The sequence below is a fragment of the Ammodytes marinus genome (assembly GCF_949987685.1).
Source record: "Ammodytes marinus genome assembly, chromosome: 13".
NCBI lineage: Eukaryota > Metazoa > Chordata > Actinopteri > Uranoscopiformes > Ammodytidae > Ammodytes > Ammodytes marinus.
Genome location: NC_137217.1, coordinates 25,133,493 through 25,276,734, shown reverse-complemented (window position 1 = coordinate 25,276,734; position 143,242 = coordinate 25,133,493). Strand labels below are relative to the sequence as shown.

Below are 143,242 nucleotides of genomic sequence, written 5' to 3'. Positions count from 1 at the left end.
GTGTTAATTGATGGGTTTGGATAATACCATGGCAGAAGGCCAGGCATGCACAACACAAATCACATTACTGATTTAAAACAAGGGGTCTCACCTGCAAGACACATTGTAGATGAGTTTTACATAAATAGAATCACTCCTCATTAACTTATGGAGAAGGGCACATCTCTCAACACAATTATGGTGCCATTAGTGAGTATGTTGTTCAGAAAATCAAATCTATTTTTAACTATGCTTGTTCAGAGATATATGTACTTGCCTCATTACAAATAAACCTCCTCACCCCTTTGTTGAGGTTACTTAATTTGTTCATATACTGTATATCTGTCAAATTTCTCCAATGAGCCAATATTGATGATGTAGCTTTATGAATCTAAATAGCAAAAACAATGTTTTTTTTTATTCAATATTGTTAAGGATAAGTCAATGTAAATGATTATCACCTGGATTTATTTTTTTTGCTTGTCTTTAATGGACTCATCTATTTACCTGTCTGTCTAGGGTGGCTCCTCTGTCATTTCTTCCTATCTTTAGAACTGTATTTTTATCTTGTTCTCATTCTGCCTGTCTGAAAAAAAACTAAGCAGCGCATCTGTTTGTCTACTTGTCTGTTTGTGACCCATCAGCCTCTCATCGATGACTTGAACTTCCCCTTAAACACAGCATGGAACACAGCGTTTCTTTGTTGCTTGAAAGAACTCATCTGTCAGGTTCTCGTGAACAATTTTGCTAGAGGGACAGTCGAGGGGAAAATGATGGTTGCTGGCAGTGGAGGTAGCAGTGAAGGGGAGTTTATGGGGGAGACAGGACTTTGTGATCACCATCCTCTCCTCCAGTCAAACACTGTGATCCAAAATACCACAGGAGAGAAACTTGGACGCCGCTGTCTTTTGGCCCTGCATTTCTGTACTTGACTGAAAGCAAAGCCCAAAGCAAAATTGTTCAGGCTTCCAATTTTGTTTGTCACACAACACATACAAGTTACCCCTCAATTGATCTTTCAACGGTTAAATAAAGGAAAATGAAAAGAGAATGAATAAATGTTAATGATGTATTCCATCAGCCTGACACCTGATCCAGAACCAGAGACCTGATCCGAAGCCAGAATCTACCAAGTCCAATTTGTGTTTCCTGAATGAGATCAAAGGTTGTGCTCAGTCTTTGTGACTCAAACAAGCTGGTGAGGTGAGAGATGCAAGATGCCTTTGATTTGCTCTGACAAACGATGATTCATTGATGATGTTCTAGAAGTGTAAGAGCCCACAGAGGTACATCACATCTCCTCAGTTGGTGTCCAACAACTTCAAAGTCTTTCCTCCTCTCAGGGACGCCTCAACTGTGAATTAATTTAGCGACAATTTGAAAAGGAAAGATTGCCTCACCAAAAGAAAAGAAAAGAAAATCACTGTGAAACTGTGCAGCAAAGCATACATTTTATTGATTGTGTGTTTGGTTGCAAACCAAGTTACTTTCAGCTTCAAAGGGAATTTGGAAACTTTAGAAGGCAGACAAGTCATGATGAGAGGCATTTGGTTACTGGATGCTCACCATTGATAACTCAGAGGCAGTTTTTAATGTATTTGATAATATCTCAGAAATAACACAACATTAATTCATTGTTTCTGCCAAATGATAGATAATAGAGGAAAGATAGTATGTACCTTTGCACCACCAAAGACTTCAAAGGTTCATAAAGTTGTTGTTGGTGTTGCTCAGTTTTGCTTGGTGCCATTATTTCAATCAAAACTGATGGTGCCTCCAAATGTAATAATGAGAATACTGCCCACCTTGGAATTCATGATTTCAGAAATGAGAAACTAGAAATGTTAATATAGCCCTTGAATTCATACTTCCTTTTTATCTGCAGAGCCCACCTCTTTTCTTATCCCTCACAATGGCTTTGAAATGCAGAAAAATCAGTTCAGCCCATTGAAGGTCAAGAACATTATGTACTCAACTTCCCAGGTCAAAAACAAACACGTTCCATCTAAAGCCAGCATGATCTCCATGATATGTAGACTAGGGCTTTTTATTATTTTGCAGCCAGGTGGCATATCGTAATGACACTGGTTACAGGAGAGTAGTCAAACACCAGTTTAATTAAAATCAAGCATTGAAGCGCATCACTGCCAGGATGTTATTCTCTGTAATAAGGTGTCACTGACCATAACCCACTGACAACAGACGACACCTGATGAAAGACAGATTGGGTACACAAAGACCAGCGCAGGCAATAATACGGAAGGACTGAAATCAATAAGGATTTAAATGAGATAAGTAGTGGACATAGATTGTCAGTTCTTTGGTGAAACAAATCAATGTGTGCTTTGTTGTGCATGTTATTTTTGCAAATGTCATTTTGTGCTGCTGCCAACCAGACCAACCGGGGATTTTTCAACTTTTAAGTCTGTTTTGGATGTGAATGATCTCTTCTATTGTGTTGGTATTGGTTTGAATAAGAGGAAGTTTAAACGATCTCAATGTAGAGAGGAAAATATGGCCACATGGTTGTTTTGGACTAGATTGTTCAATCTGTACTACAAAAAAACATTAAGACTTCAGTAAGAAAGCAAACAGTGACATTCATGTGATTAGAAAAGTTTGCATTATTAGTGGGCAAAATGCTGCCTTAAAAAAATAGAATTTGTATTAAAGCAGGTGAAAGGTGAGTGTTCAAAGTGTTAGTAAAAGTAAAAAAGTTGTGCCGGTGGGCAAGTTGTGCCACCCCTTGTTTCTAGAAAACCATAGAAGAAATTGGAAATGTGACCACATATTTAAGAAGAGCCATCCATTAAACTCATCCTGTAAAAAAGGGAGAAACATGGAATAAGATATAAGCACATTTAAGCTAAAAAAACTGTTTTTGCCTTTCAAAGTAACATTTCCATGATCAAGGTTTTTTGATTACTGTGTCTGAACAATTATAGACACGTTTGAAAACATTTGACACATGTTTTAGTGCTTTAGTATGCTACACTTTGTGTCTATACAGTTAGCACGATGTCAGCCCTAAACTGCTGCATCATGCGTATTATCCAAAATTCTGGGGATGGGGTGATTTGTACCAGAGGGCCTAGGTGAGTTATAAGTAAGTAAGTAAGTAAAATGTATTTATAAAAGCACATTTATAACAGTTTGCACTGTCGAAAGTGCTTTACATAGTGCATTCAGTAGGTAAAAAATTAAGGTAAAATAACAATAACCAAAATAAAAGACATAAAGCCCAGACATCCACATATAAACAAAGATAGTAGTGCAGAGGTAAGATGGTTAATTGGGAGGAAAAACCAGGGTGTACAGATGGGTTTTGAGCCATGATTTAAAGGCAGAAATGGAGAGGGAATCGCATATGCCAGGTGGCAGTTGGTTCTACAAGGGCGGAGCAGCTAGTGCAAAGTACATTTCTGAGAGTTGTGCCATTGGCATGGCTGTATACGCTGGTCACCAAAAGAAAGTGATTGTCTACAGTAGCTCAAAAGAGACTGACATCTCCATTCCACTTAACGACACCACTGACAAGAGTTCAGATGGCCAGAAAGATGATGATGGTGACTTTCTTGTTTAAGAAAATTGACCTTCAATCTTTGTAAAATATTTACTTTATTTACTTTAAATAAACCTTAAATAAGTGATTGTCTAATGGATTTGTCTTGCATTACAGTTTATGAGGTATATATCAATGGCACAATTTACCCCATGGTATTTTCTCCAATGGCACAACTTACACCACACCGGGAGCAAGTTGTGCCACAAGACAACTTTTTTTCTGAAAGCTATATTTCTTCAACAGTTTAGTCCAGATCCAAAGTGTTTATTGCCAGGGATGCACAACACCCTGAAATATATGTATATATTTGAGTTGGAGACTTTACTGTCAAGGCCTCACTTTAAAGTCACTTTGAGTAAAAAGTGGCACAACTTAGGCCACTCTCCCCTATATTGTTTTCTAAAAGACAAAACAATTAAACTAAATAAATAAAAAACTGAGTGCATGCAGGGCCTAGTATAAATGAAGAGAGTCACAGTATTGTGGGTCAAAACAATAAAACAGATAATTTTACGGAAATGGCTTAACTTCCTTATCCTAAACAGTGTGCAACGAACAAGTGAGCTGATAGGTGACGGATCCAAGTATGTCACCCTGCCAACCAAATTAGGAGCTCCATAAAATATAGGGGTGAATCTGGCTGCAACAAGTACTTTTAAAATTGTTTGCAAATGTGTTTAAATGTGTTAAATATGTAAAACGACAGCCAAACAAGATCAATGTTATTTTGGTTCAAAAGTACATACATGTGTCCAAACAGTGCAGTTCCCTGTCATTACAAAGTTCAAACATCATGGGAACGTCACTTCGTCAATACATATATCCACTCTTTAAACAGTGTATTTGTTCACATAATACACTTTTCTTGACAACACAGGTGTGTCAATGACATTACTAATAGCTGCAAATATGCAGAAGGTGTTCTAGTGTCAGATCTTTGGAATGCATACTAGCCTATTGAAAACATTAAAAACAAAACCCATTCATCATTGACTCATCAGTAAAGGCCTGTGTATTTCCTGCTAGTCCAAGTCAGAAATTTTGCAATGAGAAACATTTACGCTCCTTCAAACGTCGGATGGAGACACTTGCAGTGAAAGAAGTGCCTATCCAACCTGATCATACACTTTGGAAATGCCTCCTGTTTAACTTTAAAACTTGGTGACTTATTTTTTTTTTTAAATCTAAGGTGATTTACCACACATGCAACCATTTCTGTGCTGTCCTCTAAAATAGTTTTTATTTATTTTTGGGCCATGTTGCAATTGTACAAGCCACTTCAATTAACTGGTTGTGTGATGATTCACCTACTTGTATTGTTACTTGACAGCTGTTGGTTATTATCTGCTGCTCCCTCAACAGCTCACTACAAAATTGCACACCTACAATATAATTTTTGCATTCACTGAAAAAGGCACAACTTTTATATATATATATATATATATATATTTTTTTTTACATCACCCAAAACATTTTCTTTTACTTTAACAAACTCTTGCTACAGTGACTCAGCCAACCTTCCATCTCTTGTAACCTATTGCCTGTCACATTTAATGTTAGGACTCCTGAATTGACATGAGGTCTTTGCAATGGAGCTTTTTGAATACAATGTTATCATGTTTGTGCTTTAGAAAGTATGAGGTTGAAATTGGAGCGTAACGGCTCATTCTGGATAATCTATCTAATATTTTAATAAGTGCAAGATGAACGTACATTTCATACCAATTTATACTTGTATTAATACTTCTGTTCATTTTCCTTTTCCCTAAACTTACCTTAAACTGGGTGATAACAATACCTATCCATAATCATGTTCTTTCACTTTCTGTCGCATGCGATTGAAAGTCTTAATAATATACAGCAAACTGTAGAGAGAAGGAAAACCAGAAAGGCAAGTAAAGAGAGAGAGAGAGAGAGAGAGAGAGAGAGAGAGAGAGAGAGACTCAAGGTGTTAAACGTAGAAGGAGGAGTGAGGAAAGGGGAAGTTGAGAGTCCCGAGAGAGAATGCAAGTGGGCGGAACATACCTGCAATAAGCCGAAAAACAGGAACTAAGTGATAACATGTACCAAAGTACACCTGCACACCTGAGTCAAGCCACTCCTTTCCCAGCACAAATCAGAGATGGTCTTGTTGTGACGGGGCAGAAAAAAATGAATTGAAGTTCTATCTTTCATTTTTAAACAGCCCTTTCCATATTGATTCTGGTTTTTGTTTGGAAGGATCTAAGAGACCCGGGAGTTTATGTACAGTAGGTCATTTTTTTGCAGCATGTAGTAGTATGTGTTGTTGCTTTTGTTGTGCAGTACTCACAACGTAGCGGCAGCAGCTTCAGCAGTAGGACTTTGATACTCTCTTGGGACGCACGTACTCAGTGAAGATGTGGTCATTGAAAGTCATCATCCTCCTCCTGTTCTGCTATGGTGAGTACAGAGGAGCTGACATGATTCTCTGGGCAGCCAAAACTTTAATAGGCCATTTCTTTCCTAACAGCGTAAACCTAATAGGAGAAATAAATAATGACGCCGATGCAATAAAGCTTAGTAATATATCTGACAGAGAAGGATTGCCTCTGATTTGAATCAAAGGAGAATCCCATAACACAATGAGGAATGTGGTCATTTTAAATGATAGTGATCGATGGAAAATGCTGTTTCATTTTAGAGTCCGGCTGATGTAATATTGACTATATCATTGTACAGTTTATAAAAATGGTAATTCAGAGAGAGAATTCAGGGTGTAATTTTCAAGCTAGTGTCTTTCCACATTTGCAATAAACTACGTGGGATATTAAACAGTAATGTAATCCCTAGACATATTGCTCAAGAGCATGAAAATCTGGTCCATGCATGAATTGCTCAAGCTATTTTTAAGCTTCTGCATCACTTTCCGGTATGCCGTACAGAGAGATGGGAATTATTTCCTTGTATCAAAGATGTGATGGGCAACTTTAAGGAACAGCTTTCAGTTTCAACCACCAGCAGCAACAAAGTGTTCATTTTACTTTATCTCCCTGTGGTCTTGATCTATTGTGTGATGCTGGGGTTTAAACTGCTTTACAGCATGTTGAAAATTCTGGCTTCAGCATAGATAAAAGTGAGATGTAACCCTAGGACGAAAGGTTGTCTGCTCATGTTACAGTGTAGCATAGCGTTCTTCCTTACAAATTTGCTATTTAGCACAACAGATAGATTTACATATGTTTAGGATTTGGATGAGGAATTTTGCAGATATTGTGAAGATGAAACAGGCTGAATGAAAACAAGGATTGTACTAGCGCTCGTCATTAAAGGATTCACATAGACTTTGCTCTTTTGGCTTTTTTTACGACAGGTTGTTTGTCAACTGGACATAGGACCGTGTATTTTGACTCCAGGAACTTTAACAACATGCTCCGCTGGGACGCTGCGAAGCCTGCTTTCCCTGAGGAAAAGCTCTTCTATAGTGTCGAGTACTGGAGGTAAGATACCACTTTACTTATCTCTTTGCCTTCTTTTACCTTTGTGTGTCAATGTACAGATCCATATGGAGAAATGGGTTAGAACAGGAAACATGCATTGACAGGGAAAACATTCATTAGCTTATATTGTCAGTATGTGTGTGTCAATGTCAGACTACTGTTAAATTAGCACATTGTAGTTTTTGTCATTGTAGTGACATATCATGCTGAAAATGTTATTATTTTAGTAAAATTATAAGTCTGATGATAGTCATTGATTTTCGTATTGTCAATAAAGCAGCAATTAATTGATCAGTTTATTTTGTGCCATAGACCGCCAATGTATTTCTAAAACTATTCTACTTCTACATCATTCAATCCTGTTGCAGTAAAGGTTGCAAAACAAATTTTAAATAAAATAAAATTACATTTAGCTGTTTTTGAAAATATTTAGCATTCATTTAAAAAATCTCAAAAATACATTTGTTTTACATTCAAGATTTGGATTCCGAAAATGTGTACAAACAAAATAATTTGGGTTTGATAGTCAGGGACGTTCTGGTAATATCATTTTAGCTACTACATGCTTTTCCAGTTTTTCCTTGTAGACTATTATCCCTCTTTCTCGTATAGAAGTGTTGGCTCTATAAATGCATTGCTCAAAAAACTAGCACGCAGCTATTAAAATGTACCACACTGTTGATTTGATTCAACTCAACTGCCGACGGCTTTGAAAGCAACTCTGAAGAATAGCTTTAGGGCCTGTTCAAAGTCATTAGTACAGACTTCACTCAGCTCTCCCTCATTGAAAGAAGATTAAACGAACATGGTTCATGGCTCGAATTTTATTCTTTCTTCTTTTCACTAAGGCTTCACAAATTGTCACAACAAAGTGGAAATGTCATGCCATCTAATTACTCATGACGCAGTCTCCCAGACAAATGTCAGGTGCCATTCTTATCTTCTTCTTAAAGTCTATTATTGACTTTCCCCCAGCAACCATCATTTGGAATTGCTTGAGTGACTTCCATCATCAAATCGGCTGCAGTTCCTTGTTTGAACAAAATGCTGTCATTTGTCTTACTCAAAAAGGCATTGTGTTCAAATGATTAATGGTTTATTTGGCATGGTCAGGATGATGGCTGTGTGGTTATTTAACTGTAACTATCTACTGCACAGAACCGCTTCAGTGCCTTAATGCAGGTTGTTAGAATGCATTATCAGTCTTTTGTTTATAATGTTTATTTCTTGAAGTCTGTGACTCAAACTAGTGTCTATCAAATTATTGATATCTTCAGAGACTTCCAACTATACACAGTGAAAATACAGTCATGTTTAATAAATAATGCATGTGGTTCCATCATGGTTTATTCACATTGTATTGAACTTCTTACAGTGATGATACGGAGTCATATCAACCAAAAGAGGAGTGTACGAACATTACAGCTCTCTACTGTGACCTGACTACAGAAACCCCATCGCTTCCTCATTTTCACTACAGGGGTCGGGTGCTCGTTAACGGTCGTAATCATGGCCATACCCACAATTTTAAACCTTTAAAAAACAGTAAGAATTTCCATGCTCATTTGTGCATTTATTTGTATTCTATTGCATCAAACATTTATTCATTCATCTGTGTTCTTCTTTGCAGCTACTTTTGGTCCACCCATCTTGACTACAAACTCAACAGTGGCATCCCTGCATGTTCATGTCACCCTACCTTTGGGGCCAAAGGGAGCCTCCATGGCAGACATAATCATGGGAAGCAAAAATGGCCCCTCCAAAACTGTTGTTGTTTATACTCTAAATATCACCCAACCAAAGTGGGCTCAACAGGTGAGTCTTCATATTAAGAACATACATAACATTTAAAAAAAAAGATTGAGTCTTAAATTAAGTTTGTTTGGTTAAAGATTCAAGCTTTTGGCATTTCAAATGTAATATTATCGGGTACTTTTGGCCATCAATCCACACCAAGTTTTTACAGTTTAAGTCTTTGTTTATCCTTATACAAATCAATGTTTCTGGATATCTAGATATTTCTTGTTTATCCGACCCCGTCCAGGAGACTAAACCAATATAACCCACTGTGTCTCTAGGTTCATGTAAACACAACTGGCCAGTTCATCATCAATTTGAAGAACAATCAAACAGAATACTGCGGCTATGTGGTCTACAAGCCTTCTTCTGAATGGGGTCGCCCAGAGAGTGAGAATGCCACCTTCTGTGCCACACTGTCAGGTGAGCACGATGATGAATAAAACACGTTATCTTCTTCTCGCAATTATATTGATCCATATAGGGCAATAACTGCTAGGAGATGTGTTATCAGCATATGCTATGCCCAATATTTCTTACATTTCAGGTAATTTCTAATTTCAGGTTTTGTTCATTTGTGTATATTTTAGCCATAAAGCCACTGTTTTTGTATAATTTGAAAATCAGTTGGCAAATTAAAAAGGGAAGGCCTACAATCAGAAAAAAAGTAAAAAAAATAAAATGTACCCTTATAATATGTACAACAACTTAATTTGAATAGAGACAAAATAATGACGCTCAAAATTGTACAAAGAAGCTTTGGAGAAATTGCTAAAAATTTGAATTTTAACATTTTACTTGAAAGAGTTTGTGCTCATCTCCTCAAGTGATTGCAGCCACTTGGAAATAATGTAGTGTTTAGTAATAATTGAAGACAGTTTGTCATAATACACTATTGTTCAACGGCATCTGCACCAAGCTTCATTATCACAATGGAACAGGTCAAATCACTCATATTGCAATGAAATGCTTTTGACCACTATGACATGTATTGTTCCTGTGTCTTATAATACTCTTGTTAACACTTGAATGATATGATAGCAAAAAAAATTAAGATCTTTTTCAAGAAGAATGCTATCATAAGTGCTTGTGTATTGAACTCCCCCTCACCTCTCATCATACTGATGATATAGGAGATTGGATTACACACAGTCTGTTTACTAAGGTGTTGTTCTTCTCGCCTCAAAGCACAATGTACTCAAAGCCATACCTGGAGGGGGAAATCCACTTCTACAAGTTTCCGTGTATAGATTTATGTTGTGATAGGTGACGGTTTCTTCTGAGAAGTGCATCCAGGAATATAGTGTATTTAAAGCCCTAACGTCACAGCGCTACTCCCTGAGAACATGCCTAAACGTGTATGTCACAATGGGAATTTCACTGTTTAAAAGCGCTTGAGGGTATCTGATTTCGCGGAAGGATTGTTGTTTTATTCCCATATTAGTGGCTGACAACAACTCTGTTCTCTCTATCTCTCTTAGATCCTCTGCAGATTTTGCCTTGGCTTCTCGTGAGTGCTGCTCTTCTGGCGACCATAATCATAACGTCAGTTGTGTGTATGTGCAACTATGTGAAGGCTGGAAAGGTGAAGATCATGCCACCGCAATTGGTAAGAGTCTTTAGTGTCCTTTGGTGCGTCTTGTTTAGTACAAGGAAATGTTTCCTTCCTCGAGAACCAAGCCCTCTGGTACATTTGTTACTGCACAAATTCCCAGAGTGCCTATGTGACACAGCAGCCTAAAAAGTAATTAAAGACAATCAAACGCTTTGGATGTTGTTTTCAGAAAGTTGAAGAATCTTTTGTTGACTCATGGGGCTTTCAGCGTTGACAATTGTAGAGTAATTAAAGTCTTGTGTAGTCGTTTCGGTCTTGTACGTATATTTGGCCATGCCCTTTGCAGTGTTTCCCCCAGAAAATGTCTTAGTCAAGGTGGTCACTGCCCCGTGTCAGGGGAGGCGCGGCGGTATTTTTTAGGGGTATTTTGCTCAAAGATGCCAATGCGCCGTAAAGAAATAAAACAGACACTGACCTTACAGTTGTGCAATTTTGTTTGCTATGTGCAGGTACAAATTATGTGTAAACGTGCAGACAGTACAAAGCACAATTAAAGAAAACTTCTACTGTTTTGGTGCAATACTATACAGACACACTAAATACAAATAATGGACCATACATTCAGAGCCGGCCCAAGCCTTCAGTCCAATGTTAGCGCTGCTGAAACTATAGATCTTTGCTAAATATTATTCACACACCCAGTGTTTTCCGCTAGTGCCTCCACTGTGCAGCTGTGTGAAAATGTTAGACAGCCGAGATTCCGACCTTCCTAGGGGGGTCCGGGGGTATGCCCCCCCGGGAGATTTTTTTTAACCTTTTTAAAGTGAAATGCATGAATCTGGTGCACTTTGAGAGAAAAATTAAGAGGCTGAATCTGAGAAATTTTGTGTGAACAAATAATTTGGATACACTGGTCAGATGAATTAGAAGCTATTGAAGGACACATGGATTTTCCATACAAATATTAATATAAAATCAAATATTATGGAGGGTCCTCTGGGTTGGGCTTGAAGCTCTTTTTCTTTAACGGGACATATTGCTCTGTAATATAATGAATGCATTTAAATTCAGTGAGAGGAACGAAGCAGAAGAACTCCGTTGTCCAGCTACTGTATCTTTTTTTCCACAGACGAGGCTGAAATAGGCTATAGACTATACACAGTGCATGGGCAACTGAGGGCAGCCCCATTTCCAATTGTTTTTAAATAAACTCAATACACACTGTGCATGGATGTGAACGTGACATGATCCGATTCGGATTACCTCCCAGATGAACTGATTACATTTTTAGGCTATTAATTATCTAGACCAAAAAATTGTATTCTTTTTTTTTGTATGTTAACTCACATTTGCATAATATGATGTTAATATCAAACACAGAAACAAAAAAAAATAAAAATAAAAATGTTTTTTTTTTTTTTTGAGGGGGCCCCCCTGGCGGTCGGGGGCCCTAAGCGACCGCTTAGTTCGCTTATGCCTCGGGCCGGCTCTGACTCTCATGCATTCATCAAACTTTTCTCTGCGCTGTCCTAGCTGATAGAAAGGTTGTGTTGCCACAGTGATGTGGAGTCTTAAACTATTCTAGCTTTGCAGAGCACTTCTTTCTGTTCAGCTAAATATCCCCATAGAACTGCACTGCGTTTATTATCGCCACCAGTTAAATCTCGGTTTGCTTCTGCTCGTTTAACTCTCCCGCGTGCATGCCGTAGTCGCACGCGGTGCGGTACGGTCGCGCGCGCAAAGCCGCAGACACAGAGCAGCTGATAGAGAAACGCTTGGAGACACATGCTTTTTACCGCAAATCGCGGCCTTTCGCGCAGTTATGACCATGCACAACACACACATCGCGCTTGCTATTACATTAATTGTGCAGCACGAAAAAAAAAAAAAAAAATTAAATTAAATTTTTTTTTTTTTTTTTTTTTTTTTTGGGGGGGTCGGTTGGTAGTCAAGGCGGGAGGCTGGCGTTGCTAAGGCGGCCGCCTTAGCTATAAAGCGCTGGGGGAAACACTGCTTTGTATCAACGTGGCATTACATGTTTTGACTCTTCATATATATAATTACTGTAGATCTTAGACTCTAGATATTTATAAATAAAAATAGATTTTGTGTTATATTTTCCACCATAATTTTCTGTATATAATATTCAAATCGAAAGGAAAAGCTGTTGATTCATTTACACAATAATAAGCACTTATTTGAATTTGATGGCACTTTCTTCCCTATTTTCAAAACAGGTAACCAGCTTCAGCTCTTCACCCTGTGTGATGCGGTCTCCAGATGGGAACCTCATCATTTCCAAGCCGGAGTTTTACACTCCAAGTGACCGAACCCTTTACGCGACCATCCTGGTGAAGCCAAACGTGCCCTCGGTTGTGGCTGGAGGTTATTCTCCCCAGGACATCCCCTGCCAAGACTGGCCAGGCAGCAGTAGTGGCTCCTCTGCGGACTCTGGTGCATGCAGTCCGAGCACAGATCCAGAGGACACCAGCGCACAGTCCTCTGAAATCTACAGTGTAGTGGCCGTCCATGTCCCCGCTAAAGTGCATAAAGATGACCAGCAGTCTACCAGTGAAGAAGCCAGAAAAACCTGTCGCCTACCATCGTCTTCCATTGGAGATAGCTGGGATAAATGTCGAACGAGTCCAAAGCTGACCTCACATGAAGAACCACCATCACCTTGTGATAGCGATCCAGCCAAGCCACTGCTGCTGAACACAGTGCGCGACCCCAAGGGACAACTGATATTGCCCTCGCTCACTTTTCAGTTACAGAGTAGCCCGGGTGACCAAGAGAGAAGACCCCTTTTATCTGACCTCATAGACTCCAAGCGGGAGGGGCCGTCGTTAGCTTCCTTGCAGAGCTTTGATGGCTCCGATTGGTCGGACTCAGGGTGCGATGACAGCACTGTAGAAACGCCAACCCAGCCTTACTGCAACAGCCATTATTTCCCATCTCAACCAGTTGTTCCTGATTTCCACCCGGCATCCGAGAACACACCATCCAGTGACGCCTTAATTGAATCAGGTTACAAACAAAACTGGATAAGTCCAATCTTTGCTGGAAATGCGTCCAAAGACAATTGTGGATACACCAGAAGGACAAACTATCTGCGGACATGGACTGCTCCAAAAAAGGTGGTGGAATGTGAGGAAGAGGAAGATACAATGGGAGAAGAGAGATCAAGGCCAATTGTTCTGGGTAATTGGATGGTACAAATTCAAGACTAGTCCACTAATTATAATCTTTTAGACCCAAAACTTCAAATAATTCAAGATTTTTCATGGCAGAAAACGTTTTAATAAAAGGGCGATGTGGACGTTTATGGGAGTACTGACAATGCAGATGCTCTCAGGCAAGTGAACAGCTTTGCTGTCTCCTGTTTGGATGATGAGGAAAATAATTTATCATGAACTAAGACATATTTAACAAGGTCTGGACCTTTGGACACATTTCGATGTGATGTAGCAAATCTGGTTTTATTTATCAATTCACAATTGTAAAATGTTAAAGGATGTATGGACATTCCTACTGTAATCTGTGAGTTTACATCTAGAGAAGTCATTGTTTGTACATTCTGAAATTCTTTTTTACTTTGTTTAACAAAAAGCACCACAATTTTCATAAAGAAAATGTATTTTAAAATTATGATGTTAAATGTTTTGAAAGCTGAACTCAAAGTTAGCCTTCTTCATGACTGATATAATATATTCTGACCTAAACCTCCTTTTGTCGTCCGTTTATAATGAAAAACAAGGCCAAAGGGAATATAGTAACTACTAAGTAAAGTTCATAGTATCGTATACTATATTTTACGTTGTTTTGATGATCTAAAGCTGTGTTCTGTGTGCTGAAGTCTAATTTGTTTGCATGATTTAAAAAGTCATGTTTGTACTGTACGTGAATTAAAGTTCAGTAAAAGCACTTTCTTAAATTTCAACTCTGATAACTTAAATGTGTTAGTGTTCTCTGAAAAGAGCTGCCACCAACAAACCTGCAGCTGGGTGAATTGAGTGGCTTCAAGCTTTTTACTACAAACAAGAATAAACATCAACCGAAACTCTTAGCAAGACATAGTCAGCATGTGCATTTTTGTGCCAATCACTATGACAACATGTATCGCAACTTATTACACTCGCTAAATACACAAACCCAATCTGGTCACTTTATTACAATGTGGACAGTCGGCCTTAAAGATTAGGTGTGAAAACAAACCCTATTGCCTTGTGGCTGAACAAAGTTTAGACAAGGACCAACACCTACTGTGACGTTTTGATCTGTTTGAAATGGGACTGAATTTCTACTAGATATAAATGTGTTTACCTGTTAACACTCACCAACACATCAGAATATGAGTGTTGTATCATCGACCTGACAATTAGTTTCTGTACCTAAAAATGAAGTGACGTTTTATGTTTCTGGCTTTTGTTCCTCATTGTTTGCTGTTCTTTCAGGAGAGGAAACGATAGTGTCTAGAGATGTATTAGAAGGTGGGGTCATGGTGCAACCTAAGCCATACTGATAACAGCCAGGTTGTTAATAGCCCGAGGGCAATCTGTTGTTCACTGTAAAGTAATAACCTCAGGTGTGTGTTGAAACAGTGCAATACGAGTCACATGTGGACACATTGTAAAGTACAATGCAGATGTACAAATATTGTATATGTTTTATTATCATTATTATATGTTGCAGAATTAATGTAAATTAATGAATGACTGTAATATAAAAGTTTCAACATGGTTTTATACTGTATTTACAGATCATGAATTTCTACTTCATGTTTTTGATTGGAAAGTTCAAGTTGGAAAAGTTGTGTTTGCATAAAATATATTTAAAAACACTAAACACAATGACATCCCATTGTATTTTACAGTAACATTGTCATTTATGAGTTATGCGCCTGAATTTCTGAAAAAAATTAATATGAGAGAACCATTATTCAACTAAAGCAAGAAGCATGTGTGTATTCGCTGACCTGGTTGAGGAAGGTTGTAAAAGTTTATTAAACTGTATTTTAAGCAATGTGTTCTCACCAAGTTGACACCATCCAAAAATATTCTTAGTCACTAACCTATGTCAATAACTTTTCAGGTAAGCTTTGTAAAATATTACAGAAAAGTAAACGTCCACTTGTATAACATATTAAATACAAAATATGCTGTATGTAATAAGGCAATGACTTTTGCTACATACTGTACACATTCACCCACATAATAAAAAGGTGAGGCAGATTGTGTAAAGGATCCAAAGTACAACCACACATACTGTTTTCTAGTGTATTTTTCCCAGCAAGGAATCAAGTTGTATTCAATTACAGAGCAGTAAAACATTTGGGAATGTCCCTTTCTTTCTTACTTTTCATTTCCTTATCAAGCACTAGTGGAAGAGGTCCTCCCATTTAACTGTCAACCACAGAGAGGGAAACAGTAGTTATCTGCATCCATGAGATATTTGCAGAGGGATAATATAAGCCTAAGGTGGATCTCTGGTTTTATTGTGTGCTTTGTTATGTAAGTGCTACCAAATACCCGAATGAAATATTTCTCAGTACAAGCCTGTCCTATATTCAGGTAACAGGGAACAACATTTTTAAAAAGTCTTATTTTTGAAGTTACTAATCTTAATTACAGTGACAGCTACACATATAATTGAATCACTTTAAAATAGGGATACCTTTCATTGTTTTACTATTGTACTACTTGTATACTATTGTTTATATTGGGTATGTCTTTGAGGATAATAAAGTACAATTTGGGTTTCAGGTGCATCAGTCACAAAAACAAAACAAAAAATCCTACAAGGGTCAGTTTCATAAATCTCGACATAAACTGCAGTGACTGAGTAGACACAGTACAGTTTGCAAGATAATAACTGAATAGTGAAAACCTATACCATGAAAAATGATGTGACACAATATCAACTAGAAACATTACATTAAGCAGACCGAGAAATGGACCTGTCCTGGAGCATAAAAAGCTTACTAATGCTAGATACAAATATGCTATCCGTTACATTGATAAGCATGAACAGGTCATGAGAGCAGATGCTATAGCTGACAAGCTTCTATGTAACAACATCACTGGCTTCTGGAAGGAGGTGAGAGCTCTGAATAGGTCAAACACATCACTTCCTGATGTCATAGAGGGAGTTGCTGGGGGTGATAATATAGCTGAGCTGTGGAGGAAACACTACTCTGCCTTATTCAACTGTGTTAAGAGTGATCCGTATGAAGTGAGCAATATTTCCAACAAGGATACAGTAATTACTTTCAGTGAAGTACATCATGCAATAAAACAGTTAGCTGATAATAAAGCGAGTGGCTCTGATTACATCACAGCAGAACACCTCAAGTTTGCAACCCCTAAGGTTGCAGCACTGCTTGCCATATGTTTTACTGGCCTCATGACACATGGACTGCTGCCTAGTTCTATGTTGGCTGTCACTCTAGTACCAGTCATCAAGGACAAGGCAGGCAAGATTGGCAGTATGGATAACTATAGGCCAATAGCCTTAGCCAGTGTAGTGTCAAAAATCCTGGAGAAGATTTTACTTGATCGCCTTAATCAATATCTAAGCACTAGTCAAAATCAGTTTGGTTTCAAAGCAAAGCTTGGTACAGAGTTGTGTATTTATGCCGTGAAGGAGGCTACACATACATATATGAGGCAGAATTCCTCTGTTCTAATTGGTTTTATTGATGCCTCTAAGGCATTTGACAGAGTTAATCATTTTAAGCTTTTTAACAAATTGAAGCAAAGGGGTGCACCTGATAGTATTATAAGAATTCTGACCTACTGGTATTCTAAACAGAGAATGCATGTTAAATGGGGTAACAGTGTCTCTACTCCCTTTGGTGTAAGTAATGGAGTGCGTCAGGGTGGGTTACTTTCTCCTGCTCTTTTTAACTTGTACATGGATTAATTATCTCAGCAACTAAATGAATGCCAAACTGGTTGTATGATTGGGAACACTCTTGTAAATCATGTCATGTATGCTGATGACTTGGCCATTCTATCTCCCAGCAGTGCTGGTTTTCAGCAGCTACTGAAAATGTGTTCTCATTATGGGATGAAATATGATGTGCAATACAATGCTAAAAAAAAGTATTGTTATGATATGCAGAACCAAAGGGGACAAAGAATTGTGCTTTCCAGATTTCTATCTGTCAGGACAAGTGTTGGGAGTCTGTAGGAAAACAAAATACCTGGGTCACTACATCACAGATCAGATGTATGATGATGATGATGATATTTATAGACAGTGTCGCATGCTATATGCCCAAGCTAATATGTTGACAAGAAAATTCCATATGTGCTCTGAAAAAGTAAAAATCCAACTTTTTAAAGCATACTGTACTCCACTGTACACTGCAGCCCTATGGGCAAAGTTTAAAAAGGCCAGTCTACAGAAGCTACAGGTTGCTTATAATGACTGCTTCAGGATTCTACTGAGGAGGCCTAGGTGCTGTAGTGCTAGTGCCCTGTTTTGTAATGCAGGTTTAGTTTAGTTTATTTTAGTTTTATTAAACTAAACTAAGCATAAACAGAGCATTGTTGAGGAACCTGATGTATAAATGTATCTGTCGCCTTAATACGTCACAGAATTGCATTGTTGTTGTGCTGACTAATCCCAGCTACAGTACAATTCGTTACCAGTCACCAATGTGGAGGTATTGGTATGAATGTCTTTTATGAAAATGTGTGTATCTGTGGGGTGGGTTTTTTATGTTTTGTGTGTTCTTTTTATGGACCTTGAGTCTGACAATAAAGATGATGATGATGATGATGATTATGAACATGTCAAACGCTCTTGATTTATGGCCAGACATGACTTGTATCCAAGACCATTGCGTGTGCACACATGACCTAGAACGCTGCATTAAAGCAAATAAGTAAGATTGAAGATTTGACCTTTCTTATTGGCTGGATAGAAAGGAATCTGTTTTTAATCAATAGTCTGGTTCCACAACAAAGATAAAGACAGATCTAAAAGATTTAGACTTTAGACTTTTCGAGCAATTATTTTTTTTCTTTTTTTTTTAACTTAATTTCAGGAAAAATCCATAGAAGAAGTATGTGTTTTGAAGGGCTGCTATTACAGTTTTCTATGCCATGCTGTGCAAGCCAGTCAGAATCAGTATACTGTATGTATGTTGCACGCTATATTTTATAGCCATTAGGGATTCTGTGACCCTCTCTTCATTAAAGCTCAAACATATCAATGGACGTGATGCTTCTGTTCTGCTATTTGAGATGGAGTCAGCTACGCTGCCCTTGACACATGAGTGCTGATAGAGGCGCATAGGGAGAAGTATAGGCATTGTAAAGGATGATTTAACATGAGCGGAGTGCTGAAACTGGCAATGTACCAGCAAAGTTCACCGTTGTGACTTACACAAAAAAAAGGCAATGAAATGAATATGTGAAATAGCTTTTTTTTATTTATGACAACTCCCTCCTAGAGAATCAAACAGGACATAGATCGGCAAACGGGAGGAGATTTGGCAAACAAAAGATGATCCTAACCAAAGGAGATGCTGCTTGTTTGGTGAGAGGGATTTTTTTTTGTCTCTGGCACGTTTCACATTGGGAGACATGTTGTCCAGCTTTTCACCGTGCTCTTTTGTCTATCTTCCCATTTTGCTCTTCTTTGGACAGGTTTCTGGAGAAAAACAGTCTTAATTTGGCTGCCAGCGCTGACAGGTTATTTTCTGTCCATCTGCCTGAATTCCGTCTTTCTCCTCTTTCAACTCTCAAAGTCCCGAGAAGATTGAATGGGAGATTGCAGGGCATGTACCCTCTTGAGTGCCACAGGCATGATGGAACTTTTGTGAGGGGAATATTGGCTTGGATGAACCTGAGGCCTCTGCACAAATAGAATTTCAATCACAGCTAAGGGGGGAGCTGAACAATGTTCCTACCCTGGATCAATGAACATACTCAAGGCCACTTAAGTCATTTCTAGTTAGAGCATTTCGGATGCAAACACACTATTGTACAGAGAAATTATTATTTCAAAAACTGCTAGAAAAGTTGATGGCCAGGTCAAAATCCAGATATGCATACAAGGTGTCCTTAAAACTTGATGAATGCCCTATAACTTTCGTCATACAGTGTATTTCTTGATACAGTGCATTGGTAGTGATTTACATGAACATTTAAGGGCTCTTTCTGATGGGGTGTACTTTCTTCAAAGGAGTTTTTTCTTTGCTTTATCTCTCCATGCTGAAACTGTCCTTAGATATGGATACTAATGAACCAGTGAATAAACCAATAAAGCCATCATAACTGCATACACACCAAAAAAAAAGCCTCTGGAAAGACTAAGTTGGGGTTTTTAAAAGGATAAGTTTGGGGATCTTAGTCATGAAACAATCTTGGTTGTTGCCTAATTTTCTCTAAATGTATCTTGTCTGATAAGGTGCACATTGTTAACTGGGTCAATTGAAATGTATTCATTCCTCACTGCTAATGATTCTGTACTCTGATCTACAAGTTTGATATGGAACCATGAAGCTACTTTATGGCATTTGCTTTCATGATATAAGGGAATGAAGATGTGTGACTATTGAAAGACTGCCAAAGAACACTCTGTCCTGCTTGCACAGGAGAGGGCTAGCAGGAGTTACTAGCGGCTTATTGGGCAATGCCACTAGCAAGACAAAGAACAATAACTTGATTCAGGTAAGGCTGTGGGACAACACGGAATAAAATAAGCTCAACTTTAATGTGATGTATCCTTAAGAACTTTGTCGTTTAATAGTAATTCAATTTAATGTCCAGTTTGTGTAATTACATGCATGGACATTGTGTAGGCCATGTTAGCTGATTTTCTTATTGGGATTGGAGAGTTTGTTGGACTGGCATGTGCAGATACATCAAAGTCAGCAATTTGACTATGATTCATCGATTTACCTAGATTTTCACGTACATCTTATTTTAGTTACTAGTGATATAGCCTATCACTAGTTTGCCTCAAAGGACTACAATCTATAAAGCTGCTAGCTGTTCCCATTCACCATCTAAAATCTGATCGGTCAATTAATGCACTTACTGTGAAGGTGAAACCAGACTTCTGTCTTGTAAAAGACAGACACTTTTTGTTTTTACAGTTTTCTGTCACACTACTGAGTGATGCTGCTAAAATCCCTGCCAAGGGCATCTTCTTTTGGCTCTTCATACACTGATAGCAGGCATTGTAAAGTCAAACCGATAAACCTCATTGTAAGTGAATCCCAACAAGAAGCCCCTTTTTCCTGCCAACCCCAGTGAAAAGGCACCTTTCCACTCTCCCAGACCAAATCACTTGATGAATTGAAAGTCTGAATGTAATTGGATGCAATCACTTCGCCCCCACCCTCCCCTTGCATTCTAATGAGCTGTTAATGGGTGCTTGATTAGAAAAAGGCACGAAAAGAGCTGTCAGGGCTGGTCGGATAATGATGGATCGTCCTGGACACTTTGGTGTCCATTAAGGTCTATTCCGGGCCCAATCAATGATAGGTGGGAAGATGGAAATAACGTTTTGTAATATTTAGTTTCTACCAAGAGAATTCCCTGTGGAAAAATGATCCCCTTAGTCTTGGAAGTGACGGATGGCTTTGAATACTCAGAAGAGCATCAACTCTGAACGTGCCATTATTGGGTAGAGAGATACCTATATATTTTACTAAGCCAAACAAAAATGTTTCGCTCAAAATATACAGTAAACCTCCATGGCTGCTGTACTTTTTGCTCAGTGGTGCAACACATAAGAAATATTTTAAAAAAATATGTAAAAAGATCTGCCGAAAGCAACTCAAATGTCCAAAGATATGATATGATTAAATAAAACAGTCGATTCTCTAAAAAGTTTTTTTTTACTTTAATTTTTCTTTTTAATTATGATATATAGTTGTAGAACTCCACATCAAAGAAAGTCATGCCAAGTCTACGATATGAAAAAAAATATATACATATCCCTCCATGTCTTGGCCTGTGGCCTATGTCAAGCCAGATTTACAGTAAATGAGCTACAAACTGAGGGGGGAAACCCCATTAACACCAGCATCACAGTCGTTTTTACAAAAATGTGTGTTTGTGTGGATTTTCTGTGCAACGAGATCTCAGACATTATTTCACAACCTGCACATATAACACTGATGATGTTGGCTGCTAACACTGCATACAACCCATAAATGTCTACAGTTCAAGGTAATAAGAACCTATATCAGCGGTTATATTACAGCGGCATTACTATGAAGAATAACTCTATTCAAAGCTGCTTCTGTTATTTTATGGCTGTATGTTTATTAAATCCATGAGTAAAATATCCAACAGGTTACACATCAAGACCTCAATATTGTTCCACAATTGCTTCCTGCAAAGCTTTCTAAATGTGCTATCATGTGAAGCTGCAGTATGGCCAGTTCTCTCCACAACATACATTATGAGTGTGATATCCTCTGCATCTGAAAGGTGCGGATAAAATGCAAGAAGATCCAACAGGGAATACATGCACCACACTGTCACACTGACTGGCTTTAATTCATAATTTATGCAAGTAAAAGCAGAGCGCACGCATGAATTGTGAATTAACATAAATTATTAAACAAACACGATAAGTTGCTCAGAGTGTGCGGCAAATGTGTATTTCTTGTCGGCTTTCCACACACGCCCTGGTACAAGTACAACGTAAATAAATGTTTTCATTTCATATTGTGTGCTTCATGTGCTTGATTTGCATGAGTGTTCAAAACAAATACAACGGTAAACAGTAAGTTAGTTTAGTTAATAATGTTCTATCGTCTAAAAGATTTTAAGAAAACCCAGCAAAGACCCCCCCCCCCCTTTCTGATATAGGCACCGTAAGGAAATATAAGACAAATTACTGTACATGAGATGTTCCCAATGGACCTGGAAGCTGAGGCTTCTTTTAAAAGAAGATTAACTAACCAAAGGTGGCCCTCTCAGCTGCTTTGTCCCAGTAGTTATTCTTAGTATGACATTCACTGCTGATGTATGATGAGAAGAGAAGGCCTGGCAACTGTGGCTTGTATTGTGGTACTGTGTGCTGATATTCCATTGGCAGGTGTGCCCACTAAAGGCTTATAAATAACCAACCCCCCCATCCCTTTATACAATACTGTGGCCTTGAGTGATGCCTTCTTTCCTCGCAGCCCCTGTGTGCTTTTAGTCCCTGTCAGTCAGCACCGTTCAGCAAACAAATACACACACACACATTCATAAAGGCGCGACAACACCAATAATTACGATAAAAGGTGGTCTTTCTTCAAATTGTTTGCAGGGAAAGAAGGAATAAAGGAAAAACATTGCAGTACAAACACACACACACACACACACACACACAATAAAACATAAAACATTTAAATGGGCTTCCTTTAGGTTCTTGTTGGCAGAGGAAACAAAATAAAACTTTTCCTGAGGCACTAAATAGATATCACCAAAAAGACACAGTTCAATGAACTCCACCAGACAGTGTATGCAGTTTAATGAGACGGAATGGCAGACACGTCCCAGGAGCCAATATCAGATTACTGTAAAAGGAAATGAGATGCAAGAACAAGGAGAATGCGGAAACAGGGCTGGGACAAGGATCAGTTCACGTTAAACCATGTACAACTTCAACAACTAATGACGCCAATACTGCTCAGTAGAACACACATGAAGCCAATGTGCAATAATTAAGCAAGAATATTTAGTGCAGTAGATCATATATAGTTTACTGCTGATGTTTATCAGTCAGGTATTTATAATGACCAATTGAGTTTAGCCTTTTAGCATCTGTGCAAAATGTCATGGTAATCCATTCAGTAGTTGTTGACATGTTCTATTCTGGACCGACCAACTCGGCCAAACAGAGCTTTATTAGCCTCGCTAAAAACTGAATCATAATATATACATTTTTAAATTATATTTACGTCTTTTTACCACAAAATATGGCTACAGGAACAGATTGTATTATATTTAGAAATACAGGAAGGTTTAGATTAGTGGACAAGAAGAGAGAGTAGGAGATATAGAAAAGGGGGTAGAATGAAAGTAGAAGTATAACAACAGAATCCGGTGGGAGGTCTCAGGTGTTGCCTTCACCATTATTAACCTCTTGCTTTTTTTTTTAAACAGAGCTCAAGGTCAGATTTTTGACAGGAAGGAACACAATGAGTGACAACCCTCCTTTCCTGTTGCTTTCTCTCCATTCTGAGGCCCTCTTCCTCTCTTCATCTTCCCCCTCTCTCCCCACCGCCGTCTGTCTACTTCCTGCTTGTCATTTTTGCGGCCTTTCATTTTATAGTCTTTGCACCCAGGTGGCATAGCGCTGAGGGGGGCTGAAAATAAATATATATTTCCTTTAGTGACAGTTATTGAGCAGACATTTGTATTTGCGTGGCAGCCAGTTGTTCTCCTGAGGCCGTTCCAGCTGTTCCTCTCAGCTGCTCAGGTCATTTAGGTCCAGCCTCTCCTACAGGGAGCCATTGCGTGGCGTGCATAAGTATTCAGCCCCCCTGAGTCAATACGTTGTAGAACCACCTATCGCTGCAATAACAGCTGCAAGTCTATTGGGGTATGTCTCCGCCAGCTTTGCCCACCTAGAGACTGATATTTTTGCCCATTCTTCTTTGCAAAATAGCTCAAGCTTCAGATCCACCATCAGATTGGATGGAGAGCGTCTGTCAACAGCAATTTTCAAGTCTTTCCAGATAATCTCAATTGTATTGAGGTCTGGACTTTGACTGGGCCATTCTAACACATGACTATGCTTTGATTTGAAACATTCCATTGTAGATCTGGTTGTATGTTTAGGGTATTTAACCTTCTGGAAGGTGAACCTCCACCCAATCTCACGTCTTTTGCAGACTCTAACAGGTTTGTCTGCCCTGTATTTGACTCCATCCAGCTTCCCATCAACTCTGACCAGCTTCCATGTCCCTGCTGAAGAAAAGAACCCCCAACGCATGATGCTGCCACCACCATGTTTCACAGTGGGGATGGTGTGTATAGGGTGATGTGCAGTGTTAGTTTTCCACCACACATTGCACAAAAAATTCCTTTTTGGTCTCATCTGAACATGAGCACCTTCCTCCAACCCTTGCCACAAGCCACAGCATATTCAGATGAGACCAAACTTGAAGTTGTTGGCCTGAATGCAAAATGCAATGTGTGGCGGAAACTAACACTGCACATCACCCTATACACACCATCCTCACTGTGAAACATGGTGGTGGCAGCATCATGCTTTGGGGGTCCTGTTCTTTAGCAGGGACAGGGAAGCTGGTTAGAGTTGATGGGAAGATGATGGAGCCAAATACAGGGCAGAAAACCTGTTAGAGTCTGCAAAAGACTTGAGATTGGGTGTAGGTTCACCTTTCAGAGGGACAACTAGCCTAAATATACAGCCAGATCTACTATGGAATGGTTTAAATCAAAGCATAGTCATGTGTTAGAATGGTCCAGTCAAAGTCCAGAACTCAATACAATTGAGAATCTCTGGAAAGACTTGAAAATTGCGGTTCACAGACGCTCTCCATCCAATCTGATGCTACATCTGAAGTTCAAGCTATTTTTTAAAGAAGAATGGGCAAAAATGTCAGTCTGTAGATGGGCAAAGCTGGTAGAGACATACCGAAATAGATTTGCAGCTGTAATCCCAATAAAATAAATGTCGCCGTGTGGTTATAACGTGACAAAATGTGGAAAATTTCAAGGGGTATGAATACTTTTGCAAGGCATTGTACATACAGTAGCTCACACAGTAATGTATCTCTTATATAGTTGAGAAAAGAAAGTTTACCTGAAAATGAATCACCAAATGAATCACACCAATGAGTCACCAAAAATGGATAGGTAGCTCAAAGTGTGTGTGTGTGTGTGTGTGTGTGTGTGTGTGTGTGTGTGTGTGTGTGTGTGTGTGTGTGTGTGTGTGTGTGTGTGTGTGTGTGTGTGTGTGTGTGTGTGTGTGTGTGTGTGTGTGTGTGTGTGTGTGTGTGTGTGTGTGTGCGTGTGTACGTTTGTGTGTCTGTGTGTGTGTGTGCATGCGTGCGTGTATGAGAGGTGTCATTGGTCTATATTTACCAACTTAAGAATGGGAGAGCATTGTGTTGCCCACATTCTTGGCACTGAGAACAATTTGCGTTCAGGGTCACCCTCGCCGCTTCATCGAAAGAGGCATAGCGAGAGGAGAGAGTGAGGTCTAGGCGTACAGGCAGACAAGTGAGAGTGAAAGGTAACTCTGAGAGGTGAGACAGCAAGTAGGGAGCAAGGTCTTCAAGGAGAGAGACAGACAGGCAGACAGAAAAGGAAAGTGGGATATATCCGTCCTACAGATCTTTGACAGCCGGAGGACTTCACCTGTTTCTTTAAAGAAAGCGTGAGTGGGATTTCCTTTACTCAGCCTTCTAATCTAAATATAGCACAAATGGCAGACAGCTTTTTTCCCCCCAGCCTTTTATCAGTTAAGACAGACGCATAAAAGTAGGCTATACATTATAACCTTTACTCAAATATAAATTCAAAACAATAAGCAGGAAAAAAAAATGCACATACGGCGCCTTTTAGTACATCCGCAGAATAAGTCTTTCTATGTTTTGTCAGAAACATTTTTCTCATATTTTCTTGTTCCTCCAGCTACTTGAACTTCTTAATGGTCTCGTCTTTTTATTGACCTCAGTGGAAGTACCTTTTTAATTAGACTTTGGGGATGGCATAAAGAAAGCTCCTGTAGAGAGAGCCCTTACCCCCTCCACGAGTAGAATAGTAAATCGATTGTGCCCTTCTTCCACTGTTGATACAGTTTTTGTTATTATCAGAGCCCCGGAAATGGAGCTTTCGATTCACTCCATGGGCTGAAAACTGCAATGTGTGTAGAAAAGAGGGCCCATTTGCTATTATGCCATATGCTCCAGGGTCCAGGCCCTAACCATGAAGACTGATCAATTTTAATGAGTCCGTAGTCGACCTTCCATTAACAGTGCTCAAGCATCGCTCAAGCATCGGTCGCTCTTTGTACAAAAAGGCCCTGGGGAATCGACTGGACCGCTAGCCTATTAGCCTGTTAGCTTACTCGCTGTGTTTTTTCCACAATGTGATTAATAAAAGAGACGAGAAGAAATAACACATTTAGCATGTTAACGGCGATAACACAGGTGGTTTCTTTTTGGGAGTGTGGGTGAATGAAGCTATCACTCAGGCGCGACCTGATTCTGTTTGTTAGGTGCGTTCTGCATTCACTTCCCCAGAGCGGGCCGGATGATTGATGATGGGAAGGGTGTGGGCAGCAGCATGGCCAACCTCAAATGATGACTTATTAGAGGTTCAGCGGTCCACAAAAGGGTGATCCATTTAACTCGGGACTGAAATGGCACCTTTTTTCTTCACAACAACGCCTTGAAACCACACTGGACATTCAGTGATTTATATGATTTGAAGTATTCCATTTCAACACAGCTGTGAAAACGAAACCCTTATGTGCATAAACTGACTGCTGGGGTTGTGGTCGGACAAAAGAAAACACGTCACCTTTGGTCTCTGGGAAAATGGGATAATTGGCAGAAACATCATTAAAAATATTTGAATGTACCATCCAAGTTCCAAATATTTATCATCAAAAAATAGCTACATATTTACAGACTTCAACTGTTTTAAAGTGCGGACAATTAAATTTCAGACAACAACCCCCCCCCCCCCCCCCCCCCCCCAAAGTGCATCAATTACATTTTTAAAATCAAAAACCACTGGAGCCGCGTTGCAAATAGAAGTGAGTCTGATAATAATTATTTTGATCTGTGATGTAATTGCAGTAGATATGGATTCAGAAACATTGTTATTAGTAGCGTCCTGCTGTGCCTTTGGGCTGCTACTCTTTTAATTAACACTGAATTAGCTTTTTGCTGAGGCCTACTCTAAGGCTTGAGATCGATTTACAATTCTGCACCACCACTATATGGAATAGTCATTAGTTTACCACCTTGAAAGTAAATGTAACTGCGAGGACCTATCTTAATACAAAAAAACACTAGAAATAGTTGTGTCGACAGTGTAAAGTTAACATTTGCCAACTCATAGCACTCAGTCTAATAACATAAAGCTTTGAGTTGCTCCAGATAACAGTGTCTGTTGTTGACTACACACATACATAATGTAGTCATGTTCACACAGTGCCTTTGCCTTCCTCCTATGTCTACATCCTCACTCCTAGCCACCTCCCCTCACTCCCTCCCTTCATCCCTCCCTCCACAGGTGCCAGTTGAGGGGTTGCCATGGAAACCAGGACGGTGACTCAGCGAGAACAGGAGGAGCAGTCTTCCAAGATGTCTCACAGCATGGAACTGTCCTCCCAGATCAAGAAGAAGACCTTCACTTCCAGGTGCAAACACGCCCTCCATGACATCAGCAGTGGAAGTTAAAAAAGGATAAATAGACGTTTGTGTGTGTGTTGTTTAGTAACCTACCGAAAGTAAAGGTACAAACAAAACAGTGTAAAGATTAAAAAAAAACTTTATTACAAGCAAAAGTCCTGTTTTCAAAATGTTACTAAAATAAAAGTATTATCTGTAAAATTCAAGATTCAAAATGTGTTAGTATCAAATGCCAAGTGTTCATTTTGTCCCTGGGACTCACTTAAAAAATAAACAAAAACTGCATTCAGTTCTGTTTTTACAAGATTTAAATCTTCAGTAGAAGTCAATGGCACTTAAAAGATATGACATTGTCTTGTTTACTTTTAATATAACTATAAATCATAGTCTTCTTTGGTTTGCGAATCTAAAGTGTGAGTGTTCCTAAAACAAATTGCTCTGGGACAGATTCTGTATACCGGCCAAGAAGAAGCTGTAGTATGAGTTTCATTAAGTTGTAACTTGAGAGGTTCCACCTGTGATATAATAGCATTGAAATACATAATGTTCATGTTGACAAGTCATCAAGTCTCAAATTGAGCCCTTAACTTTGATCTCCATTAAAGACCAGAGGGAAATTTAGCCAATGAGTTGAGATAATTCAGGTTTGTGGCAGTGCTGTGTCTCTTGTTTCAGTCATTTTTCAGAATGAGTGTCACAATATGAGACAACATAAGGTGAATCATTGCTCTTATATCAAGAAAATAGCACATGAGGCTTAAAACATTAATGAAAACTAATATTAATATTGGAAACTAGTTAAATTATCTCAACCATATAGGAAGATTTATTGATTTGTTTAAAATACAATATGATGTAGGCTTAATAGGTTAGATTACTTGTTAAAATGGAGATATTTTTGCAATATACCTACACAATAAAGTGGAAACATTTGTTTATTATAGCGTGGTTGACCGTGTTAAAAACTGCCCTGATTGATCACAGCTGATTTGTTTTTACAGTTACAGGATGATTTATTAAAGAGAAACATATGGCAAGCTGGTTATTCTGAGCTCAATGAGACATTACATTCACCCAAGTATACCCTGTGGGCCACTGGTGGTTGGTGCTAGCACAACACATTCACATCCAGCATACAGAAGCACATGTTGCCGAGACCCTGTTAATCACAGCCTGTCTCTGGTATTAAGCCCAGATTCACTACATAGCAACACACACACACACACACACACACACACACACACACACACACACACACACACACAGTTAGTCAACCCGTTTGCAGCTGTTAAAGTCACCAACCTTACTAGCTTTGGGAGGATTTTAAAACTATCATCAAGTAAAATACCTCCAATGTAAATGCAGACTATTCTATTATAGTATAATGATATTTGTGTCTCATTATACACCTGCACACGCTCACTCACATAGAGTAAGCCTCTTCAGTTGCACTGTGGCAGAAAAACATTAAAAAAAGAAATACCCATCAGGCACACCAATGTTACCAGATGACTCCAGTGAGATCTAATAGAAATCACTTCTCGTATAATAGTCTCAAGTCAAATTTTCCTTCATTTTCACAGGTCCCCATTGCTGCATTGAGTTATTAAATTAGGTTAACCTGTGGGTCTCTAAATCTCCATCACAGAATAAAAGGAATTGGACCAAATTCCTCCTAAGGGATGATGAAAATAAGCAATTATTCCATCAGCCGAACTTAAGAATTCAACTAGCCCGAGAGATAGAGAGCAGGTGCATTGCAAAATGTATACTTAGAACATCCTCAGTGGGAACACACTCAAATTAATCTTCATGTCAGATTGAACAAAGTGTCCTGCGGGTAGGTTTAGCAAACAAAACTCTTAAAGAGGTTAAGCCTGACTTGTTTCTGCAACAGGGATAGGATTATGTGTTTACATGCGTGCAACAATGCCATCATCCAGTGCGTCACCAATGTTTTTCCTCTTTTTATTTTATTATATTGTATCATTTAAGTTACACCTCGTTAATATTTTGAGGAAGTTTGTTCATTTTATGAACGCATAAATGCACAACCGTTTCTCCTGCACGCAGAAGCTCGTTCCAAAATATTGTTTTGCTGTTTGTTAGCATGTTCCTGTATATATGCATGCATGCCATGGGTGTTTGCTTCTCTCATGTGTATATATCTGTGAGCTGTACTTGAGCGATACTGCCCAGCCGCAGGCATTGCACTACATTATTCAAACGGCCCAAGCCTCCCAGCGCACACTCAAAGGGAACCAAAACAAAGGAAAAGAGAAAAAATAAGACGGCAAAAGCAGAAGTTGTCCTCTGAGCGCTGTGAAATGGGGAAATTTCCCAGCTTACAAACAACAGAAAACGAGAAGTCATGGCAATTTGCATCGCCATTTGTAAGACGGCTTGTTCAAAGTAATGCCTGAGGCTTGATGTTAGCAGCAACGGTGGTTGGGGGGATGGGTAAAAAACACCTGTGTAAATATACAGTTCTGGTTCACAAACTTTGAGATTTTTTTATTATAATTAAACGTTAATTGTTTACAAGTGAGATGTGTTTTACATGAGGTAAATATAGATCAAATAAGACATGACAAAAGTGGGACAGCATTCAAACTAAAAATATCCTCTCACTGTGGATGTCGTTACTCTTGTTAAAAGAGCAACAGTAATCTGTGGATGAAGAGAAAGCAAAAATGAATGCTTCTCTTGTTACAAAAAATCAAGTGACCTTGTCGCTGAGAACAAATGCCCCTCTCCTGTTCATGAGGGTGCACATAGGAAAGGTCAGCTCACTTTATTGTTGGTGCTTTAAATGAAGCGCTCACGCTTTAGTGAAGGCTTACAGCCATGAGCCTTTTTGTCCATGTGTATACTGTACGTGTGTATGACTTTGTGACTTTGCTTCTGATTTAGGATCACTTTGCAGTATGTGTTCAGTGGCTGCTCTGTATGTTTGATTAATCATGTTCAGTTTGTGTTCCAGTTCATCAACTGGGACACAAACACATCTACTACCAGTTGACACAGACACGCCATGGATTAGAAGCCGAGCATTGCAGATGATTGCTATCACAAAATTGCCATTGTACCATGACCAAACCAATTGGCTCTGAGCCGAAAGCCCTTTAGCTCATGAACACCACACTGTCACCATTTGCCTGTGCTCACATTAGCAGCCAATGTTCCTCCTGCTTATATAAGCTCCCTGTAGACAATAGCATGTGTGTGTTTGTACACCAGTGAGTAAAAGGGGAACATCGACAGAGCAGAAGCAGCTGATGACCGTCGTAACATTTCTCGCACTGGCGAGAAAACAGGTCACAGACTGCCTCAGTCTGATAAACTCGAATTACGCTTCACAGCAGCAGCAGTTGATGAATACGATAAAGTACTGGGTTACAGTTGAGCAAAGAGTGTTAAAAAACAATATTAAGTTCCTGATAGAATGAAGAGACAATGTACACATGCCTGGCAGATGTGTGACACAAAACGTTAGCCAGCGCTGCCATTGTATCTGATCCCTTCTTCATAACTCACGTCTCTTCACCGATGATGGTTCGAATTCCAACACATTTAAAAAATGATTAGTATTTCTTACTATTCTTACTGAATCTGAGTTTGCAAGTTCCATTGTCATATTTTAGATAAAACACTGTGGTGCTTGTTTGTACTGATCAGTGAAATTTGTGCTGTGCCACGCCGGGTGGTTTACCCATGCAGCTGCACAGATTGACAGAGGGTATTAGTGAGAGCAACAATATTGACATTGAATTTCAGGGGGGAATTCTGTCTTTTCATGGAGTCTCACTTCCTTGCAGTTTATCTTTGTTGTTTGATTTTAGTTTGTCATTGTTTACCTTGTCGCTAGTACTTCACAACAGGACATGAGGACCAAAGAAATAATCCATTAAAGCTGTCCTCAGTCGCATGATAAGACAAGCGTTAGCCGTTTGAAAAACCGAATCCCTGGAGTGCTTGAATAAATTAAAACCTCATGTATATGTTTGCCCGCATTATCTTAAGAATTCTCTCTGACATGTGGCAACGGCTGGCGTTCAGACAGAGAATGGGAGAGCCACTGCAGCTCTCTAGTGGCAGAGGAGAATAATGGTCTGATGAACTTGAGATTGGATAATGTGCCATAGGCCGTGACAAAAGGAAATAGGCATGCTAATATGAGCGCTCAATCCTTCCATCAACAGGATAAATAACTGTGAAAGATGACAAGCGAAAACATACAGTATCTAGTTTTTTTAATTCTTTCACCTGTGTCATTTGATGATATGCAATACGTCTCGTGTTAATCAGGCTTTGTGTTGTGTGTCTGAATGTAACAGTGATGAGGAAGCATCCTACGCAGACTACTATCCCATCATCCCCGCTGACATCATGTCGGTCAAGGAGATCCTCAACATTGACACCACCCCCCGCCACAGGACATGGTGAGATAAAAAGTTAATGTACATGGCATATGTTTTTTTTCATTTCATCATCATCATTAAGACTTGGGAGGAATGGATGATATTGATAAATGCTTGTATTAGGGTGTGTACAATTTTATATCACAATATCAATATATGTTTTGTTACAATAGATTTTTATGGAAAATCAATAAAGAATGTGTTGGGTAAAACAATCAGATAGGACTGTCTGTTTCGCAACTCATACATGAATGCCTAAATCATAAAAATGTTATGCTGACATTAAGCAGGCCCGCTCAGTAATTTGCAACTTTGCACACGATGTCCTCACACACCATGTGAAGTTAAAGAGGTACATCGGCTCCACTGGGGAAATTAAAATTTCATCCATCTGCAGCTTGTTTGCATTTACTTTATTTCTCATTTTGGATTCAAAATGCCAAAAACCGTGGATGAGTGTCTTCCTTTTCTGCTTAATCAAAGACTGTGAGAAAGCCTCCACTTCAACCCAAAGGACTTCCCTCCTGGACGATTTGTGCTCGTCTTAAAATGCTGCCGCTCCATCAGTAGTCACCACCACATCCTCTCTCTGCATTTTTTTTTATAAAGAAGCGTAGTGGGTCAAGTTTGGCTGCTTTTATAGGCACCACAGAGTCTCAATAAACGCTGCAAATAAGGGCGCTTTCTTCGGTGATTTGTCTGTAAAAAGCCAGCTGGGCACTTGTCCCATCATTCGCTCTCTGGCGGATGTCATGGAACCAATAATACATAGCCATTCAACTGAATCATACAATGGAACCTTTCTGTTTTTGTATTGATGGGGAAGAGGAATGAGATTCACATCCTATTGGAAGAAAGTGGAGTGAAATGATTGCTCTATGGAGATATTCAATTGGCAGCTTTTTATTTAATGTTAAGTAACTGGTCATAATTGACGCACATTTAACATTCCGGTGTTCTGGTTTCTCTAATGTGAGACTGGCATGAAACTAATCGGAATATATTTTCAGACAAATTTAATTTGAAGACATTACCTTGTTCATCGTGATGGCTATTTTCAGAAACTGAATTGTTCGATGAAGCCCTGGAAGAAATTGTAAGTACGTATGTTAATGATCATCTCTGATCATTAACATAAAACTCCTGCACGTGGCTGGTGACTGGGATGTACTGGAAGGAAATGAACTTATTACTGAATCACAATCTTAAGAGGATTTTGTGAAGAAGAATTGTTTTCTAAGAAGACGTGTGAGCAATCTTTTTTACTTTTTTTAAGGGTCTTATGATAGTGTTGCCAGGATAGGATTACTGCTCAGCTGTCATGGAGAGGAAGCTACATGTCTGAAAATAAGCTTCAGAATGGAGAGGTTTTGGTCACCAAGGACAGGAAGCTAGTGGTTTGTTGCAGCTTGTGACATGACTTGCTTTAACACAATCCCTTTTCCTGTAAGGAGAAACTTGCCATATCTGGGTCACATAGGAACTACATGTGGGGATTCAGTAGCACTTTTACATCTTGGAAGCTTAGCGGCGGCCTCCTCAGTTGTTCCAATCCATCCAGGAATTTAAACCACTTTTTGTTTTATAACAAAAAGGATTTGTCATCTCTGGTGTGCGTAGACTTCATTAACTGGAAGCTTTGGCTTGCGAGTAGCTGGCAATAGTAAATGGATACAGTTTGGATGGATAGAGATTGAATGAGAAAATGGGTAATACTAGAAGAATAGAGAGATGGGGGGGGGGGGTCATTGAGGGTGCAATCACATCCCCTTGAAAGACAAAACACATTTGACAGTAATGATCCTCAGCTGCAGCGATGTGGCCCTGCCAACTTGGCATCTGGTTAGGTGCCCTCTCACATGCCTCCACCAAAGTCCTCCAACTCCTCAACAACTGTCTATCCTATCCGGCTATAGTTTTATAGTGTAGCTCTGACTCCTCAGTCATGTCTCACCTTCAGATCTTTCCACCTGTTAAAGCCCTCTACTTCTTGAAATAGCAAGATAAATTCTCTCTGAAGTGTAACCTCTCCATCAAACCATGAATTTTTCTCAAATCTTACCCTCTTTGGAAGAGCTGAGGAGATACAGTATAGATGGTAATGCTGTTGTAGATGACTGACTCCCCATTGGGATATAGTGGAAGGACGGAAGGATGAAGTTAAAAGCTCTTGAGGATTGGCACACTATTTCTGGAAGGGCCCCGAGTGTTTGCTAGAAGGGGGAAGCATGACATTTGTTTTGATGTGCGGAAATGAATGCACTAGATGTTGCATTGGAAGGGTGACTTCAATTGCACATCGCTATCTGATTCACTAAAAGGGACTCTACTGTCTTCTCCTTGTGGTACTGACATGTAAATTATGCAGCTGACTCATGCACGCCTCGTTCGTCTTGGCAAAGGAGAGGTTTTTCTGTTTTTTCGCGCTAATGGGCAATATTAAAAATTTCCATTTGGAGGAATAATCAAGCCATCAACTGGCCCATACCCACTGACTTGATGTGTTCAAAAGGCTCATTCCCTCAAGGCTTAAAAACTCTGGGCCCACGGAGATTAAAAACACTGACAGGCCCCCACTTTACTGAACGAGTCCGGTCAATAACTTGTTTCTGAGCTCCAATGTGTGTGAGTGCTTTGGGTACTTCTCTGCATCATAGCATGTATTTATTTGCATATTTATTCATGTGGTCTGTGCATTTCACAGCATTATCACGAGCATGTGGTGTGGAGGGCCATTCATGCTCTAGTGGCCATCAAAGCTATCGTGAGAGGTGTTTGTGAATAATTAAGACTCCATCTCTGTTTGTTGTGGCAATGTGTGTGTGTAAAGTATGCGTTCAAATAATTAAGCCTTGGGGACTGTCAATCAAAAGATGCTTCAGGATACACACCCCATTGGCGATGACAGTATGGAGCACTAAAACGCTGCATTTAAAAGGCACTCAAAATGCAAGACGTTTGTGCGTGTTGGAGTGTGCATGCGACCATTCATATCGGTGAACTGCATGTACACAATAAGCAATGCCATACATTTGCATAACAATATATACACAGCTACAACATACTGTACAGATGTGCAGATATTATACACTACCAGATGGTTGCAAGGGACTTTTGGTTTTTGTTTCATTGCATGAGCTTAGAGTGCAAGTTTTGCATTCATAAAGCTGGTGGGAATTCCCTGCATTGCTTGATGACCACTATACACCAAGGACATGAATCAAAAACTAGCCTTGAACCCCATGTCCCCAGTTAGAGCAGTTGCCCTACTGACTATGCCACCATGCTGCAGGGAGAAAGAAAAGATGCAATTTGTTTTTTCGGAGTGAACAACTGCCCTCAAAAACTCCCTCACTAGCAAGGTGACGAGAGAAGAGTCAAGGATTTCAACGCAGGCGGGCACAGGTGGACACAGCGAACAATTTGAAGTGTCCACACCTGAAGGAGTCCTGGAGAGGCACACACATCATCATTCTAAATATTTTAGAGTAGCAGCAGCACATCGCTTCACAGTGATGTCAATCAGCAGTAGCAGCGAGGCCCCGACATTCCACCGAGAGAAGACGGTCTTCTCAAAACCTTTGAACGTGTGAGAGAACGGTGGTGCTCATGTGAAATGACACGTAGGTAGAAATGATGGTGCAGCAAACGACCGATGTCATTATGAGCCATTTCAACTACAAACTGCCAAATGTCATTAATTGGGAATATGTCTGCAAATGGCCTGGGACAGAAGGAAACAGTTTTTATGCCAAAAAAAAAGAATCAATGTAAAATGTCCGTTGTGTTACTCTCACAAGTTAGACCTGTGCCATTACAACATATTCAAAGCTTTTTTCTGAATTGCTGTCCTGTCTCCACTCTTGTCACCTCAATTATAGGGGTCTGAATTGTTTTGACAACCTATTCCAAATGTTCCAATTTGGAGCTCAGCTAATTACATCCTTTCTAGTCTCGGTTGATTGTATTTTGCGCAGCTGAAATGTTCTTTCCAAATGTGCATATTTAAATACTTTGTTAAAGAGTTCAATCGAAATATGAAATTGTTCAGTGGTATTTCATATGAATCAGCCATTTGAATGTTTGCTGCAATGTTGTAAAGTTAAATGGCTGCAACAATCAACAAAGTGTTCTGCATCTGCCTTCTGTATTCAGTGTAGTAAGGTCAAACGAGGCAGTGAAATAACACAAATTAATGATTAAAGCTTTGTGTCCTGTGCTCCACTAGGGAAATCCTGAAGGACACTCTGGCTGCTGATGAAGAGTATCACAGAGACAAGTGGACCATGTTTGGGAACGAGGTTGAGAGTGTGGAGGTGGACGTGATCAGGAACCAGCATGTGTTACGCACACGTGTTGATGCAATGGCCCTTCGCAGACAGGTAAAAGTGAGGAATTGGTCTCAGGAATGAATTGTAACAAGGACTGCCTGTAATCAGCTTTGTAAGAACATTTTAAAATAATAATATACAATTTTCTTATATTATCAATATCAACCTTGTTTGTGATCAGAGTTATCGGCTTTCACAGATGCTCTACCCACTGAACGACTATCCAACGTCTATGCAACTAAATTTCATTAGTTTCATGGATTGAGACTTGCTTTGAATTTAAAGCGTAGAAGTTTGTCATTGTATATCTTCAATAAACTCGAGAACAATGTGAATTTCGACATTCATCTACATTACTTTGTAGTCATGTGCAGTAAACGAAAATACTAGGTCTTTTTCTTAGTGGGTTGTACCTAATGCGCAATGTTTCCCAAGGCTATATCACCATCATATTATCCCAACTATTTACATTTTATCTTTACTTTTTGTGTTTTCTTAAGTTAAGTTGCTTCATGGCTATCATTTTGTAATGACTTGTGGGGCATTTGGACACTTGCTGTAGAAAAATAAATCAAGTTTGCTTCAGAGATACAGAATACATGTAGCCTATCAGTTCATCGCTTTTCATCTTATCTCTACAGTTTACTTATTTATCATTGAAAAAAATACTTTGCCTTTCTTGCTCCAGGCAGAGAAGAAAACATCTGACCACTTGAAGTACCTGGAGCATTTGAGTCAAAAGGCCCCAGACTTTCCAATCCCCCTGAGGGCTCACTGTGTCTGGGAGGGCATGACGGTCAAACTCTCCTGTACCGTCCAGGGCTGTCCACCCCCAAAGGTCACATGGTAAGAACTTCTGTCTGTGCAGTGCATCATTCTCTATTTGGCCTCCGTACACCCCACAACGATTCCTTTTTCTAAAGCTTTTTATTAGATGCTTCGCTTTAGGTCGTAGGTCTACAGCAAAATTGTCAATTTCATTGAGTTTCTTGCTTGGTTAAAGTGGTTTAGAGAAGAAAAAGTCAAATGGCCAAAGGTTACGTATTTCAGAGAAACAACTACAGAAGGTGTATAAATAGCTACAATTCAGATAATATTTTACTTTAACGCTGAATTAGAACTAAAACGATCAACCGTTTCAACAATTGGTCAATCAAAAAGGTGTGCACATAAAAAGTTTATCAATCCTTGAATGTGATCTTTTGCTGCTTTTTTCCACTAAAATCACTGAAAATCTAAGCTAATAAGCGCCTACATCTATTTTCAACTCATGATGCAGCCAACAGGTGTCTTCTTTTGGGAGCATACCCATGTTCCCAGGGCTAAGATGGCGCCACAGATTTTGCTGTACTGTTCATGGTACACCTGCCCATAATGTGTTATCCACTTTACATCTGTAGATATGGCGTATACATATATTTATTATATATGTAAGAGACTAGCTGATATACAGTCAGTGCATGTTCAGTATTCATGAATTTATAAGATAGGATCCAGATAACCTGAGGCTCAGTGGGTTTCACCATCCCATGTGGGACCCATGGAGCTGAAGATGCCTGCCCTCAACAGTGCCCAGCCCACAACACAGAATGAGAGATCAAAGGTCTCCTCTGGCTGTTACAAATTCAAACCAACATTTGATTAGTGAAAGATGGGCATAAGTAATCAGTAGGCAGGATCATGGACCACCCAGAAGGTGGTTGAAGTGTTGTTGTACTTTTGCTTTGATATGCAAACAAATGAACCACACTGAGATCTATTTATTTTCAACTTCTTCTGTCAGGTATAAGGACGGTCTACCGCTGAGAATGTCTGACCAACCATGGAATTACAGTCTTAAGGAGAAATTTGGCCTCCTCTCGCTGGAGATCAGGAGGTATAGGTCACTAACTAAGCATGAATAATTAAGGATGAAAATCTCTACACAGAAAACATCTGTGCTATGAATATGTTACATAGGTGGGTAAGATGTGGCGCAAGACACATTGTGCCATGGATAACACATAGAGGGGGAAGAGTTATGAACAAAAAATGCCAGATCAAGGTACTCAAGGTTGGTTTAAAAAATATAAAAATGCCCTCAATTCATTAGGCAAGATGCATTAAAAGATCGCCAATGTGTGTCGGATTGAGCCTTCTTCAGGGCAGTGTTAATTTCGTAGACTAAGACTATGACGAAAAATATTCGTCTACGAACCTTTTTCACGGACGTAAACTAAATAAAAAGGCAGATGTGATGACGAAGACTGAGACTAATTTAACTGACACTATAGTCTACGAATAGGAACTAGACGAAACTGTTAGGGCGGGACGAATGGAGAAGAGATCCAATCAGAACTACTCTTTTTGTGGGACAAGTTGGGAAGAAATCCAATCAGTGCAAAGCAGCGAATGCAACCCTGTGTCGGTGAAAATCGACGGGAGACCGCGCAGGTGTGAGCGGGTGGAGTGAGCCGCTGTGCTGAAAAACTCTGCGGTATGATGGACAAAAATGATAGTCAGGGATATCCTGCCCATTAACGATGTCTAGGGGAACGGCTAAGTTCCGTTTGTAGTAAGCTCTGTCTCGAGTTTGAATACACAGAGACATGTCCCCAAACTGACTGCGAAACTATATAGGAAATGAACTGTGAAACTGCCGCCTCCGTCCGTTAGTTTCTGTTTTTAAGTTACAATCAACTCCGACGCATGGACAGCTTTCAATTAAAACTTCTAATTGTATTATCTAAAAGGCTTTGATGCAAAAGAAGTCCGAACACACACAGCGGCAGCAGTGTTGCTTAAAGGAAGGCGCAGTTGCTCAAATTTATCAGCACCTCAACTGCGTGCTGCTGCTGCTGCCCAGGGGCGGCCTTAACTATCTCGGGGCCCGTTTCAAGACCTAGTGTGGGGCCCCCCACTTTTTAAAAATATTTTCTTTATTTTATTTTTTTTTTATAAATAATACTTGTGCATGCTCCCCGCAAAAAGAAAAAATATTGTGGAATCCAGTTGGTTCATAGACAGATCATGAGATAATGGACCCCCGGGCACAGGCTCTTAAAGCCCCCCCTCCCCCCTATCCAGTCAGGTACACTGATTTTATGTGAGATTATTACTAATGAAATAGAATACATGTTTTGTATTACAACCATTAAATCTGTGTCTGTATTGCATATTCAAAACTTAATACCATTCAATGAAGAAAAACACTTAGTCGACGAAGTCCGCTGTAGATTTAGTCAACTAAAATCTGCTTATATTTAGTAGACTAGACTAGACTAAGACTAAAATATTTTAGATGACTAGAATAGGACTAAGACTAAATGGTGTGATATTCAAAAGACTAAGACTAAGACTAAATCAGAATTTGCTGCCAAAATTAACACTGCTTCAGGGTAAAGTGACACATAGAGACAAATAAAGTGATTATAGTCGGCAGGTGTGCACTGGTGAATGCATGGAATACATTTACTTAGCCTTCAAGGGTATCATACTGTAAACATAATAGATGGAATAAAATGCACCATATCTAAGTCACACATTGTTAATCAAAGAACAACATACAGGAAAAGGCAATATAGGGTTTAGAATGTTCAATAAGATTTGTTTAAACTTCTTTCTTGTAATGGATTTATTCTATTTGCCTGTAAATTGTGGTGTCAAAAATAAATCTCTACTACATTACCTTCATTTTAAAGAATGTCGGATTGTAAGTCACCACATCTTTGACATTGTTTCTTTATGCTTAATTAAGCAGCCATCACAACAGTAAGTACAGTAAAGAAAAAAGTGCCATTAAAGCAAGAATTCGTACCACTCCAAATACCTTATTACTTCAGCTCCAGTTTCAAATGCCTCTATTTTTTAAGGACAAATACAATTCTCTCTACTTTAGATGTTCTTCTGATGATGCCGGCGAGTATAAAGTGGTAGCCAAGAGTCCTGTGGGTGAAGCCATGACCTTTGGAACACTTGTGGTGAACTGTGAGTAGCTTCCTGTTTCCTATCAGCTCCGCATTAATGGAAAAACCATTATGGAGGATACGAAGATGGGTTACAACCTATGGTTACAACACAGTGACTGAAATACAAGAGTTGAATTGCAGGCTCCAGGGATGGGATACTGAGATGGGATATAAAGTCAAAGAAATCATCTGGGAAGCTTTTAGGTTAAAGGTCATATAACCACTCCAAAGAGCCACACACACTACACAAAACATCTTATATTGATGACACTGCTCCCTAGTGGGTGTGTTCAGTAGGCTTGAACAAAGAACAGGTAACATACAACATTTTGTGCACAATTAATAACAATATAAAATGTTTTTTAATAGCTTATGTTGAATTTGAGGCTATTGGCTATGAATATACTATTCTTGTTTATGAAAAATAAATAAAAAACATTTATCTTAAAATATTTGCTGAGATTAAATGAGTTGCTTTAGATAGATTTTCTTCGCAGCCATCTGTAGGTGCCTGCAGCATCAGTCATCAGGAGGGGGGCCTAATTATTAGTATTGCCCCCATAGTGCTTAAACTGTCCCTGATCAATTCTGAGCAAATATCTCTATCTCCATCTTGCTTTTGCCTCTAACCTTGTCATTGCTTCCCAGCCAACCAAGCACAGATAGTTTTCTAACCTAGTTACTATCTAAGTACATGCTGCATATCAAATGAATCATCCCCAGACTAAAATGATGAAAAATACAAATGTTATTGCAGCACTTATGCATGTTTTTGTTGTCGTTTTCACCTTTTTTTAAATGACCCAATCCTTCGTTAAAGCGGTGCCTTGGCAGAGAGACGTCGTAAGATCAATTAGATGGTCCGCGCCTTAATGAGACACTTCAAGGCTTGTTGAAGGCCATGTATATTTCACAGGCTTTTTTCTTCGGTTGTTAAAAAAAAAAAAAAAAAAAAAAAGTTAAAGGGAATATTAGATGTGACTTGCATAAATGTGGCAATGCCAGGTTCTATTTGTCTGCTGTATCTCTGCCTGTCGCACTCCTTTATCTTCACAGTATCTTCTTCCCCCTTATTTCTCTGTCTCCATCTCTGACCCTGGCTGCCTGTCTCCAATCTGTGCTGCTCTATCGCCCTGCCACCCGGCTGCCATTCAGCCCATCAAGGAGCCGTGGCTGGATCAGAGTGCTCGCAGACCCCTGGTAAGTTTCACGGTCAGGGCCTAATGAAAAGTGTCCCCTTTCATTTTCTCTGCCGCCCTTTGAAGTTCTTCCCTCCACATCGCTAAACGAGGGAGGGATGGGAGGGAGCAGCTTTGAAGACTGTGTGTGACACAACTCTCTGCTCTGCTGCGCACGCTGCACCAAATAAAGAAAGATATGGATGGAGTAAAGAGGGTTGCAGTGCGTTTAGAGGTGTTTGTTTGTCATGTGTGAGTGTCCCTGTCCATTGGAGTTAAGTATAAGACTATTTGTGGGGTTAGTTGCTGCAGGGATAGAAAGACTTGCACCCAATCGAGCAGAAACGACTGTCATGTATATTTCATTTCAGGGACAGCAGGGGGATTTGATTCCGTTTTTGCTCCGAGCTGTGGTGCAACTCACATTGGCTGTGGTGCCCCTTTTGGCCTAGATTAGCCTCCACCATGTCATCTGCCATCGGCAGAAAAAAAAACATTTGCCTTTTTTTTTTCAAATGCCCAATATGACATTTTCAGGTTTTCCGAATACGGCCTCTTGTTGAAATGCGAGTTACAACTTTTGTCTTTGAGAGACACAGGCTCACCTGGCTATGTTAGGTATTGAACAATGACAGAACCATATCCTTCCAACAGTGAACATAAATCTCTGTGGATCATGACCACGATATATTGACTTCATGGGTCTTCTTCTAACTAGTGTGAGTGCGCCCATAGGGCGCACTCACACTAGTGCCGTTTGCCTGTTCCGTGCTCAGCACGATTCAGCACGATTCCCCCCCCCTCCCCACTCCCCCCGCAGGCCCGTGCTCACACTGCTCGTGGCCTGGGCACACTTGCACCTTGCCTACGTCACCGTGCACGTTTAGGATTTGGAGCTAAAGTCTACTTGTAGGCTATACGACTGTTTGTGAATATTTTCATCCGGCCAAATTTGCATCAAATATTCCACTTCCAAATTAGAGCAACGAGAATCCTTAAGCTATTGTTTTTTTTTAAATGTAGTCTTGACGTAATAGGTCGCGGTGAACAGTCTCATATTTGTGCAGCACGCTGTTTATTATTAATATAACGGCCCGTCATCAGACCATATGTATCCGGATGGTTTTGTACACATCGATCGCTCCATCAAATCCAAGTCAGAACTTTTTGTATGGGCAGAGATCGTTTTTTTAAGTGTCTTTATAAAGTTTCTTGTTAAACCTTAGTGTAGGCTACTGTTTCCTTATCACCGGGCTGCGGTGTGTTGTTTTGGGTGCGTCTCCACCGCCATGCGTAAATGCAGTTATGACAGCTGACGGGAGGAAAAAGAAAAAAAATCATCTGACGAACGTGAGTAAACACGAAAACCTTTTTGCTGTGCTTTCTGAGCCGACCTAATTAGCTCTCTCCCTCTTTTATTAGCCCACACCTAGGCTTACACACACGTTAATTCTCACACATTATAGCTACAAGTCCAAGTGGTGGGCAATTCTGGTGCCGACTAGTAAGGCAGCGGACGTTAACGGACAATGCATCCTTAATAAATTCACGTCAGGAACGCCGCCTGTGCGCTTGCTTGTGCGCGTGTCATCTCATTAGCATCTGTACTTTGGCCACGGCACACCTCTCCCAGGTGTGCCGTGGCCAAGGGGCTGTTCCGTGCTGGAATACGGATGGCGTGGTCACACTAGCCAAACGTTCTAGACTTTAGTATGCTAATGAGCTTTGGCACGGGGCCGCGGCCCTAGTGTGAGTGGCCCCTAAGACTACACTTTATCCTTTCTCCTTTATCCTTACTCCTATGCAAAGTTGTTTTTTTAACCCAATTCACCGACCCATACCCAAGTACTGTTTGAATTTAACCTAACATTAACTGTAGCATACCAAATTTAGAAAAGAGGCATGACACATTTTTATGAATGTCATATCTATTATGGAAGGTAATGTGAAGCTTTAAGCTTATTTCCAATCTTTCAGAAATATATTTTAGTACATATTTGACCTACAAGCTCTCATTATCATTCTAGCCATGCAAACAGGTAGTTTGACAAAGTCATATCTTTTTTAAATGCATTCTCACATTTTTCACTTAGAGTTCTGGCTTTGATTAAAATAGAGATGTGATTAACTGTGGTCTTTAAGTGTCACCTTGAAGTCCCCAGATCTCAGCCGTGCCATTGCTGAGTCAATCCCCATATACGAAAGTTATAAACGTTGTAAAACAGCTTTTAAAAGGAAAATGAGGGTTCCTGCAGACTGATGTAAAAAGTAAGAGGACGACCTATCTCTAACACATATGATTTTAAACAGGGAACAAGAACTGCCAAGACTTGATAGTTTTTTGCAGAAGTATTATGGATGTGCAATACAATAAATTGCCCCACACATTTTGAAATGAAGTGGCACTCATTTAGAAATGAAGCTTTGTGAAGAATTGCATGCTGCCATTTCTATGTAAGTGATACTTGATTATCTCATATGCAGCGGATCATTTTTTCCCCAACATGAATCACTCAGTAAGCAAATGCAGAACTGTGGTGAATTTATCATTATCATCGTTGCACTGTGGGAGGCGTGGGTTCAGAGTGTTTTGAATGATGGGAAACAAAGATCCAAGTGGTGTGTTTTGATAAAGCTACACACACATTCCTGCGGTAGCCTGGAGTGCTGCAAACACAGTACAAGAGGAGAGAGATCATTATATACCAAAACATGTCACAGTCTCTCACATTCACCCCTGAGAATGGGTTTTGATAAGACCTCATGGCACACGTATACCTCTCACTTTCAGATTGTATTGCTTCAGTGCTTTGTCAAGTGAGAGAACAGTAGCTGAAGGAATAACTTGTCAGGAATTGTTCATTTTCTACACAAAAAAAAGAATTGTCACTCAGCTTTTTTTTTCTCGTTATGTCTTCTGTGTCTCCTGTCCTGACTGTCCTTTGTCACATAATGAAGCAGAGGGTCTTTTTTTATATTATGGCTATTTGCAAGTCTGCATACTTATTAAGACCCTCTTGGTTGCTTTGTTCATTTTCGACTACCTGCCAAGAGAAAGAGAAACTCAGGAAGGAAGAGCTTGTTTACTGCTTTAGCTTGCACAGAATAAGGGAAAACCATTATGTCATAGGAACTGGATGGTATATAGAGGAATCTGAGCTTTTTGGTCCAAGTTTGGTGACAGATTTGAGCTCTCATTTCTTGTCATTGTGAAACAGCATTTTTTTTTCAGCACGTCCTCCGCTTCTTGATTCCTTATCTTGTTACCTGTCACTCCACTATCTTTTGTGACAGTCCAACAGGCATCGCCCCCCGAAATAACACTGTCTGCAATATTTATTTATTTTCTGCTGTCTTGAGTGGACATACTTTTTCAATATGAATTTCTTATTTTCCCAGCACCAGTGAGGAAAGTGAATGTGCAATTAAAGGCGCATTATGCAGTTTCAGGGTATTTTTATTTTTATTTTTTTTACATTTGCAGAGTTTGCAGTTAGTATACATGTAATTATTCTTTGTATTGAATGATTGCATAATCATAAATCAAAACAAAATTATTGTGAGGCACCTGGAACCAAACAGAAGACTAAAATATGTTTAAAGAAAACTGGGGCCATGCTGTTGTAAACAATAACAGTGAAACAGTAACTTTTAAGGTAGCTTTATAACTTCAAATGAGTGTTCTAGGGATCCAATTTTCTTCTGAGAAAAGGTTTTTTAATTCAGTTATCAGAATATACCTAAGTCCCTTCTCTGACACACCCATAGTTACATAGAGCACCTTTAAAGTGCTCCTCGCCCCCTTTTTCATTCTTTACTATTCTTATAGTAAAGAATGTACATCATCTCCCTTTCTGCACCTTTATCTTTCCTTTCTTCTTACCATGTCACCTCAAAACCTTGTTATTCTTCCTTTTCTCCTATAGCCTTGAAACTTGAGCGAGAAGCCCAGTTCGGCAGCACCTTCCCCCCATCATGGGTGAGGGAGGGTAACAGCCTCACCTTGGAATGCAGCTTCACCTCTGCTCTGCTGTCCTTCCAGCAGGACGTCAGCTGGTTCAGAGATGGTGAGTAGCCTATTACTGTTGAAGTTGAGTCGTATGAGCCTTTTGGTTGACAATCTAGATACGTTTCATTGGGTTTATCACTTCATTTCCTTCACTCACTAGGCATCAAGCTGCTTCAGTCGAGCACTGTGGACATTAAGACGATCGACAACAAGGCCTCCATCACTTTAAGGGCTGCACACAAGGAGCATGAGGGTGTTTACACTGCCCGACTGAGGACATGGGATAGTATCCAGGAGCACAGCGCTTTTGTCTACGTCAAAGGTAAAGGGCAAACATGAAGTTGGTTTTGATGTTAAAGCTGGAGTGGAGAATTTGGGGAGAAAATAGCAGTTGGGATAGAGATTTGAATCCAAATACCTCAACCGCTCCGTTCTCTTTGGTCCCTCCCCTATGGTTCCTCCCTGACACGCTCTACACCAACGACGTCGGTGCCAAAGTGAATGGACAGTCCCAACAGCCAATAAGACATTTTTTATTTTATTTTTTGAATCGGAGCCTCGCTCTGATTGGTCAAAGTGTACCGCTCATGTTAATTTTGACCAATCAGAAATCACATAGCCCAGCTTTAATACTGCACCTAACATGTGTCATTTACTAATCATGTAGCATTTTAGGAGGTCTAATTATTTAGTGTTTTCTCAAATATTAGGTTATTTTATACAGTATATTATGATGATATATTCATTGTGTTATACATTTAAATGTTGAGCATACAAGTTTAATCTTGAACCTTTGAAAAAGTACATAGTGACAAAATGATCTCAACACATGGTCCTCCTCGCGCTAGCTTTTTTCCAGGACTTTCAACCATCTCACAGTCCTCATCAGCAGATTGGTCAGTTGTCATGGAGACCAAACTCCCCCTCAAATACTGAACAGTTTCTCTTTAGATGCCGGCCAACCTTTGTATTAATCAATATACCTCTTTCTCAAATGATCCATTTAGTCATTAAAAACCTGTTCGATGCCAGTGACCTCGAGAGCCCCACATGCAAAAATACATTGTGCTTTGGAAGATGGCATCATCATTCGTTGTCCCAAGCTGGAGAAATATGTTTTGACGGAAACAGTCGCTCAAAACACCATTTGTATTCACCAGATTTTGCTTCAGCATTCATTTCCTGCAATCTAAACCTGATTCATACAGGGGAAATTGCACCATCAATCAAGCTGTTTCCAGCAGAAGGAGGGCTTGTTAACTTTGTTCAACAAAACTATACATATTGTTCCCAGACTTCTATTTTTCTCTCATACATTGTTTGCCGCATGCTCCCTTGACTCATCAAACATTTGAAAATGTGTCTGGGCAGCTCTGCTAGGAGGACGCTTGGCACGAGTATGTGGTTCTTAATATAACACCAGTACTTACTCATGCATGCATTGCACCTTAACTGCGACTGTCACCAGCATAATGTGTACTGAATCATTCATGAACTTGGTGCCCACAAAATACACCAAAATCTAACGCACAGTAGTCGGAACACACACACACACACAAGTAGATAAATCGTCCTGCAAAGTACCCTTCACATCTTGGCTCAGGAGCATGATCTTAACCAGAGCTGGAGGTACTAATTAGTGAATTAGCAAACTTCCCTGCGCGTAGGTTTTTCTCCTTTGTTCATCCGTCATATTTGCGTTACAACTAGGCGGTAAAGGAGGGCAGAAACAGTCAGACAGAAGGAGGAGACAAAGACAGAGGATGCAAATTTAACACAAGAAGAAGATGCTCTGTTCTCTCTATCAGTTTTAGAGTCATAAGGGTGCTACGAGGAACTTTTAAATATTTCTGGAACAGTCTAATTTTTTCCTCTGATGATCATAAATGACATATAACGGTAAACGATACCATCAGTGCAAATAATGCTATTTTTATATAGTTCTTAATGCCTTTGTCAGGGCCGGCCCTGACCAATTTGGCGCCCTAGGCAAGATTTTAGCTGGCGCCCCCCATTGCATTGCAGTCAGGTCCACCACTGTTCATACACTCACACAGAACTGGATAGCTTTGTCTTTGACATTTCATTTTATTTTAGATAGAAAATAACCCAGAAAATAAAAACCATATTACAAAACAAGTGACATAACATTAAAAAATGCACAGAAAGATGCAGACGTTAAAATTAAAAATTATAATCTATTACAAGTATAGTTTAAATACATCATAACTTTGCATTGAATATAATTCCACACAAAAGCTATATTCCAAAATTAAATGACAGAGACCTCTGGTTTGTACTGCTATTTAACTTGATTCCAACAGAGAGCTGTCTACATTTAGATGTTAAGACCTCATCTTCATATCTCAACAAGCTCACCTCACCTTGCTACAGCCTGACTACTCTTGCCTTTGGGTCTATTGGTGAAGCCTTTATTCCTCATGCTGCATCACTGGGCTGTGCTAAGGTGGAGAAGATGTCTGCAGGACAGGAGGTGGCTCAAAGTATTTCAAATGAAAACCTGAAGAGAGAAGAGAAGTATACATGTTGTTACATTATTTATATTGATACATGGTGAAAAGCTTTAAAATGGAAATTAGATTAAACTATTGTAATTAAAATTAAATGCAGTTTAGCATCCAACCAGAGTGAAGAGAAGCAGTAACTAATGGAAAGCTATAGGTAAGGTACAATCAAACGGAAAAGTTTGCTCCTGCTTTTTATTAAATCAGAATCAAGCCTTCTGATGATATCTCATGGCTTTATGTATAGCACTTTGATTTACCTTGTGTTGAAAAGTGCCTCACAAATAAACTTGACTTGCCTCAGGTAGGCTATGCAATATTAACAGCTATTATACTGTGCACTTTTAACACTGATGTAAACTAACACAACAAACCAAAGGTTGACAACCATTAATTATAGTGGAAAAGGAATAGCTTTCTAATAACCATTACAAGCAGTGCAAACTTTGGCAAGTTATGACGTATGTAGGCTACCTGAAAAATCTTTCTAAATGTATCTGATGAATTTAAGCTGGGAGTAACGTTACCCATCTTCCAAAAGTAAGCTAGCAAGTTAACACACTGCTCCTACAACGGCTAAAACAATGCAGCACACTATTCATTCATCACATTAACGTCACTGTAGGCCTACCTCTGTCTTTGTCACGTTTTTCCTCCTCTTCTTTTCCTTTTCAGTCGTCCCTTGGCACGAGAGAGTCTTTTTGACATGGTGTGCGCTCTTTTCTTCCGGTTCCGACCGGTGAAGTTACGTTCAGATACCTGGCTGATCGCCAGAAATCTGGAAGAGTCTATCGGAGGAGGGGGGGGGGGGTCGCTTCATTTTTTTTAATAGTTTGTCTATCCTCAGTAGTTGTCATATTTTAAGCTTAACTCATATTTTGAAATTATGGTAGGCTATTAACAGTATTAGTAAAAAAAAAAAAAAAAAAGTTTTGGTTTTCTTTTTTTTTTCTTTTTTAGCGGCGCCCCCTGCGGATGGATGCGCCTGGCCTTTGTCATGGTTACGCTCAACCCAGGAACTACAGCTGGCGTAGTAGTAAAAATAAATCGCTTTTTTCAGAAGGGGGTGCAAGAATTAACACAACCTTAATCTCCTATCCATGTAATTCCTCATTTTATTTATTTGATTATTAAGCCAAGGTATTTTCTCCAATTGCTCCAGCTTTGGTATATCCTTCCCCAGTTCTAATCTCCGCTAACCGACTTGCTCTTCTCGGTGCCTCAGATGCAGCTGCTTTAGTGGTGTCAGGCCCCGCCTCTCCTCTAGACGTCCAGGTGTCTGACGTCAACAAGAACTACGTCTTCCTTACCTGGCAGCCACCCAGCGCAGATGGAGCCACACCTGTGGATGGTTATAATGTGGAAAGGTGAGGTATTGGCCTGAATTACCACCCACATTTCAAATATTTAATTTTTTTATTAAAAGAAAGTGTAGCAAAATGGCAGTGTGAGCTTGAAGACGGTAATAAACAACCTCACCACAAATAGGTTAATTTAGAAGCGGATGGAGTTTGTCCTGTTATGCACGGATATGTAAATGGTTCCATTTCCATTTTTTTCGGCGAACTATAGGGGCTTTTCCTTCTTTACTTCTCTGGCCATTAAGTCTGATATACCATAGTGTAATGATATACCTTGATGAATACCTTATATGAATACCTGAACCTCTTCTTGCTCTGTGTGCTGCTGGGGAGGAAACTGGATTTGAGGCAGATAAAGATGGTGGTGGTGGTGGTGGTGGTGGTGGTGGTGGTATTGGCCAGCAGCGGTGTATCATCCATTTGGCAGAGTTCACATGAGATGGATGGTAAACATGCTAATTATCAGCTCTCAGCATTATGTTAACAGCAGAGTCAAAGAGTCCCACAGGAGAACAGGTGCTGCACTTATCACCAACACCCATCAGTCAGGAGCATTCAGTACATGCGTGTACGTACTGTAAAATGTGTGAGTGTTTGAAGAGAGAGAGAGAGAGAGAGAAAGCATGTTCACTTGAGTAAGTGAATGTGTGTGTGTGTGTGTGTGTGTGTGTGTGTGTGTGTGTGTGTGTGTGTGTGTGTGTGTGTGTGTGTGTGTGTGTGTGTGTGTGTGTGTGTGTGTGTGTGTGTGTGTGTGTGTGTGTGTGTGTGTGTGTGTGTGTGTGTGTGTGTGTGTGTGTGTGTGTGTGTGTGTGTGTGTGAGTGTGGCGTGCATGCATGTGTGTGTGTTAAATGGGTGTGAATTGTATGTTACTGTATGTGTTGTTGTGTTATTTATTCAGTGAAGAAGACACAACTCCTGCATGTTATCTGTTGTTGGGCGGGGAAAAGAAAGTGTGAGATACCTCCCAGTTCCCTAGCAACCTCTCTATAGTTAGAAGATAAACACGTTCCGGTCTTTGATTTGTTTTCAAGAAGGCAACAGTGTGTTATCGTTGTTGAATTATCTGAACCCTGATTAAAAAAATGATGGGCTCCGGCCACAATTATAGGTTCTCTGTGGGGTATTTACTGACTAAGATGTGTTGTGGGGCAGGATAAATGCTTGTAAAACACTGGAGACTGCACCTCATGTGGTTCAAAATGATACATTTGGGGCCGGTTTCGCAGACATGGATTAAGCCTAGTTCTGGACTAAATTGTACCTTCAATAGACAATCTCCATTCAAAATTCTGTTTAGTCCAGGACTAGGCTTAATCCATGTCTGTGAAACTGGCCCTTGGTGTTTTTGTTTACTCCCTATCCTTTCTTTCTCAGATTTGACGTTGGTCAGGGTGAGTGGGTGCTCTGCAACAGTCAGATTCAGAAGATGTGCCACTACCCGGTGTTTGGGCTGAAGGAAGAAACTCTGTACCAGTTCAGAGTGAGCGCTGTTAACAAGGCCGGGGCAGGACGTCCCTCCAAGGCCACAGAGGCTGTCCTCACCACCGACCCCCTGGAACACACCAGGACTATGGGTAACGTATACCAACACACACAGAAGAAACGTCATATAAAAAGCTGTGAAATGTGAATCACCACTGTTAGAAAAACACAATTTGCTATCAAACTAATTTTTTTTGCAGTTCAAACAAACTATGGAATGCTGGCACGCCTGCTTGCTTTGGTTCATTTTTGGTTTGAAAGCAAAACAACTGAATTAATGTACACAGCAACCATGTAAGACACCTCTTTTTTAGCATTTGTACCGGTTCATAATGATATACAAAGGTCCATTCGCAAAGTAAATAAATGCTCATAATCAACTATTTCTTCACAATCCCTTCAGAAAAGAACCACAAGGTGCAGTAAAAGTGCAAAATGGCTTTCTATTAATCCACAAAATGTACGCATCCCTTTAGGGCTGATGGTGCAGAATCACGGTTGCCAAGACTGCCCAATGATTTAGTTACCCGTGTTTACGGCTCTTGTTTCAGCTGTTAAGACGAAGAAAGTTAAACTGTTAAAGTGCCAAAGTGGAATTTGTTTGTATTTGCTACTACACAAAGCATCAGAGAGGTGTTAGTGTCTCAGTCCTGCTGTTAATGCATCTGCATGGGTTGCTGTGCTACACCTGCAGAGATACCAGCTCTGCCAGGGAAAACAGATGTGGGTGTGTAGATGCAGATCTCACTTTATGAAGCAGGGAGGTTCTGCAGTTGCTACTGCGACATCCTGGAGTGGAACACATTATTTCCTAAAAGATTATTCGCAAGGCGTTATGGCTTTGTTAAATACTTTATACAGTGGAGGTACGAGAGCAGACGAATGAGGTGTAACTAGAGTAGATAGTCGTGTGTGTGTGTGTGTGTGTGTGTGTGTGTGCGTGCGTGCGTGCGTGCGTGTGCGTGTGTGTGTGTGTGTGTGTGTGCGTGTGCGTGCGTGCGTGCGTGCGTGTGTGTGTGAGTGAGGGAGGGAGGGACAGATGGCCTCTGGTCAGATGCTGAGGATCATTAAACACAGATGAAGGACAGACAGAAGGTTGACTTGCCTCCAGCCTGCTCTCCATCCCTCCATGTGGCTCTCTCACCTCTCTGTGACTCTGGCTCTCTTCACCAGTGACTGCTACTCTAACATTAGCACTAATAGTGTTATCATGGGCTCTCATATAACTTCATTACCCTTCTTTACACCCCCCCCCCCTCTCTCTATCTTTCTATCTCTCTCAGTGGTCAAAGTGGACAGAGGGAGGACCATCACCATTACAAAAGACGAACTTGAAGGTGAGAATGCCTTGTTTTAATGTCACACACTGTATGAAAACATACCATTGGAACATTTTCGCGTCTGATTTTCAAACGGCATCTATGTTAGCTGGCATACAGGGGGGCCGTCTCCCTTGACTGTAGGCCGCCCCGGGCTTATGACTTAATGCACCTCCGTCATCGTATTTATCAACAAGCCGCGGTAATTGTACGGCTGAGGCAATGAGCATTGGTACCATTTACAGCAGCGAAAAGAATGAACAGTCCCCCCGGTAGTCTCCTGGTAAATGCACATAACAGCCTGAGGTAACTGAGTTAGTGTGTGAACGCCTGTGAAGAGGGCTGATAACCTTGGGAGTGTAACAAACTGACAGAAAGAGATAAAGGGAGGAGATGTGTGCGTGTGTCTCTGTGCAACTTCTCCTTACAATTTGAGACCATTCTTCCATTAAAGTCAAATGGATGTTGCAATAAACAGAACATCGCACACCTCTATGTACATGTTTTAACGGAGTGCATTTTATCGTTATTTCTCAGAAGAATAGTGAAGGAACAAAACGATAGCCGTGAATAGAACTTTATGTAAAAAACATATTTAGATAACCAACCTGCATAGGACAAATAGACAAGCTCAACTAATTACATTATATTTCATATGTGGTTGCAAATTCTTTACTGTCAAGAGAAAATCTATGATTGCACTCCTCTGTTTTTCCTCTGGAGTTTCCCCCCTCTCTCTCTCTCTCAACAAAAAGTAAAGGAGAATTTTAAAAAAGCAAAGCCCTCAGTTAGCAAACGTTCCTTCTCATTGACATTGCTGGAACAATAGCCTTCCTCCTCCTCTGTGCCCTCCAGGTCAGGTCAAAGCTCCTTTCCCTCCCACTGATGTCCGGGCCTGCGAGGTGAGCGACACCTACGTAGTGCTGAGCTGGACCGAGCCTGAACCCAGAGGCCGGGAGCAGCTCACCTTCTATGTGGAGCGGGTCAGTCTATAACTCCCACACACACACACACACACACACACACACACACACACACACACACACACACACACACAAACCCTCATATTACAATAACTCTGGGGTATCTTGGTTGATCACCTTCATCCCGTTGCCCTTCACCCACAGACTCGATCTCGTTCCTCCTAAAGGACTATACCAAAGTTTTTAGCAGATCGGCTTCAAATCAGTTTATCAGTTAGTTAGTTTTTAGACAAATCTGTACCAACTCCGAGGCAGACTTTATGTACAGGTCGTGTCAGCACAGTAAAACATAAACTTGCAGACTGGTGAGCGTTTAATAAAGCCGTCCATCAAATCCATTTCATTTTCTTTTGTTAAAAGTTGTATAGTTGTTTAATGGTAATAAAAGCATGGAAGAGTTTTATTAGGCTGGTGCACCCTGCAAAATCTCAGATTCTAGCACTTTCGACTGGGGTTTTTTGAAGACATCATACTAGCCACACTAAGCTTTATAGACAGTTTTTGAAACAGTCCCTGCTCAGAACTACATGACTGCAAAATCCTAACTAAAAGCAGAATACTAGATGAGTGGAATTCATGGTAACTTTGAAAAAATGTGCTTGTGTTAACAACGTCAGATGATAAAACGAGTTCACTGGTATAGTGACAGACCAACAGAAGTTTCCACACAAATCTGTAGTTCCCCTCCGCTTCATGAAGCGTATCAAGGCAACTGCTGTTTTCATTCAGTCTCACTGTTCTCTGTTTTTCTGCAAAAACAAAACACAAAAAGAGCTCTCATAAAACCCAGTGTACACACACTACCTGCCCGGTATCAAACAACTGACACACACAGTTAGCGATTTGCTGGTGAACATGGTGGAGCTTTAAGAGACAGATATTTCCCACGGGACTTAGTACAGAGTAACACACAGCTAAAAAGGAGAGACTTACATTTGTCAGGTCGACCAGGCACACAACTTCAAATGAATGCTAATGTTGCTGCGTATATGCTGGATTAAAAGAATGTGCAACCATGTGCTAACTATTTGCCTATAGTTACCCTTTTAAAGGAAGTGATGAGCGAGAAAATGGCCTCCGTATGGAGGGGTTTTTAGCTGTTCATTAATACAGAAAACAAGAAAAACAAACACCCTCTGCCCACATGCTCACACCTACACAGAGACTTTCACTATACTGATGCTATCAGATACATACGCACACAAAAACATGTAAACAAAGGATTATGCTGTACGTTCAGACACAAAGCACCTATTTAATGAGTAATGCCTACACATCTGCTGAATACAACAATTGCTGCTCTCGCATCACCAGTTCCACCAAGTCCTTTGTTGGGTTTGTTCAGTCTGTTGCCGGAACGTGAGCCAAATGAACAGCAGGCTCCCAACCACAGCACTAATCAAAGAGAAGGAAGAGGGATAAAACACACATAGTTCTACCACAGTGGTGTCAGTTTTAGTGGGATTTGGTGGACTCATTAAAAGCAAACAGACCTTGATGTTGCTCTTTCATGCCCTGCGCTTTGGCATGGGGGGCGGGGGGGGGGGGGGGTGGGAGTTAATTTCTTGCTTTCCACTTTCTAACTGGGAAACTGGAAATCTACCTGCATGTGAGATCTGAAGGCTTTGTTTGGTCTGAGATATGTAAAAAGTTAATTCTAGTTTTAACTATACAATGAAACATTTGATGTATCGCCTATTAAAAGAATTAAATTAAAAAACAAAGCAGGCCCTACCAAACACAATATTCAAAGTTCAAAAGGAGGCTAAAATAACAAAGGTTTTCTTCCAATATATCCAAGGTGTTTTTGGACTGACCCTTTCTGCAGAATGTTACATGGGCCTCGGCTTTCCAATATCAAGCCAGACAACCAACAGCTTCTAGCCGCAATAATCAGAAACCCGCCGCAGGAAATAGATTTTTATTGGACTTTTATAAATGACCAGGGTAATAAAACTGTCAAATCTGTCAAATGCATCTGAGATTGCTAAAGTCTGCTGCTTCGCTTCCTCTTATATAATGAAGGAAACATTCAAATATCCCTTTCGCCCTTGAGCGAGTACTTTATAATCACCGATCTCATTGACATGCCTTCGGTCTATTGTTGGGTTTTCCTCCTCAAACAGCAAGTTACACAAGGAAATAATGGTATTACTCAGAGCAGACGAACAGAGAAATGTACACGTACAATATAATCTAGACAAGGTTAACAGGCTAGAGCCTCCTTGGCTGAAATAACTGATTGACAAAGAGGGAAAAAAAGATGTCAAGATGAGTCACTGGTTGTCCACAGTTTACCTGCATTGTCCATCCATAGCTTTGATCTCTGTCTGCATATTTTGTCTGCCTTTCTGAATATGCAAATGTATTTATATTTATGCCTGTAAATATACCTTTATTTATTATTTTTGCCGCCCCACCCCCATCTTTGAGTTGTTTACTCCAAAACTAGAGACTGGCCAGTTAAACACACATCTTTACTTTTTAAAGAGTATTTTTAGCAGTCCATCTGTCTTGCTCAGATTGAATCCTCTCCAGAATATCTGAAGGATGAGTAACTTACTCTTGAGATAAATAGTGCTTTTGAAATGATCTTTGTGATTTCTCTAACGCTGTATGCTTTGATCAGTCTGTGGCAGGGAAGAACAGCTGGCAGCTGGCCAGTCTGGACATGGTGGTAAACTCTACCAGGTTCCCACTGTTTGACCTGGCCAAGGGGAAGGAGTACTGCTTCAGAGTGCGCTCCGTCAATAAGTACGGCGTCAGTGACCCCTCTGAGCCCACTCAACCCATCTCTTTGGGAAAGCCAAAAGGTGGGAAGTTATATGCTGCACACTGTATCGTTATAATAACTCTGCCTATTGTTGGATTTCTGAGTTATTTTACCTACAATATAATGAACCCACTGTAGTTATGCACACATACTTTTGTGTGATGCATTTTCTATAGGGATTTCTGCAATATGAGCAGTCCTATGGTTTGCTTAATGTATGTCTTATGTCTAAATTGAAGCTTTGAGTATACAACCTTAATGTTGTATCAACAGCAGAGGTGGAAGAAGTACCCAGAGCTTGTACAAAAGTGAAAGAGACAGTACTACAGTATAAAAACACTCCTTTACGTGTTTAAGGTAAAACTTAAGAAAGTATGGAAATATTCAAAGTAGATAGAAAGTTAAAAGTTAAATTGCATATGACACAGCATGCTCTTTTAGAGAGGGTTCTTATTATCTTAAAGATTATAATTATTGATTTGTCAAGCTGAGCAGCATTTTAATCTTGTAGCTGTTAAGGTGTAGCTCATTTCATGCACTGATGAGTTGTTGTATCCTCAACATTGCATCATATTATGTTGGTGGAGCATATAGTATGTGTTGTATAGATATGAAAAGTATAGAAAAAAATATTTAAATACAAGCACAACGCAAAGTTATACTTAAATAAACTATCTTCCACCACTTTTCAGCTTCAGTAATACTGATGTAATGTGGCGATGTGTTTCTTTGTTTCCCTGGGCGAGACTTGCTCATATTTAAAAGCTCTGTCGTCAATCAAAGAGTCGGTTGAATTCTACCTTGTAGACAATTTACATTTTATTATTTATGCTCCAGTTTAACCTGATTTGTTTTTAATTTGATTCCCGTCAGCCAAGCCAGCTCAACCTCACACCCCCATGGCCATCCGAGACGGCGACACCTCAGTCCTGCTCCAGTGGCAGGAGCCCAAAGACAAAGAGGACATCCTGGGCTACTACCTGTACTACAGTGAAGTTGGCAGCCAAGACTGGAAGACCGTCAACAACAAGCCAGTTACAGAAAACAGGTAATGGGGGAACTGATATTACAGCATTGTTTGTCTTGTTTCTGGTTGACCAGGTAATTACATTGAGCTGAAGTTACCTGGACTTCTTCTTCTCTCCTTCTCAGATTCACAGTCCACGGCCTGAAGACCAAACAAGAATACGTGTTCAGGGTGAAGTCCGTCAGCCGAGCAGGAAACAGCAACTATTCAAGCGAGTCTCTGCCCGTGCTCCTCAAATCAGCCATTCGTAAGTTCACCCTGCCGGCCAGGTCACAAAAAAGTGGACAATTCAATTTATTTCAAGAGACAACCTGAGTATCAAGGACTTTTTTAACATGTTCTGGTGCTTTTACTAATTTATGAACACAGGCATTTATTATACACCTGTTGAATCTATCTATTTTTTTTAGATGTTTTGTAAAGATCTTCGTAAAGAAGTTTTTTTTTTTTTTTTTTTTATTATTTTTTTTTTTTACTTATTTGTTAGGGACAATGCATATTCATGAACAGCTGTAACAGTTACAGCTGTAAAAATGCCAGATTTGAGCAAAAGTGCTAGATTTCATCTGTTGTCCCTGGCATGCAAAGAAATACAGGTTAAAAAAAATACATACGTATACTGTACAAAGGCACAAATAACACAAGAAAATAAAAGAGTTTAAAGGTGGTCACAGACTTGCTTTTCTTTTATCCACTGTTTGAGGTGTGTTTTGAAGGTTGAATAATTGTGTGAGTCTCTTATTGTGAGTGGGAGAGTATTCCAATATTTAGTTCCTTTGACTGACAGAACAGTTTGTCCGAATGTATGTATTTTTCTAAGAGCTAACTTGCTCTAAAACAGCATGGAATTCAGATCACTAATTTTGGTACTTTACATCAGAGACAAATTATGCCTATGTGAAGTTTTAGACTTTTCGTAGTACTTGAGACAAAATAATTTTCACTTTTTCAGCACTGCATCCCTAACAATCAGTTTGACTGGATTTTCAAGTAGGCAATAATCACAAGAATTTTTCCGAACAGACTTTTTCATGTTATTTTCTTTCTTTCATAGCCTCAGGAGTTGATAAATGTGTGAGTGTTATAAAGACGTTTTAGACTAAAACTAGTACAGTGCAATGATGACTCATTTGGTGTGCCACTCACTGTCAGAATATTCTCACATTTGTTCTGCCTCTCAGCCATCACCTGAAGTCCTATTCATTGTGAAGAAAAATATAGAAAATGAGTTGATTTTGTCTTTCTAAATTTATCTCAGGAATGCCTTATATGGGCCTAGAGTTTAGGAGGAAGTTAGACAGGAGTTGTAGTTGGCCAAGACTCTCTCCACTATACCACCTGTCTCCTATCTGCTTGTTGCAGGTGTTCCTTCTGCTCCCTCTGCCATTGCCCTGCTGCTGTGCACTGCATCAGAGATGGTGCTGAGCTGGAGGGCCCCTGCCTGTAACGGGGGAGACCCTGTGCGTGGGTATTACTTGGACCAGAAGGAAAAGGGCACGGAGACTTGGAGAGAGGTCACCGTCAAGCCTGCAAAAGAAAGGCAGTTCAAGGTCAGTGCTCCAGCATAATGCAGCATGGTGCAGTTAAAGCATTGGGTGACACCGAACAGGATTGCAATGTTGGTCAGTCGGTCGACCACTTTGATGCAGATATCGCAACAACTGTTGAATGGATTGGCATTTTAATTTAGTAAAACATGCTTGGTGCCCAAAGGATGATTCCTTGAATTTAGGGATTTAAGAACGTGTCCTTGAGCAAGACCATCATGTCAAAGGTTTAATTTGTTTGAATATTAATATTAAACTAGTGATATTCCCATCATCCTTAGCATGCTAACGCTCTAAATTACAAGTGTGTACATTTAAAGCACATCTGCTCAAGAGCATGTTCACATTGTCATTGTGAGCATGTTAGCATGCCAACCTTAGGATTTAGCTCAAGGCATCACTGTGCCTATAAGTGCAGCCTTCAGAACCGCTAGCGTGGCTGTAGAAACTTTGTCTTGTTTCTAAATTTAAACTATTTTCTTTTCACATCATATGCATGAAGCAATGCAGAAAGATATTTTAAATAATGCACATGCAGTATCCATATATATTTCAGTTTAAAAAACGATTTAAAGAGAAAACAATGAATTTGTATGAGCACTTGTAGAAATTGATGATTTCTATATTGATGGTTGTGATCATGGTTTGCTTTGTTTTGGAATCAGTTTCAGATTGATGTTTTGGTTTCTATTTTGTTTCATTTATTATCGTCATGCACTGACATGAGTTGACATGTAGAGTGTTTTTTTTTGTTGTTTGTTTTGTTTTGAGGGGGCAGGAAATATAAGATATTCTTCACCCTGCCTCCTTTTCGTCATGGTTTTATGGATTGTACATGTGAGAATGTTGAAATGAGTTTTGTTGGAAGACATCCATGGACAAAATAAATATATAAATCAATCAATCAATCATAATGCACAACAATGTATGCTATTATCTGGTCATAATATGACTGTTCAAAGGAACAATTTTTCCAATTTTGAGAATTGAAGAAAATAATCAATAGCATTGCTTGCATAGAGAACACCTGCGAGATATTTCTAGTCAATACTACAAATGAGGGGTTGCTTTTACGTTTAATTTAATTATACCCATAAACATTATCTCTCCATTAAGCCATTGCCTCAGAAATTATGGTAGTATTGGCTAAAGCTCTTTCACCCATGTTGGTTGTGTCACTAGGCAACAAGCAGTGTCCATGGAGACCTGGAGAAGAGTCAAATCTTTAACATGTCTCAGGGAGATTACAGGTGTTCTGTAATTAGACATTGTGTGTGTGTGTGTGTGTGTGTGTGTGTGTGTGTGTGTGTGTGTGTGTGTGTGTGTGTGTGTGTGTGTGTGTGTGTGTGTGTGTGTGTGTGTGTGTGTGTGTGTGTGTGTGTGTGTGTGTGTGTGTGTGTGTGTGTGTGTGTGTGTGTGTGTGTGTGTGTGTGTGTGTGTGTGTGTGTGTGTGTGTGTGTGTGTGTGTGTGTGTGTGTGTGTGTGTGTGTGTGTGGAGTCTAGAGGATTGGAGACCCTCAGATGAGAACTTGCAGCTCCCCCTTTTGGGGTACAAGAGCAATTCAACAACCTCACATCCTGAAAAAGAGCAATCTCCACTTCCCACAAGAGCTGTTTCATGCTGTTATTTAAATCAGGCTGCTGACTTTCTGGATGCAAATTAGAGTAATTGGAATATTGATTGTGCTGCAATTTTTTCGCTCAGGGCGGCTTTTTCTTTGCCGGATTGGAGTTGTGCAGTAAATGTTATTGGTTCTGCCACATAAGCCTACACAAAGTCGAACTGTTTATGAAGATACGCCACTGAACCTGCTTTGTTAAAACAGTCACATATGTGAAGCTGTTGTTTTTTTCTCTCCTTTGATTGAAATTCAACCAGATTATTAAATTAAATAAATAAAAAAAGGTACATTTATATAAAAAACAAATGTCCTACTTTTACTTCTATCAGATATTAAAATCAAGCTTACTAAAACGTTTGGATTTATTAATTGATAGAAGATTATTTGCAAGAAGTAACAGGCCAAAATGTTGGTAAAACACTGTTGTATTCTTAGCAATGCATTTTATGTTTTAAGATCATCCTATATTTTGTTGTGAACAATCTTAATCTGCAGTTTAACTAGTGACAGTAGATGTCAGAAGAGAAGAGAAACGTATAAAGACTTTCTGGTAATGCTGAATGCACTGTTTAGGGAATCGGGTTGGCTTTGTTGTGAGTGAGTTTTACATGATGAAGCGCAGGTCATGGTTTGAGTGTCCCAACCGTCAAAACCTGCTAATTTTTTACCTGTGGAAAACACTGTACAAAGAGGTGGACCCCGCACCTTACACAAAGTTCAATCGCCCACTGGAGGATGAAAAACATGTCACATTAATCAAATGCAGTCCTTTCGCCATCTAGTGGATGAAATATGTACTTTCTTATCACTTATTTTAGCAACCTTCACATTTCTTGGGGTCGGACTGTATATAAATCTGATAGGAGAGTTGTTGTTCTACTCTGAATGTCATTAGAGGAGGATCTATAGATAATGAAGGAGTTGGGGGCGGGGGGGAATTACTTTATAGATAGTGATTGTTATTACTTTAGAATACGTTCCATCTGGTTGTGTCAATTAGTTACCGGGATGAGAGCTGCAGCAGGAGTTCACAATTGTTCACATGGGCGATAAGGGCCTTAAAGTCTAAGTGGTTGTGAATAGGAGGATCAATGAACGGATCAATGAGGCCGAATCCCTTTTCTTCCTAATGGCCGGGGCGTCTTGGGGGCTCAACAAAAAAAAAATTGTTTCAGCAGCAACAGAGCTAATACCTTCAAAAATGCATGCTTGAGTCTGCGTGGGGGGTGGGGTGGGGGGTGACTATACAACTAGGGAACTTTTGCTCCTGTTCGATGTTCCAACTAATCTGTTTTTTATTTTTTTTTAAAGCCACAATGCCAGTGTGATTGATATGATTTGTATGAAGGAGTGAAGTTTTTGTGTTGCATTTAACAAAAGCCCGCTACAAACTATATTTCCACACAAGAATACAAACCATTTAACGGAAAACTGACATTCTTGAGTTGTTTTCCTAACCCTAACTCTGAGCGGCCTAAGACCTGTGCAGCAAACGATTGAGTGAGATGTGGGATATATAGCTTGTGATTTGGGACTAAACTTGAAATGCAAATACCTCCTCATGTGTGGTTTAGAGAAGATATTTTTAAATAGTTTTTTCCGTTTTAATAGAGTTAAAAGTAAGCTTATTTATACTGTTATTGTCATCTGCACATGTTTGTCTTCGATACCACCATCATTACTTCACACAGTTTATTAGCTTCTCTGTTCCTGATGTGTTTCCAAAGGTTTGCAACCTGACCAGTGGACTCTTCTACCAATTCCGTGTGTTTGCTGCCAATGCGGCCGGCATCGGGAAGCCCTCTGAGGCCAGTGATGCTTTCCTGTGTGAGGAGTGGACCATGCCAGAGCCAGGTGAGCGGACAATGTCAGGTCACTTTCAAATCCGTTAATTCATATATTATATCATTATATATATTTATATTTTACATTTAAAAATACAAAAAATTTGCATCGAAAGGCTGGAACAACTTGAAAAAAAAGGATTCTAAATGAACTCTCACTATTTTTCTTACTGCTGACATGATTATTTAGACACCCACTCCATACATGTTTTAAGAAATGTAAAAAATACTCTGTGTTGAAAGGAAATCTGTGTCTTCTATGTTATTTCCAAAGAAAAGTTGCATTTCCTTGTTAGAAAATAAAATGTTCTCAGTAAACAATCCAAAATCTATGAGAGTACTAAAATGTTTCTATTTAAAGGTTTTAGCTTTTGGACACAGGATGGATGTTTCTCATTGTATTTGCACTGGGATTTCCACATCACACTGCATACAGGACCATGCTTGGCTTCCTAACTAGTTTTGATACTACTTCAATTTTAGAAATGAATTATTTCCAAGTTTTCCAATTATTTCAAACAATTTTAAACTCTGACCAGTTTCTTCTAAAGGCGGTTCGTCTACATAACTAAAGGTGTATTGGCTCCGGTTTGGTAAGGGAGTTTAGATGTATCCATCAACTGAAGGACCCATTACCACGCACTCCATTTAAAAGTGCATCTCACAACAAAATAGGTCAAAATGCAGTTCCAGAATAAAAACAGGCTATATGCATATTTTGACATTTAAGTGTAAAAGCGGAGGCAGAGGTCAGCTTTCAAGTGCATAACAGCAGCTGAAATAATAGCCTGGAGTTAGAGGGAGTTAGCATAATTCATTATACGTTGTGTATAACCTGTGCTTTAATGCTGACCTGGCCGGTGGTGAGTATCTGTGCTGATGAAGTGTACTTGAGCAATCCATTTTCAGCTAAAGCTTTTCACTGTTAACTTACTTTGGAATGGGCTGCTGCTTCAGCTCATCAATAACTGGAGATGAAAATATCAACATTTTTATCAATTCAAACAGTAAGGGAACATCAACCTGAAAATCAACCTGAAACTCTAAAAGTGGGTATGGTGCATTATTATTACAAACACACAAACTCAGCCACACAGTGGATCCTGTATGTGGTGGCTCTGTCAACAGTCCTGCTCCCCCCACTCATATCAGCTTCTTGTGACATTAATATTGAGAATGGAGAGAGGCTCTCACACAAATGCCACTTTTGAAGTGCAGCTCATTAATCTTGGTAAATGGCCTTTCCTCTAAGCCGTTAATAATTTAAAAGTGGCCCAAAATCATTCTGAAAATTAACTAGCACATGCCCGGCTTGAAGTCAGAATAGGTAGATTAACCCTCCTGTTATCCTCAAATATTACTAACACATTTCACCCTTGGGGTCAATCTGACCCCAGGGATATTTGCCTCCAGAAAATGATTTACAGAAAATTGCACTTTTTTTATTTGTTAAATACATACAGTCATATGAAAAAGTTTGGGAACCCCTCTCAGCCGGCATAATAATTGACTCTGCTTTCACAAAAAAAAAGATAAAAGTGGTATGTCTTTAATTTACCAGGAACAGCTAAGTACTGGGATGTTTTCCAAACAAAGATTTTTTGAAAAGCAGTATTTGGTTGCATGAAATGAAATAAAATGTGAAAAACTGGCTGTGCAAAAATATGGGTACCCTTGTGGTTTTGTTGATTGTAATGCCTGTAACAGCATGTAAAACTGATGACTTTAAACGCAAAGTTGGTTGGATTATGTTGTTAAGCCTTGAACCTCATAGAATTGTCTGTTTAATCATGAGAAAATGTATTTTAGGTGCCTAAATGCAAGTTGCACTTCTCTTTGACTCTCTGCTGAAGTGAAACAGAATGGGATCATCAAAACAGCTCCCAAAAGATCTGAAAAACAAAGATTGTTCATTGTCATGGTTTAGGGGAAGGCTACAAGAAGCTTTCCCAAAGGTTTCAATTGTCAATTTCGACTGTAGGGAACGTTGTCAGGAAATGGAAGGACACAAGCATAGTGGCAGTTAAACCCAGGCATAGCATACCAAGAAAAAAACAGGAGCGGCATAGGTGGAGGATTGTGAGAATGGTTGCACACAACCCACAGATCACCTCCAAAGACCTGCAAGAACATCTGGCTGCAGATTGTGTATCTGTACATCGTTCAACAATTCAGCGCAATTTGCACCAAAACATCTGCTTTTTATAAAGACCAAATAACTTAATTGTTGTCTCATCAGTCCAAAGCATTTTCTTCCAATATGAAGCTGGCTTGTCTAAATGAGCTTTTGCATACTCCATGCAACTGTATCTGTGGCGTGGGCGCAGAAAGGGCTTCCTTCTCATCACCCGGCCATACAGATGTTTTGGTGCAAATTGCACTGAATTGTAGAACCATGTACAGACACACAATCTGCAGCCAAATGTTCTTGCAGGTCTTTGGAGGTGATCTTTGGGTTGTGTGCAACCATTCTCACAATCCGCCGCATATGCCGCTCTTGTACTTTTCTTGGTCTGCTAGACCTGGGTTTAACTGCAACTGTGCCTGTGTCCTTCCATTCCCTGACAACGTTCCTTACAGTAGAAATTGACAATTGAAACCTTTGGGAAAGCTTCTTGTAGCCTTCCCCTAAACCATGACAATGAATAATCTTTGTTTTTCAGATCTTTTGGGAGCTGTTTTGATGATCCCATTCTGTCTCACTTCAGCAGAGAGTCAAAGAGAAGTGCAACTTGCATTTAGGCACCTAAAATACATTTTCTCATGATTAAACAGACAATTCTATGAGGTTCAAGGCTTAACAACATAATCCAACCAACTTTGCGTTTAAAGTCATCAGTTTTACATGCTGTTACAGGCATTAAAATCAACAAAACCACAAGGGTACCCATATTTTTGCACAGCCAGTTTTTCACATTTTATTTTATTTCATACAACCAAATACTGCTTTTCAAAAAATCTTTGTTTGGAAAACATCCCAGTACTTAGCTGTTCCTGGTAAATTAAAGACATACCACTTTTATCTTTTTTTTGTGAAAGCAGAGTCAATTATAATGCCGGCTGAGAGGGGTTCCCAAACTTTTTCATATGACTGTAAATAACCCCTTGATAATGAAACCTATCAGTGAGTTGACCTGTTCTCTATATGTTATGGTTGATCAGTTGTCCCCATCAAATTAGGAAAAGTGAAATATGCAGCAAAAAAAATGTCAACTATTATTCTTTGAATGATAAACATTGAATGGGGTCAAATTGACCCCAAGGATAAGAGGGTTAAGGTAAGGCCCTGTACTAATTGTGACTTTACTGTTACTTTTGGTTTGTTATTGTTAAAACTTTATAATCTTTTTGGTTTTGATAAATTCACAGAGTGAATTAACACAGACCAATATTGTTTTCCCTTGTTTTGTCATTTTACATGTAGTTTGTTTGAGTTTGTATTATATTTTTTTCACCCTCTGGCTTTTTAGACACAAACACACACATAATGTGATCATATTTACAGCATGTCCATGACCATGCTCCCCTCTCAACCTCTCTCAGGTTGTCCCTATGACATTGAAATCAGGGAAGTGAGAAATAGCTCCCTGGTGCTGCTGTGGTCGGCACCTTTGTATGAGGGAAGGAGCCCCGTCACTGGCTATTTGCTGGAAATCAGCCAGGGTTACCATTCAGACAGCTGGACTGCTTTGAGTGAAGAGCCAACCCTAGACAAATATTACAAGGTAAGTGAAGCTGAAGAAATCTTTTTACAAGCTTTTGTTCAAGATAACAGAAAGATAAAGAGATGATTTGCACTCTTAATATGCATTGGCTTATTTGAATGGCCTCTATTTCATGATTTATAATCAGGATTTGTCAATAACCTGATGTAACAGGGCAAACTATGCCTTTGTTGTATACAGAATGGGTCTATTTGATAACTGTAAGCCAGGAACATTTGTATTACTCCCATACAATCATGATACATTATGGCAAAGCTCTGTAAATATTTGATATGTTTCTTATGACTTCCAGGTGTCAGGTCTTCATGCGGGTCACACCTACCGTTTCCGTGTGGTGGCTGTCAATGAGGCTGGAGCGGGCTGTGCCTCTCTGCCCACTGAGCCAGTCACAGCTCAGACCAAACCAGGTCAGTCAACTATGGTTCCAGATATACCAATATTGTGTTTAAAAAAATATATCACCTCCAAGGCTTGTTGGAGGTGCTGGATCTTTACAATATATAACAACTGGAACAATGTCCACAGACTCAAGTCAGTGCAGGAGATTTTTTATCAAGACAAGCTTGTTTGTGTTTTTGCTGGATATTCAAATAAAAAATGATTAGGTTGATACCTGAAGCTTGAGACGGTTAGGTGAGCTTAGGTTAGCATAAATATTTAAAATGGTTCTGTAAAAAGGCTTCTGGCCACAGCTTTTAACTATTAGCAAGAAAGTGAATAGGCCAACACAAATTTCCCTAAAATGTCAAACTGTTCCTTCAAATGCCTTTTTTAGTGCCTACTTGACAACTGAGAACGTCGATTTATCCCAGTCATGATATCGAAAAGACATGTTGTATACCATACAGTGTGTAGCATTTTAACTTAAATGGAACCTACTTTATTCACATGTATGCAGCGAGTTTTAGAGTTAGCATTACAAACTGCAAAGATAGGAAATCAATCAGAAATAATAATAATAACAAAAACATTCAAATATAATTAGAGTTAACACTGGCCTTCTAAGGCTATGCATTTGCTGAAAGCGTGTGCAGCATATTGTAGACTAAACTAAAAATGTATGAGCCATACTAACCGACTCCTTCATCCTCCTCAGGCACCAAAAACGTTGAGATCGGCGTGGACGATGACGGTTTCATATTCCTGGGCTACGAGGCGGAGGTGATGAACGACGACAGCCAGTTCCTCTGGACTAAACGCTACGCACAGGCCATCGAAGCCGGGAGAGCTCGCACAGTAACCAAGAAGAACAGGTCGGTGATTGGCTGCCCAAAAAATGTACTTATACAGTATATACCAAAAAAACTGTGTTTGAATTGTAACAAAAAATACATGTAGCTAGAAAATTTTAAAAAGTTTGGTGCACCTCTATAACATCATTACTCTTACACAAATCTTTCTATGAATTGTGTTTTCTATCTTCTCTGTGTGTATCGGCTTAAAGCCCATAACTGTACGTCTCTACTTCCACTCTACTTGTTCATTCTGCAGTACTGACCCGTGACAAACTGTTTTGATGGATGAATGGATGGATTGATAGAATAGCTTATTGCAAATGACTTTTTTATGTTTTTAACTAATGGGATTTCAATTCAGAGATTAAATTAACATTAGATGTGGTCCGGTGTTAGCTTTAAAGTATTTCTCATGAGACCCCTGCTGATATCCAGCCTCTTTTAATTATCCTTTTCTTAGCTTTAGGGAAGCCTGTCATCTCTCACATCCACACTATTCCACACATTGGTAGCACGTATAAAATAATAAAATAATAATAATAATAATTAAATTTTAAGTTCAGCTGGCTGAAAGGCATTGAGATAACACTAGTGGGCCAGAAAAGCAGAGTGGATAAAACTTTGCTGAGCTGTATGGAGGACAGATAAGAATGATTTCTGAAAGATGCAGCTGTCTGTTTCTCAATGTGTCCATCAGGTCTGTCCTGACCTTCACTGACCCCTCTGAGGAGGATCTAGGTCTCTACACAGTGGAGATGAATGACAACCCCAACCTGTCGTCAAGCTACGACTTCACCGCTGAAGGTAAAACCCGAAAGAGAATGTAAAGTTAGGAAGCTGTCTGGTCCAATTCACCACTTCACCTAATGCACAATGACAGGGACACAGTTCAACTCAGTTGTCTCTTGGTGTTCTTGATAACGCTGACGGCAGCAGGAAAGTCCAACTTTTAATTTGACGGTTCTCCCAAGCACATAATTAGGCGTCCAGCAGCCACTTCCACAAGGTCACTCACTCGTCCAACTGAGCGTGTACGTTTCTCAAACAACTTTCAGCTTAAAAAATAGAGCCGTGCTTGACATTTTTTTGTTCTGCTCACTGGTGCTGTGATAATATGTAGGTATAACGAAATGTGAGTCCTGATGAAAGACAAAGAAACCTTCAACTCCTTTTGTACTTCTTTGCAGACCTTGAACAACTCAAAGAACTCAGCTGGCATATCAGAAATCCACGTATGTACCAAATACATTTTACTGTATCATGAAGAAAGGTGCTCTGCTGTCAAACCCAAATCCATAATATCCTTCTTGCAATGTAGTTTGGAGAGTTAGTTAGTTGCATGATAGTAAGTATCTGAAAAGGGTAAGGCATATTTATCAATACAAATTAACTTGACAGAAATTTGGTTTAGATGAGGTGGGCTATGCTCCGGTTCTTATTATAGTATTTTGAACCAATCACCTCAGTTCTATGCCCGAACGTTTTATAAAAACAATGGAGCCATGGAGACCGTTTGTTACGACCACGCCCACACAGTCCTGGGAGGACAGTAAAAAAGCAGTATTTATGAACATTCATTTTCAATAATATTTTTGACAAAACTTATTAAGACACCCAACTTTCATATCATATATTGGTTTTACTATGTTGGATCAGGTTTCCAGAGGCTTTAATGTAAGTGTATGTTGTACATAGCACACATTATCTATCCAATTCATCCTGTGGAATTCTGTTTGTTTTGGCAGTGATAGCTCTGAAGTCAGCCTGGCAGGTGGAGGTTTCTGAGAAAGGAGATGTTCGTCTCTGGCTTCAGACAGAGAGTCTGAGTAATAATGCTGAGCTCCGTCTCATCCTCAATGACAGAGAAGTCTCCAGCACTCCGGTAAGAACGTCTGTGTGGGTTATCCTGCCATACGCCCAGTCAGGGGGTTAGAGAATATTGTATCCACAGTTGCTAAGCACCTTTGTGCTGTAAGTTATGTTGGATAAAAAATTATTCACCTGGCATGTTTCTACGTTCTGGAAAAGTGGTCTGCTCATTTTTCCCATACTTAAAGGAGCTCATATCAGCCAGCTGCTCATAAAGTTCACGTTTGGATATATCATTATATTAAAGCGAATACAAGGAGAGATTTGTGGGCCCCATCCCTACCGGCCGGCCAAACCAAAACTTATGTCCCCAAAAATGTCAAAAAGCATGGATGCTTCTGAGGGGTTGTGAGACAAAATGCATGCAAGTAGATTAACAACAAGTCGAGCGGCCTTGACCCCCAGGCTGGAAACCACTGGACTAAACTATCTAACTAACTAACTTTATATAAACCCACAAGCTACAACTGTAAAAAGCTTCTTGAATATGAATTCTGTCTGAGATGGATACAACCACTCACTTATGATTATTTAACAGGAAATCAGCTTAGTTGAACACACTGTAAGGCTGAATTAAGTAAATAAAGTGGAACAAATGACAACTGAGTTTAATAATTAGGCTTAAACATTTCCTCATTGAAAATCATAATATACTGTAGATTCAAATATTTTATAGTAAAGGACAAATACATTTTGGTTTTCGGTGCCTCTATTTAGTGCTCAAAAAGGCCAGGTGTCATGCAGCTCTACAAGGCTTATATAACGTTAACGTGTAAGTGCTTCTGCGGTCGTCGAGTCACTACGAATCAAAAACAGAAATCAGTGTTTTAGTAAACATCCTGGAAGGCAGGAAATCAAGGCTCTCAGCAAATATGAATAACAGGTTTGTGCAAAGGCACCAGACAGGTCTGGTGACTGAGCTAATTGTATAAAGTCCTGAATGAAATGAAAGCAAGCTGGAGAGGTTGATCACATCTGGTACATGTGTCCGTTTTAGTCAGATTCAAAACAATGGAGAAAAGTGGAAATAATTGAACATTTTGGATTTAACATTATTCAGATACACCTAATATTGGGTTTATAGTACATGTCATAAAATGTAATATGTATATATATACTGTATATACTAATAAAAAACTAGTGTCCCCTCTTATAGTGTATTTCCTATGACTTCCTACGCCACGACAAGTCATGCTGAAGTGTGTGTACATGCAGTTAACCTCCAAATGCATTTGCTTTCTTAAAACAGTTCAGTGAAAGTCATAGCTATCTGCAAAGAAAACAAGAGAACATTTCATAAATATCCATCCCCATTATTGCCCAAAAATGTAATGCTACGGTAAGAACCAACATGGGAATAATAGAGACGCAGTCATTTCACCTGCCATTTTAAAGACCTAATATAAGGCAACAGTATAATCATCATGAGACATAAACTGAATGCGAGCAAACCTCCTCGGCGCCGATATGCGTATATGTTATGACACCAAGCTAAAAATAATCAGCACAGCCATCAAGGTGATTGAACCGTGCACTGATGTGTCCACAGAGGGAAAAACAAATATGACACAGTATATCTATTGTGGTTTCACAACTCATTCTGTGCATCTTTTTTTGCCCGCCGTATTAGTGTGGGGCGGGTGGCTGCTTTGTATTCAGCAGCCACCATTTGTCGCTTGCATTTAATTTTCATTTATTAAAATTTTCCACAAAATCAGCGCTCCATCTGAACAGTACTGATTATTATTTATTTCTAAATGATCACATCTGAGGGTTCTGAAATTTCAAAAGCCATTCAGCCGATGAAGGCCCTTAGGCTTGCCATACATCACACATCACTGAGACCCATAAACATGCAAGGCATACACTTTATCTTGATGAACATAAAAGCCATGAAAATGAGCTCAAAGGCTGATTCCTGATTATATAATTTTATCCACTGTTTCACACACATATTCTGACTGTGCGACTGAACTGTAAAATAGTGATGTGTCTACCTGCCATCTTGAATCATATGTCCTAGCCAGTGTGTGTGTGTGTGTGTGTGTGTGTGCGTGCATGCATGCGTGCGTGGCGACACTTGTTTGCTCTCCTGCAGCACCGTAAGATCAACTTTGACAAGGCCAAAGGTCTGGTGGAGATACTGTTTGATCAGCTCTCTCAGGAGGACGAGGGCTCGTACACAGCTCAGCTGCGGGACGGCCGCGCCAAAAACCAGTTCACTTTGGTCTTTGTGGATCAAAGTAAGTCACTGGCTCTCTTGCCACTGGGTTGTCATAGTGTTGTTGTTGTTGTTGTTGTTGTTGTTGTTGTTGTTGTTGTTGTTGCATGACATATATGAAAGACAAGCACAGATGTGGAGTAACAAAAGAAGAACAGATGTAAATGGGACATGAAACTAGCTCAATTTGACAATTCTTAAAATGAATTTTCCTGGGTCCTGTAACTACCATTTATGGTATGGAGGTCTCTATATTTGTTTATGGGAACATATGTGTCATATAGCAACTTTACAAACCACCCTAGCTTAAAGAATGAAAGAAAATCTCAATAATGACAGGCTTTTTGGTGACTCATGACCTCTTTGCTTTTAAAATCCTAGCTACGGCCCTGGGAGAAATGTATAGGGGGAAATTGTTTTTGCCACAACGAACCAAAGAAAAAGTTTAAAATTTCCTTTGGAATGAATAATTATATCATTTTGTCTTGTCTTATTTTTCTTATTGTGCTCTATAAATGCACACATTTTGGGTTCTATAGTTGCATGGCACATCAACAACATGGGTTCAAATGATTGTCTTCTAGCTTTTTTTGTTTATGTTTATCATCTACTTTTTGTCTTTGACTTTCATCCAAAAGTCGTCTTTCCTTACCAACGCACGTTTACCACCCAAGATTGGCTCAGCAATTTAAAATGAAGTTGACATTTTAGAAATAAAAGACCCTTTGAAGCAACAGGTTATCATCACTTCTCTCCATATGCTGTGTGCGATTCTGCTGTTTTGCACTCAGTCTGATATGGTTTGTGTCTCTGTCAGAGTTCCGTCAGACGCTGGCCCTGGCTGATAGGATGAGACGTGACCATCAGAGAAAGGCTGGTAAGAACGCCTTTAAACTTCAATTCAAAGTGTATCACGAATCGATCAAGTCGCACCACATTGCTTTGAAAGATATAAACAGGACTCTCTTTAATCTCAATCCAAGGTGAAGATTTCATCTTAAAGTTGCATTCGCTTTTTGTGTGATGACGCAGCTGCTTCGTCTTGTCGTAACCTTTTTAAACTGAACAGTCAGAGAGCGACTGAAAGGAAGTTTCCTGTGCTACTGAATCCCATGTTTTCATCACCTGAACTCTCACATGAGATAAAGAGACTCTTTTGTGTGTAGAGGCCAATGTCCCACTGCCCGCCTTTGTAAATACTCTATCTCACACGTCCACTGTTCCAAGTCCGCATGCAGCGAGTCCACTTTTTGTCAATTATTCCCTGCAGAATAATGTGATGCAAAAAAAGAAATTGCACCAACAGACGTGTTTACTTTTTGCATTATGAATAGTCCCACCGCTCTTACTTCAGGTAGCCGTCAATGTCTGTATTGTGGTTCCTCACACAGCCGTAACTTGCCGTAATTGCCATACATTGTCTCATTATGTTTCATTTGTTGGTTAATCATGTGTTTTGTTTTCCAAGGACCATACTTTGAGGAATTCTTGTCATGGAGTATAAATGAGGATTGTGAACTGGTTATAACGTGCAAGGTACTTTACAATTGTACATAACACGTTTGATAATGACAATAAGAGAACCCAACATCATATCAAGAGACCAGAAAGAATATGAACCAAGCATAAATTTGCTTAATTCTTTGCTAAAGTCACTCATCTTTTGGAGACAAAATAGTTTTGTACTTTTGTTATGACGCATTAAAAGGGTAGTTTGAAATTTTGGGGAATTTCTGAAATCTTTAATGCTTTTCATTAGTCAGCTTGCCTGATTGAGTCGTTAGAGAGAGCGAGGCTGGCAGTTCCCCTTTGTTTCCTGTCTTTATGCTAAACTAAGCTAACTTGCTTCTGGCTCCAGCTTCATTAAGTTAATAGACTTTGGAGTTCTATCAGTCTAAATTAAATCTAGTCAATCAGAGCATAGGCACATTCCCAAAAATGGTCAAACCTTTCCTGTAAAATGTTTCTGCAACACATTAGATCTTAAAGTAATGATTACTGCAATCATGACACATGTAATCAGTAGAAACAGATGCAGTTGTGATATACATTTGAGTAATTCCTTTTAAAAACAAGGACAGCCATCACATTTTTATTTCAGTTGGGATATATCTCTCCATACACAGGTGAAAAACACAAACAAGGACACGTCTTTCAAGTGGTTTGTGAAAGATGTGGAGACCCAAGTTGCTTACGACCAGTCATCAGGGGTCAGCACGCTCACCTTCCAACAGGTATCCATAATCATTTTCCTCTCATTTCAGACTACTAGAGACTAGAGAGTGAAAAGCTAAGGCAAATGTGAACTGAAGAGTCAATGTGTTTCCCCTTTAAGGTGACACTGAAAGAGGCTGGTTCATACAGGGCTGTGGTGTCAGACCGCAGAGGGGAGGATGTCAGCACCTTAGACTTAGTGGACGACGGTGAGACGTGACCTTGATTTTCCAGAGAACACATTTTCCACTAACAATAATCCCCATGGTGTTCCTGTGTGCATTTCAGTCGCGCCACATTTTCCCATTAATAATGGAAGTGCTGCAATGAATGTATTTTATTTCTTTATTTTCTTATCTCATTACGTGTCCACAAAATTCAAATATCGACCTTTTAATCTTGCGTTTGGTATTTATTGAGTTCCCAAAGCAATATAAAACGCTCTCTGACCGCTTAATTGTTCTTTTTCATTTACAGAGTATGACAGGCTTCTGCAGCAGCTGAGTAAACAGTGTGGTGAGTTATTCTTCTTCAGAGCAACAACCTCTGCAAATTGTGCCAATGACTTGTTTTCTGACAACGGATGTGCCGTGTTGGGATGAGGATAATACAACTGAAAGCCGTGTTAATTAATTGCCGGCGTGTGTTGTTTCAGAATATTAATGTGTTGAGTTCCCAAGATTAAAAAAACACAGTCTTTTAATTTGCTGAGGAAACTGCAACGAATGCAACATTCTCTCTCTCTCTTTCTCTGCAGCATTGTCAGCCAGCCCACTGAAGATTCAGTGCACTGCTGAAGGTTTCAAGTTTTACTGCTCGCTCAAATACTATATAAACCACCTGAAGACCAGCTGGCACTTCATGTAAGTCCACAGGCAGAGCACCTCTATGACCTACCACAATATGGGCTGCTACGGCAGAGGAGGAAGTATTCCAAACTGAACTTAGATTTTTTTAAGGGACCAAATTTAAACATCCTATGAGGAACTTTTAAATGTTCATGAAACAGTGTAATTTTTCCTTTTATGATCACAAAATGACCTGTAACAGCTAACCAGACCATAAAAAAATGCTATTTTTACATGGTTAATAAATATAGATACATTTGCTCATACAAAGGCATTACTGTAACAGGCAATTGTAAGGCTAGTAGCACCATCTGCTGGGGGACATTAGGATTGCCTTTAAAAAAAAGTGAACAAATAAACTGAAGAAAATCTCGCAAGTATGGAGTAGTAGACTGATAGACATTTAATAAGTCCATGTTAAATTATAAGTACAGTCTGAAGTGAAAAAACAAATTCCCTTAAAACCAGATAAGGTTGCAGTTATAGTGAAGACAACTATGCACTTTGCCTACCAACTACATTTCCTGGTATTTTTTCTACAAATTGAATAATTACCAGGAGTAGTGTGACAGCCTAACTCTGACAACCATAGGGACAGCTATCTAACACTAGTGCTGTTGGTCTAGGGCAAAAGCAGGTGGATGTCCTTAATAGAAATGTTATGTTGCTGTTGTTTGGTAAGGAATCCGGATCTTAAGTCTCTGTTCAAAGCACAAATAGCATTTGCAAAAAACTTTTTTTAACAAGGTTTACCTTTGTGTAGGGAGAAGAGAATCGACCAGGAAAACAAGACGAAGCCTGGCAGCAGTATGAAAAACGTTTGGATTGAAATCTTTAACCCAACAGAGAACGATAAAGGCAAATACACCTTGGAGATGTTTGACGGCAAAGAGACACACAAACGGTGCCTCGAGCTCACTGGACAAGGTGGGTTTGTTTGAAGCATCTGATAAAAGATTTCAGAGCAAATGTGTCCGTTTTGATCTTAATTATTATTATTATTGTTATTTTCAACAGCTTTTGCTGATGCCTTACTGGAGTACCAGAGGTTGAAGTAAGTGCTGCCCTACCTGCAGTGGATGATGCATCTCGCATGGCTTGCTGTGACACTAACAACACAGAGCAGTCAGAGGAAACAGACTGTTAGTTGAAAACACTACTTGCTGAAATCATTGTCGCCCGACACTGTGCAATGTCACATTGGTTTGACCCTTTGTTTTTCCTCCCCCAGGCAAGCAGCCTTTGCAGAGATAAGTAAGTCAGAGGTTATGTGTTATTTTTTTTCGTGCACAACCAACTGTAAAAAAGACACTCCAGTGAATGTCAGCGGGGGAGTTATTCTTGCTTGTTTCTATTTCAGATCGGGCCAAAGTTTTGAAAGGTCTTCCTGATGTGGTGGCCATCATGGAGGGAAAGGTGGGACATTGTTAGAGAGACATTTGTGTGCCCAATTATATTTTGTTGTGACATTTCTGTCATCCATCACACTGTGGTTGTAGTTTACATTTTCTACAGATTTAATTTGATCATTTCATATTGTCTTGTCTGCTTCTCTTCCATCCTCTTTCAGTCTCTGTGCCTGACATGCTTCATTGATGGGGATCCGGCCCCAGAGATCTTCTGGCTCAGGAACGACAGGGAGGTTGTCGACACGGCCCAATTTGCCGTCAAGAAGGAGCCCAAGTGCAGCTCCATCACTGTCAACAATGTCAACACGGCAGATTCTGGAAAATACAGCATTTTCGTGCGCAACAAGTATGGCTCTGAAACGGTTGATGTGACCGTGAGTGTTTACAAGCACGGGGAAAAGCCTCCAGCAAACGCAGTGGAGATGCCTTGAGACTTAAAGCTGAATCGGAAAAAATGGGAGAGATGAAATTATGGTGGATTGTGTTAGGAAACTTTTTTGAGGCATGTGGCAACTTTATTTAAGATGTGAAAACTGTCCACTGACAGAAACTGCAATCTTGTAAACTCTGCAAACTGTCTATAATTTCAATTCCAGACAGCATTTGCACTACTAAGGTCATATTCAGGCTTCTTCTCTCATGGACACGCTGTTAATTAGTTGGTCGCATGGAAATTGTTTCTTTATTAAAATGAGACTATGCAAGTCATTTTAAAAAACAATAAACAAGCTTATATTGTGCTTCATAAGGGAAATTTCAGAGTGTTCTCTCCTCTACTTGTTCTATTACATTTTATTATTTACCCTTATTCAACAATTGTAACCATGTAATGCATTGTTCAGCAAAAGTTATATTGTCGCTTGAAGGGCTCACTAGGAACCTGTCATTGCAACAAAACAAAGAAAAACTCATCTATACAGTATACTGGACTGCAAAGCTTTTGGTGAATCAGATGTGTCATCTGTTTGTGTGGGTGTGTGGTGAATAAAGCAATTTCAAGTCATTTTTACTGGTGTTTAATTTTCATGAGGGCTTACAAATACTGTATTCCATCTTAATATACTTATTCAATGAACTTCTATTGCAATATGGACAAGTATTAAAAGCCAAGTGGACTACAGCAGGGGTTATTCTTGCACTTAAAAAGCAAACAGTCCACAGTGTCATTAACCCTAACACCGGGCCCCTGTCAGCCAGGTAGATTCACATTAAGAGGTTCAATGGCACACTGGAAAGGTTGCAGAGGAGGTGCATGCAGTTCAGTTAAGATCTTATGTTTAGTGGGTCCATAAAAAGTCATGTAAATATGGCTAATAGCGTATCAAGTATGTCATTTTCTGATTATGGTCCTGCAGGTTCCCAAACCATTAAACTCCACTCAAACCTCTGTGGACGACCTTATACTAAATGAAGATCACAATTTATTCTTTGTTTGTGTATTAATGTAAAAACATTCAAGTAAAAATCTGGACATATTTCTTATATGTGAAGCTCTTGTACACATGTGACAAACATTCCCTTCTAATTTCATCTTTGGTGGAAGTTGAGGTTTGGCCAAACAGGAGTAACTGAACTCCAGGTTGTTCAAACAGCAGTGGTTACTTCATAAGGGGTTTGTTACTCATTAGACATAGCGCTGTGACCCCCCCACCCCCCCTCCTTTGCTTTCCTATAAGAAGGTGCATCGCTATAGTCACATCCTCCACGTTGTGTCTAGCTTCACACAGCCGTCCAGACTCCAGCCCATCACCTTTAGTAAAGGAGAATCTCCAGACCATCTAGAAAAAACATGGACTTCAATGGAACATGGCAGGTCTACGCTCAGGAGAACTATGAGGAGTTCCTCAAGGCCTTGGGTGAGGAAAACAAACCTTTGATAGAGCTCCAGCCATTGAGAAGGTTGGCCTATAAAGAGTATTGAGAAGTCTATTTATCTTAAGTTGTTCTGTGCCGGTATAAACAAAAACACATGTGCTTTGCCTATACCAGAACTTCCAGCAGATATCATCAAGATGGCCAAGGACATAAAGCCAGTTACTGAGATCAAGCAGAGTGGCAGTGACTTTGTCATCACCTCCAAGACCCCAGGAAAGACTGTGACTAACTCCTTTACCATCGGCAAGGAGGCTGATATCACCACCATGGACGGCAAGAAGATCAAGGTTTGTGAATTCTAAGTTATAGCTTTTATTTTGCAGAGGAATGTTGCAGCTTTAGATAATTTTAATTTTGTATTAATGTAAACTGTGTTATATTTATGAGTGCACATCGCTCATAAACTATTGTATTTGTTCCAGTGTTGATGATAATACCAGTTTCTTTTGAGGGATTCATGAAATGTATTGTCTCCTCCTCTGACCTCCAGTGCATCGTCAATCTGGAGGGGGGCAAACTGGTCTGCAAAACCGGCAAGTTCTGCCACATCCAAGAGCTCAAGGGAGGAGAGATGATTGAGGTATAGCATACATCTCACTAGGAGTAACTTGCATATCTAAGATACAAAGTAAATACATTTGTATACACAGTTCAAGGTTTCACCTGAATGTAATCGAAATAAGGTTATTTATCTCAAGGTCTATCTAAAGTGTTTCTTTTTCTTTTTCCCATATCCCTTTTCAGACATTGACCATGGGCTCAACAACTCTCGTTAGGAAGAGCAAGAAGATGTAATCTTGGAAGTTAAGAAAGCAATGTGTATTTAAATAAAAAATAAAAATTATTGCTAAATAAGTGTGGTTTGCATCTTATTATTATTATTCTATTTTTGTTTGTTTTTTGTGCAAAATCCAAACCTCCATAAAATGTATGAGATGCAAGCACTGTAGGCCTATGCAATAGGATCATGGAAACATTTCTAAGTGAAATTACTCGCCCTGTGTGCGTGTGCGTGTGCGTGTGTGTGTGTGTGTGTGTGTGTGTGTCTTTAAACCGTGAAATGCAGTGAGCATGCGCAGAATTGCCAGATCAAATGTCAGTTTATTCAGCAGAAATGATGGCAATCATTATTGGCTTACAGTGGGTGGAGGAAGTTCGACCAGATAGAGTAGTTTTATGCGTAGACTCATTGGCAGCCCTGCAAAGTATTCAGAGTTGGAACTCTAGCAGACAAGATCTTCTTTTAGAAATTCAACAAACCTTATATAGATTACACAGAACAGGAATATATGTTAAATTTTGCTGGGTTCCGGCCCATGTAGGAATCAAAGGGAATGAGGGAGCAGATAAAAATGCCAAAACAGCAACAAAACTGGATAATATTATAGATATGCCTTTTGGGAAAGCAGAAGTTAAAGCAATATTAAAAAAAGAAGTAACTAAAAAGTGGCAAGACATGTGGGATAGTGAAATCACTGGAAGAAGTTATTATAATGTACAAAAAAATGTGAATGCGCATGGTGTTATAAGGAAAAATAGAAGAGAGGAAACAATACTCACGAGAATGAGAATAGGGCATACAGGTCTTAATAAAACTCTAGCTTTAATTGGGAAAAGTGGTACGGATCGATGTGAATGTGGTAAAATAGAAAATGTGAAGCATGTGTTGATGGAGTGTGAGAGGTACTTGGGGGAGAGAATGAGGTTGGCTGGTAGGGTGCAGAAAGCAGGAAGAGTGTGGAGTCTGCGTGGCATACTGGGAACAGCAGGGGAGGGTGTAACACTTGCACAGAAAGCAGTGATCGAATATTTAAAGGACACAGGACTATTTAAAAGAATTTAGTGTGTGTATAGCCACCCCCCCCCCCCCCCCCTTTTTTATTTTTTTATTTTATTTTTTTATGGGTTCCTATTATTCAAGTATCTAGATATCTGATTATTTACTTTATATGACATGAATGCAGTTGTTACACTCCGGTACAGTTGGTGGCGGTATGCACCAAAAAAGTTATGGTTGCAACCCGCCAATAACCGAAAAGAAGAAGAAGAAGAAGAGCATGCGCAGAGCGAGGAGAGCACTCTGACCACGTAGTCCGTGTAGGCTGCAGTCAGTCAGTAAAGCTTCGGGGTTTGTGAAAGAAAAAACAGCTGTAATAAACAAATTAACGGCCGCATATTGTAGCAACGGCTCGTTAAAAATGGCGAGATACTTGAGGCCGCCTAATTCATCTCTTTTCGTCAGAAATATCGCTGACGACTCCAGGTATGTTGTCGTTTTAACCCCGCTGCCGTGTGTGCAAGCCGTAAGCATGGTTAAGCTAACGGGATGCTAGTTAGTTAGCAATCACATTTTCATAACGTTAACTGGCTAATTGACATCAACGTTATGATTTATTCCAGGACAGGCAGGCAGAAATGGTGTGGTAGTTATTATTTAAACCGAACATCTCTCTAGATAAATGTTAAACTATCAAAAATTCTTAGAGACATTTCCCCCACGTAAGTAAGGTTTGCTAATATCCATCAGTCAATAAGCTGAAGGACTGTATTGTTGCAGCTTAAATGTAATGGCCATAGGTAGTACAGTTCCAAAAAAGCAAGTTGTCTGTTATGTCATTGACACAAATTAATAATTTAGCAAGGCTACAAGGATAGTCTTTAAGTAGCCTACGTTACGTAAATGCATGTGAATTTTCGAACAGCAAGTCTATTTTTAACCAGCCTGTTTTTATTTTAGCTCCTAAAATATCTCCTCAAAAGTATGTTCCAACTCCAATCTTCACATACATATTTTAAGTATAGATACACAAGCTGTGCCAGTTTTTTAAATATTACACAGCACTGGAAATCTCACGCTGTCCATACGTGGAGTGTCCATACAACTGTCCTGGAATTTAGTTGTCTTGTTGCTTGGTGACCACGCCGAAAACGTTCGGTTGCCATGACATTTGCACAGATTGATCGATTGAAATGCATACATCTGACATCACATTCGAGATTTTAAACCTAAAAAAAAAACATGTTTTTTGTTGTTGTGTTATATGTAAATTCACCCAAAGGGGGTAATCTGCCATGCAGGCAGTTTGGCATTTATGTTTAGTGTGTAGATAAAACAAACAAAACATGCAATGTTATAGGCTACATGGCTTGTTCTGCATACTTTTTGGGGGGGAACTATTTCCTACTAATGAAATAGTTCAACAATTTATGTAGCCTACATGTTGTTATTGTAATGCATATTTTTTCCACAAGTTCTGAACTTTTATTTGGCATTAACCACAAAGTTGTTCAATCATAGCGTAATCCATACAGAAAATATATAATTAAAACAGGTGAGAGCAAATGGACAGTGCTCAGCAACCACTATCCCACTTTGAAATATGTATTTCACATTTACTTTAAGTAGGCCTAGTTCTGCATTTTTGAACACATTTGGAAATATTAATGTAAAAATGTCTGTCAGAGTTTTTAATTGTACTGCTACAACTTTTTGATTGAGAAACCATCCTTCTGAAGTGGGAGAGTATTTGCATTTGTCCAAAACTCCACATGTAATATAATATGCATATGTAGTGCTGGCAACACCCCTTGTGTTTATCTTGCACACTGGGCTTCAGCTTAGTTAATATGATAGCCAGCTAAATAAATATGCTTATTTCGTGACACTTTAGGCCAGAGGATTTACGGCGTGAGTTTGGTCGTTATGGGCCTATTGTAGATGTCTACATTCCACTTGACTTCTATACACGGCGGACAAGAGGATTTGCTTACATTCAATATCCTTTTATTCTTTTAATTTTAATTTGTAAATGGTGTCTTCACACGGGGATTGTCAAGCAATGAATCTGACTTTTTGGTTTCAGTGGGTTCAGTTACACCTGACTGGACCATTTTGGCAGGATGAGTCACTGTTGTTGTTATGTCACAATTGTTTATTTTTTTAATGTTTTCTTTTCCAAGAATGATTTGTTTCTAGTATATTGTACACATTCTTAAACTTCTTCCTAACCAATATTTCTTCTGTTGTTGTTGCCTTAGAATGATAAAGATACAGTTCTGGAGACCCCACACCAAAGAAAAGTTGAAAGGCGGTTGTAGAGTAGATTCAAGCCAAAGACACCCAGGCGACAAGCATTGAATTGGGAAAATAAAGAAAGAGCAAAAGCATGAAGATACAAAGAGGACAAAAGAGAGCACCAAGGCTTCCATTTGTCACCTAGAGGGAGGACAAGAAAAGAGTTTATTGGGCAAAGACAAGCAGGAAACCTCAAGTACTTCTGCCAGGAAAATAAAGATCAAGCTGAAGGTCAGAGGCTCAAGCATGTTTAAGGTAACAAGCCAAACTTTTTGTATCCTACCAAATCTGATCACATCAATATTTGTCTTGTCCTCACAATCTGAAATCATATATGGGCCTATCGATTCCGTTTTATGTGGTCTGAAGACAATACAATTTCATTTATTTCAATTATTATTATATTATTTTAAATCCTTACCTGCAATAAATGATTTTTCACCACACTGATCAAAGTCTAGCTGTTTGTCATAGACTGGCGCTGTCAACCTGTGTTGCAGCCTTTATTTTGTAATTGTTGTGTATGTGTGCAGCCCCTCTCTCCCCCACAAAAACAAACCAAAATAAAAGGCCTTAACAATACAGCACATTTGAAGATGTTCGGGATGCAGAGGACGCTCTTCACAACCTGGACCGCAAATGGGTTTGTGGTCGTCAGATCGAGATCCAGTTCGCCCAGGGAGACAGAAAGAGTATGAACAAAGTGTATTCCAATCTAAGCCACCAATGCATATTACACTTCTGTAAAGCCTCATTAAGAATTGTTTGGAAAATCTTCAGTTTTTAATACCCAATTTCCTGGTGTGAATTTGTCCATCAAGCCCCTAACCAGATGAAGACCAAGGGCTCCCCTCGTAGTTCCTCCTCCCGCCACGATGATGACCGAGACGGGCGCCGCAGCAGACGCTCCAGGAGCCGCAGCTACGACCGCCACCGCTCCCGCAGCCAGTCCTGTGAGCGCCGCCCGCGACGGTCCCACAGCCCCAGAGAGTGAGTCTATGGCAACTACTTATAGAAAAACTTACATCAGGTGTTAGTTTGACTTGGTATTAGAATTAAGGATTTGAATGAACCATCAGATATTCAACACTTTGTTACATAGTGACAACTCTGTCCGACAATCTGTGTAGGAATTAAGGCTAGGTATAAAACCGTTTCAACGTTTAATGGATCTGTTCATGTCAGAACAATAATAAGAAAATAATTAAGGTCACACCCATTACATTATCAAGTATTTTGCTGTGGTTCTTGTTTTAATTTCAGGTGTGATCTTTCTATTGTATGTCCCAACAGACCAATAAGGAGAGAAAGTAAGAAAATCAAAGTAGACAAACCTAAAAGGATCTTATTCTTGTATTGTGGTTACCAACTTAAGAGTTTTTTAGCCCCATTTTTGTTGTCATTAAAAAAGGCCGGACGCAATACACTCGTTAATTAAAGAGCTCTTTGTTCTTTTATCCTGAATATAAAGTGAAACTCCAACTCGTGACACATAAGTTACACCCTGAAAAACTAGTTTGTTTTTGTTCTGTTCCAGCTCGCGGTCCTACAGTCGACACAGGCGCAGCCGAAGCCACGAAAATGACAAGTAGGCTCATTTGTCTTGTTGCAGTTTGATAAGAAAAGCAAGGCCAATTGTAATATTCTCTAAACTTAACAATTCTATCATTAATGAGTAATAACGATCCCTTCAGGTACAGAGGTCCTCCCCGTGACCAAAAGAGGACACAGCGTGAAGCAGGCTCACATAGCCGCTCTGGCTCGCGCTCCCCCTCTGCCTCCAGACCCAGGCCCAAAGGTAAAAAGAGCCCGTCCAGGTCCCACAGCCCGGCTCAGGACTTCCACCAGGCCTCTAGCTCTCAGAAGGCGTCTGGAGGGCGCTCTCCATCACGCTCCTACTCTAGATCCATGTCCCGCTCACGCTCTCGCTCCAGGTCCTGGGCTGGACGCAAGTCTGGAGGCCACTGACTGTCCGTTCCCCCAAAGCCCCCCTAATATGTCCTGGAGGATGTTTCTGTTCAGCTTTCAACTGTGATAACTAGAGTTTGATGCTCCGTGTTTTTAAATTTGTGTATCACCACATTATGTAAGAGTTTATCGCTAAATGGAATAGAGACACAGGAGCAAATTTTTTGTTCTGAGGTGATTCATGGAAGCACAGTTGAACCTTGGTAACATCCTTTTTTGGACTTGGGGTTGCTAAAGTGAAAAAAAAAATTTAGTTCCGCTTTGCAAATAATATTTTTGTACTTTGAGTTACCAATATTTACGCATATATTTGTTAATATGCCTGTCTCAGTTTAGTTCCATTGTTTGTGTATTAGGTAAACATGAATTGAAAATAAAATAAAATTTCAGACCCTGACGTACCAGTATTTCCCAAGTGCAGTGGCCTAAAATGCCTGGTTTCAGTGGCACTAATCATTATACACCAGGCAAACTGTAAACTATAGTAACTTTAATTACTCTGGCAGTAACAACCTAATGCTTTGTCCAGTATTTCATGTACTTAAGAGATTCAAAGTCAGTTGAATATTTTAAGTGTTTCCTTACTGTAAGTTATAATGGTTTTACTTGGTATGCTTTGTCAATAAAGAAATCAATTCTTAAACTCACTTTTCCTTATTTGTTGAAATTGCGCATATGAGAGTCTGTCATTGGGCTCAACGAGTCCTATGTTCAGTGGAGGAATAGATTTTTTTATAAGAGTAAAAGATCTGAATACAGTATGAGGAGTCCTGCATTGAAGGTGTTGCGTAGAATACATAGTTATAAAATATATTTTAGAACTCAATGCAGTGCAATGGTCCTCTGACTATTAAATCCAATTAGACGTGCATTAATATATTGCAGAAATGTATTTTCTGAAGTGGAGTTAATTTATTTAGAAAATATTGCATCCAATGATTATGTTCAGTATGTATTAATGCCAAATACAATTTTGAAAATAAAAATCTCTCCATACTACCAGGGCTTAAAAGGACAAATGTTTTGTTTTGTCTAGCCAGAACAAACTTCTATATTAGTTAAACCATGTAAATGTTTTCCATGGCACATTTAAAATATATAATATATATATATAATATTATATATAATATATATATATATATGGGTTATCCATCAGTAATTATGAACTAATCAGCAATGCTTGTCTTTTGGATAGTTTCATTTTAAACTCAACATAAGCCCTGTTTTGTATGCAACATTTGTATTGCACATGTTCAAAGTGACTAAAGCTTTCCGATAGTGTAAATGTGATAATGTAAATGTAATGTGGTAAAAAAGTTAAGTACATGCATACTGTGTTTGCCCATTATACACTGAACATACTGTAGGTGAGGTGTTGTAAGTAGACATTCAATCATAGACAAAGTAGGGGGGAAGGGAAGGGATTTATTTCTTTTTTTTGTCAAATTTTGTCATCAATTCACAGAGTGCATTCTTTTAAAATTCACTTTTTTTTTTTTTCAAAAAACCAATTGATACCAATTTTAAAAACAGGGCATTTTCTTTTCATCTTCAGTGACATTTTTTTTAGGGGGACAAATTAACAGCCAATTCATTAAATGTTTTCAAATTTAGAATAAAGGAGACTGCCATGCAAGACTCAATCAGGGCAAGAAAGGACATTTTAACATGAACAACCAATTGAAAAAAAGGTGGTACTTAAACAGCATGGGACCACTTTCAGTTGTCAGCTGGCGGAAGAACAGCTGAGAACTGAAGTTGGCTCTGATGAAAACGTTTGGTCAATTTGTGGCATTGCCACCTAATGAAACTAGTCAGTTTCAGCATGGATTTTAACTTAGGCACAAACAGGTCAACTCAAGATTAAAAAGCATCACGCTTACACACTGTAAGCACATTCAGAATTTAAATCCATACATAGGCAAGTCTCCTCTGGGATCCAATTGATATTTTGCTTTTAGCATCTTTCACCCTACACTGCATAATACAAAACAATAAAAAAAAACATGTGCAAGATCTCTGAAACAGTGCAGGGGTAATGAGAAATGCTATAGATTTTTTTTTTTTATAACAAAAATAATCTTCAGTATTGAAGTCAAGACAATGAAGTCAAGACATGTCCTTAGCATGTCTTATACATTCAGTGTTATTACTAAAAATACTTTTGTCAGACAGGCCACAAATTTGGCCTGCAAATGTACATATGCTACAAGTACTTTATACATTTCATTATATACATGGCTCTTGAAACATACTAACAACTCACATACTTTGTTTTGTGATCTTTAGGCTGGCTATAAACAGCTCCAATTCTGCAAAGGGAAGGCAAAAATGGCCTCAATAAGAGGATTGTTCCACAAAAATAGAGAATCCATATAGATAGTCAATAACGCCTCCATCATTTCAATAGCATCCTGGTATCTAACTCATCAAAAACTAGTCTGATTGCAGTGCAAGAGGGTTAACAGGGAGGTAGAGGCAAGAGACAGAGAGTGTATGTTGAATATGGTGAAACACTGAGACCTATTTTGTAAACATAAACACCAGCCTCCTGCCTCAAGTAGAGTCCCTTGGGCCACTTCACTTCCAAAACGCTCCTCAGCTCTGCCTTTTCCTTTCTACAAATGCATGCAGCCAACAGGACCATATCATGAGACTTTGAGAGAAAGTGAAACTGCACAGTCCCTTTAATAAGTCTGGCCCTCTTCCGCATGTTGGAGCTACAGCACTGTCTTGATCTGGCTGAGACTGAGGAGCAATAACAGTATTGATAGGAACAGATGACCACGTAGGAGAGACCCAAGGCACTCTGACCCAGTCACCACTCGGGCTGGCGAGGTTAAAGTGGCAATGGCAACAAAGCCGACCACACAGAGGATGTCCCAACAAAACAAGGGGAGGGGAAGTACAGCAAAAACATTGCTTTGGTTACACACAGCTCTTCATACATCTTTCAACCACAACAAAAAAGGACTTGTACAAAATAATGCTATGATAGAGTGTTAGCCTAAGACAAGTTCAACTCCTATAGTGCATGTGCGCACAGCGCAATAAAAAAAAAGTACAGGAGTTGAATTTCCAAGGCCGGTGTGCCATGGTCTCTTATTACCCTTAAGTTTGAGGTTAAACTTTTCACCTGTACTTACTCACTATAGCTTATTACCTCAGTAAGATAGCCTTTTCCCTGCAGAATTGCAGTTGAGTGTCTTTTCCATCCCAAACAAACATAAAAGTAAATTGGGCCCTAGTCCAAAATGCTACAAATCCGATTTTGCTTTAGCACCCGAAGCTTTAGAGGTGGCTCTAAAAGATCCATATAAAAAACGTTTGTAAATGAAAAAGCATGTCTGTCCACAGAAATGGACCGTAAAAGTGTTGGGAGTTTACCTGACCTATACTATAACCCTTGATGAGGGGGGGGGGGGGAAATAACACTCAAGCTGCTATGATAGCCAACATAAAAAGAACAAAACAAAATAGAATTAAAAAGGATATCCAGTTTCTCATTAGTCACAGAAACAGGCTCCAATAAAAGCACAACCGACCAGCAAGGCTCCAACGCTGTTATTACTTAAAATGTATTTTTTTCCTAAGTGTTGAATAAACATTCCCAGCAAACACTGATGCAAATGCCTCTCAACACTGAAAGAGATCAATCTAAAAAGTTTAAAAACAATATTGCAGCAATGGGGTGTTCCTGGTGGGTGGGTGCCCTCAAAAGAGTCCTAGTTCATAAATTGGCTTTGTTTAAATGATCATATGTAAGTTTCCCTCTCAGGCCTGCACCTTGAGGAGACTTTTTAGCTGGAAGGCCATCATTTCCCTGTTGTCAGCACAGGAGCCCATTGGGAAGGAGACCCAGTGGCTGGGGGGTTTGGGCAACACGCTGGGCAAGGGTGGCTCGCTGAACTTGGGTCCTGCATAGCTCGGACCACCCGGTGTGGCCAGCAGCGTGTTGAGGTGGGACATTGCACCCTCCCAGTTCTTATCATAGTTGGTGGCAAAACGAACCAACGCATTATTCTCTGCAGACACGGCCTGCCGTGCTTCTGGAGACCTGTGGTAGGCTGCGCCTTTCTCACTCCGTCGGTGGCCATGGTGGGGAAGGCCCCCTACCCCTAATGCAGAGGATGTTACACCGTTCTGTTCACGGCTTCTCTGTTTAGCCCGGCCAAGTTGATGGTTCTTCTTTGGCAAAGGGCGCACGGGGTGGGAAACTGGAATGTTGTACCTCTCTCCACCTCCCATTATGCGTCTGCACTACGTGTCACCTACATGATAAGAATAGTTTGTTATTACTGAAGTGCAGTGAAATCATAAAAATACTAAATTAGCAGACAAAACCGCAAAGCACGCACACACACACAGCACGTCTCAATGAAAACAGGGCAGTGAAGATTACGTGCAGACACCAGACACCCAGACTAGCGCCACCCCTCCCCCATGCACACAGCACCAAGAGCAAAACAGCTCCAGCTCACCTCTTTGTTATGAGAAAGTTGTTGCCGCAGCTGAGATCTATCTTCAATCGTTCTCCTCCAATTGGGCCCCAGGTCCTCGAAATAGTTATCTGTGTACTTCTCTTTGCACGTTGGTGTCCAGCAAAGTCTGAAGTTTTCATGTGCCAATGAGCGATGTTTTCTGGTGGAACAGAGTTGAACATCAATTCACCTCGGCACCCGGTGCTCCAAGAACTCGAAGGCCTATTTTGGCAACAAAAAATGTCTGTTAGAAATGTTTTTAAGACATCATGGTGTTAAATCTCCAGCCATCCTCACTATAACGTAGCATATTTCTCGAGACTGGGGGTAAATGATAGTACGTCATTGATATGGTCATAACATCTAGCACTGCAAAAATCACAAAACAACAAAACGTCAGAAAGCCTCACTTTAATTAATCGTTGTATACAAAAAGTTTGTCGAAGCTGGTGCCGATTATCACGAGAAAATTATGTATAAGCCAACTGCGACATATCTAGCTTTTGTTTTGTGCGTCTGTAGCTTGGCTTACATGCAGTTCCTTTGTCCTGCTAAATCTCTTTTTTTTTACGGTACATAAACAACGTATCGGGGGTGAATTAAGACCATTATCCCAACGTTTGGTTATGTTACAAACAACGCTCTTTGACACTGTGGGTCATACTACTTTGGCACCAAACCAAAACAAAGAAACGGTGAACGCAATATGGCGTCGAGGCAAAAAAAACAGCTTCTCTTACCGACTTCTTCAGGGTTGGTTTGATGAAGGCCCTTCGTTAAGAGAAAATGTGAGAAAGGTCTTTGAAAATCCCTCGGCGGACTATGTAGGAAGCAGCGCAAAGCTATATTTCCTTTAAATCCTTCACCCTCAATGATGTTGTGGTGTTTATGGCCGGTGGACGCCAATACCTTCTCTCTCTCTCCCGACTCCGTCTGAATTGCAACAAAATGGAATCTACAGCAGAGATATGTAGCTCGTTCCAACAGAGCTCTGACCAATCACGAGCCGAGGACAAACTGTTCGACCAATCGCAGAAGAGACAGTCAGACGCATTCACGCCTGTTGCCAGACTGGTGACGTCAATCGCCGATCCCCCTCTCCTTTCCTTTGTTGGTGCTGGGGGTATTTCCTGGGAGGCAACTGAGAAAATAACAGAAAACATCCACTAGCCTATATATATATCACAAAACAACTTCCGTTTTTCAGTTCTCCACGGTCACATACAACGTCACGTGAACGCTTGGGTTTACAAAATATGTGTTTTTTGTGTTACATTATCTCGTATTCGTCGTTCAAATGAGGCATAGGCTACTCACGTCTACAGTTTAGCTCTACAATACCATTTCTGCCACAGAAAAACGAATTTGTTGTTCCACAGTCCCTGTTTACGACGGTTACCTTTTTACAGTCTGTGTGGTTAAAACCTGTTGTGCTGGGTTAACAGCTGCAACGCTAGTTTGTATGTACAGCAGCTCTGCCCTCCCCACCCCCATCTCATCTGTCCTCTTGCTAAAACAAAACAACAAATTATTGAGACCGAACATTTAGTTCTCTTATCGTTAACCAAGTGGTGGCATAATATTGCTACAAGAAAGGGGAAGGTGAGATTTCACGTCCCTTTTTTATCCTTATCATTTAGAATATTTCGAATAGCCTACTATGCTACACAGGACATAGGCCTACTGATGTGTCATTATGATGTGAGCTTTGATTGAAAGGCCCAAATCATACTATGCTAACATGAAAATGGCATGAGGAAGCCTAGTCTACCATATTTAAACTGTCATAAATCTGTAGCAACAAGTGGATAAGTCTTCGGGGGTTGTTAGGTGGTAAGCTTCCTTCCCCCAAGGTTTTTGTTTAATTGCTATAGCCAAATGGAAGGCAATATAAATGACTTGAGTATCCTGGAGAAGTGTGTTTGTGATAAAAGATGTGTAGGCTATAACTTGTAGCAGGTAACATCAGAAAAAATTCAAGGCGTGCAGGCTTACTGCCCCCCACTTCTAAAATGACTGACTATTTTGAGCACTTTCTTACATGTTAACTAGACTTTGCCCGTGTCATTTTTTTGTTAAATGTGTCTGACATTTTAAAGCTAATAACCTGCCCTGCTATTTTATTTGGATAGCCTAATAGCCTAATTCCTAATTTTATTTGGATAGCCTAATTTCTATGGCTTAAACCATTCAGTTTAAGCCATCATAAATCCTGTGTTTAAGCCATCATAAATCCTGTGTTAAACTGTGTTCATTCATTTACATTTACAGAAATGTAAATGAATTTATTCTATTTTTTTTTTACTTTCTAACAATAGGCCTACTTACATAATGTTTGCTTTAAATGCAGTTCTTACTTCCCACCTTGACTTTATAGGCTTAGGACATTGGAAATCAGAGTCTCCAAGTCCAAGTCTGAAGAGTGCAAAACAACCAGCGTGACAGATTTGAGTCCACGGTCAACTTTATTTTCTCTCCTGCCTTGTTTAAAGTTTCTGGATTTTAAAAGTTACGCAACTCAGTCTGTGTCAGCCAATGCTCAGACCTGAAGGCCACTCCCCAAAGCAAAGAAACCTTTGAAGGGGGTTGTGCCCATGCAACGTCAGCTATGTACGGAAAGTAGGTCACTGGGTGGCTACTTGGGGTCGTAAAGATCACAGGGGGAGGACACATTGTCCATATATGACTGGCCACAAAGTTCTGAACACGTCATAAATATAGTGAATGTACACCAGTACAGAAATGGAAAACATACTGAAAGAAACAACAGTGCTGTACGAAGGCTGCCATGGCCTTTCCCCCCTTAAGCAGTATAGATATGCTGCATTCAGACAAACAGATTATGTCAATCTCTTTCTCCCTGTCACATAGGCTTTTGATTGGGTGTTAACTGTGAAAAGAAAACAATAAATGGAGTTTCACATGAATTTGAATAATCTGAAATGTGTTGTGCAATACTCCCACACGAAGTGAAGTGGGAGGGACCAGACGCAGAAGCAGTTTCACACATCTCAGCAATGAGTTGTGCCCTTTTATATACTATCTATGGTTGTGCCAATATCAAAGGACTTTTAGAATTCCAGAGAACACATTCAAAGGGATCTCTACTTTTTGCTGCCAAGTTTTTGTTTTTATAGTTCTTTTGTTTCTTTTTTTCCCCTTTACATCGGTGGGGGCACCATTACATAACACAGAAGTCTGAATGCACGCAAGGAACGTACACTCAGAGACAGTATCAGTTTTATTGGCCAAGTAAAGTAGGTTACACGCACAAATGATAAGATAAGAAATAGCCTAGATATGCAGCTAAAAACAAGAACATAGTATAGCTTAAAATAGGATTGGTAAACATTCACTTAACAATGTAGGCCTACATACAAGTAGTTGAAAAAGCAGATGAGTATTAATAGATATACAAGGAACAACAACATACGATGTCTATAAATAAATCAGTTTCTTTAAAATACATATGTACTAGTATATCTATTCAAAGACACACGTAAAAATAAACAGACACGTAAAAATAAAAACATTATTTACTGTAAATGTGACCGATGAAGCAACACAAAAACAGACCAAGGACCAGTACCCGATGCAACTCATTCCCCACCTATGACCCCCATGTTTGCTGGAAATAAACACTAAATAAATGAGTTGTTACAAAGTTATAATCATGTCTTTTTGAATATGAAGAATATGAAAAAAAACATTACATCTTTAATTCAACTTCCTGAACTTTTCAACGGCTGGGATGGAAGAAGTAAAATACATGGCCAGAAGAAATCATGACTGAGTGGGTTGTTGTTAGCCTTGACATTTTTGGAAGGAGTTCATATTCAGTGTAAAATCCTAAACAAACTGGCTATTTTATTTTCCATTCCAGTAGATGGAATATGTTTAATCGCATGAAAAACACCGTGGTCAGTTCTCTGCGTGTACTCTCCTCTTTGCCCCATTTTAACTCTGTCTCTCCAACTCTGTGTAATGAGGTGAAAAACGCCAAAAATTATCTTAAAAAAAATAAAAAAAATATTATTATTTATTTGGGACTTGGACGGATTACCTCAGAATATCTTAAAATCATACGGCTCTCAGGACTTTAAAATGTCATTGGTAAATGCTGACTGCTAGATCATGTAATGTACTTTAGTACTTAGCAGTTTGCTGCTTGGATATATTACAACTGAGAACGACAAAAAAGAAAAATTAACATGTAAAAAGACCTTCAATTTTGTAGTAAATGATTCGGATGGAGTATTTGTGCATGTGTTTCTATTTAATCATTTATTCATACTTGTCTTTTCAATAGCCTAATGTTCATAGTTTTCAATTCACATGTTGATTTCCTAATTTTTCATTGTTACTTTACAATTAAATTAGACTATTCCAAGAACCCCACTAAATAATTAAGCCTCATTAGAGCATTTAGCACAAAGTAATTTGATTTCTGCTTGATCTGTCAGTATTTCACATCTGTTATCTGATACCGGCCCTGAAGATCTGGCAATCTGGAAATGAGAGGAGAAACATCAGATTAATGGTTTCAACGTGAACCCATCTGAGACAGCAAAGGAAGCCCTTATGTTTGCTTTTAAGATGATTTCTAAAAATTGAGATTATGCAATAGGATGATGTAACCCAACCAATTGATCATTTCCGGCATTAATCTGTCCCGTGGTCTGTTCTGTTGTTCTGCACCTGCCAGACACAGAGTGACAGATATGAAATCTTATTGGAGCTGTGCTGTCTGCTCCTAATCACATTTCCTGCTTTCTGGCCTGCTGAATCTATCAGGTCAGAGGAGGAGAGGACACCAGTGCACCGGATGTATTAATTCGTCATAATTTAATTTAATTTAATGCTGTCTGAACATAAACATGCCACCATACCTCTCTGTTTCATCTGACCCATATTCTTGTGTCATTTGATATATTTGTTTGTCCCAGTTACTGTTTTTCAAAGTGTCAGGCTTAAATAGTATCTACTCTATCCAATCCATTTAAGAATGCCTTAGGTATGTGATTTCATGACCTGATTAAATTGTTATTGAACTAGTAATACAAGTACTTTATTTTCACCAGAGGGGCATAGACTAAATTAAATGGCCTTAATTGACGAGGCATCTGCTTTGTGAGTTCAATTGTGTATATGAGTAATAATAAAGAATAAAGGAGACAGAAAAACATTTCAAACCATCACCATCATTATCATAACAATGTCCACCAGGTTACCCCATGGGTTACCCCAGTCACTTATTATGTCCAGCAGTGCACAGTTGTTTAGCATTGCCCCCTGTTGTGCTGCAAGCAGTATTACACCTTGATCTAAACGATTAAGTGTGGTTTCAGTTGGTCAGTAATGGGCAAGCCTATTTAAGAAAGGATCCTTGGGAACTTACATTCACAACTGGTTTACACACTTAAGTATTAACTGTTGATTTAATGTGAACATATTTGACTTTAACTAAATTCAAATTAATCCTTTAGGCATTTGGAATAACGGAAAACAGACTGACTTAGCGACACTAGCCAAATCAATTGTAATACATTGTCTTTTATAATGCACACCCTTTTAGCCTTTAAATTAAAAAAGTTCACATGATTAAACCCTTATTTAAAAAAAAAAAAGTTTTTCCCAACCACAGAAGGCAAGCAATTAAGGTATTCTCGTTAACCATCAAGCCACATGTTATCATCAAGACAGCATAAACCCTGTGATCCTACAAGGAAGGGGCCAGTCTCTCAAATGAAGATGAGTGGAGAGTTATTATCAAAAGAGGTGGAAGGACACAGTGTTGCGGCTGGAATAGTCGTGTGAGCTGCCTTGACTGGGTAAACAAGTGCAAAGAGGTTGTTCATTTGCGCATGAGCGTTCATTCTTGACCTTGTCAATAGTATAGGTTGGCAAAATAATCCTAAATTAAGGTTAATTCACCAGATAATGAATGCATTGAAAACATTAAAAAGGTAGAGTAATGGATTCTGAGCCAAGCATGATTTAACCGCTAAAGATCACTGTATTTATATTTTTAAAACAAATGCTTTGTGATGTATTCAACATGTTTTTCACACCTAGCATCCAACACCCTGCTTAAGTGTCCTGCCACGGGTTCAACATGACCCATTCTGCTGGATAGACACCACCGAAGGTCACATCACTCAGTAGTGTGATCACCACAGTTGGTGACTATCACAGTATGGAAAAACTAGGCCTACTGACAGAGTTTTCAAATAAAAAAATATTGTCATTTCGAGCATTCCCACAAATTAATTTTGAGATGCAGAGAAAATTTTAAGACACACTTGAGGTCTCTCCTTCATTTTCTCCAGAGCTGTATTTGTATATATTAAAAACATATAATTAGACTTTACTAATATTACTTAATTTCCTCACATAGTTGTGCTGATTTACATACAAGGCTGCTAAAGAACATAATTTGGGCTCTTTCATCACTCACTCTCCATCTTTTTCTGTCTGCGTCTCTTTCGCCCTCCCCCTCCGCCCTCCCCCTCTCTCTCTCCTGTCATCACAGCCACCCTTCTTATCTTCTCCCCTCACTCGCCCATGTGCCACCAGTCAGGTCTGTGGTCATGCTGTGTTTGTTCTGCTGCTCTGCAACCTAATGTAGCTCTACCACCTCCCCAAAACAGGAAAAAACAAGAAAACCAAGTACATGCGAGAACACAAGGTAAGCTCTTTAAACGTGTATTGCACTGTGTTCAAAATCCAGTTACCTTATTTGTATTTGAACTGTTGAGTTGGGATGACATCTCTCTGAAAACCTGATTAACATTTGCTTTGAGAAGTTACAAGGAAGAGTGTCATTCATACAGTAGATCTACTACCAATTTAATCATCTATTCTATGCAGCTACTACAAAAAGAGACACGTATAGCCTTGTGAGTGTCCTGCCTTTTTTGCTTGTGGTAGAAGGGTTTGTGATGTTTTGCAATGATGCGGCAAGGAGCAACAGTGACTCAAGGGGTTATTGCCACATTATATTTCAGCATGCACGCCACTGACTGTAGATGTGACTAAAATGGATGCTTGTATGTCTTTTGTTTAATTAAAAATTCATGTGTGCGGCTGTTGCTTTCTTGAGGAGGCAAAATATAAGAATGACTGGCTAATGACAGACTAATTTGACTTTTCAGTCAAATTAGTCTGTCAATCAAGATTTATTCTTTACAACAAGGGATAAGCCTGGGGTGGTGTAATATCCACAGTGCATGAACCCACACGGCCCGGTTAAGAAATATTGTCCCTGGCCTCAAGTCAGTGAGTGGCCTTCTGGAAAGTAATTTATTTCCACTCCTGTTGCTGTGCTTTCATAACGCAGTATCATATTAGTGATTTAAAAAAACACAACAGAAATAAAGGAAAGTAGAAAAAGTATAAAGGGACCTGATAGGGTGAAAATGTTCCTTCTAATCTCTTAAACTGCATCATAACAGGCTACTACTTTCCTCTATCCATTTGATGTAATTTTCTTTCAAAGGTTTTTTTATTAAATCGCAAAGTAGCAAAGCAACTGCAGTACAATGGATTACAACTTTTTTTCCCCTTTCCCCCCCCCCCCCCCCCCCGAACATACCCCACCCATATCCCACCCTCACACCCAATCACAAACAATCCTGCATTAAGAAATTAGTACAAAAAATAATACATAATGTTAAAAATAGCAGAAACGAAACAAAAACACACACTTCAAGAAACAAAAACAAACAACCAATATGAAACAAAAAACAAAGAAATAAAATGTAATCAAACTAAAGAGGGGAGCTACTCTTCAACTATTGTGGTCGGTTTCTTAAAATAGTCTAGGAAGGGGCGCCATATTTTATGAAATTTAGTCTCAGATCCCTGGGTAGTGCAACAAATTTTCTCCAGATTCATACATGACATAATGTCTCTAATCCAATGTGAGTGGGAAGGAGGAGCAGGATCTTTCCATTTAAGTAAGATAGCCCTACGAGCAAGTAAAGAGGTGAAGGCCAGTACTTTAGCTTCACTTTAGGCAAGCCTGAATTGGGAGCAATGCCAAAAATTGCAGTGAAAGGGTTCGGCTCAATTTGATGCTGAAGTACTTCAGAAATTGTTTGAAAAACTGATGTCCAAGAACTCAGTCAAGGTGGGACACAACCAGTACATGTGAAAGAGTGATGCCGGTGCGCTCTTACAGCTATCACAGGTCGGGTCTACATCGGGGAACATACGAGCTAATTTAGTTTTAGATATGTGGATACGATGTACTACTTTAAATTGCACAAGAGCATGTCGGGCGCACATGGAGGTAGAGTGTATCCGATCCAGGACTGAATCCCAAATGTGATCTGTGAAGGCAGAACCTAGGTCCTGCTCCCACAGGGTTCATTTGATGTAATTTTAAATTAATTAACAAAATGTTTCCCAGCTTACGTGAAAAACACGATCACTCGATTATTGTAATTTATTTCATGTGTGTGTCGGTTGATGTTTTTGCCTGCCAAAAATATCTATGTTTAAGCCACTCTATATAGGTGGCCAATCCCTATTCCTATTTATCACCGCATTATTTACTTTAATAAAAAACCTCTCACATCGGCTTCCCACACTTTAATCGACTGATGGAATACAGGCGATGCACTTTGCAGGAGATTGTCCACCTCTGTAGTGACCTTCACCCAATGATTAAAAAAATAAAATACCCTCTCTTTCCAAGAGGGGGCAGTCTTTATACTGTTTAATGAGATAATGGGAAAACAACAGCAGGTATAAATAGTGTTTATACCTGCAGGTAACTGAATCCTCTCACAGTAAAATCACTGCTGTCATTGTTGGGACAATATTAATTAAAATATTAATTCTCCGCTTAGTAAATCACATTACAGAGCTTTACATTTGCATAGAGTGGTTGTTCACGATGGCTGTGTTATATGTTGGTGGGACAGAGATGAAGCTCTTTGAAATTTTGAACACAATCTGGCCACTGCTCCCCTACAACGGAGTGGTTTATGGCTTGCATTAAGCAATGATCTACAAGGCTCCTTGCAACAATCTCTTCAATACCAGCATCAGCTGACTCCATAATGATAATGATGTTTGCCCTGTCCTGTAAGTGACTGTCTGTCCGGACTCACAAATGTTAGTGTTCCTTTCAAGCGTTAAAGTTAAATATTGACACACAAAGTTGCCTTGCTCATTTATTTAATATAAAAAAATATGTATACAATTTAAAAAATGCATGGTGAAGGTGTATCAATCAAGTAATCACATATTGCAGACATGTGGATGAAATCAAAGTACTGTACTTCCTGTGGATGATTGGATCTCATATTTATTCTGGATTATTTTAAGTTTATGTTATGTGTTCACGTACTGCAGTTTTGTGATGAAAGTAGTAAATTTTCCCTCTTAGTAAGTATCTGTAGGAACTTAAAAAACTTGTTAGTCCTATAGGTTTTGCTGTTTGCTCCTGATACATTCATTATTTGTCTTAATACAAAAAGAATAAGAGATTTAAATGACTAACATCATTTCAAAATTGCAGTTTAGCAGTGGCCTATACAGTAACAGCTGAAATGGAGAAATGGGAGGTTTCCACTTCTGTAGGATCCACAGAAGCCAAAGAGAACGCCTCATTACCAATGGGTATGTAGCCTCAAATATACACACAAATTCAATACATTAGGATACATTTTTAAGAGCAGTTGTAGGTTTAGTAATCTTACCTGCCAAAAATATGTATTTTTTTCTCGCAGTTAACAATTCTTGTAAGAATCTGGAATGCTACATGGTCCTCATCAACGCAGAAAAGACAGCCATCGGCTCCATCTGTTTCCTGGCAGGTCCTTTCACGCTGTTGGAAAATGCTCTTGTGTTGGGAGTGATCCTCGCCACAGCCTCCCTGCGGAAACGGCCTTCGTATCTGTTCATTGGTAGCCTTGCTCTGGCCGACGTCTTCGCCAGCTGCTTCTTCACCACCAGCTTCCTGGACTTCCACCTCTTTCGGCACAGCGATGGCCCCACTGCCTACCTCTTCAAACTAGGTGGTGTCATCATGGCCTTCAGCAGCTCGGTGGGGAGCTTACTACTGACTGCTCTGGACCGCTACCTCTGCATCCACCAGCCCTCCACCTATAAGCTGCTGCTGACCCGCCGGCGGGCTCTGCTGAGCCTGCTGCTCCTCTGGAGCGTCACCATCTTCATCTCCTTCTTACCACTGATGGGCTGGAGATGTCAAACAGGGCTTTCCCCGCCCTGCTCACGCCTCTTTCCCTACATCAACCAGGGCTATTTGGCCTGCTGGACCAGCTTCATCCTGGTGATTCTGGCTCTCATTTTGGTGGCTTACGCTCTCATCCTGTGGAAGGCCCACCGCCATGAGTCCTCCATGACCGCCCTCCAGGGAGCAGCAGGAAAAGGCCAGGCCCGCATGAGGATGGATATCCGGCTAGCACGCACCTTTGGTCTGATCTTCATCATACTGGTGGGCTGCTGGCTTCCTGCGCTCTCCTTCATGATAGCTGACGTCTCTGTGGTCCTGACCCACACCCAACAGAGGGCCTTCGCCTTCTGCAGCACCCTCTGTCTGGTCAACTCCGCAGTCAACCCGCTGCTGTACGCGCTGCACTGTCGAGAAATGAGAGTCGCTCTGCAGCAGTTGCTACGAAGGCTGTGTGTATTTGGGAGATGTCAAAAATCCACAGCAGGACTGACCCCAGGGTCAGCCTCAGCAGAAAACAACAGCTCTGTCCTCACTGATGATGAGATGCCGAGGACCAGAATTACCCAGCTCAGCTTGGTCTCAGAAATGGTGGACATTCAGCAGATGAACATCAGAAAATGAGTTAAAATTATGGAGCAGCTGTACAGAGAGGTGGATGTTTTATATACTGCATGTGTATATATATATATATATATATATATATACACACACACACACACACACACTATACATATACAGTATATATACAGTATATATATATACCGTACAGACATGACCCAATGTAGATCTATGAGCAGTATAATATAATTATTAGTGATGTAAAATACTTTCACTTGACTTTTTTATCGAGGCTATCGTTGTAAAGCGTATTGAACAACAACATCAGTAAGAAAACAGGTGATTAGAAAATCTATAAAATGCTGAAACGTGCCACATATTGTGTTTAACTTGTAGTTACAAGGTACATGGAACCCACAGATGAGAATAAAATTCACTTTAGCAAATATTTTGCCACAATCACAGATGAATCACAACAGTAAGTAGGATTAACGTGGTTTTGATTTTAAAATTATATTAAGTTATTTTTTAGCATTGTGTGTTTATTGGAAGAACTATACAAAGTAGGGGGGGGGTGGTAGCTTTTCATTCAGGCATTGGTTTAGGCCAGGCAAAAGGTTTATTGGTTATTTTTAGTTTTTTTAAAGTGAGTTGAGGTTTTGTGACCATCCAACCCCTAACCTTTGACCCCTCTGTGTCCTGTGTCAATGCTTTGACCCTCCCACTCCCGTCATGCTACGCTGTCCTGTTAGCCAAAGTGCTGACATAAGCCTTGTGTTCCTCAGACACGTGATGGAAAAAATGTGGATTTGTTGATTATATGCTTTTTTTTTTTTATTAACTGTTTGAGTGTTTTGTCCCTGAGCGTGCCGGAACCAAGTTCATATGGGTGGGTTGCCTATCCTGATTGCACACATGAATGCCAGGACTCCACAAAAGCCACCACGCATGGAGGGAGTGTCACACAATATTCAACACATGAATCCAAGCAGTGTACCGGTGTAAATGGAGCACATGCAGAACAGACACTAGAACACTCTTTGCAATGGTGATGACTGGCAGCTGCAGTAAAGCACATGTTGACATACAGTTAAAGCCACAGTTGCATATGGGCCACAAAACTGAGTATCTCAATGCTTGTTGATCTTAGGTCAAACAATGTTTGACCGAACACATGTTTCAACCACTATGTCAAATGATTAGAAGTACTACTTCACTAAGATTTGTTTTGACTGTAATACGTTTGTTTTTAAGCTAATTCTATGGTTAATTTGACTCTTTACTTATCGCCAAGAGACAAAACTAGTCAGCAATCTGGTGTTCCATGATCTGTAATTGTCTTTGTAGCTGTATCAATCTTCCAGGTGGATCTATTTGGCCAGGAGTGACAAGCTGGATCCTGGGAGTCCGAAAATCAAGCAAGAAACAAAGTATACAGTATTACTGACTTCTCTCCCATCTGATAACAATACATTACTTTTTAATATTACAGTATTTACCTCCAGTATGTTATTATGTGTATAATAGGCTAAGTGAGAAAAGTTAGAAATAAAAAAATGTTGGTCAAACTTCTCGCACATGAACATCCAGCAGCGGGGACTGCAGCATTTATAAGTTGATGGGTGATTACTGGAAAATGCCAGTTTTAAGTTTTCTCAAAACAACACACTGCAGTGAATGTGTGCCTAGATATATGCATGTGATAGAATAGGAGAGGTATGCTATAGCAGATGGTAAAGCAAGGAAAGACAAGATCCTAAAGTAAACATAGTGTATGAGCTATGGGACTCTGTTCCAGGTCACTATAGCCTAGCAGCCACATTGCCTATTGTTAATAGCCAATAGCCTATTGTTTGCCAGTAGCTTTCCAGCAGGCAGTTGACCAGGTTGACCAGCCAGATTGTGATCCTTGAAGGTCCTATAGATTTCATTTCTAGTGAACAACCTGTTACAACATTCCATGTCTGTTTTAAAAATAAGAAGGGGTTTTGCCCCCTGGGTATTAACGTATTCAATTACTTCAGTACTTTTTAAGGATCTGGACCCTGTGAATGAAAATAAAGCAAAGGCTAAAATCACTTCGGAGTAAGCTATATTTTTAATCTAGCCTACTTGATTTACCTGACCATCACCGCCAGACGTCTCGTGAACCTCCTATTTGAGTTCAGCGGAAAAGCAATCAACAACAACAACAGGGTTTTACCGCAGGAAATCGTAGCGTAAATACGTTAAACTAGAAAACAAAATACAACTAATTCTAGTAGTAATTGAGTAATAAGTTAAACAAAGTACGCCTTGATAACGATCACAATCAAAATAATGTATATATGAAAAATAACATGTTATTTATATTTGAAACCCCCCTCCTTTTTCTCAAATGGTAGGTTCCGCCATTGTGACGTTTTAAAAATTCAGCAGTCAGGGTCGGCAGTTGGCTCTCTACTCAGAGAAGAAAATCCGTTGTTGTGGAAGAAAAGGTTCAAGAAATTCGAGGGACGTTATTCGCTCAAACAACGAGCGTTAGACCCCGTTTTTTTGCGGGTAGTTTTTCCTCCAACTTATTGTTGCCCCCTGTTTTATTTAGCAAACATGGCCTGTGGAGCTACGTTAAAGCGGTCGATGGAGTTTGAGGCCCTCCTCAGTCCTCAGTCTCCCAAGCGGAGAAGGTGCAACCCACTACCGGGGACTTCGAGCACTCCTTCTCCGCAAAGATGCAATCTCCGTCCCCAAGTCGACAGCCCAACGCATTCGATGTCTCCCCAGGCCATAGGAGGCGAACACAGGCTTACCCCAGGTATGAAATGAGACCTTTTTCATGTTTTTTCTGCGTTTCAGGGTGGGTGTCATGGGGGAGGGGGTTTGGGTGGAGTGGAAAGGATAGCTAGCTAGTTGAGAGTCAGAATGGGGGTTGGAGGCTAAACGTTAGCTTAAGCTAATGCCAGGAAGGGGAACGTTGTCGCTTAGTAACCAACGCAGAACATTTACTAATCATAATAAAGCAATACGACTCTTAAACCTGCAGTGTGTAGAAGTTTGGGTTTTATTTCCTAGCAGATTTTGTAGAAAGTAATTATAATATCCATAAGTACATTTAATTTGGTGCATAATAGCTGAATTTTTTTTTTTGAATTATTATTTTTTCCCTTAGAAAGGGTCTCATATATGTCCATATTTCTGCATATCTTGGACCAAGGCCTAGTGCCGCCATCTTGAAAGTGTCATAGTTGGATTGTTATCAGGTGCATTGTTTAAAATTTAGAATTGTTCTTGTCCTTGAAGGCCACTGTAGCTTCTGTTATTATTCGAAAGGGTTGGGGGTTACCAAGGGAGCGTTGCATTCTAGAACTTTCTTGATGATGTCATACTACACACTGCACCTTTAAAAGTAGACGTAGCTCTATATTTATTCGTATGTGGCATCTTGCCAGCTTATTATTGTTGCATAGTTGGCTTAGTCAGCTTGCTTAAACTAATGAGGATTTTCTCGCGAAAATATTAGAGTCAAAGTCCTTTGCAAAGCTAACTCGAATACTCTTTCTAGCATTGGGGACATTGTAATGCAGCTTTCTGACTGCCCTTACCAGCTTTGCCTGTACCATATGCAGCTGTAGCATCTAGCATGATGGTATGCCACGGATATTAAGCCTGCTATAACTAATACAACATTGTTTTATATGTTTTACATTTTAGTTTAGTTTATAAACTAGTGGGATTTTATAAAATATCCTGCTCCTACTTTAACACCTTTGTTATAAATCAAGCCTTTTGGCTCTACACTGTGAAGACAAATGGCCTCACAGCAGCCGGCACATCATGGCAGGCTGTCAATTAGGGAGCTGCCTGGGTTATGTTTCTTGGCTTTAGTGTCTTGGATTGAGGTGGTGGTGGTGGGGGGTTACTATTATGCACCACGGCCATTGCTTTCCCTCTTTAAGCCCCAGAGGGCATTTTTCATTTCCTTTATGTCTGTACTCTACTCACCCATTGACTTGGAAAGCTCTGCTGTGAGCGTTGGATGGGTGTGGGGTACACAAGATAATTACCTACTACAATATAGATGTCTCCACTGTGATCCAGCAAGGCTTATTGTTTGTGCCAGCCACTGAGATGGGGCAGCATTAGATCAGATCAGAGATCACTAAGGCACAATCCTCCTTGCCCAATTTTAATTCTAATAAAACAATTGCCGGACGTCCTTGTTTCTGCCAATAGCACATGATATAAAGAGCATGAGTTATGGTGCTAGTTAGCCTTCCTGTTAGGGATGGGCATTTTAAGAAATTTCATTGATCGATCATCGGGAAAATTAACGATCAATTATCGATTAATCGTTATCTTTTTACATATTAAAAAATGCCAACAGAACATCCAAAATACAGCGTTTTACCATAGACTGTATACAAGAGGTTTTTACTCAATTACATCTTTATTCCAAGATCTTCCAGGCAAACAACAATCTATTAAGACAAGGCAACTTTTTAAAATAAAATAATAATAAAATGCGGCGCTGGTTAAAGCCCGAGGCTATGAGCCAACAAGGAGCCAATGCTACGATACCTTTAAAGTTTAAACACATATGCGCCTCCTAAGATGCTGCCAAAGACTGCATAAGGGCACGGCACGTTTCTCTGAGTGGTAAAGGACCTAACGTTACTTCATCTAATAAACAAAATGTGCAAATTAGTTCCCTGATGAAGGCGAAGTAGGAAAGCATGGACGCTAAAGTTAGCCGCTAATACTAGCGGCGCTAACGTCACACGTTAAACAGGGTCGGATGTAGGCTTCAATGTACAAGTGGTACATAATTCGGTGTGCTGTACTTATACAAGGTTTCACAATGCTTAATGAACTTAGTTATTTTCTGTTCTAAAGCTGTCCGGTCCGATGCCAAACTTTGCCTTGACTTCTTCCTGTTTGTTTTGACATCTACGGCAGCTCGCAGGCTGCTGCCTGAGCCTGTTCTGTTGTCTCCTACTACTAGTTAAGTATCTCCCCCTGCTGGTAGAATGTTTAATTGCTGCCCATACAGTCTTTGGTGCTGCCACATAGTGAAACTCATTGCTGTGCTGCCGGACTCGCACTGCGCAACACAACGGCTATATGATCGATAACAATTTCACGTGCTCGACAATATTCTTAACGAGCAATGATCGATTAATCGATCAATTATGCCCATCCCTACTTCCTGTTGCTATGATGTGTTTTGCTGTTTCCACTAAGCAGCATTGACAGTTCCACTAACTGCAACAAAAATCACACATTTGCAAATGTATTCATAGATAAGCTGTTTTTATTTATAATACATGTTTTAATTTAGGAGTGATCCACCCTTCATATTACCCAGAGACTGTATGTTGAGCCACTTGTCTCCACCATTAGGCTGTTCAAATCCAGAGAGGTTTATATCTCCCTAGTCCCTACATTTTCCTTTTTAATGTCAAAGATTGTCAACTTCTTTCTATAACACAATCAACTAAGGCTGAATGATGTGGTATTCTCCACTTAGTTCTGTGCTTCTTTATTGAGTTCGAATAAGGCATTCTTCATGGAAGATTTATTTTTGGAGGGAGTGAATAACTTGTGTTACGGGTACCTGAAATGTGAGTCATTAGTGAATGTTATTTTTATTTTATTTAAAATGATCAACTAGCCACAAACAAAATAATCCTAATTTGGTCGATTTACAAGCTGCGTCACTTACTAAGACAAAGGGCAACTCATGTCTCTATGTTGTTAGAAATAAATGGGCTTTGTCACTCACAGAAAAAGCCAGGGGAGGTTTGCAGAGCCGGGCATTTACATACACACACGTCTGTGTCGATTCTGGTGAACTGTCACACTCTTCCTGGTTAACCAAAGATTTATAGTGATTTTAGAAATGCTTTGTTTCCGAGAAGGTACTGTGTGCATTTCGCCATAGTTGCATATTACTGGAGGTGAAGAGTCACATATTCTTGACCCTGTTTTTGTCAGTGTTTATTCACTCTGACTTGCTGATCCTTACAGAGAAATATTTATACTTCGGCAGCTGTGTTTATGTAAGTGCACAAAATGAATAATAGGACAATTTTTTTCCAGGTTATCGCTGGTCTGACGCTGCTTTTCTAGCCTGAACTTTATGTATCATCCAACATGCCTCTTGTGTGTTCCACTGTCTGCTGAGCTGAATTACAGCACAGCAGCAGCTGCAAAGGTGAAGTAATGTAGATTTGTCTGCTGCAGACATGAGGTCCAGCTACTAGGTTTTATACTCACCTTCACCCAGAAAGAGGCTCCTCATGGGACTTGGTGCTGCAAACCTGCCTTTTCACTGTGGTTTGCCAAGTGAACCAATTTTGTATTTAGCAAAAGGTCAGCTGTCATCCCTCCCACCGTCTCTACCCGCAAATGCTTTCCAGCAAGTCAGGTTTTCTTGTGTTGAGCAAGGCTTTGTGTGCAGGTGAAAAATGGGGATCAAACAGCGCAGGCCTTGGCATCTATGGGTAATTATTTCATAATGTAGATAGGATCAGCCACCCCTTTCTCTTAGGCCTCATTCATGTGCTGCCAGTCAGGGCTTGTGCTTTTGTAAAAATTCCCACAGTTGACAGATGAGGATTGTTTTTTCCTGGTACAATATTTTATGTTCCCTAAAAGACTGTACTGGTTGATTTCTTTGACAGAAATGCGTGGAGGTGTTGAGGCCTAAAACCTTTGGTCTGTCCTCCTCAACTGGAAAAGTGTTAAGTGCTAAACTCGGACTGCAGTTTGGTCAACATCACCCAACTTTTTTTTTGCCATTACTGAGTACCAACCTTTGAAATTCTCTAATGGCCGATTTCTAGCTCAGGAAATTTCCCCATTGGGTTACGGCCTCTGCACACATCCTGCGTCTACCTCTGGAGCGCGTCGCCTTACCTTACTGCTGCGTCTCTCAGACTTTTCTCGGACACACATGGAACATCTCAGCAGCAGCTGCTGCTGCAGCGCTGCTTCTAAAAGCCCTATCTTTCTACATAGAGTTTTCATAGATAATTCCCATTAAAAATGAAGTTCTTTCCTGTCATTTATGATGCATATGATTTATATTGAGTCTAATATTGAGTCTGGACAGTAATCCGTGCACCCCATTGCCTTTTTCTTTTTCTTTTTTTTTAAATTTTCGCTTGTTGGAAGTCTTATTTTGAAAGGGACACACCAGGAAATGGTGAAACTACAGCGAAAACTGCCAGTATGAAGTCAATATGACTCTCAGCAGAGTATTTCTCTATCAGTTAAAGCAGAGAGACCCGAGAGAGACGCGCGGCTCTCAGAAAAAAATAGGCGAGCCTCCTGAGGTAAAGGGGAGCGTCGCTGCAGACGTGCCTCCGACGCGCATCAGCAGTGCGTCTGAGGTTGGATGTGTGCCCGCTCTAGGTTGATTACACGGTCAGTGACAAAAAGTCAGACGCAGACGCGAGGTAGACGCGCAGTAGAGGTAGGATGTGTGTGGTGGCCGTTATTCTCTCATAAAATGACATGTGCAGTGCAGTTATCTACTTTTGCTACTGTTCCATTCCTGAATCCTCATTGGCCTGATTTGCATAACCTTCCCAGGACTTTGGGCCGCAGTAGAACTGGAAACACAGACAATAACGGGCCGAATGAGCATTTTAGTTCCTTGTTCCTGGAACTAAAAGTTATTTGGTACTTTTGGTTGAAAAGCCGCTTATTTCCCTTTCTGCCCTTAACAATAGGGATAATATTTGTGCTGAAGTTTACCTGACACCCGAATATGATAACCCCGGGACATCCTGTTGTATTTTTTCATCATAACCCTATAACACCAATCACAGAAAGGCCCACATATTGGTCCAGAAGATTTCATTCTAAATACTGGAAATGTCTGGAAACTATTTATTCATCAGTAATGAGCTTCTTTATCAGTCATTTCCCATTTCTGACCTTTTCCAACTAATAGCAGTTGCCCTTAAATTCTTTGCTGCAGAGGACCAACTTCAACTGACCCATAATGCATCACAGGTTTACTCCCTGGCAGTTTGGACATTCGAAACCCAACTCCCCCCAAACAATCCTATAGCGGTGGAGGGTGAAATGAAATGAGTCAGCTTTGTTTTCTCCCCACCACCATGTCCAATCTATCCAGCCGATCTGCCTTTCGTATTCAGTGTTTGGCCTAAGCCTTTTAGCCGGGGCTTTCTCTCCTGTGTTTCCCTGGCTCCCGGAAGTCTCTGTGATTGATTGCTTGGCCTGGTTGTGGCAGGGTCAGTGTTGCCAAGCAACGTCCACAATCTAGCTACTAGTTGGCAGAGCTTGAAATGATGGGCAGCCAGATGCACCACTGTTAGTTCACTAAGACTGTCCAATATTTTCTCACTACCATGAGTCAGAATTAATATTTCACATCAGGAGTTACACCTCATTATTTCGGGCGACCTAGAGTGTCGCCCCAGATACTGAAGCATAGTTGCACTCGCAAATAATGATAGATTTTGTTCAAGTCTTCCTTGGAGCCAGTATTTAGCACTTTCTTGCTCATACAGTCTTTGTTTGAACAAGTCACGTTTAGTTCCTGTTTCTGTTACAAAGGGGAAGCCCTGCAGTAGAAACTGCCAGTCACAGCCCCCCCCACACACACACATACGCGCACACACAGAAAATAACAAAACGAGTCACAAAATGAAAGTGAAGAGACACACAAAATTCCCCATACTATTCGAAAGGTCTGTTGGTAAATTATTGGGTGGGAAAACTGGCAAAGTAAAGGACATGATCAGTATTTTGGGATCTTGTATTATAAAATGTGTTTCAGCTGGTGTGGTCAGATATACACAATCAGCCTCTGTATTTTAGCCATGCACTTGTTGGATTTTGTCCAAATTATGTTTTTGGATGAGCAGCACAGTGCAACTTTATAATAGCATTGACATGGTCCTCCTACTGCCGTTTAAATAAAAGTCCTGCTGGTAAGCATCTTATTAAAACTGACTGACCGCAACTTGATGCAATCTCTGTTGGATTCAGCTTGTCTTTATCAAAATCAATGTGTTGTTTGATTAGCCTTACTGCGTTTGCTCTTTTGATTTATCATGTCCTTTATAAAATTGAGCAACTGGGATCAGTGAATATTTCAACTGAAAATAATTGATAAAAATTGTGGTTTATTGCATTTTCTGTCAATCTACTAATTGGTTCAGTCCTGGTTACAGCCCCCAATTGTGAGCTGTGAATGCCATTCTTTCTGCAGTGGCTGTGGCATAGCTTTATTTAGAGTGAAAAGCCCAGTTGGAGCTGAAAAAACAGAGCCTGTCAGCTTAGGGTGTTGTGTTGTTAATGCTGGAACGTTTAGAGGCCACACACAGCAAGAGGAGGGGTCTCTGGGGAAGGCAACAGTTCAAAAACAATCCTACCCCATATAACATGGTTTTCTTAAAATGGCTCTTTAGAGAAGTTCCTGCTTTCCTTACTATCCAAACAAGCTTAAGCCAGTGTCAGACTGCACAATATCAGCCCAATTCAGCATTTGCAGGGTGCTGTCGTGTCGTAAACTACAGAGGGAGACAATCAATCGTTTTATGTGTAGCGTGACATAGTGGACGAAAGCCTAGCATATTTGACTTTAAGTTTACTTCCCAAGGCGGCTTGCGTTGCTTCCATGATGTCGACCAGTAGGAGCATGGCTGACAGCACTCTGCAGGAAGAGATGAGGCTGCTAATATTCACATGGTTTACAGTGCCGCTTGCAAAGCAGTAACGTACGAGGTGCTTCTAGCGCCATAGTCTATTTACACTGCCGGCAGGCGGTTGTTGATCTGTCACCATCGTGATGTCCTCGGTTAAGAATGTATGACTATTATTCTCTAATCTGACATAGTGACCACCATCGTAACAGACAGAAAGATGTTTTGGCCTGACACCGGCATTACTGATCAACGGGCTAAAGTGGCGGCATGGCCTGTAGCCCCCTCCCCACCCTAGATAAACGAGGCATGGTTCCCCAGAAAGAGGTGTAACGTATAGGCTCTTCACCCCCCACCCCCCTCTGTATGAACAGAGTAAGATAAAGTCCTTTATCTACATTTGCTATCATTATCCGCTGGTTGAGCCCATAGTGTTTTAGTCTAGTTTTTCCATGAACTTTTTTGAACTTTAACGTTTATAATTAGATGTTTGTGTGCTAACTGTGAGGCATATTTAAGCTGTTCTGACACTGGACAGCTGGGAAGCACATGCTTCATCCCAAGGTGGAAACATTTGAGAAGATAAACCACATTTTTTTGACTCATTGTAGTTTTAGGCCTGTGTACTTAAAATACTCATATTGCCTTTTTCATTTACCTTATTTCACTCCATACTTTATTTTTCATGTTTATCTATAAATTAGGGGTAAACTGTAGGACTACAACTCGATGATCATTTAAGTTATCGATTCACCTGCCCATCATTTCCTTCATCTGTTGGTCTCTAAGATATAAAAAGACTCAAATATTGCTATTCACAGTATCCTATTAGAATTCAGGGTGAAAATATGCATGGTCTAGTAATACACTGATCCGTTTACTTTGTACATCCACAAAATACCCCCAGCATCTGTTCGACCACTTAAGTTACATCCCGGTAAAGAACAGATTTATTTTGCAGCTTTTTCACCAGCTGGAGCCTGGCATGATACAGAGAAAAGGAGAAGTGAAACTGATACAGTCACACACGCTCAGAAAGTGCGTCTTAGCTCAGCTTTGTGTATGTTATTAAAGCTTGATATGTTGCAATCAGTCTTTCGCACCTCTACTTGTGCTTTTCTTTTTGGAACTGATATCGTGTGAAGATGGCAGAGGAATTTATAGCTATAATTTATCTTAAGAACACTGAGGATGAATACTCTTTCTCCTATTAGTCCCTGTTCCTGCTCGAATTCATTCAACCTGACTGGTCGTGGCGGTTGTAGTTATAAAATAACACACATTAAAAAAACTAAACTAATGAATATTGTACATTTTTCCTTCGATTTTAAATATAAAGCTATATTCGACGTCTTACTTTTCAAATAACTTCTGTTGATCAAAATGACTTAAACATAGCACATTGTACTTTTGAAAAACTGTTATTTTCCAGTTTTGAGTGTTTCAACCAACATAAATGACTATAAATGAGAGTTGGCTACCCAATGGGAACACTCTTCATTCGTGGTAAACGGTTACAATGTGTGCTGTTTAACGTAGCCATGGTTAAAAGTAGAGCTGCAACAATTAATCGAATAATTGATTATTAAAATAATCAGCAACTATTTTGATAATCGATTAATCGTTTCGAGTAATTTTTTAATGAAAAATGTCCACAACATTCTCTGTTTTCAGCTTCTCAAATGTGAACATTTTCTGGTTTCTTTAATCCTCTTATGACAGTAAACTGACATATCTTTGTGTTTTGGACATAACTATACATTTGAAGAAGTCAACATGGGCTTTGGAAAACTGATCAACATTTTTCACTATTTTATGACATTTAACGGGCCAAACCAAAATAATCGTTAGTTGCAGCCCTAGTTAAAAGTTACATACACGTCCAAAACAAATATTTTCTCTATCCTGCTTTTAACGGTTTATGTCCTTGTTTCTGCTTCCTCCCTACAGAGCAAATCTTTCAGAACCTGCGTCAGGAGTACAGCCGGATCCAGAGGCGGCGGCAGCTGGAAGGGGCCTTCATCCAGACTGAGGCCGGTAGCTCCAGCGATGCCCACATCCCCAGCACCTCCCTCAACGCTCCCAGCTCCCCACCAGGTAGGAGAATCTAACTGTTGGCTGTACACACACACACACACACACACACACGCCATGTCTTCTGGTCATGCACAGCTCTAATGGTAAGCGCATGGTGCTATTGATACCAGTTCATGGAGGTTTACTTTTGAGCAATACCAGCTCCATGTATGATTTCTGTGAGCTGTTATCTAGAATGAGCTGTCTGTCGAGTTCTAGAACTCTGTGTCGCTAGCTATGTAGTATGGATACCATTACATTTGAGGTTAAACCAGTCTGGGTTATTTTGAGCTGTAGGAGGATATTTAACTGTAGGTAGGTGATCAAATAACATTTCTGTTTTTTGTTTTGTTCTGGTTAGTATTTCCTACAACATTGACGTGACAGCCAACTCAGACATCAAAACCATCCAACTTAAGGCGAGACACCGCTGGCAAAAATATTGTGTCAAAATATAAGTCAATTTTGAGATTTCTGGATGTTTTGCTTCCATAACATGTCTTCTTTCATACTAGTATAAATAAGAGGTGCAAAATATACATTTAGATGTTTATTATACTATACTTGTCTGTTTATATTCCCCTATACAACCAACAATCTTTAACAGCCATTATCTCTAATCCAAGCCCCAGGCTTTTCACCTCTCACTCTGCAGGATGGTCCCATAGATCACACTTACTGCACTGGTACTAAACTGGCCTCCTTCTGTCTCTGATGAGAAGGCTCTTAAATCTTCCACGTTCTGTGATCCACACTTGTGCTTTAACAACATGTTAGTCAAACAGCTTATAGCAGACCTCAAAGTCCACTGGGTAAAGAATCACCTAGGTAAAGCTGGCTAAGAGCAAAGGCTCACATTAGTGCTACGTGACCCTGTTGGCTGCTAGAGGTTAGTCCAGGGACAAATGGAAGCAAATCTGTGAATATGCACCTGGCCCAGCACCTATTTGTGGAAGCTGGAGAGAGGACATTTCTGTCTCGGTGACCTATCCCTTCACTGCAGAAAAATAATTCTACCTTTTTTTTTTTTTTTTTTAAATAGTTGATTTGACTTTGTGTTCCTCAGGTGCCTCAAGGAAGGACCAGCCCTCGTTTACACTGAAGCAGGTGAGCTACCTGTGTGAGCGGCTGCTGAAAGACCACGAGGAGAAGATCCGGGAGGAGTACGAACAGATTCTTAACACAAAACTTGCAGGTAATAAACATTCCTCTTTGAAACTATATCAAAACTATGAAGGCACAGGACTTTTGATCTCAGATTTTGCTTTTTATTCTGGCAGTGGAGAACACAGTTTAATGAGAAACGTTTAGCTACCCTCCCTATAAGAATGTTGTGTGGGTTAAGATGCCAAGACTGTAGACGGGAAAAGAACAAGTGCAGTAAAGATGGCACAATTTTCTTTAAAAGCTGAATTAAAAACTGCATTCACTCAAGTCTGTCTTTTTCTCTTCGTTTTGGCCCTCTGTCCCACTAGGCTTGCATTTTTTTCGTCCACAAATTGTAAAACCCCAACCCAGTCGCAGACGGTGTGCATAAAAGTGTAAACTAAAGTCAAGCAGATAACTTTTGTATGTTTGATGACTTCATGCAAATGTAAGTCACGTCATACAGCTGTTGTCATTAAGATGTTTTTATGTTCACTTTGTCAGACATCCTTATTGTAATACAACGAGTTGATCATCACAGCAGGTTTGGGAATGTTCTGATTAATAGTTCATAGTTATTAACTGGGATAGTTCTGTTTTCTAGTGAGGTCCGCTGTATTTAACACAGTATAGGTGATCCCAATATGTTGAAATCTATAATGTGCTGTTTTGCTGTAAATGGCTTGGTCTGGATGTAGTCTCTCTGTCCTCTGACCCATCAGGATTTTGAATCAACAGCAAAATAATTCAAATTTTTACTTCCTCTCTTTCCAGAACAATATGAATCTTTTGTGAAATTCACACAAGACCAGATAATGCGAAGATACGGAGCCCGGCCTGCTAGTTGTAAGTATATAACTGTCAACCACCATTTTCTAAAATACATTTTTATCCGTCAGTATATGTTTTCAAGTATCTGTTTTTTGTTTAACTGTGTTCAGGGTTAAAATCTGATTGTTACTGTGTGTGTGACTGCAGCACTAATCTACAGTACCAACCATTACCTGTGTTTCAGATGTCTCCTGAACTCACATTGACGAGATCCCGGCCTCCTTTCACAAGATGGCTCCTCTTTTACTGCCCCCCTTTCCCTAGGATTTTCATTTAATTTACCAATGTTCTTCCCCCTTAACATCTCAAACTGTTTGGGTGCCATGGTTTATTCTCTTTTTAATCCAAAACTTGATTTTCTTACTTCAAAACTATTGCTGCTGGCCAAAGTTGAGAAGAATCTGAAAGATAAACTATGTATGAAGCCCACTCATTTTTTTTTCCCTTTTTTTTTTTGCCCCATGTTGATATACTCTTTCTGAAAAACCTGACTAAAGCAGATCTGTGTCAAATCTCTTGCCGGCGCTGTAGAAAAAAGCTTATTGGCTTGTGGTCATTCTGTATAACCTTCCAGCAGCTGTATTAATGGCTCCCGCTTCTCACATTGTCCCACTTTTCTTGCCCTCCTCCCTCTTCACAACTCTTTACCTGAGAATGTGGATTTTTCTCCCTTTTGAAAAAAATAAAAGTTCTGTGATTTAAAAGGTTTTGTCTGGGATGTTTTTTTTTTCTTTTTCTTGAAGCAAAAAAATCTTCCAGCGCCTCTGGATGGAAGTTCTCCTAAATGCTGTGTCATTGTATATCTTTAAATTCACATTCCATTTAAGGACTTCACTTCAATTTTGGCTTAAACATTTAGATTTTAAGTTCCTTCTAAACCTCGGGAACACTGGTTGGAAAAACACTAGCTGAAGCCTAAAGTAGGTAATTGACAGAGAATTTGTGTTTTGAAAATGTATGAGCTTTCTTTCATATTTTTCAAGTCAAAAAGCCAACGTCTCCAGTGTGAGTGTAATCTGCTTTTGGCCCTCCCAGTTGTTACCTTTGGCTTTTGGTGACTGCAGGGAACATTTTATCAGCACTATCTTAATTTTTATACACAAAATGAATCAAGACAATTAATTCAATAACAGATGGTGAGAATGATTTGCAGTCTCGCCAAAGGGTATGTTCAGTGGCTGATGGGTAATGGTTATTTTAAAAGAAAAGCTGTGTATTTAAGAAATGAGAAACATGATCTGGTGCCGCACCTGCTGTTGAAAGTTATGATGGAAACATACAGCATAAGAATAAGTATTGTTTACGAATAATCCTCCCCAATGTAGAGTATTTGGTTTGTTAGCCACCTGCACCGTTAAACATTCAACTGCATTGTTCTTAATTGTATGGGCTCTGGCTCCCACTTGTGGTACGTGTAGGGTGATGCAACACTTAATTGTATTTTCCCCCGTGTGTGTGTGTGTGTGTGTGTGTGTGTGTGTGTGTGTGTGTGTGTGTGTGTGTGTGTGTGTGTGTGTGTGTGTGTGTGTGTGTGTGTGTGTGTGTGTGTGTGTGTGTGCATTATGGATGACTGGGGGTTAAGTGTGTGCTCTGTATAAAGGACCTGTTGTCTCGGTGACGTCACATGCTGCAGGTGTGGCAACCGGGGAACAGGTACGCCGTCGTTTCGGTCTCACATACACATCGGTATTGTCTCCGTTTGGTTTATGCTCAACTGTACTACAGCCGAGTGGAACAAGGGGGCATCGGTGGTTTGTTTGGACTTGGAATGAAGGAAGGAAGCGTCTCGCAGGAAAAAAGCAATGGGTCTATAATTATCTCCCAAGTGCCTTTCCCCCCCTTTTCTTTCGACCTCACAAAGAAGTACGGTTTGAAGAAGGAACTCCGCGGATTGTTAGGAAAAAAATTATGAAGCAGAGACACTGAAAACGTTACTGTGCAGTGTTTTGAACTCTGTCCGAGCGCGTGCACTGTTCAGCTCAAGCCAATTGAATTATCTCGGCCGTATCTATATTTATGCGCGTGGACCGCTGGGAGACAACCGCACTCTTTCTGTGGAGGGTTAAGGTGAGTAGGCCAAAGTAAAGTTGATTTAACGCTTGAAACAATGTACCTGGCGATGAGTCTCAGCTTGAGTGAAGGCTATTTAAAGGTTGTCAAAAATAACGTGGAATCCCACAAAAAAAAACTGTAGGCTATCATCAACAACGCCCTGTGAACAGGAAATGCTTGTTAGCAGGCTTCTGAACCACTACAGAATACTACTGTCTGCACCATACTGTGTCCTCCATCAGCCCCTGTCCAGTCAGGGAGCTATTATTAAAACAACCATAAGATCTGAACCCATGTGGAAATAATACTATTTCAAATACATTTACAACTGTTAGGTGTAGTTAAGCACGTTTTTAAAGAGTGTATTTCAGTCAGCAAAACATAGATTTTTCTTTTCATTATATAGGTGACATTAAGTAGGCATACAATGTTTTTCTCGCCTACTATCACTAGTGCTCTTGAAAGTTTTAAAATCACAAGTAGAAACTTAGCTGCATTCATTTAGTTATAAGTATAGCTGAAACAATGAGTGGATTGTAAACGAAAAAATTAAATCAAGCTATTTTCACATTTGAATATTAAAGTTTGTAATTGTATTGAATAAGAAATGCCAACCATTTGCTGCTTCCAGCTACTGCAATTGAAGACTTTGATGTTTACGTTTGTCCTATCTGTGAGCCAATCAACTGAGATCTTTGGACACTCTGGGCTGTGAGAATTTTAACAACAGACAAAATAGGTGTGTCTGGTGTTTACGGAAGTACCCGCATGAGTTGGTACCTTTCTTTATATGTCCATGGTTGGTACACACTTTTTGAAACGCCTCTCTGTATTCTGCAATTGTTAATAGATAAAATAACCAAACAGGAATGCCTGTTTTTGTTCGGATGTCCTTTAAGAACTTGTTTTGCAGAATTTCTTGTGGTTTTGCTTGGATGTTGTGTACAGTATGTTGCACTTTGGTTATTATGGTAACTTTTTTTGTTGAATTCATAGCTGGTTTTGTGTTCAGAGTTTTGATCTGAAGCACTTCGTCACTTTGTTTTGAAAATTGCACAAATAAAGTGTATCCAAATTATTATTATTATTATTATTTGGCCTTAAAGGAATACTTCGCCTATACAGAACCGGCGTTCTATCATTCTAAAATCGCTATTATAATATAATGAATGAGGTAGTTTTTCATCCCTCAGTCTTTCCTTGGCCCAGCTGTCCTTTTAATCCCAACCCTAAATGTGTACTAGGCTGATGTCACACTAGTAAAATGTAGGGGTAGACAGTGAGGCCATAAAACACTCTTTCTGCCTTTTCTCCAAGAGTACCTATTTGCAGACCCATGGAGAAACGGAGCTCCACCGGAATTACGAAATTTCTTCTTCGTTTTTTTTTACTGGCAGCGATCACCCAGCGTTTCTTCTTCTTTTTGTTTTACTGCCGACGTTCACCTAGCGGTGAATAATAACAAGACACAGTTTCCACCGGTTATGGTGCTAGTAGACAGTAAAAGACAGTAAAATAAGTCAGTTTGTTAAGGGTCCCAAGTGGCCAGGACGGTGGTAAAAAGTAGATGTTGAGGTAGAAGATGAATGAAGCAATGAAGTTTTGTGTAGGCTACATCTTCCGAAATCCGTCTCTTTAATTCACAATTATCACAAGTAGGTCAATCACATACAAATATAAACTCTTATAAATAAAACACAAAAAGTGCCACCACATTAAAATAAACAGCTCATTTTAAAAAGTGGGGTGAAAGACATTAACGTCTAACACATAAGGTGACAGTTTCCATTGTAGATCCTGATTGATTTATTACCAGATTCCTTGTCCTCTAGTGATCACAGTTTTAATTATTATATAATTTCTATATTCATATTAGGCTATTGATCACGCAAGTGAACAGTAACGATCGCGTGCAGCCGCAGAATTACATTTCAACCAGACATAAATAGCCAGTGGCACAGACGTTAAAAAACTCCTGTTAATAAATAAATAAATAATGAGATACATACAATACAATAGGTTTATTAATCTGAATGTAGAGCATGTTCACGATGTGTAAGAGGGCTGAGAACTACGCTACTGATCAGATAGGCCTACATGATCAGCTTCATTCAATGACTCGTTTGACAACTGTTATACAAGTATTGAGAATGGCTTTCTGTTCTCACTGTTTTGAGCCAGGAAAGGGAGAGAGAGACGCAGACTCAGACAATCAGCTTTTGGAAGTCAGGATAATGATATATTTGTTACATCAGTGAAGAGAAACTGCAACCTCACACATGCTCACGGCCCACCTTCCTCTCCAGTAAAAAAAACGAAGAAGAAATTTCGTATTTCCGGTGGAGCTCCGTTTCCCCATGTGTCTGCAAATAGGTGCCTCTCCTTTTCTCAGGCTAGGATGAACCGATTTCAAAAATGTTTGCACATTTATACTACATAGGATCTCAGAGTTCAATGCACCTTCATATTTCCACCGGTGAAGTAGGTCTTTAAGTCACAATATGCCCCCTGCTGTGTAGGACTGTAGCGGCAATGGAGGACATTGACCAGGAGAGACAGCAGGAGCTGGAGCCTTTTCCTTTGGACCGGGACGGGATCCCGTTCAAGGGAGGAGCGGACGAGCCAGACGGTGAAGGGAAGGTGGGATGCTGTGGGAAGTTCCAGCAGGCTGTCTCCAAATGGATGCTCCCAGAACACAACCGAGGCAAATACCTGGAGAGGGCTAACTGTTGCCCCCCTCCCATATTCATCATCCTCATCAGCATTGCAGAGGTATGGTGATGGTCACTGTGTCCTCAATGTACACAACAACACACACACGCCGTTTAAGCACTGAGTGGCACCACCACCACTGCTATGGATTCTGTGATCTACTTATACATGCAGCCTACATTCTGCTGCCAGGCAGCAATGGTGTTAATTACTGTATAGATTCGCGGTGACTGTATTTAGTGGAGCGGATATTGAGTTTATCCTTGTGAGCCCAGGGTGGAGATATCTTTTCAAATTTAAATCATGACATGTAGGAATAAATGTAGTCTTCTTTGACTGTTTTGAACTAGGAAGATCTTGTATGATACGTGAACCGTTAATGTTTTCTATAAGGGTGTATTCACACATGGAAAGTCCGTTAGTTCACTTGCTTTGGTCCAGACCAAATAGAATTTAGATTTTTTTTGTTTGGTGTGGTCCACTTTCATATTGCCCCTTTTGCAAGTGAACCAGCATTACGAAGCAAAACCACACGTGATCTGAGATCATTCATTCATTGGACAGACATTCTGGGGTGGAGAGAAGCAGGAAGAACAAAATAAAAACTGCAAAAATATATCATTGATATAATATGGGGTTAAAAATAATAAAAAGGCCTACATCTAGCCTATAAATAAAGAAGAAAAACATCAAATTATTGTTGTTTCATATGGTTATAATATGTAGCCCTATGTCAATGCCACGTAATGTGGCTTGTAGCCTACAATGTGAAACATAATTTTTACTGTATTTTTGCTGCTGGACACGCGGCTCGCGGGAAGAATAGGCTCAAGCTGAAACACAGCTGATTTAGCTGTGTATCAGCTTGGTGTCAGTTCGGCGCAGTTCAGCTCCAAACTGACACAGGGACAGTATTGACGGTCCCGTTGGGAAGACAAATAAAAACACACACTTCGTGCAAAGCGCAGCGTGAACCTGTTGGCACTGTAGGCTACGGGAGACGCTACCCTCTCCATCTGATCGCTGAACATATAAGCATGTGTACGCGTCATTATCAAATGTAATATTTTTGCTCGGGGCTCCCAGTTAAACCACAACTAATCTTCCTAACAATGGCAACAACAACACTTTCCCATAATGTGAAGCTGATGGCGATGTATTAAAAAAGAAAAGAAAGAAAAGGCACAGTGCTTCCTGCAATTGGGTCGGATCGAGTCCGGCCAAATTCACACCACAAACGAACTGCAGCAGAGTGCGTTTTGAAGCGCATCGAGACCACCTCTTTAGCTGGGTTTCGGAGCATTTGTTTGGTCCGCCCCCGAGTGTGATTGCTGTATTCACACCCGCCTGAATGATGCGCACCGATGGTGGAAGTGCACCTGAGTTCGTTTCAACCGAACTAAATACGGCATGTGTGAATACACCCTAAGTCTCTGTCGGTTATCTGCACCGCCTCCTCTGAATGTCCTGATTCTTCAAGTGCAGGTAGGCAGGCAGGAGTAGGCATGGTGTCAATTCAAACAGTCATTATCATGAGTGGTTTTAGGTCAGAAGCTGGTACAGTTGGTCTGTAGTACTGTAGGGGGATTTATTAATGCTTTTCCCCCAATGTGTAAACAGAAAAGCCAAACCTCCTCTTCGTCCTCGACTTTTAAAATCAAGTAAATAAACACATTTTGTGGAATGTGTGGAGGATCAGTGGGTGATTTGTTGAAATTGCAGGATACTAGGGGGATACTGTGGACTAGTTTTTTGCCCTGAAACTACGACTTCACTGAGTTTTTCATCAGGTCCTCTTTTATAACTTCAAGCGAATGCCACGGGAATGATTTTAGTGTTGAACAAACAGTAGAAAGTTTGGTTTTAGTCCAGGAACCAGCAGTCGCATCATAAGTGATGGTGAGTTCACTTTGAAATAATGTGTGTGTACGGTATTCATATTTACATTTTTAAAATTTACATTAGCACATTTTTCTAACACTTAACTTGACGCCCCCTTATTTAGCACTTACAGGGAATAAATAAATAAAACAAAAAAAAACTAAAACTACACTATAATGTAGTCTATTTATGAACAACTTTAACACAAACTCATGAATATAAAATATGAAAGCAAAGCTGTAAAAATACAAATCATGTCCATTAGGATACATGTACAGATGTTCTTAAGAGCTGCTTAGAGCTTCATTCAAGTGTTTTTATAAACCATTCATTAGATCTTTCTAAAGTGCGTGTATACATGTAAAATTGGGGGACTTAAAGAATCCATACTCTTTAAACATCAAAAATGTTTTTAGTACAAAATTGCTGTTACATTCATTCTGTCGCTTGTTCCCATGTTGCTGTTTCGGAGGCTGTTGCTTTAGCCACTTTCTTATCAAGGCGTATTTTGCACACCGCCTATTTGCACTTGGTGGATAACAGCTCACTCTTTGTGGCTTGCAGAGGTCCATTGTCACTGCATTTGAATGTGTGGGAATATTTTCGTACTTGGTGGCCTTTCATTTAGCCAGAGAAGATCGACTGATCCTACTCAATGTGCCCTTGCTTTATGTACCCACAATTACAGGCATACAGACATCCAAGCTGCATGAGTCAATTCAACAAACTACAACATCTGTATTTCTGGTTCATTCTTCCCATCTCTGTTTTCTCAGCTGTTCTGGATTTAGCTCACCTGGCCTCCGTACCTGCTGCAGCTTTAACCTGAAGGCAATTTTCAAAGCCAGGAATATATGAACTTCTCCTTCTGAAAAGACTAACTTTTGCGTATGTTTCCCATTTCTTCATCAGTTGTCCGTGTTTATCTACTATGCTGTGTGGAAGCCTCAGAAGCAGTGGGTGACCCTTGATGAAGGCATCTGGACCAGCCCCCTCACATACCTGCCAGAGAGACGGCAAGAAGCATGGCGCTTTATCTCCTACATGTTTGTACACGCTGGGTAAGCATCCACAGGGCTTTTTAGATGAAGACTTGGGTCAGTGTGTGGGGAGTGGAGAAATTCCCACAGGCACTTAACAGCACAGCATCATGGACCTGCAGAAAATATCAGTTTTGTTAAGCATAATTATTATTATTTTTACAATAATGTCAAAGGCACTGATTTAATACTGTGAATCATTGCCCCTCCTTTCTGCGTACTATAGAGGGTTAAGTATTGGGTATAGCCACGTTGTCATGATTTCAACACCTTCCCCTTTGCTGCATTACTTCATATATGTCTGTTGTTAATGGATGCACCACAATTACAGTTACAAAGGCGAATCGTAAGACACTCTGTACACTTTTATTTCCGGAACTGCTGACACATCTATCAAAAGACGGCAAAGTCATGTGGCAAGCACACAGTCTCAAAAAATCATGAGTGCACAAGCCACAGGAAGACGGGGAAACCAAAAAGGGTTACTTCACAGAACCACAGTGGAAAACTAGATTAGCAAAGGGGAAGAGTGCTCACAGTCACTCGCCAGCATTAACTGAAGAAGGCCTGACAGGATGTTAGCTTAAAGGATAAGTCTGATGATATGCATTTGATTTCCGCACTGTCAGTGCATTCCATGAAAAGTCCAATAACCAGCTATGAATCGATCGTTCTGTGTAGTCAGGTGTAGCTTATTCATCTGTGCTGAGCACTAATCCGCTAACTGTTAAAACTAAACTATCAAAAACAATGAAATAGGCTTATACGTATACAATGCAACTTTTTCCTTGAGTCAATTCCATGTACTTGGTCCTACGGCATGAACCAATGCATGTACATATTCTTTGTAAAATTATATATTGACCTATTTTTTTAAGTAATTATGTCTTCAGGATGACAAACGGGCTCTGGTCTATGAGCCACAGACAGGGAAGGGAAGTTTTCCCATCAAATGGAAACGCATGATATTTACTAACAGTAAACCACCAGCTTGGTCCATAAAATTCTGATTGGTCTCCACCTCTTCCTCCCTAGTGTGGAGCACATTATTGGAAACCTTTTGATGCAGCTGCTGCTGGGAATCCCACTGGAACTGGTGCACAAAGGATTTGAAGTGGGAATGGTTTACATGGCAGGCGTCATTGCAGGTAAGCATCACCTGCCTTTTTTCACTCGAACGTTGCACACTTGGCCCTGTCTTTGTCAAACATCCAAAGGCTAGCTTTACTTCATCCCTGTTTGTGAATGCTCTGCAAGCAGAAACTTCCAACGTTAAATTCAATTGAAGTTGTTGTTTCCTGTTTGAGTTGGACTGAGTCCTTGACGTCAGAAACGCCAAAGATTGTGAAACTGATTATTTCCATTTCCCCCCCCAGGCTCTTTGTCCAGCTCCATCTTTGATGCTAACAGTGCTCTGGTGGGAGCTTCCGGTGGTGTCTATGCCCTGATAGGAGGCTATTTTATGAACGCAGTGGTGGTAAGTTCACACCCAGTTTAATAGGAAGAGATGGTATAAAAATCAGCTCAAACTACATTTCAGGTTCTCTTTCTGTGTTAACTTTCTTGTTTATGTTTGTGGGATTTACGGTACAGACAATAACATAGAAACGGATTGTCTTTTTCAAAAATATACTATGATTACAACTATACAATCTCTACCACACTTCCACAGCTCAGTGTTTGGGATATTGTTTGGGCTTGTTTTTTTATTTGGCCTATTAAGAAAATATAAATTTTTTTTTTATTTTTTTTATATATACCTGTATATATATTTTTTGGCATTTTTATGCTTTATTGATAGTGTAGACAGTGTTGAAATGGGGCAGAGAGGGGAGTGACATGCAGAGAACGACTGCGGGCTGGAATCGAACCCGGGTCCGCTGCTGGCTGAGGCCCATGGGGGGGACGCCCTACCAACTGAGCTAAGGGCGCCCCCAAATATAACGTATTTAACATAGAAATTAACCTATTTTCTTTGACTATCCAATTCAATGTCAACGTGGTTAGCAGATAGTATGTGTCTATGTACAGTACTAGTTTACATAGTTTCTAAATACTGCATTTTTAATCATAACTTTGTTATTCAATTACAGAGCACACATCCTTTGTTTTTAACTATATTGTTCCATTTGTTTTGAGTAGCAGGCCTTTACTGTGTTTTCAGATTTATTCTTTGTACGATGAAATATTGTTCTGTACTGTTTCAATTTGCAGAATTTCCGAGAGATGATTCCTCTCCTTGGAGTTTTCCGTATCCTCGCCATAGTGCTATTTGGTATGTTCTTACCGTGTCTTTCAACCTTTTTGATACATTTTCTAAAGTTTGAGATTACTAACTGTTTTCCTCCTCCAGTTGCCATGGATTTTGGATTTGCCTTCTACAGAAGATTTGTCAACAGCGAGGATGGAATGAAGGTATTGTTTTCCCTCTGCAGCATAATAAAAAAAACAAGGCTCTCGCTAAAACTTTTCCGATCAGGAAAAATAATTATCCAGCTGATTCCCCAAACTGACGTTTGATTACATTTGCCTGTGGCAAGAGCAGTAGCTCTTGCTTGGACATGATTTTTCTTGCATGTACATATCTCTGTATGGGATATAACAGACTAAGATTGAAAACACATACACTTAACACAAAGCATTTATAATTAATGATTCACAAATAGAAATTGTTTGTTATACTGGGCTTTATGAGTAACTTGACTTGACTCACAAGTTTTAGTTTTGAAGATTTTAACAAGTTAAGGCATATAATATCTTTCTCGCATTTAAAAATTCTGATGGTCTTCCAACTGATCACTAGACCGCAGAATCTGTAAAAACCTGACTCCTTATTCCCTCCCCCACTTTATCGCCATTCTTTTCCCCATTCCTACGAAACAGTTGGCTGTTTTAAATTGCCCTGCAGGTTTTTTTTGGGTGTTCACCACATTTCAGTGAGGTTGAATGTCAGTCTTTGCTCAATCCGATTTGAATGTTTACAGCCTACAGGCTAACTCTCAAACCTGACTTTATCTGCTCTCCTCCTAGGTGTCCTTTGTGGCTCATTTTGGAGGAATCGTGGCCGGCATGACTATCGGCTACGTCTTCTTCAGCGCATACAACACAAAGCTTCTCAAAGACCCACGTTTCTGGCTGTGTATAGTGGCCTTTGTGGTCTTTCTGATCTTTGCTGCGCTCTATAACGTATACCTGTCCCCGGCCGGCACCTTAGGAGAATGAAGCTGCACTCACCAACCTTTTTTTCTTTTTTAAATGAAGCCTTAATGCCACACGAAGGAAGCTGTTTTCACCAATATGCTTCAAACAAAGTTGTTTGGGATGTGAATGTACTGCACTATTTTCAAAGATTTTCCTTTTTAAAGTTGCCTCCTGCTGTCAATGTGTGGGACTGCAGATTTTACGTTTTAGACATTGTTTATGAAAATATTCCTTTAAAGAGTATATCATTTTAAGGTGAATTCATTGTTGTTTTCACTCACAGTGCTCTTATTCCAGATGTGATTTATTTCTGTGTTTCAGGGTTTTGTTTGTAGGATTTTAGATATTTTTGTAATTTTAAATCATTATCAGGAAATAATGAACACACTGGTCCTTTTTTATGTCAATTATCTCTAATAGGAAATAATGTCCAGACTGTGTAATTTAATCATGTTATGCACCGCTTTTCATTTTCTAATTCTCTCTTGAATCATCATGGACACGAATGGACTTTTAGTATTCATTTAATGTGCCTTAAATGTGAAATCCCTCACAGCATTTAACACCAAATGTATTGGGAGTCAGTGGATTGGCTGCATGGCGGCACTTTCAAGAACAAAGAGTTGATTAAGAATTCTCAGGATAAAAAGGGATGAATGTTCAAAATGTTGCTCCTTTCATGTTACCATCAGACCTTGGCTTTATGCCACGTTATTGTTTCAGTCACATGATGTCAACAGGATGTGGCTAATTACATGTTGAGTTGTAAAACTGAGGATTAATTTTTCTGCCCAACTTACAAAAAGGCTTAGCAAACTAGTTAGTGAAATGAAACGTGACTGATATGTTATAAGGCACCTTCAACTCAGGGCATTAGGTACAGACTGTTATTCAGAAACAGATCTTAGTTTTTGTGTATACTTGATTTATCTATAACCAGAGACCTCCTCACATGGATTTGCATTTCCTCAGCTCGATATTGATTAAGACTACATTTCCAATATTGGTCCCAATCGTGTGGCTCTGCTGTGTGATGCTGCATGAACTACTGTGTGATTGTATCCATTCCGTATGGCAGTGACAGCATCTATTCATAAAAAATAAATTTTCACTTTTTAATTTGAATTTAATATGTGTTACTAAGTTGCTGTTGCCGTTTTGTTTATGCATTGAACTTTTTCCATTGACAATGTGTATCGTTGTATTAGTTAATAAAGAAATGAATTTTAAATTCTGAAATCACATAGGCTTTCTTCTTTTGGTCCTTAGGACAGTAGGTCAACTTCATTCAAAGTACAATCAATCTAAAAGAAAAACTTTGTTTAATTATTAAACATTAAATACTGGACTTCTGAACTGATGTTAGTGTAAAGCTCATCACCAGTGATTTTTAATTAATTTAAAAAAAAATAATTTGTCTAATGGTTTCCCCACAAAATGAAGTTCCATAAACTACCTACACATTCCTAAAATAACACTTTATCCTTCTCCCTCTGTGAAACATGTAGAGTTAATGAATAAACAGTTAGGTTTAGTTACAAAAGTCAAACTGTTGGATGCAAGATGTATTCCATTTCATTGAATAGTCCATTGAAGGTGTAACTTTCTAGAACACACTCCAGTACATTTCCTAATGGATCATAATTGGCTTTAACACTATGCACTTAGACACTGATTTCAGCACTACACAAGACACTTCCCCTTAAGCCTTCTGGCATCAAACTCAGCACATACATTGTTCACAAGACTGAAGTTCAAATATCTAGTCGGGAGGTCACAACAAGAAAAACATCTGAGTGGAGTAGGGCTTCATTGAAAACAGAAAATTCCACCTAATTTATTTTACACATTGAATTGTGTTAAAGACAGCCAGAGGACGTCCTGTAGCGGAAGTACAAGTTAAAATCGGTTACTGAGATCAGTAGGGGGGAGCAGCACTGTGATTTATCCCAATAGCTGTGTCCCTCTGAACCCCTAATGCGTTTGCACTAGACTGGTTTGGATCAATCCAGCTCTGTTGGGCAGAATGAGAAAGTTTAGGTCAGAGGGGGAAAAGTTCAGATTGGGTTCAATGGGAGACGAGTGAAAAAAAACAAGCACTGAGTTGGTGGGTTAAATGGTATTAACACACACATTATATAATATAGTCTTGTCCTGTAAGGACAATAAATCAACAGGACTAAACACTTCATATCATACTACACACACACTAATCCACTGCAATAAATTATCTGTAAATGGAAGAGTTTAATGTTTCAAGTGGATGAGAACTGAATTACATCCAGAGAGGAGCAGCAGATGATGAAATCGGACACGATGACTCATTGACTACTTCACTACAGTAGAAAACTATTGATCTCTCATGGCCTGCGCGATAACCGACTGGTATTGAACAGGGATTTCAACCACAGTGACTATTTCCTTCTCGGTTCATATTGAGCCAATGGACTACTTCAACAATTGAGCGGTTTACGAAGCCAAAGCATATAGTCAGGACAGATTCTGATCAGAGCACCCATTTGGAAACAGTTGAGCTTGGTTATTTACACTCACATTTAATGCACCCCAAATTAACCAAACCTCAGTGAGATACCAAACAAGTAAAAGACTGTTTGAATGATGTTCACATATCCTGGCCTGCAAATACAGAGGTCAGGACCCCTTTGCTGCTTGGCCATGAAGCTGTTAGTATTATTGACAGTCTCTTGTCAGAGTATAGTGTTGGCAACCTTCCCTCAGCAGCTCAGTTGTTCCCACTTTGTATCTGGCAACGCTGCAGCTGAAGTTTTGGTGATGGAAGCAGGGTCTCGTGGAGGGCACTAATGATTTATAAAACACATTTTGGTGACTTTGTCAGGGCTGCATGACTCGAGGGGATTTAAACCACCACCGGCAGTCCATCCATCCTGCTGCTGCTGCTGCAAGGTAAATGGAAATAGAAATGGCACTGCGCTGGTTTATATAATGACGCCGCTGAGGGCCATGGTTACTAAGACGCGGCGGGATAGCTGATCAGCCCGTGGAATTAATCACTGGATGCACAAATCCTCTCTGTCTCCTTTTAATATACCTTCCTTTAATATGTGACATTGTGCATTTCTACTAAATAATGTTTTATTTTTCTAATTAGGATTCAGGTAGTGTCATTTTTTGACACTTCCCTTGATACAGGAAATCTAAATTATTTTCTCATGCTGTTCTTTCTGGAGTTTTTTGGTAAAGAAGTAGAAATTCAGCTTTCATTTAATGAAAAAAAAGTTTGTTTATTGTCAAAATGCAACGGCAGTTGGTCTTAAAATCCAGTTTATTTTCTCAAAGTATATACCAATCCTAGCTACTGTATATTAATTGTACTATTACATTAAGAGACACCAGTCTGAGATTGTTTCATCAGATTTTTTCCTCTTTCTTCTCTAATAATTTCACCTCTCTCTCTCTCTTCGTCACTAACTTTCGACCAGTCACAATGGCGTGAAGATGGGGGACTGGAACTTCCTCGGGGGGATTTTGGAGGAGGTGCACATCCATTCCACTATGGTCGGCAAGATCTGGCTCACCATCCTGTTCATCTTCCGTATGCTGGTCCTCGGCGTGGCGGCTGAGGACGTGTGGAACGACGAGCAGACTGACTTCATATGCAACACGGAGCAGCCGGGGTGCAGGAATGTGTGCTACGACCTGGCTTTCCCCATCTCCCTCATCCGCTACTGGGTGCTGCAGGTCATCTTTGTGTCCGCTCCCTCGCTGGTTTACATGGGCCATGCTCTGTACAGGCTGCGGGCGCTGGACAAGGTGCGGCAGAAGAAGAAGGCTCTGCTGAGGAGGGAGCTGGAACTGGTCCATGTGGAGTTGGCAGAGGCCCGGAAGAGGATCGAGAGGGAAATGAAACAGCTGGATCAGGGGAAGGTGAACAAAGCTCCTCTGAGTGGCTCCCTGCTGCGTACCTACGTGGCTCACATTGTCACTCGCTCTGTAGTGGAGGTGGCCTTCATGATTGGCCAGTGCCTTCTCTATGGCTTCAGCCTCTACCCGCTCTTCAGGTGTGAGCGAGAGCCTTGTCCCAACGCTGTGGACTGCTATGTTTCCAGGCCAACGGAGAAAAGCGTCTTCATGGTGTTCATGCAATGCATTGCTGGAATTTCTCTCTTCTTAAACATCTTGGAGATCACGCATCTGGGCTACAAGAAGATCAAAAAGGGTATCTTGGACTTCTACCCTCAAATGAGAGAAAATGAACTTGATGACTATTGTGCCAACAAGTCCAAAAAAGAATCTGTTGTGCAAATGGGTGCAGCCCGAAAGGCAACAATTACCTCTGCACCCGGTGACTACAACTTTTTGATGGAGAGGGTGCATGGCACAATCATGTACCCGAGTCTTATCCAGTCTTCAACTTTTCTACCTCTTCAGGGTGAGCTGGCCCCTCAGACGGATATAGATGATGGCAGATGTTCAGCTCAAAGCCCTCCTGATTGGAACAGTGCCCTGACTAACTACGAGCCCTGCTCCCCGTGCTCCGACTCCCTAGTCTCCCCCAAGCAGGAGGCAGAGGACTTCCATCTTCCTCCACACAGTAAAAAAGACAACAGCAGTGAAAGGGGGAGCATAGACTCTGCCAAATGCCCACAAAGGGCTGTTCACACTTCCTCCTTCCCCACGCTGCCAGTCAGCGCACAGAGGACGTCGTGGAGGGCTCACGGCTCTTTCAAATGCTCCACTGTGTTGGAGAGTAAAAGCTCTGACACAGATTCATATGGGGGGGCCAAAGAGTGCAGTGGACTTCCACCCACGAGAACGCAGTCAAAATCTGATGCCAAACATGAAAGCAGGCTCTCCAGCCCACAGTCACAGGATGATTCCAGCGTAGGATCCACGCACAAACCCAGACCCCGTTCCTTCAGCTGCAAAACATCTATGGCAAGTAATGCAAGCAGCAGACGAGAGACGGACCTGTTAATCTAAATGTGAAATGCTGTTTAAACTGTTTGCTTGGTCGCATTATGATCCAGGCACACATCCATCCATAATACTGGCGATGTCTAGGTTTAACTTAATGGATTCAACAGCACTCCATGCTGCCTTCAAACTGGTGAGAATCTGCTTATTTCTGTTTTGATATAAACACGTAAAAATTCTGTGTAAATAATGTAGAATGCTTTAAATCCATTGCAGCTCAACTTAAGCAAATGAACAATTATAATGCTTTAATTATAATAGGGATTGTTTTGAACTTTTTGCGTTTTATATTTTTCCTCACAACTGTTTTTGGAATAAACCTTTGTTTACTATAATGACGATACACGACGGTATATTGTACCAAATCAGCAAGAAGAAATTAGACCAGAGATTCACGTATTGGAATAGTGAGCATATCAATAAGTAGCTGACAGCAGCAACAACAACAATACTGTTCGATTACTGTCCAGCTAGTTAGTTATGACTTGGTTTTTCCTTTATAAAAACATGTCCCCAGTGACTTAATTTGTCCCTGTGTTATGGTTATACCTGGTTTGTTTCTTGTTAATTCTTTTTTTCCAGTGTAAATGTACAAATAATACTGTTAAGATATTAGTTCAATCAGTGCTGAAACAATAACTGATGTTCAAGACTGCTTTATTTTACAGACAACTTTACATTCTGACCTTTTTTTTTTTTTTTTTTTAACAACTGTTTAATTACACAAGGTAAAATAAATGATAAGTATGTCTTCGTCACACATTCTCATCTGGATCTTGGAAGAATGTATGTGTGCTTATAACTATGCCATTCCAATTAAATGACCAGCAGTTTAATCAGACATCTGTTGTTTTCTCAAAAGTCCCATTCTTAAGAACTGACTTGTCCAGGCAACAGGCACCTTCTACTGTAAATCTATACTACAAACGAAAAACTTATATACAAACATATACAGAATACGTTAGATTCTAAGAAAAATTAGAACAAGGATTTACAAAAAAAAACAGCTTGGCTGCATACAAATTATTGTCTTTCACTTAACATGTGTCGTCATGTGTTTAAATTCAAACTGTCAGCAATATATATATATATATAAAAAAAAAACTCTGCTTAATGTTTATTCCGCTGTGGCTCCATCTTCTGGTACAGGTTCATAACGCTGCAGCTGGAGACACGGAAAACAAATTAAATCTATGTTAGTGAGAAGTACCAAGCCATAAAACAAAAATAATCGATAGGGGAAAACCAGTATGTCTGTCCACTCCAAACCTTTGAAGCTTACAAATTCAAATAGTTACCCATACATTTTTGGAGTAAAGAGTAAGTAGAAATGGAGAGAGAATGCTGCATGTGGGGCCTATGTGAAGGTAATAATAAGGAAGGACGCTGCAGCATTTATTCAAACACCCTCTGCTATTCACCTCTACTTGGAACAGCCTTTCCATCAGTTACAGTAAGTGCTTTAAAGGGGATTGTTTTCCCAAAATGACACAACTAACATTTATAAGAAGAACAAGCCAAGCTTACCCTTGTTTTGAGGTCTTGGTTCTCCTCTGTTAGATGTGCACACCTCTGCCTCAAGTCAATCACCTCCTGCTGCAGAGCCTCAGGGTCTTCAGTGGTCAGGCCAGCAGCACCCAGATGCTGCTTGACAAATCTGGAAGGAGCAGGTTAAAGAATCTACAGCAAACAGCGACCTCCTATAAAACCTGAATTATACACATTTAATGTTTAATTTAGAGTGGGGGTGAAGGCATGAGTTTCAGAGCAAGGCTCAACTCACGACCAACTACACCAAGAGAGCATTTTTTGCAATCAGAGTCTGGTTGTGTTGTGTGTATAGAAGGATACTCAAGAGCATTGTTGGGCTTGTCTTGATGTTCATACAAAGCCACCAGAACTGAAAGAGAGAGATAAAAAATGAAATAAAACTGCACAGGAATAATAAAATTTTGGTTGTATTTATTTTAAGTTGTGATTTCTGGTACTGCTGTTAAAACTGGTGAATTTGATAATGTTAAGCATTAGCATATGTGTTGTATAAAAAAAGGGGGGGAAAGGAGGTTAAATGGTGAGATTCCATGATGAATTGGATTTGTTTACTTATCAAAGTTATTCAATATTTTGCTATTCATTTATATTTTTCGTATAGTCGTGTGTCAGAAGAGGATTTTTGTTGACCGACATCACGAAAACTGCAAGTTTCAGTTGTATCTTTCTTTTTAACTTTACTGGGACGCTTTAATTGCTTTTCATTAAAAACTGAATATTGCCAAAGATTAATCATAAGAAGACCTATGCAGAGAGAGAGAGAGAGAGAGAGAGAGAGAGAGAGAGAGAGAGAGAGAGAGAGAGAGAGAGAGATAGAGAGAAAATATGCCATACCACTGGTAAGACTGTCAACCACACCAGCTTTCTCCAAGTATCTCCGAAACTGTTCCCTTTTGGGGTCAGGTGCCTGAAGGAGGGAGAAGTCAGACATGTAATTGTCAATTCGACCCAGTTGTTTAAAAGTATTAGATCACTTAATCTAATCTTGATTTTGACCTAAATACAACTTTCAGCTTGTGGTGTTCAAAGCGTTTTAGTAGGTTTGGGGAAACATATTATTCAAACAACAAAATGAATAAAAAAATAAGTTCCATCTTCAGGGAGGATTCAGGTACAACATGTAATAAAATATTGAAATTAGTCAGACAATAGATGTCTTCAAAAAAGATTTTAAACATTTTATATAGGCCTATTGTAGTAGTTTATTTGCCTTAAAATAAAAGTTAAATTATAACAGGCAGCAGTATACGTTGACATTATCTAATGGGTTTCCAATTTATGTTTATCCACAAACATTTATAACGAACACACCACGAACAAATTCTGACCCGTCACAGGTGTTCAGTATAATCACTGATGAACAGCATGCTAACTTTAGCTTAGCTAGCTCGCTTACAGTAACAAGAAGAGTACAGTTTAGGCAGAGCCTTTTATATCAAAGTGACAGCAAACACACTTACTCTGTAATGTGCCATAATTCTTCGGGCTATGAAGTTGATGACTCAGTCAGACGGATACGATTTTGTTGTGTCAAGCACACCCAATTTATTTTGGAAAATACCGGTCGGAAAAGTTAAGTTACGCTTTTATCACCTTCATTTTATAGCAACGGGTATATATGCTGCCTTCAAGTGTTCTTCGTAAAAATAACAAAGACGCCAAAGCTCTACCTGCAAATTTGCTCAAATAACACAGTATTTTATTTGGTTGAGATTAAAACCTTTATATTACTATATTTCATATGATTTTAAGTTTTCTCTCTGAATACACACCGTTAAAGCAAAGATTGTATCGTGGAAATTACATATTTGGGTATTTTTTAGTGATTGTCCGTAATAATTCCGACATTTTAAGAATACATTAAATGCCTTAACTTAAGAGTAGTTGATTTCTACTGCCATCTGGTGGCAGACCACCGGAGCTACACACTTTCTATTTGCTTCGTTTTTAACAACTTTCATCAAATTTGCTTCCTTTTTTACTTCAAAAATAAAAGTATAAACAATGTATTATTGCTACGATTGCTACCGACTCTAACGGCTTTAAACAGCTGTGCACTATTCGGGTGATAGGTCACAAAACAAGTCTGAGTACTAGTCAGGTGACAGCGACAAACCTCACATAGAGTGACAGGCGGTTCGACTAATCATTTTGTGCACCTCAATTTCGACAGCGAATCAGAATTAAGGGGTGGGACTAAAGGGTTAGGTTTTTTTTTTCGAGGGAGAGGAAATCCTTAGGAAATGTGTGGGATCACGCTCGGTGTTTCCAAGTAGCCCCTGGCTTTAATGACGAGCTATTTTCATTGTGTAAGGTCAGTTTGCTGTCCGACACAAACACGGGTGTGGTGACCGACGAGTGAAGGTTGGGGGAAGAGTGGGGAAAGCCGCCGTCGTTGGGTCAAAATGTCGATTCAGTACGAGGTGGAACAGCTGGCTGACAGCTACGGGGTCGCAGACTCGTTCCCCAAAGATTTCGGCTATGGTGAGGAGGAGGCCGACATCGAGGACAGCCCGGCGCCGTCCGACAGCAAACCGAGAATCCTGCTCATGGGTTTGAGAAGAAGTGGCAAATCATCCATACAAAAGGTAAGGGAAGAGATGTTTCCAGCTAGCTATTAGCCAAGGGCTTCACGTGAAGTAAATGGGACGTTAGCCAACATAGCTAACGAGGCAGTCTAGCTATGTCATAAGTGATGATAGCTATTAACCAGAAGATAACACGTCTAGCTATTAGTAATGAGTGGGAGGGGAACAAAGCCCTCCTGCAGCTAATGCCTAGGTTTTGTTGTTGGTGAAGCTGTAACAGTAAATTATTAATCAGGTGTGTGTGCAGAGAAGCTGGGTGCATCTTTTACCGATATGTGGACATAACGCACGTGACTGTTGTGTGAACAACTTGTCTAACGTGCCAAATATATCGTTCAACTCCCACCCAGCTGTTAGGCACTGGTCTGATGTGCAGCAGCTCTCACATGACCCGCAACACCGACCACACCTTCCCTACAGCAAGTCATAATGATACTGCGTTTAAAATCAGTGCACCTGCTGTTAGGTCAACATTCTCTTCACCTATGTTTAAAAATTATGGCCGGGCCAAGGAGTTGAAGTGGCCCTCAGGGAAAACCCATGTTTAAATGGGCCCCATCAACCAACCGATGTGTGATTTGTGTACCCTGTCATCTCCCAGGGTTCCTACAGAGTAGACCCTTTAAAAGTATTGGAAGGCATTGTATTCATTAAGCTAAAAATGAAAGCCTTGATTGCTATTAAAATCTCTTGAATCAGTCTTTAAAAGTATTTAATAATGATGGGGGGTAAGTAATAATTAGACTTTGCAATTTAAACAATTTAAATAATTTACAACGCCTCTTGCATTAATGCCACACAGATCAGCATGGCATGATCCCTCATTTAAGTGATTACTTATTATTATTTGCTTGTTACTAGTTAATATTTCCTATGACCAGAATTAAATAATGTCATACCATAGTTTTATAGTTGTGCTTATTGTGAAATTGGTTTTTAATTTAATTTCAAGTGGCATTTAAAGTATTTTAAAAGTCTTAAATCTAAGCTGTAGAAACCATGCCTCTATAAGTTCTCTTTACGTCTAGAGCAGCCTGTGCTCCCAGGGTTTTCCCTAGAAAATGTTTCAGCCAAGCTTGTAAGCCAGCCAGTGCCTGACGCAGCCAATCTTGTGATCAATAATACTTAGTAGGTGAATATCTAAACAATAGTTATACTCATAACATCATGGCTTTTGCTGTGGGAAATGGTATGTTTTTTCCTAGCATAGCTTAATACAAAAAAGTACACGAAAAAACAAACCAAGAGGCTCTTAGAATTACATTTGCAGGTGTTCCTCTACGATACATGGTCACAAAGTTAACATAGGCCTAATTTGAACTTGGCGTTGTACATGGATGTAAACTCCCCTACACATTCTTAAAGTGATGATGTGAACAAAAACAGTCACGCTTCAAGGAACCCGGCGCCCTGAACCTGGTGCCCTCTGGAGTTGTTGAATGCCTTTTCTCAACCACTTGAGCAAACTTGGCCGTCACTGTTATATTCTTCAAGTCCACCACTTTCCAAGACGGGCACCGCGGATGAATAATAGATAAAAAGCAGTTATGCCTTATGTTATTTTATTATTGATGTTAAAACTCAAATGGGAACTCGAATCAGCCTGGATATAGCGTGACTCACCAGAAGCACATAGATACTGCATGAAGAAATACAAGTAAAGAAAACATACACACTGACACGTTTGCTGTAATCTGTACACCAGCCAGTCTCAGATGAATGTTCTTCTGTAAGCCTCTGGTAAGGGCTCAAAAACATGTGATTTGGCTTTTTGCTGGTTCATTGGCCAATGGCCTCAGTGGCCCCCAAACGCTGATTTTGAAATGGCACTGGTGTCGAGAACATTCTCAGCTTGTCCACCGTCGCCCATTACAAGTTATTTTCTACCTGTTAGAATGATATTCAGAAAAAGAAGATCCTGAACTACACACTGTCTGCTGTTTGAAAAAGACTGTAGACTGACCTGAGTTGCATCAGAGTCAGTCTGCAATGTTTTGCCCTTTTCCCTCTTGCTTTCCATGTGATGTCCGAATGATGCCGAATCATGACATCGGTCAACATGCTGTACTACTTTTCAGATTACCTCGCCCATGAAAATAGTTTTCCGTTTCACAACACAGTCATTTAAAATGGTTACATCACTATTGTTGTGACTTGTGAAGAAAACCCTAAACACTTTAAAAAGATAGTAGTCTGTATACAGTTTTACTCTACTATTTATGTTTCATGTCTACCATCTGTCACAATTGGCAAATGAGATTAAAGAATGTTTAAAACAATGTTTAAAAGACAGGCTTCTCTCAAACATTGTTTTTTTTAGGTGGGAAAATGAGGAGCCACCCAAATGCTTATTTTCAGGGAGTTGGATCTCAGAAAGTCAATGTATGAAAACCAAAGCCATCCATCTTAGAAAACATGTAATTGACAAAGATTTCCAGTACATTAGAAGTAAAGTATCATTGCTGTCATCAAGCAGAGCAACAGGACTTGTTGTATGGCCGTACATAGATGCCAAATACATTTTAAAATACATCTCATAGGTTGAACGTTTTGCAAATGTATTACTGTAGTATCATCATGTATCACCACTAATGTTTTGCTGCGGTGTTATTGTACTAGTATTTCCTCTTAAGTCTTGTTATTTTCAAGCTTCACAACCTGCTCTTCCACTGTGGGCATGTCCTCTTGGGTAAAGCCTTGTCTGGGAATGACATAGGAGCCTTTTAAAATGTGTGAGCGATAGTACTAGCTTCCATGAATCTTTTCTATTAATTTTTTTCTTTCATATCTGGTGAATACCATTATTTTTTTAGGACTTCAGATTTAAGGCAAGTCATCTGCTTCGGCTAAAACGTTAACTCAATTACCTCATTTCCAGGTGGTGTTCCACAAAATGTCTCCCAACGAGACCTTGTTCCTGGAGAGCACCAACAAGATCTACAAGGACGACATCTCCAGCAGCTCCTTTGTCAACTTCCAGATCTGGGACTTCCCGGGCCAGGTGGACTTCTTCGACCCCACCTTCGACTACGAGATGATCTTCAGAGGAACCGGGGCTTTGATATTTGTCATCGACGCTCAGGTGAAGGCACTGAATAGAAAGAAAAGTGGTTGATCTGACGTGCTCATAATCACAGGAAGTCAATGTGTTGTTTCACAGTAACTTTGGGGGTGGTCCCCTACTCCACTGCTGGGTCGGTGGTTCGACCCCCACTCGCCGCCACATGTCGAAGTGTCCCTGGGCAAGACACTGAACCCCAAGTTGCTCCCGATAGTTAGATTGCTATCGGTGTATGAATGTGTGTGTGAATGGTAACATGGAATGGGAACAAGTCTCCCGTGAATAACCGTCAATGGGATTTTCACTAGCTTTTGGAAATAAAAAAAATTCACAAATGCTGACTAAAAATTTAGATTTTCAATCAACGCTTCCGGTTACTGACTGGACAATTCCACGTTACAATAACATTATCGGAGCATATTCTTCTGACTCACTCTCAAATAGGTTTCCATTTTTCCCAAGGTGCTCACCATAAGCAAAACGAGTTTTATAGTGCTGCTCACTGTTAATGTAAGGTACAGTAGAAGCCCTTGAGAATGAACACAATGATTAACAGCCAGAGCAGACATGATAAAAGATAATGGCACGCCACAGCTTTTATGCCCGCGCCATTCACCTCGTCACATGACCCGAAAGTGCTCACAAGAAGTTATCTCATTGACGATGTTAGCCACAGCTGATCTGATTGCAGGGTGTGTTTGAACTCGAGGAGGTGCATCAAATTCAATTTGTTAGAGCTGTTGGTCACCCAGTGATTTTTGAGATTTAGATTTTCTTTTTTTGTCTTGCTTCATTTGGAACACAATGCAGCAGTACATTTCCTCATACCTGTTGTCTTTGTAACACTTGGTATTGGCAGCGTGTCTTGATTATCCTGTTCATTTTACCGACAGGATGGCATAGTATCTTTGGCTCCACTAAAATATTTTAAATGGATGTTTTTTTGAAGGTTCATCCAAGCAGTAAATAGTCGTTGCAATTTAAATAAAGCTTTATTTAAATGTTTAATGAAGCGATATTGTTTTGTTCTTAATTGGTTTAACCCTGCTGATGGTCTAGCAGACAGACAGCTGATTCATTAAATGGTGTGTGTGATACTGCAGTTAATTGTGATGTGAAATAATGACTGCAGGATATTTAAAGTTTTCATTTTTGTAATGCAGTTATGGCCAATTTGATTAGTCACTTTCTGAAACGTGTATTAACATGTTCCTCTCTACTTAGGATGACTATGTGGAGGCTCTGGGCAGGCTTCACCTCACTGTGTCCCAGGCCTACAGAGTCAACCCAGAGATCAACTTTGAGGTGTTTATCCACAAAGTGGATGGCCTCTCCGACGATCACAAGATCGAGACCCAGAGGGACATCCATCAGAGAGCCAATGACGATCTGGCAGACGCTAGCTTAGAAAAGCTACATCTCAGGTAAAAAAAAATTCAGTGATTCAAAAAATGTTTGGGAAGAAGATAAAATGTATAACTTGCTACCTATGCAATCACACACAATCATACAGACACATTGTTTAGCCTTATTTTGGTTATCAGTTCTTTTTACTACATGACTACAGAAGTCAAATATCGTTGGTCACTTGATGGAGTGGATGAACAGGCTCAAACTTCCTATACGGCATTTCATATGTTACATCATATTGTTACAGCCTAATTTAACTCCAAGCCCACACATACTTCCTCACTGTGCCTCCCCATCATGGTGTACTTTGAATTACGGAGGTGTGAGTTTACAGAGGTTATGTCAAAAGGCAGTGCAGACATAAGAATGCAGTTTGTTTTTGTGACTTTAGCCCTACAACCTTTCTGAGTGCAACCCACTTCTTACAATGGAGACTTTGAACTGACTGTTTGCTGATGGGGAAAAAAGAGGTTGCTTTACACACAAAGATGACTTGTAATTAAAATCCCTGAGTAGGAATTTTTATTAAGATGCTTCTTATATGATGTGAAACTCCCATGAGCAGCAGAGAGATGGTAAATGCCATGTAAATGTGACAGCTTGGGTGCATCAGCGGTACAAAAATAAATACAAATGATTATAGGCTAGTGACGTGCATCAATATAGCTGAAGTGTGAAAGCATATTCTGAAACATTTTGTGTGACACAATATTTCAGAGCATAATCTGATAGCTTGGTTAGTTAGCAGCTGGTGTCCCACGTACTCTGAGTGTTACTGTGAGATTCCTCTTTGACCTCTTAATGAGGAATCAAGGACCCGTGCTTCAAATACCAGAGCTGTGAACATTCAAGTTCCTTAGGTCTACAAAGAACTCTATAGTGCGCATGCATTGTATAATTCATATTCACCTAAGGAAGAGAAGTGCACACCATTACCGCTATATGAGATTGAATAACTGGATTTTTGTTTTAGCGATTTCACTGTGTCATGAGTATTGAGTATTACTTTTTTTTTATTATTTTCTCATAGAGATTATTTGTATTTAAAAAAAAAAAAAAAAAAAGTTTACAATAATTTCATGAAGAAATACATTTTTCAATGAAAGTATTATTGGGACTATTTTCACATTACATATGAGAATTGTTGCGTTTTTTTGCCTTTTTACTCTGAAAATGTAATAGTTTGGTATATTTTCGACTGGTCTGTATAAGTGGACATACATTTTGCCTTAGGAAACTTCTAATGGCCCTTCATGGAGTTATCAATAAATTAATCATTTTTTCCCAATACAAAATAGTAACATTTAACGGTTTCCAGCCTTTTAAATGTGAGGGTTTTTCCTCTGGGTTTTCATTGTAAAATTAATATTTAGATTTATTATGAATTGCCAGTCCCATGTTGTCTCTCTATTATCTTCCTGCATGTCCTTTGTTGCGTCTGTACTAATGTTATTTATTCTTTATCTGTAAGTGTGTTGTCCATAATGTACAGTGTTGTGAAAAATAATTTCCCCTTGGGGACAGTACAGTCTAAGTCTAAACAATTAGTTGATGAATGTTTTTTTTAAATATATCAATCAATAACAAACGTCATTGTTTGTTGCAGCCTTCGCTCTGACGCACTGTGTGTAGAAACTCAGAATGTGTTGTGTTGTGTCCAACATGAAACTGGCTGATCCCAGTCAGCTCTGCAGCAGCTTTACTGTTGATGTTTGGGCTGTGTTGGCACACACACTGCACTGTGTTTTATGTGGGGTGAGATTGCTGTTTATTTCGTTCAGACAGCCAGAGCAGTCCAGGATATATGGTGGCACTGAGAATTTATTTATTTATTTTTGCTCTGCCGTGTGGCTCTCTTCTCTTCGCTGTAATGTATTGTAAAGTTGAGCTCCTGCCAAGTGTATGCAGACAGTCCCGTTTGGCTGAAGCCACTGGCTTTCTCAGGGTCTGACCTTTTCTTATTCATATATGTCAGTCACCAAAGTCCATAAGTCATGTGTGTTCAGTTTTACTCAAGTCACATGAAGGCAAGTTTTTTTGCTGACATTTAGTTTTTATTCCTCAGTTTTACGTCGGTATGGGGCTAAAATGCTTCGATTAACAATTATTTCCTACATTTTAGTGTCTGTTTGTCATGTGATCTCGTGACTATTTGTATTTGAACCTGCTATCACGTTTTTTTAAGGAAGTGAGCCGTGTTTCCTACTATTAACTTCATTCGCTTCCTGTATTTTTTTTCCCCCCATCTCATTCAGCTTTTACTTGACAAGTATTTACGACCACTCCATCTTTGAGGCCTTCAGCAAAGTGGTGCAGAAGCTCATCCCCCAGCTTCCCACTCTGGAGAACCTCCTAAACATCTTCATCTCTGTAAGTGAAGACCAGCCAACACTTTGTGAATGAGTTGTAAGTTTGTCATTGACCAGCGGGATTTATGTGTGGCAGCCAGCATGATTTGAGTCACCGGCAGCCTTGATGCAACTTAACGGCCAGCGGTTTCTCCAATGTCCTTACAATCCTTGAATGTAATATTGGCCTGTCGATGTTGAACATGATTTCTAACCCACACACACTTTCTCAACGATACAGTTTGAATTGTATTGTTTTTGATATTACCAAAAGACCACAAGGAGGGTTTTTATCAGTCCTGCATTACATGATATTTTCATATAAATGTGTGTATTTTTAATTGAATTCACTATTCTGGCGTCCAGACTAAGTTTTTACTTCAGATAAATATTTTTACTTGAATTCATAAAAGGAGAGTTCATTATTTTCTAATGTAACAGATTGTAGTTTCCTGGTTGTAGTATCCTGGTTTTCAGTTTGTTTTAATCCTTTATAATTTCCTAACTAACTTTTCTTTATCTCTCTTCCTCTCTGTGATCCTTGGCCTTATATTGACCCTGACAGAATTCAGGGATAGAGAAAGCCTTTCTGTTCGATGTGGTGAGTAAGATCTACATCGCCACAGACAGCTCTCCTGTAGACATGCAGTCCTATGAACTGTGCTGCGACATGATAGACGTGGTCATTGACGTCTCCTGCATCTACGGGTGAGTGTCTTTCTGTTATTTGTTTATTTAGTACATTAGTGATAGAGGTCAGATTTGGGTTATGGCATTTCCAGCTCTTTCTGTTATAGAGATGTGGTTTGCTGGCTTAAATCTTATAGTCAGTGAATTGAAAACATAGGGAAGAGTGTCATTATTGTACATTTTTAAATTAACTTTGTGTATAAATTTACATATTTGATACAGAACAAACATTCATTTAAATGTCCTGTCATTTATTAAAGGTGCACTATGCAGTTTCTGGGGAGGGGGGGTTGTTTACATTTGAAGAGCCTGCAGTTAGTTTACAAAACATATTTACTCTTAATGTATTTATTTCGTATTGAATAATTCTATCATCCATAAATAAAATAAAAATTATTTTGAGGCCCCTGGAACCAAACGAGGACTACAATGTTTCTAAACAAAACTATGCCCTGCTGCTGTAAACGATATCAGTGAAAAAACTTTATTTTTCACCTAGCTTTCTAACTTTAAACGGCAGGGATCCAATTTTCCTCTAGGAAAATGTTGTTTATTCAGTTATGAGAATTTACCTTACAAAATGTTCACTTCTCTTGACACACCAAAAGTTACATAGTGCATCTTTTAACGCATTAATAAGATGTAGCGATCACCATTGAGGATGCTGTAATTGAGGCACCTCTCAAAAATGCATTTACTTAATTAATCCACATCTACATGCTGCAGTTGTTTTCATATTGTGTTGTGTCCAAACAGTCTTCGGGAGGACGGCAGTGGCAGTGCCTACGACAAGGAGTCCATGGCCATCATCAAGCTGAACAACACCACTGTGCTCTACCTGAAAGAGGTCACCAAGTTCCTGGCCCTCGTCTGCATCCTGCGGGAGGAAAGCTTCGAGCGCAAAGGTAAACTGTCATGGAGGTCATCCGGCTTCATTTGGCTAATGGCGATTTGGCCTTGAATCAAGTGTTTTTCATAGTTACTTCCAGGAGTGTATTAAGTTAGCACAATACATGTAATGTGTTTCAAGAGAAAATATTTGAGAAAATAATGGTATACAACTAATTTAGCAATGGCCGAGATATCATAATTCTCAGCACTCGCAATGAACAAAGCAATGTATTCAAAATAGTTTAAAGCCTTACATGACACTAAACATACTCATACGAAATATGAATGAATAAAACCAGTTCAATGTGCATCTTCCATTTTCACCAAATATGTTTTGTTTTTTTGTTTATATGTGGGTGAAAACATTGGATTTATGCGTTTACCCAACGTTACTTTATTTCCATCCCACCTCATCCTGGTGATGTCATAATCCAACCCTGGATTTGAATTTCTTTAGTGCAGATATTGTTACAAAGCAAAAATGTAACCACCCGTTTCATCTTTCTCGCTGCTTCAGGGTTGATAGACTACAACTTCCACTGTTTCCGAAAGGCCATCCATGAAGTATTTGAGGTGGGCGTGTCCACCGGGCGTCCAATGGGCTCCCAGGCCATGGGCTCGCCCTGCACCAAGGCTGTGGCACTGAACGGCACGCCACGCAACACTGTCTAGACACTGATGCAAAAGAAAAGAAAAAGACGCTAAAAGAGGGTACAGGAAAGGAAAGATGGAGAAGGGGCCAGGGAGCCTGTAGAGGAGAGACTACTAACCTGCGGCTCACCAACGGGCCAATCACAATCCCTCGCTCCCAGCACCTACAGTACTGAGAGACTTGAGCCAAGAGTTTGTGTATGAGACAGACAGCACTGGAGCACAGAAGGGCCAGGCTTTTCAAGCTAAGATGGAAGGGAAATTCAAGCATTCGTAACAGATGAATGCAAGGCACAGTATCGTTTGTGAGGAAGTCAAGAGAATGAACCACACCTGGACAGGAAAAAAGGTTCAGGGTCTCTCTTTGGATTCCCTAAAGCGCTCAAAGACTGTGACAATAAGCTGCTGGTCCTTCTAGTCTAAATGAACAATGTGAAGAGGGAAAACAAACACTCGTTGCGACCTCTTTGCTATGGATAAACTGTGATGTCAGTTTTCAGGAATCTGTCAGAACCCCCCCCCAACCTCTTCTGTGCTGAAAAAATAGATGGTGGATGTGAACTGCTATAGTCCTAACCCACACATGTTCAGAGATGGCCTTATGTAGATAAAACGTGTCTGCTGTTGCAAGCTTTCTCTTACCACCACTCACCTCACCCTACCTGAATGCTGCCCAAAACTTGCTTTTTGGTTTCACTTGTGAAGGGACAACAAGGTTTTGTTAGCAGACCGAAAAAGGGATTGTGCTGTCCATTTAACTTGGTGTTGTGTGTGTGTGTATGCAGGTAAATGTGTATGTGGGTATGAGTGTGTGTGTGTGTTGTTGAAAGGTTTTGATTAGATCCCAGACTGGGCCCTCTAGCTGTACTAGTTACAGACCTTTACAGAATGAGTATGTCTTTTTTTTTCTCAATAACAGCATCTTTGTGTAATTAAACTCTTTTCAAGTGAAATTAACTTTTCTGTTTGTGCCACTGAAAATCAACTTCATGATATATATTGTAAAAATGAGTTTGGCTGGAAATTTGCAAATGGTCTTTGCAAAAGCACTGCCACGATGACTAAATGATTCAGAGACAGTTAAATGATGAGAAATGTCGTGATTTAAAATATTATTTGTTGCCAAGAAAGAAATGTATTAGATTTGGTTTGCGTGCAGGACTCATGGAGGAGTATTATATATCCAGACAGTTTGGGACAATGATGTGACCTGGTCCATATGTGCATGTTTTTCCACCTACAATTTTTCAGTCCTGCCCAAAATGAATAATCCCATGATTTGGCGTTTAGGTTTGCCACATTCAGAAGAATTCACAAGAACAAAATGTAGCCATTCCAAGCATGCATACATCAGTGTGTCGTCAACTTGTATTGTTATCAACCATAACACTGCTCTTTGAGAAAATTTGATAAGTTGGAAAAAAAAGACCAAATTTTCTTACTTTTGCCATGAAGATGACACGTCAATGTTCCTGTCTGCATTTTCTGTCTGTTTGTACCAGGGGTAAGATGTGGGTACCTGGTGCAGCTGCATATAAACACCAGGATCCTGATTCACAAAGCGGGATTCACATGTTATCTCGATAACTTTACTGGGTGGATAAACCCCTGTAATACGATGGTGTCTGAGATTTGAAGGCATTTTGCTTTTCACTCAGCAAAGTTGTCCATGTGACTCTGTGAACTTGCTTCTTGAAACAGGCCCCGAGATCTTCTCAACCTAGTTATCACTCGCC

At 39.9% G+C, this 143,242-nt stretch overlaps 11 protein-coding genes across 12 annotated transcripts in view; 9 read left to right on the top strand and 2 right to left on the bottom strand.

The window, feature by feature from the left end:
* Nucleotides 1–5,663: 5,663 nt before the first annotated feature.
* On the top strand, nucleotides 5,664–15,083 carry ifnlr1 (interferon lambda receptor 1). Its single transcript, XM_080039019.1, has 7 exons — nucleotides 5,664–5,965; nucleotides 6,876–7,002; nucleotides 8,378–8,547; nucleotides 8,633–8,817; nucleotides 9,081–9,222; nucleotides 10,281–10,408; nucleotides 12,592–15,083. Exons 1-7 carry the CDS (start codon nucleotides 5,923–5,925, stop codon nucleotides 13,582–13,584), a joined length of 1,788 nt encoding a protein of 595 aa, XP_079895145.1. The 5' UTR covers nucleotides 5,664–5,922; the 3' UTR covers nucleotides 13,585–15,083.
* Nucleotides 15,084–27,608: 12,525 nt separating this feature from the next.
* myom3 (myomesin 3) lies at nucleotides 27,609–76,029 on the top strand (the record flags this gene model as incomplete). Its single annotated transcript, XM_080039623.1, has 36 exons — nucleotides 27,609–27,715; nucleotides 32,045–32,149; nucleotides 36,357–36,510; nucleotides 37,148–37,305; nucleotides 38,243–38,335; nucleotides 40,337–40,425; nucleotides 41,562–41,606; nucleotides 45,511–45,651; nucleotides 45,754–45,915; nucleotides 49,344–49,485; nucleotides 50,855–51,054; nucleotides 52,246–52,299; nucleotides 53,137–53,264; nucleotides 55,894–56,077; nucleotides 56,911–57,085; nucleotides 57,190–57,311; nucleotides 58,427–58,614; nucleotides 61,961–62,087; nucleotides 65,621–65,802; nucleotides 66,095–66,209; nucleotides 66,899–67,055; nucleotides 67,735–67,841; nucleotides 68,225–68,269; nucleotides 68,783–68,919; nucleotides 71,005–71,149; nucleotides 71,945–72,004; nucleotides 72,596–72,663; nucleotides 73,254–73,361; nucleotides 73,463–73,550; nucleotides 73,819–73,857; nucleotides 74,099–74,204; nucleotides 74,953–75,116; nucleotides 75,207–75,243; nucleotides 75,421–75,443; nucleotides 75,550–75,605; nucleotides 75,760–76,029. 36 exons carry the CDS (start codon nucleotides 27,609–27,611, stop codon nucleotides 76,027–76,029), a joined length of 4,281 nt encoding a protein of 1,426 aa, XP_079895749.1.
* A 1,358-nt stretch (nucleotides 76,030–77,387) lies between these two features.
* fabp10a (fatty acid binding protein 10a, liver basic) lies at nucleotides 77,388–78,268 on the top strand (the record flags this gene model as incomplete). Its single annotated transcript, XM_080039192.1, has 4 exons — nucleotides 77,388–77,454; nucleotides 77,588–77,760; nucleotides 77,964–78,053; nucleotides 78,218–78,268. The coding sequence occupies 4 exons, from the start codon at nucleotides 77,388–77,390 to the stop codon at nucleotides 78,266–78,268; spliced, it is 381 nt and encodes a 126-aa protein (XP_079895318.1).
* A 1,329-nt stretch (nucleotides 78,269–79,597) lies between these two features.
* On the top strand, nucleotides 79,598–84,143 carry srsf10a (serine and arginine rich splicing factor 10a). The gene is made up of 6 exons (XM_080040220.1): nucleotides 79,598–79,736; nucleotides 81,512–81,822; nucleotides 82,145–82,240; nucleotides 82,370–82,538; nucleotides 83,086–83,136; nucleotides 83,243–84,143. The coding sequence occupies exons 2-6, from the start codon at nucleotides 81,795–81,797 to the stop codon at nucleotides 83,514–83,516; spliced, it is 618 nt and encodes a 205-aa protein (XP_079896346.1). The 5' UTR covers nucleotides 79,598–79,736; nucleotides 81,512–81,794; the 3' UTR covers nucleotides 83,517–84,143.
* Nucleotides 84,144–84,921: 778 nt separating this feature from the next.
* On the bottom strand, nucleotides 84,922–88,925 carry pnrc2 (proline-rich nuclear receptor coactivator 2). 2 transcript variants are annotated; one of them, XM_080038799.1, is made up of 3 exons: nucleotides 88,738–88,925; nucleotides 87,998–88,219; nucleotides 84,922–87,787 (listed from the first exon to the last, which is right to left on the bottom strand). In XM_080038799.1, exon 3 carries the CDS (start codon nucleotides 87,762–87,764, stop codon nucleotides 87,291–87,293), a length of 474 nt encoding a protein of 157 aa, XP_079894925.1. In that variant the 5' UTR covers nucleotides 87,765–87,787; nucleotides 87,998–88,219; nucleotides 88,738–88,925; the 3' UTR covers nucleotides 84,922–87,290. The 2 variants fall into 2 exon arrangements, with proteins under 2 accessions (XP_079894925.1, XP_079894926.1); XM_080038800.1 differs by having other exon boundaries at nucleotides 87,998–88,157.
* An 8,632-nt stretch (nucleotides 88,926–97,557) lies between these two features.
* cnr2 (cannabinoid receptor 2) lies at nucleotides 97,558–98,825 on the top strand (the record flags this gene model as incomplete). Its single annotated transcript, XM_080039622.1, has 2 exons — nucleotides 97,558–97,627; nucleotides 97,738–98,825. The coding sequence occupies 2 exons, from the start codon at nucleotides 97,558–97,560 to the stop codon at nucleotides 98,823–98,825; spliced, it is 1,158 nt and encodes a 385-aa protein (XP_079895748.1).
* A 2,366-nt stretch (nucleotides 98,826–101,191) lies between these two features.
* Nucleotides 101,192–113,178, top strand: akirin1 (akirin 1). The gene is made up of 5 exons (XM_080039071.1): nucleotides 101,192–101,556; nucleotides 110,372–110,518; nucleotides 111,564–111,692; nucleotides 112,418–112,489; nucleotides 112,659–113,178. Exons 1-5 carry the CDS (start codon nucleotides 101,352–101,354, stop codon nucleotides 112,667–112,669), a joined length of 564 nt encoding a protein of 187 aa, XP_079895197.1. The 5' UTR covers nucleotides 101,192–101,351; the 3' UTR covers nucleotides 112,670–113,178.
* Nucleotides 113,179–114,119: 941 nt separating this feature from the next.
* On the top strand, nucleotides 114,120–124,443 carry rhbdl2 (rhomboid, veinlet-like 2). The gene is made up of 8 exons (XM_080040231.1): nucleotides 114,120–114,541; nucleotides 117,046–117,298; nucleotides 120,032–120,180; nucleotides 121,195–121,307; nucleotides 121,536–121,636; nucleotides 122,374–122,434; nucleotides 122,513–122,574; nucleotides 123,190–124,443. The coding sequence occupies exons 2-8, from the start codon at nucleotides 117,059–117,061 to the stop codon at nucleotides 123,379–123,381; spliced, it is 918 nt and encodes a 305-aa protein (XP_079896357.1). The 5' UTR covers nucleotides 114,120–114,541; nucleotides 117,046–117,058; the 3' UTR covers nucleotides 123,382–124,443.
* A 1,780-nt stretch (nucleotides 124,444–126,223) lies between these two features.
* Nucleotides 126,224–128,322, top strand: gja9a (gap junction protein alpha 9a; the record flags this gene model as incomplete). Its single annotated transcript, XM_080038809.1, has 2 exons — nucleotides 126,224–126,285; nucleotides 126,822–128,322. The coding sequence occupies 2 exons, from the start codon at nucleotides 126,224–126,226 to the stop codon at nucleotides 128,320–128,322; spliced, it is 1,563 nt and encodes a 520-aa protein (XP_079894935.1).
* Nucleotides 128,323–129,072: 750 nt separating this feature from the next.
* On the bottom strand, nucleotides 129,073–131,466 carry LOC307259958 (c-Myc-binding protein-like). Its single transcript, XM_080040053.1, has 5 exons — nucleotides 131,328–131,466; nucleotides 130,702–130,774; nucleotides 130,168–130,216; nucleotides 129,844–129,973; nucleotides 129,073–129,481 (listed from the first exon to the last, which is right to left on the bottom strand). The coding sequence occupies exons 1-5, from the start codon at nucleotides 131,340–131,342 to the stop codon at nucleotides 129,434–129,436; spliced, it is 315 nt and encodes a 104-aa protein (XP_079896179.1). The 5' UTR covers nucleotides 131,343–131,466; the 3' UTR covers nucleotides 129,073–129,433.
* A 633-nt stretch (nucleotides 131,467–132,099) lies between these two features.
* The window catches only part of rragca (Ras-related GTP binding Ca), an 11,229-nt gene continuing 86 nt past the window's right edge, over nucleotides 132,100–143,242 (top strand). The window contains exons 1-7 of the mRNA XM_080039034.1: nucleotides 132,100–132,455; nucleotides 135,334–135,537; nucleotides 136,741–136,940; nucleotides 139,182–139,296; nucleotides 139,840–139,982; nucleotides 140,721–140,869; nucleotides 141,373–143,242. The exon at nucleotides 141,373–143,242 is cut by the window's right edge and continues 86 nt beyond it. Coding sequence (XP_079895160.1) covers nucleotides 132,273–132,455; nucleotides 135,334–135,537; nucleotides 136,741–136,940; nucleotides 139,182–139,296; nucleotides 139,840–139,982; nucleotides 140,721–140,869; nucleotides 141,373–141,527 — 1,149 coding nt within the window. The 5' untranslated portion in view covers nucleotides 132,100–132,272 and the 3' untranslated portion in view covers nucleotides 141,528–143,242. The remainder of the gene's footprint in view (nucleotides 132,456–135,333; nucleotides 135,538–136,740; nucleotides 136,941–139,181; nucleotides 139,297–139,839; nucleotides 139,983–140,720; nucleotides 140,870–141,372) is intronic.

Bases quoted from the DNA above. Each gene is read 5' to 3' on its own strand.
- ifnlr1 (XM_080039019.1), top strand. From the start codon at position 5,923: ATGTGGTCATTGAAAGTCATCATCCTCCTCCTGTTCTGCTATG. The intron at 7,003-8,377 runs GTAAGATACCAC...AACTTCTTACAG, and splicing joins TATAGTGTCGAGTACTGGAG to TGATGATACGGAGTCATATC. The intron at 8,548-8,632 runs GTAAGAATTTCC...TCTTCTTTGCAG, and splicing joins TTTTAAACCTTTAAAAAACA to CTACTTTTGGTCCACCCATC.
- srsf10a (XM_080040220.1), top strand. From the start codon at position 81,795: ATGTTTAAGGTAACAAGCCAAACTTTTT. The intron at 82,241-82,369 runs GTATGAACAAAG...TTGTCCATCAAG, and splicing joins CGCCCAGGGAGACAGAAAGA to CCCCTAACCAGATGAAGACC. The intron at 82,539-83,085 runs GTGAGTCTATGG...GTTCTGTTCCAG, and splicing joins CGGTCCCACAGCCCCAGAGA to CTCGCGGTCCTACAGTCGAC.
- pnrc2 (XM_080038799.1), bottom strand. From the start codon at position 87,764: ATGGGAGGTGGAGAGAGGTACAACATTCCAGTTTCCCACCCCGTGCGC.
- akirin1 (XM_080039071.1), top strand. From the start codon at position 101,352: ATGGCCTGTGGAGCTACGTTAAAGCGGTCGATGGAGTTTGAGGCCCTC. The intron at 110,519-111,563 runs GTAGGAGAATCT...TGTGTTCCTCAG, and splicing joins CGCTCCCAGCTCCCCACCAG to GTGCCTCAAGGAAGGACCAG. The intron at 111,693-112,417 runs GTAATAAACATT...CTCTCTTTCCAG, and splicing joins TCTTAACACAAAACTTGCAG to AACAATATGAATCTTTTGTG.
- rhbdl2 (XM_080040231.1), top strand. From the start codon at position 117,059: ATGGAGGACATTGACCAGGAGAGACAGCAGGAGCTGGAGCCTTTTCCT. The intron at 121,637-122,373 runs GTAAGTTCACAC...TTCAATTTGCAG, and splicing joins ATTTTATGAACGCAGTGGTG to AATTTCCGAGAGATGATTCC. The intron at 122,435-122,512 runs GTATGTTCTTAC...TTCCTCCTCCAG, and splicing joins CCTCGCCATAGTGCTATTTG to TTGCCATGGATTTTGGATTT.
- LOC307259958 (XM_080040053.1), bottom strand. The intron at 129,974-130,167 runs GTATCCTTCTAT...TGCTCCTTCCAG, and splicing joins AAGCCCAACAATGCTCTTGA to ATTTGTCAAGCAGCATCTGG. The intron at 129,482-129,843 runs GTAAGCTTGGCT...CCGTGTCTCCAG, and splicing joins ACCAAGACCTCAAAACAAGG to CTGCAGCGTTATGAACCTGT.